At 40.4% G+C, this 144,179-nt stretch overlaps 2 protein-coding genes across 10 annotated transcripts; one reads left to right on the top strand and one right to left on the bottom strand.

Annotated features, from left to right (window-relative positions):
* Window positions 1-42,001: 42,001 nt before the first annotated feature.
* Window positions 42,002-94,979, bottom strand: LOC148037195 (uncharacterized). Of its 4 annotated transcripts, none has more exons than XM_087676115.1 (14): window positions 94,339-94,979; window positions 82,813-83,218; window positions 82,129-82,696; window positions 56,141-56,181; window positions 55,998-56,066; window positions 55,704-55,804; window positions 55,542-55,620; window positions 55,350-55,448; window positions 45,631-45,699; window positions 45,498-45,547; window positions 45,335-45,416; window positions 44,504-44,598; window positions 42,912-43,035; window positions 42,002-42,712 (listed from the first exon to the last, which is right to left on the bottom strand). In XM_087676115.1, the coding sequence occupies exons 1-13, from the start codon at window positions 94,884-94,886 to the stop codon at window positions 42,936-42,938; spliced, it is 2,307 nt and encodes a 768-aa protein (XP_087532241.1). In that variant the 5' UTR covers window positions 94,887-94,979; the 3' UTR covers window positions 42,002-42,712; window positions 42,912-42,935. The 4 variants fall into 4 exon arrangements, with proteins under 4 accessions (XP_087532241.1, XP_087532243.1, XP_087532244.1 ...); XM_087676117.1 differs by lacking the exon at window positions 94,339-94,979 and adding an exon at window positions 93,856-93,890 and having other exon boundaries at window positions 42,003-42,712; XM_087676118.1 differs by having other exon boundaries at window positions 42,005-42,712; window positions 94,350-94,486.
* A 689-nt stretch (window positions 94,980-95,668) lies between these two features.
* Window positions 95,669-97,273, top strand: LOC148037194 (uncharacterized). 6 transcript variants are annotated; one of them, XM_087676119.1, is made up of 2 exons: window positions 95,669-95,873; window positions 96,135-97,265. In XM_087676119.1, the coding sequence occupies exons 1-2, from the start codon at window positions 95,669-95,671 to the stop codon at window positions 96,569-96,571; spliced, it is 642 nt and encodes a 213-aa protein (XP_087532245.1). In that variant the 3' UTR covers window positions 96,572-97,265. The 6 variants fall into 6 exon arrangements, 2 of the variants coding, with proteins under 2 accessions (XP_087532245.1, XP_087532246.1); XM_087676120.1 differs by having other exon boundaries at window positions 95,707-95,873; window positions 96,122-96,252; XR_015690606.1 differs by having other exon boundaries at window positions 95,758-95,888; window positions 96,122-97,273.
* The last annotated feature ends 46,906 nt before the right edge of the window (window positions 97,274-144,179 follow it).

The following is a 144,179-nucleotide window of genomic DNA, read 5'->3' as shown; positions in this document are numbered from 1 at the left end:
TAGGATGATTAGCTTGGATGAGAGTGATGTCAAAGGGAAGGCCAAAGTAGCAAAGGTTGAAGAAATGCCAGTGAAGAAAGCCTGTAGAATTGAGAGGATGGAGCCTACACCACCAAAGGAGGTTGAAAATATGGAAGAAGAGGCAGAGTCTTCTAAGGCTTCAAAGACATGCGGTAGTAAAAAGCAGAGGGCTCACTCACACCGACGCATTGAGCTAGATGATTTTTTTGTAGGTAAAGATACTAGACCTTATGATTTGCTTGCTGATGTGAGGAATCAAGGGCCAAAAATTTCATAGCCACAATTACTACATCTATCTCCAATAGTGTGGCAACAATGGTTAAAGATGGTAAGCATTAGACCCATGAAGAATAGACACGTGAATACAATTAAGTCTAGAAAGACAAAATATATTGTTCCTCTAGTGGAAGCCAAAATCAATGTACAAAGAGTATCAAAGACATATGTGGATGGAGGTGCAGAAATTTGTATCATGACGGAAAAGTTGATGCATTGTTTGGGATTAGAGGTAAGTGAAACTATTGAATTTGGGGCCAAAATGGCTAACAATGTAGTAGTGAATTATTTGGGAGTTATAAAGAAAGTCAAGATAAAGGTGTGTGGAGTGCAATTGGAGCTTGACATGTAATGATGCCAGTGAAGGGGGACGGCTTCCACTCATTCTTGGGTGACCATGGCTAATGGGAATGAAAACCAAACAAGATTGGGAGACAGGGGCTTTAGAGCTAAGGCCACAGAAGGGGCTACAGAAAAAATGAAAGAGCACTATCTACAACATGAAGGAGGACCGACAAGAGGATCTTGTGTTAGAGACCACCGTTGATTAATGGAGGTCCATCGAGGATTGGTCATCTATTACAGAGGGTGAGTCTTCTAATGAGGAGGAAGAAAGCTCTCTAGAAGTGATGGGGATTACATTGAAAGGGCCTTCTAGTAGTGAAATTTCGTAGTAGCTTCCAAAGGTCGAGGAGGGGTTAGAAAAAATGTTGGCTAAGGATCTATCACCTAAGGAGAAGGTAGCCTACATGGAAGTGGTGATAAAACACTCTGAACTTTTTATTTCTGATTATGAACACATCATAGGTGTGACGGAAGTACAACATCACATTAATCTAAAAGATGGAGCAAGGCCAGTGGCGTAGTGTTTACGACGGTTGGGAGTAGTTTAACAAAACGCTCTACTCACTGAGGTGCAATGACTTTTGAAGGTATGCTTCATCCATCCATTAGGGGACTCAGAATGGGTTTCACCTATAGTAGTGACACCCAAGAAGAATGGAAAATGAAAGATTTATGTGGAATACAAGCCGCTAAATGGTGCGACAAAGAGAGATCACTTCCCTTTTCCCTTTCAAGATGAAATACTTAAGGAGGTGCCTGGGCATGAGAGGAACATTGTTTGTGATGGGTATTCGGGTTATTTCCAGATCCGAATAGCTGAGGAGGATCAACAAAAGTCCACCTTCATCACGCCTTGGGGGTGTTTTTCTTACAAAGTAATGCCATTTGGATTAACAAATGCCCCAACTACCTTCCAACGATTCATGAATTATGTCTTCCAGCCATATTTTGGCAAGTCCATCAGGGTCTTTATTGATAATTTTTGTATTTATAGTTCTAAGGCTCTACATCTAGGGAAGGTGGATGAAGGTTTCAACCACCTCACACAAATGGGAGGGTCGCTAAACCATGAGAAGTGTTGTATTGAAGAAAGTAGTGTAACTTTGTTAGGGCATGTCATAAGTGTGAGGGGCATTGAAGTGGATCCAAACAAAATTAAGGTCCTATTGGCGGCACCGTCACCATCTTCTGTGAAGCAACTAACCTCTTTCATTCAGAAGGTGTGATATATGGGACGGTTCATTGGTCTCCTCTCCTAATTAGTGTTTCCACTGCAAAAGTTGACCCACTCTAAGGAGCTCCTGTGGAGTGACAAAAGTGAAAGGTGCTTTCACAAGGTGAAGAAGGCTTGCAGCACCATTCCCATAATTTTATAGCCTTGCTGGAATCAAGAGTTTTTTGTCAACCCAGTTTTGGGGTAGATGTTTTAGGGGCAGCACTAATACAAAAGGATGCTAAAACTGGCCTGATGAGGCCGGTTTACTTTTCTAGTAGAGTAATGACAACATCAGAATGAGGGTACAAGATGGTGGAGGTCATGGTTTTGTCTCTAATGTTTGTTGTAAGTAAGTTTCATCCTTATCTTCTCCATAGGCCGTTCGCAGTGATCACGACATAAGAGCATTTTCCCTATGCCTGACAACACATGGATGTTTCAGTCAGAATCGCTAAGTGGGTGATACAACTCCAAGAGTTTGACTACACCTTCAAGGTGGAGGACTCTACTCGGGCCTGCCTAGCTGATTTTTTGACTCATAGATGCCATCAAAAGAAGGAAAAATAGAAGGGAAAGGTAAAAGAGGAGACACCTCCTCTTGAGGACTCGACACGAGTAGAGAATGCCCATGCCCTCTACTTTGATGGGGCCTATAAGTGTATTAAAGACAAAGCAGTAGCAGGAATAGTGGTGTTCAATCCCGAAGGTGACAAATTTCATGAAGAAGGTATCAGCTTGGAGGATGTCCATTCTAACAATGAGGCAAAATATCAAGCCTTGCTTTTAGGTGGTGTCTCTCACATGGTGTTAGTCAACTTAATGTTTTTGGGGATTCTATGCTAATTGTTAAGCAAATGAAAGGAATTTGGGCTTGTAAAAATGATAACTTAGCCATGAAAATGAGAGAAGCTAAAACTCTCATGAGGAAGCTACAGAAAGCCCAAATCTATTCAAGGCACACAAACAGTGACGCAGATGCTCTAGCAGTTGAAACTTTGAAAGAGGTAATGGTGGGCATCATTGCAATAAAGGTCCCCTTGTTTCAGGGTAAGTTTTGACTACAAGATGTGCTTTATTTTCTTGAGCATGGTGAGGCACCTACACATATGAGTAAGAGTGAGAAAAGGTGGTTGGCTACTAAGGCTACTAAATACCGCTTGATAAATTATGTATTGTATTGCAAAGGAAAGGATGCAGTGCTTAGAAGGGTGCCAACAACAAAGGAGATTATGGATGTGATTAAGAGCTACCATGAGGGGGTTTGTGGCGGATATTTTGCTCAAGAAATAACTAGCAGAAAGATTCTCCAAGCCGATTTTTTCTAGCCTAGTTTGCATCGAGATGTGCAACATTGGTGCTGCACTTGTGATGCTTGCCATTGCCAAAAGGCCGAACCAAGAGAGCTAGTGCATGACTAACAAAATTCAATAACTACATATAGCCCATTTGAGAAATGGGGGATTGATGCAATAGGGCCACTCCCGTAAACTCAATCTGGCAAGGAATACTCTATCTGGCAAGGAATACATCATAATGGGTGTGGACTACATGACGAGGTGGGCTGAGACTTCAGCAAACAACTAGTAGGATCACAACCCAAGAAGTGGAAAATTTTGTGTTTGAAAATATTTGTTGTAGGTTTGGCATACCTTTAGAAATTATCTCTGACCGAGATCTTGGTTTGGTCGAAAAGGTGAATGGACTGATTTGTAAGATAATTACCAAGCAAGTGCACATGCACCCCAAGTATCGGGATAAAAAATTGAGTACAGCTCTTTGGGCCTACAAGACTTCATTCAGAACCTCACTTGGCTATACTCTATTTCACCTTGTTTATGGCCAAGAGGCTTTGCTTCCTATAGAGGTAGAATTGGCCTAGTTACATGTTTTAGTATCCAGTCAAGAGAAGAATCAAGATAAGAAGTTAGAGGAAACAATCTTGGATCTAGAGAGGCTGGAGTTAGACAGAGAAGCAACATTCCAACACTATTCTATGTAGGCTGAAGAGAGGAGGAATTCATTTAATAAGAAGTTGGCTAGCAAGCACATAAGGGAAGGATCATGTGTGCTACACTATGATAATTTCTTTGATAACAGAAAGGATGCTAAAGGGAAGGTCCATTCATGGTCATAAGGAGATATCCAAATGGCAGCTATAAGCTAGGTGACATGGATGGGAGGGTTCACAAGACAAGGGTAAATGGATGGTGACTCAAGCCTTATTTTCAAAGAATTAGGGACACTTTAGAGCAGTCATTCGACAAAGAGCCACCAATGAGGGGGTGCAGTCCTCCCTGCTCTATTGGACCATCATTAGCAAGCTAGAGGTATGAATGCCTCTAGCCTAAGGGGAGGGCTTATGATACGGGTTTTTTATAGACCGTATTTCTACCACAAAATTTGGCCAAAACCCCTATCAAGAGCCTTACCTATAGCTTAAACCCTACATCTTATCACTTTGGGTTTACTCTTCAAGCACTAGGTATGCTACATTGCTTCTCAGTTATGATAACTCTAGCAAGTGGAGAAACAAGTTCTTAGGAGATGTCAATGTAAATGGTAAAAGGGATGGATTATCTTAGTGAAGGTAGAAATAGATTACACCTAGGGGTTGAGTGGGTGCATAGATTTTCTCAAAATACTAACCTCCAACTACACTTGGATTCCACCTACATCACCAAGATTTGGGATTTATCATCACCATCATTAGAGGACATCTCACCCTTGTACACAAGTCAATGTCCACATCATGGTGTCATTTGAATGTTACACAAAAGCTTATAACCGTGGACCCCCTTTGTCACATGCTTATATATATTTATATATATATAAGGAATTAAAGTCAAAGTAATTTTTAGAAGCTATTTTTTATCATTTTAATAAATCCCAAGAGAAATTGAATTTCAAGAAAATTCTCACGATGCCCAACTAGTTTTGATCTGGTCTACAAAGTTACAGAATAAATTTTTTTCATATTCTTCACCGATTTGAAATTATGAAGGCGCAAACTGCTGGGTGTATGCAATTTTCTTCTCTCTTTCACCCTTATCACATCAACTTTCCATTTTATCCTTCTTGTAAATAAATTATAATAAATACCAAGGTGGAGACTTTTCATCCACTATTCACCATATTATCAAAGATGCCATATATAATCTAGGATTATGTTAATAAAGAACATTAGCTTAATCTAATCTCTCATGGAGGCTATATAAGGTGCCCATGGAGATGTAAAAAAGGACAACCACAAGCACATGAGAGCACTCTAGATCACCAAGCCCAAAGGGGAGCCACTAAGAGCACATTATGCAACACCCTCATACTATTCCATCTCTTGGAGGTAAGCTACGAGTGAGTCTCTTTTTTTATATAACATTCCATGAATACATAATGGCAAGCTTCCTCTACCTCTTCTCATCTTGTCTCCCTCTCTTCCCATCTGTCTCCCTCTCTCTCATATTCTAATATGACATCTAGATCATATGGTGTCCAGTTCATATGTACTCTCTTCTAATTATCTCTCTACATTCATACTTAAATTTATTAAGTAAGACTTTCCATATGCTCTATTGGTGGGGAATCCTTATTCCCTCATTTTATATATATGTTCATGGGAGAAATTAGGAGCCATCATCTCTCTTAACCTTACATCATCTTCATTTCCCTTAAGATGGGCTACAAATTCTCTCTTGTGAAGTTGTGTTTTGGTTCTTTCCATTCACTAAGGAAAGGGATATCCTAGCCCATCCTTCATTTGGCTAGGTGGTGCCCTTCTTTAGCTCTCTTAGTGAGGATTGGAGGCTAGATGGATAAGAAGCAATCCACTCATCTTTTCAGCTCTCAATTACCTTAGTAATAAGAGCTCTAAACTTATATTCATGAATTTGGGAGTATGGGATTTGGATAACATGTACATAAGTGTCTTAAAAACCTATCAAGTGACCTATCATTGGAAAGTGCTTCAAAAAAGAAATCTATCAAATGTTTGACCACATAATTTTGAGGAATAGTGTTCAAGTTATAATAAAGAGTTGTATTGGCACTAAAAGTCCCAAGCCTTTGAAAAAATACCAAATTCATTGATATCATGTTTCTACCAAAAGTCCACCCTAGTAGCTTCCACATGCGTAGCACGAAGGACACATTGAAACTCAAGGCTTTGTTGTTGGGGTTAGCTACCACTATACTAGAAAGTATAAATCCTAGCAAAGAGCTCAATCTTTTAGCTCTCAAACCAGCAAAAGAAGTTCAATCTTTTAGCTCTCAAACCAGCAAAAGAAGCTCTAGTACACTAATTAAAAGCCTCTTGAAGAAGTGCAACCTATACTAATGGAGCCACCAAAAGTGGAGCCCCAAGAGGAACACCAAGGAAAAGGGAATTCTCTCGCAAGAAAATCTATCTTGTAACATCAACAAGCTTGTTTATTATGTTTCATATGATCACAATGAAGAAAAGAACACTAGGCACAACAAATCTTCATGCAGCATCATGTAGATCTCCCACGGATTTAATAGAATCAACCATATTCTTCAATATCTTCATAAAATCCATCAATAGAACAAAGAAAGCAAAGGAATACACCATCTTTGAATGGAAATACATCACATAGTATTTATCTTCAATATCTTCATAGTCTTCTCTCTCAATCTCTCATATACAATCACTTTGTTTCAATAGAATTAGCTATCTCTAACTCTCTCTCTCTCACTCCATCAATAATACATCATATCCTCACTACAATCTCTCTAAAATCACCCTCAATAATCCTTCTTAGTTCATGGATACCCCCCCCCCCCCCAAGAGGTATGTCTGATATGAAGAGTCACTAGAGCCACTACAGTGACCTTTCATAGCTCACTACTATCACTTCACTCTAGTCTTCTCTTGAGTCTTCAGCAGCTACTTCTTTCAGCTCTTTTGCACTTGTATTCACCTCTTTCCAAGGCTAGAAAACTTTCCCAAGCTACACTCTCATCCATTAGAACACATACATAAGCATACAGAACAGTCACAGAACAGTACCAGAACAGCTACAGTACAGAACAGAGCAGAGCAGGAACAGAAACAGAAGCTCTACAGAAGACCTACAGAAGGTTATCAAAACCACATAACTCATACTCAAACCATTCCAAACTCTCACAAACCATTCAATAAACTTTCACAAGATCTCAATCTTCATCAATCAATACTCCATCCCTCTTTACAGAAGACAATCAGAACAAAACAGACCAAAACAAAGCAAAACAGAAGGTATACAGAACCTATCAGAACCTATCAGAACATCACAGAACCACCAATAAACATCATGATCTTCCAAAACTCAATCAATATCATCCAAAACACTCTCAAACCACTTCTAAACCAATCAATCATCTCATAAAATCAACCATTCAGCTCTCAAAAACAACAAAAATCAGCCAAAAAACAAGTCATTTCAACACTCAACAAAAAGTCCTAGTAGCAACTATAGATCATATAGATTCCCTTGAGTTTGCTGGGCCTATAGAACAAAAAAGAGGTACTGCAAAGCTCACAACAAGAAACAGACTTGGAAAGCTCACAACAAGAAACAGACTTGGAAAGCTCGCAACAAGAAACAGACTTGGAACTAAGTTGAGGAGTGCTACAATAGAATACTCTAGGATTGCAAATCTCTATACAATAGGCACGTAACTATCCTCTTGACTTCCAGGGGAATGAAGCGCAATGGGAAGATTCTAAAGAACCAATGAGAAACTAGGTCTAAGAGAAATGACAAGATTTGGCCATTTCCTTTGACTTCAAGATCTATCAAGAGGACAAAGTTTGAAGGGATCTATGCTAGAGTAGGAACCAGGAAAATATAGATGCCCTATGAGAAGCCTATCATATCTAAGAAATCAAAAGTGAATATTAGCAGTAGGGCCTAGAGATGTGTGAAAATGCCAACCAAACTGGTAGTATTTTGTCTCTATTGGGATAAAGACCAATGACCAATAGTCAGTGTGGGCAGGCACCCTTGGTATGTACACACTATACAATTATATATATCAAAAGTGGATATTAGCAATGGGGCCTAGAAACGTGTGGAAATGCCAACAAAAATGGTAGTATGTTGTCTCTATTAGGATAAAGACCAATGGCTAATAGTCGGTGGGTAGGCACCCTTGGTATGTACACACTATACAATTATATATAAGTGAATATAACAAAGAATAATGATACCATTCATTTTTTACCCACATAACTCTCTCGTGTTATTCTCTCTCTCAATCTTCTTGTACTCCATAGCCTCTACCTTGAATTCCACCATTGCTTCCCTCCCAACTAGTATCAAAGTGGTATTCATTGTAGTGTGAGGAGTGAAGCTTTATTGCAAAGGTCAAGGATTCAAGCTTCTTCTTTGATATTAATTCTTACTATCCACACATTTATAGAGGCACTATTCTCATAGCTAGGATCTAAATCTAAATCAAGCAGGTGCTTGAGCTATTGAAACTCAATTCGAAATTGCAATAGCCTATTTTATTAGTGATTTGGATGTTGAGATATCGAGCTCCACTCGTGATACGCCAGGGTGACCGTTGTGCATTTATGTCACCGACGTGTTAGTTGCAGACGCGGTTGGTACACCGCCCATGAATAATAGCTACATAATAGCTATCCTTATCTACTCCAGTTCGTGGCTCAGTTAGTATGCCACCTTAGTTAGTTGAGTTTGGTTTGAGACCCATATAGAGGGTTCTTCTATTTTCTTTGTACTTGAGTTTTTTTGGCTTACACAACTAAGAAGAGGAAAAACTGTTTTCAGCCTCCACCCTTGTGTGTCTTCCCCCATTGTGCAAGCAAGAAAGCTTCAAGCGAGACTCCTTCCTTCTCTCCCACAATCTTGACATGGTATCAGAGCCTTGTTCGTGGTAAGGAGCTCAAGAAAGCAAGCCAAGCTCGCGGTGTTCTGGTAAGAGGAGCAGTGTTGCTTTCATTTTCTGTTTTGGGAGCAGATCTCTGCAGGTAGCACAGCCGGAAATTGCAGGAGTGCATTGTCTCAGGTTGAGACGCCCTTCGCGGTGAAGCAAGAGGGCTTTCGCCCTCGGCGACCTTGTTTTTTTGATTTGAGGCCATTTCGGGGCCTGTTTTGCAGACGGAAGTTTTCTGCACGCACTCAGGAAAAGGCTCAGTTTTATGCTGTGCGACCACTGTTCTACAGGTCGGTGAAAAGTTACTGTAGAAATTGCATCGTATGCTTGTGCGCAGAGACATTGGGAGTTTCAGAATCATCCTTGGTTCCTGTTTATGCAAAATCGTCACTAGGAAGTGACTGTGTGGTCAAATACCACTTTCGCCAGTTTTGCAGATTTGCCCTTGTGAGGGTGAAGCTGTGTTTTTTGCAGTGACAGAATTTCTTGCAGTATTCTGTAATGGCGTCTGATTCTCTTTCACAGATTGTCACTGAAAAGCTTGACAAGAACAACTTCCAGGCATGGAAGTTTAGAATGACGAATTTCCTTATGGGAAAAGGATATTGGGAATTTGTTGCAGGAAATGAAGAAGAACCAGTTCTTCCTGATGTTCCCAATCAACAACAAATGCAGGCATTTAAAACATGGCATGAGAGAGCCAGGAAAGTTATGTATTGGCTGTCTATCAGCATTTCAGACTCTATGATTGTGCATATTCAGGATGCAAGTACGCCAAAGGAGGCATGGGATACTTTGTCAAAAATGTATAGCACAAATACGCAAGCCAGGAAAATGCAGCTCAAGCAAGAGTTGCACAATGTACAAAGAGAAAATATGAGCATCAACGACTACCACATGAAGGTGAAGAAGATTGCAGATGCACTTGCTTCCATTGGGTCGCCAGTGGAAGATGATGATTTAGTTTCCGTGACCTTGAATGGTCTAGGAAAGGATTATGCACAGTTTCGGACATCCATTTCAGTTCGTGAAAGATTTCCTGATTTTGAGGAGTTGATTGCTCTTCTAATTTCTGAGGAGCAGAGAAATGGTGGTGCATCTTCTTCAGGAGGAACTTCAAAAGAAGCTGTCTTCTACTCAAATGCTGGAAGAGGTAGAGGCAGAGGTAGAGGAGGCCGATTTGGAGGCCGTGGCAGAAATCAGAATATGCAGCAAACTCAAGAAAACCAGTCCTATGGAGGAGGACGTGGTAACTCTAGAGGCAGGGGGAGCCAAAGAGGTCGTGGTGGATGGCAAAGAGGCCAAAATGCAAACAGTAATGTTGAATGCTACTATTGTGGTAAAATGGGTCATATGGCTAAAGACTGCTATAAAAAGCAGAATGACATCATGAATGGAAAACTGCAACAAGGGAATTATGCATCTTCTAGTAGACAGGGTGATGACAGAAATGAGCATTTGTTCATGGTGCAGCACATGAACAATTCTATGACAAGTGCAGAAGAAAGCAATGATGTATGGTATGTTGACTCAGGTGCATCAAACCACATGACAGGTCATGCAGAATGGATGGAGGATGCAAGGAAAATGGAAAAACCAGGATTTGTGGAGACTGGTGATGATACTGCACATCCTATTGTGCAGATTGGAAAAATTCCCTTGTCTATGCAGGGTGGGAAAAAGAAATACCTGTCCGATGTATTTCATGTCCCGAATATTACCAAGAATCTGGTTTCAGTTGGTCAAATGGTTGAACAGGGCTTGCAGGTCAGATTTAATCCTCATGGATGCTTTGTTGAGGATATGAAAAATAAAGGTCGCTTGATAGCAAAAGGAAAGAAGAAGGGCAGAATGTTTACATTGGATGCAGACATGTCTGAATTGAGTGCAGCAATGTTTGCACATGGGACCGGTGTAGTTGCAGATATTGATATCTGGCATAAACGCATTGGTCATGTTAATGTACAGCGACTTAAATCAATGCAGGCCCAAAATATTGTTGCAGGATTGCCCAAATTCAAGGTTGCAGAAATGCATAAGGTATGTGAAGCCTGTCAGTTTGGAAAACAGGCAAGGAAACCATTTCCTAGACATGTTCAAGAGAGTGAGAAGCCATTGGAATTAATTCACTCTGATGTGTGGACAACTAAAGCTGCATCTCTTGGAGGCTGTCATTATTTTGTCAGTTTTATTGATGACTATAGCAGAAAAGTTTGGGTGTATTTTATGAAAAAGAAAAGTGAAGTTTTTGGGCATTTCAAAACTCTTAAAGCTATGGTTGAAAAAGAAACAGGCTTGCAGATAAAATGCCTAAGGTCAGATGGAGGGGGAGAGTACCTCTCAAATGAGTTTGCAAAGTTCTTGCAGGAGCATGGCATAAAGCAGCAATATTCATGCAGTTATACCCCACAACAAAATGGAATTGCAGAAAGGAAAAACAGGCATATTGGAGAGGTATCTCGTGCCATGCTCAATGAAAAAGACTTGCCAGATTTTTATTGGGCTGAAGCAGTTGCTACAGCAGTCTACATAATGAACAGGACGCCCACTGCAGCAATACATGGAATGACTCCAGAGGAGAGGTATACTGGTAGGAAACCAGATATTTCTCATTTGAAAATTTTTGGTTGCATTGCCTATGTACATGTGCCAGATGAGCTGAGATCCAAGTTGGATCCAAAAGCTGAGAAGTGCATCTTTATTGGTTACTCTCTGCAGCAAAAAGGGTATAGATGCTATAACCCTTCTACTCGTAAGTTTACAGTGAGCAGAGATGTTGTTTTTGATGAGATGAGTAGCTGGTATAAACCAGTAAATGTGATTGATGATGAAGATGCACAAAATGGTAATGCTACACAGAATTCACAGCAGCAGTCACAAAATATTAGTGGACCTGGAGCGTCCTCTAGCAGTGGTTCACATTCTTCGCCATGGACAGGCAGATTGAGATCAGGAGAATCTTCTCAAAGCAATGCAGATAGTGGTATGCAGGTATCACGAAAAGGAAAAGAGAAGGTTGATCAGCCCATGTTTGATGTGAATGCAGGTCACTCTTATGTGGATGGTGAATCCAGTGGCTCAGAACAGAGCATTGATGATGAGTTGGGTATTCCTTCTATTGTTACACCTGGAGTAAGGAAGACCAGGGATGTTTTGAGAGCACCTGGGAGTGAACCTACTTTGCGCAGGTCTACAAGAGCTAGGTATCCTGTGGATAGGCTGAAATATGATGGATTTACAGCCATTCACTATGCATATATGGTCAAAGTGATACAGGAACCAGAACCCACATCTTTTGAGCAAGCCATGGGAAAAGAAAAATGGGAGAAAGCCATGGATGAAGAAATGGATGCCTTGGAAGCAAATGCTACATGGGAGTTAGTACCTTTGCCTAAAGGTAAGAATGCAATTGGCTGTAAGTGGGTTTATAAGGTGAAGCACAATGCTGATGGTTCTGTGAACAGATACAAGGCAAGATTAGTAGTCAAGGGGTATGCACAAACATATGGCATTGACTATGAAGAAACATTTAGTCCGGTTGCAAGGATGGCAACCGTAAGAGCAGTCATTGCTATGGCTGCATCAAAGGGATGGTCTTTACATCAGATGGATGTAAAGAATGCCTTCTTGCATGGTGATTTGCAAGAAGAGGTCTATATGGAGCAGCCACCAGGTTATGTGCATGCTGTTCATCCTGAGTTTGTTTGCAGGTTGAAGAAAGCCTTGTATGGCTTGAAGCAAGCACCTAGAGCATGGTCTGACAAGATAGGACAGTATCTTGTCACTATTGGCTTTCAGATTTCCAAGGCAGATTTCTCACTTTATGTGAGAAAGACAGAGAAAGGTATTATGCTGCTTGTCATTTATGTTGATGATTTGATTATGACAGGTGACAGTGATGAAGATATCCTTCATGTGAAAATGCTATTGAAGCAAAAGTTTGAGATGAAGGATTTGGGAGAGCTGCGTTATTTCTTGGGCATTGAGGTGATTAGATCACCAAGTGGGATACAGCTCTTGCAGAGGCAGTATGGATTGGACATGCTGTCCAAATATGGGATGATAGGCTGTAAGCCTATTTCAGTTCCTTTGGAGCAGAATGTGAAGCTGAGCGCAGATGCAGGTGAGCTTCTGGAAGACCCTACTATGTACAGACGCATAGTAGGAAGCTTGATTTATATGACTATTACCAGGCCAGATTTGAGCTATGCTGTTGGATTGGTAAGTCAGTTTATGCAGGCTCCAAGGAAATCACATTTGGATGCGGCTAGACGCATACTCAGGTATGTGAAGTCCACATTGCAGTATGGACTATTTTATGAGACTGGGGTTCAGATACAGTTGCATGGATACACTGATGCTGATTGGGCTGGTAGCATTTCTGATAGACGATCTACCAGTGGATATGTGTTCTCTTTTGGGAGTGCTGCAGTCACTTGGAGCAGCAAGAAACAGCCTACAGTTGCCTTGTCCAGCACAGAGGCTGAGTACAGGGGTGCAGCAATGGCTGCATGTGAGGTAGCTTGGTTGCATAAGCTACTTTATGATATGCATCAGTCTACAGATGGGCCAGTTGTCATTTATTGTGACAACATGAGTAGTATACACTTGGCAAATAACCCAGTCTATCATGCTAGAACAAAGCATATTGAGGTGCATTATCACTATGTGCGAGAGAGGGTTTTACTAGGTCTTATTGATCTAGTTTATGTCAGCACAGAGGATCAGGTAGCTGACATATTCACGAAGGCATTGGGCGCAGAGAAGTTGCGCAAGTTCAGAGACCTGCTTGGTGTGCAGGAATTGGGATTGAGCTCGAGGGGGAGTGTTGAGATATCGAGCTCCACTCGTGATACGCCAGGGTGACTGTTGTGCATTTATGTCACCGACGTGTTAGTTGCAGACGCGGTTGGTACACCGCCCATGAATAATAGCTACATAATAGCTATCCTTATCTACTCTAGTTCGTGGCTCAGTTAGTATGCCACCTTAGTTAGTTGAGTTTGGTTTGAGACCCATATAGAGGGTTCTTCTATTTTCTTTGTACTTGAGTTTTTTTGGCTTACACAACTAAGAAGAGGAAAAACTGTTTTCAGCCTCCACCCTTGTGTGTCTTCCCCCATTGTGCAAGCAAGAAAGCTTCAAGCGAGACTCCTTCCTTCTCTCCCACAATCTTGACATTGGATAGCCATTAGTAGCTAGAAATGATGCAAAATAGTGTGGCTTTGGATGCTTAGAAATATATTTTAGATACTCAAAGAGATTGAAGCCTTTTGAGAGAAGAGTAATCAGTATTATATTCCATTTCTTCCTCTCAAAGGTATGCACAATAGAGGAGAAAGCAAAAATCGTTTCAAGAATTCAATTTGGAGCCATTATATCCATTTTGAGTGGATATAGAGTATGTTATAGAAGTCATGGGCTGTGATGGCAATGTGATAGCACTTTTGTATTTTGTCCATAACTTTTGCTTATGATATCAAATTGAGATATAGCTAAAAACAAAGATTATGATGAGAACTGCAAGTTGGATCAATCATAGATTTGATTATGTGCAATGTTCAATTCTTTGTTTTTACATAGAACATAATATTTCTAGTTTGGACAAATAATAGTTTGTACTCATAGGCCCTTGGACTACTCATGCCTTGGGATTGAACATAGACTTCCATGTATTTGTTGTCTTGAAGGATTTACATCTAGTTTATGTTTATTTTGTAGAGGTTATATGGATTGAAATCGATTTGTAAAGGAAGTTTCCATGTACTTGGTCTCAAGTGATTGTTGTTGTGTGCTCAAAGGATAGCCAAAATACTTGGAAAACTTTGCAAAAAATTCATATGCCTTGGGAGAGTGCTACAATATCATTTTTGTATCAATTTTATGCTAGTTTGATATTTGGATATCCATGGGGACACCTATCCTTTCCGAGCATCGATGCAAGTGTAAACGTGGGTGGTACCATTTTATCTACATGAGTATTAACGTCTTCGTGGACTAATTATTGTATGGAATTCTAAATTAATTGATTTATGTGGCTAGCTGTAATTATTCAATTGGTTATTATTCTAACATGAATTTTTGAATTTTTGGCAACTGATGTGTAGAGTAAGGAGAATTGGAAAGATACGCCATGCACAAGCATTCTAAAGATTATTTCCTCAAGAATTTATTAGGCAATTATTGGATTATTAGACGCACCGCTATTTCTTATAAAGCATGCGCATAGTCTCTATGTAAATATTTATTAGCAAAATAGATTTTTAGAAGATATGTCCAAATAAAATATTAATGGTTCTAGAGAGTTGTGGGATGCACAAGTACTAGCATCCATTAATTCAGATTACTCTATCTCTTTTTCAGTTCACTCAAATTATTTATGCAAAGAGTGATTGTAAAGGGCCTAAATCTTAGGCAAAGAAGATTTCATAATAATATTATAAATACGGCATGAAGGGAGCTGCCCACTTCATGTCGGGGGGAGATTGAACCCAATCTTGAGTCACTTCATCTTACTTTACCTTCTCTTTTAGTCTATTTTTAATCTCTCATGAGTTATATGCAATTTTATGAGTAAAAGAGAGAAAGAGGGAGCTTCTTCCATTCCCTACGCGCAGACCACGCATCCATTGCTGGCAACAGTGGTATCAGAGCTTGGTCCATCTCATCACGAACTGACTACACGGTTGGATTCCCAGGCCTTCAAAACCCCAAACCCCTCTATCACAGTCAAGAGATTTTGTGATTTTCCCAAACATTGAAGAATACCCACTCCTACATCATGGCACCATAGTTCGTGAGGAATTGGAGCTCTCAAGTGATTAGTAAGCTTAACAAAAGCTTAAGTAAAAGCCTAGCTTAAGCTTAAGCAAGAGCTTAAGCTCTATTTTGAATTCTGGGAGGGGAGCATTTTTTGATGCCACGGCATCATCCACAACATATTCTTGTCTAAAAATGTCAAGTTTTTTTTGGCTTAAAAGCCTTATCAAGCAAGTTACATTACTGACTTACTTGATCAACTTCAACCTCTCTTACCCCGTGTCATACATAGACTCTATAAATCTTCACAAGTCACAGATGATTATCTCTCCCATAGAGGCAGTTCTCATGCAGTTCTTTCCAGCTTCATAAATTTCACAAAATTTCCATAAAAAGTTCTCGCCTTTCTTGCCTACTTCCATCCATAATTTCTTGTCCAAAGACCATTTAAAATTTTGGTCTTACACGCCAAAATTCTTCAACAACAAGCAAGGCGTCTTTTCATTTGCAAGGCGTCCTAAATCTCTAGATTTCTCCATTAAGCAATCATGGTCAATTTTGACTCTGCATCACCGCTTCCTGAGCTAACCTTGGAGCAGCGTATGGATTTAATATCCATGCAACTTGAAGAAGAGCATCAACACCGAGTACAACTAGAGCAAGAACTGAAGTCCCTCAAGCATCCTGCCACTGACATTTCTACCAACGACGACAACCTAGTCCGCACCATCAACGCTACTTTGGATGTCCACGCTAGTCGAAAGGAGTCCAAGATAAGCAAGAGTACATTCAAATTTAATTCTTTTGATGATCTTAAAGATGGTCGCAAAATTCTATCATGGTTAAGTCAGTTCGAAGCTTATTTTGACAATGAGAAATACTCAAAAAAAAGTGATAAAATTAAATGTGCATCTCATTATTTTATTGAGAAAGCTGCATTATGGTGGGATGTCACGCGTAAAAAACATGGAATGACTTTCGCAAGAAGATTCTTGCAAATTTTCTCCCTGCACAATTCGAGCTCCACATGCAACAACAATGGGATCTATTCATGCAACGGGAACGTGAGTCTATCCCTCTGAACAGAAAGATTTTGGAGCACTCTCTTGTAGCTCCAAATCATGGAGCCAGTGGCCAAATCTACTTTCAAGAGAAAGTATATGTCTGACTTAATTCCATCCATCCAAGCCAAAGTCAACATTTTCAAGCCCAATAACCTGGACGAAGCCATATCCCTAGCTCACGATGCTAAAAAGAAGCAATCTAAAGACCGAAGGCAATTTTCGGCATCCAACAGTAACAACATGGGTAACTTTCGTTTTAATTCTTTCTGTAGCTTGAATTCCCAATATGGAAAGAATCGTTTTAATCGACAGCCATGGATGCAAAATGTTCAAACAGTTTCCAATTCTAAACCTCCCAATCTACCTTCAAATTTGCCTAAATTTGGTGAACCTAAAAACGTTAACCCAAGTGTCTCCAATGCCATTTCCAAAAATGTAATTTGTTATAAGTGTAAGCGTCATGGTCATATTGCGAGTCGTTGTCCCATGGGCAACACCCGTGATTGGAAGAAACCCATAGCACATCTAAACTTTCTTGGAGCTGAAGAATCCAATGAAGACCTTGAAGCAATGCCCAACTTCGAAGAGGCTACACTTATCGGCGAAAATTCTAACAAACCTGAAAACCTTGCTGGTAAAATTTCTATGCATGCCTTATTAAATATGCGATGTAAATTCAATAATAATGATATGATTGTTTTGCATGACGATGGTAGTACTCATGATTTTCTTTCAGAAAAAGTAGTTAGAAACTTACAACTTAAAACTATTCCATCTGCCTATAAAATTAAGGCTGCATTTCTAGGACAACAATAACTAAAGAAATTCATAATTTAGAAATTTGTATTGGATCTTATAAGGAAATGTGAAATTTTTTAGTAGCACCTTTGCAATCTGCTGACGTAATTCTAGGCATGCCATGGCGTCACCAATTCAACCCTAATATAGATTACAACACACACTCAATGCACATTGAGCACAAAGATAAACAAATTTTAGTCAAAGGGTTAACAATTATTAGTCATACACAGGCGAAGCGAGCTTTGCATAAACAATCAAAAGCTTTCTTGGTATGGATTAATGAAGTTGATGTTACAAAAATTGAACTAACTCCAAAGCAACAGCATTTTATTGCTAATTTTTTTGATTGCTTTTCTAATGATTTACCTTTACAACTTCTTCCATCATGACCCGAAGACCACCAAATTGATTTACTTCCTCGTAGTCAACCACCTTGCAAAGCTCCCTATCACCATAACCAATTAGAACAGAAAGAGATTCAGAAGCAAATTGAAGAACTTCTAAGTAGAAAATTAATTCGTCCAAGTAGTTCGCCTTTTGGAGCTCCTGTATTATTAGTTAAAAAGAAAAATCAAACTTACAGAATGTGTATAGATTATAGAGTACTTAATAAAATAACGGTTAAAAATAGGTATCCAATACCTAAGAATAGACGACCTTCTAGATAAATTACAAGGAGCAACAGTGTCTAGTAAAATTGATTTAAAATCAAGATATCACCAAGTTCGTATGTCTACTTTTGACATTTTTAAGACAGCTTTTCGTACACAATTTGGACATTATGAATTTTTGGTAATGCCCTTTGGACTTACCAACGCACCAGCTACATTTAGTAGAATGATGAATAGAATATTTTTACATTTTCAGCATTGTGTAATAGTCTTTTCGACCTTCCGACAAAAACCCCTCCTACATTGGTGAACCCGACGTGAAAGGTCGTCAGAAGAAGGAAAGTCAAGATGGGAGAATTTTCGAATACATTCTCCAGTGATGTTTTGCAATAGTTCAAAATATGAATATGCTTATGCAGGTACAACAACAACAACAGGTGATGCAAGCTTCAGCTCAAACAGAAAGTGTTGTGATGAATGCTTTGCAAGCAATTGAGCGTGAGGTGAAGTTATTCAATGGCAGGAATGTATCTGCATATGTATATACATATGCTCAAAAGATAGAATTCTTTGGGGTGGCTCAATCTGCATGGAGCCAATATTTTGTACGTGTTACTGTTCATGAACTGAAAGCACATATTACTGAATTATACTTGCAGGATGTAGACTGGGTAGCCTTAAAGAAGACACTCAGGGAAGAATTTTACATTGAGGACACCAATTTGATTATGCACAAGACTTTTCAAGACATTCTTGTTTTCAGCAAAACAGAAAAAGAACACGAAGAACATTTATCTTTAGTATTTATTTTATTAAAACAAAACCATCTATATGCCAACCCTGACAAGATTTCTTTCTTTCAATCTGAAATAGAATATTTAGGTCATATCGTGTATGTCAAAGGCATACACATAGATCCACGTAAAATTGAAGCAATTAAGTCTTGGCTAACACCTAAAAATATACATGAAGTTTGTTCATTTCTAGGACTAGCTAGCTTCTATCAAAAATTTGTTAGAAACTTTTCATTGCTTGCTTTACTGCTAACTCTTTTGTTAAAGAAACGTCTTGTTTATCGTTGGGGCGTCAACCACCAACAACAACGATCGTTTGAAATACTTAAGCATGCACTCACACACGCACCAGTTTTGCAGTTACTTGATTTCAATAGACCATTCTTTCTTATGGTTCGATGCAAGTGGTTCTGGCATTGGTGCAGTATTGATGCAAGACAATCACCCTATAGCATACTCTAGTTGTAAACTAAAACCTTCTAAAGTTAAATATAGTACATATGACAAAGAATTATTAGCCGTAGTTCATGCATTGCGCATATGGAAGCATTATTTAATGGATTCAGAGTTTATGATTAAAACCGATCAGCAGAGTATTAAACATTTATTGTCACAACCACAAATATCTGATAGATGCATACAGTGTGCATCATTTATTCAATCCTTTCATCCACTCATTCAATATCAACCAAGTAAGGAAAATGTAGTAGCCCATGCAGTTAGCCGTAGGCCATCATTAAACAATATTTCTGTCATTTCTACTTCTTCATTAGACACAATGAAAAATACTTATCTTCAAGATCCCAATTTTCATAATGTTTGGGTAAATTTATCTAACAATCAATGGATCCCTACTAATAACTTTTCTGTTTCCGATGGTTTTCTGTTTTACGAAAAATGGTTATGTATTACTAAACCTTTTCGTCATTTCATTATGCAAGAAGTACACGAACCTCCTTATATGGGAAATCGTGGTATTATCTCCACACTTAGAAATTTACATGAAAATTTTTTCTGGCCAAATATGCAACGTGATGTCTCTAATTTTATTTCTGACTACATTGTATGCCAATGCATAAAAAGACATCATGGTAAGTCATATGGTTTATTACTTAATTACCTATCCCTAACTCACCTTGGGAGCAGATTTCTATGGACTTCATTACAATTTTACCACAAACTTCTTCACAAAATGATATGATATGGACCATAGTTGATAGATTTAGTAAACAGGCTTACTTCATTGCTTGTAAAAAGACCTTAAGTGCTGCACAAGCTGCTAACTTATTTCTCAAGCATATTTTTGTGCACCATGAATTGCCGAAAATTATTGTGTCCAATCAAGATCCTCAATTCTGTAATAATTTTTGGATTACATTATTTATTAACTTAGGAACTAAGATTGATTTTAGTTCTGCATTTCATTCAGAGACTAACAGTGAAACAGAGGCCATAAACAGAACAATTTTGGTTTTAATCCGTGCTTACACAATTTCTTCTCCAGCCGCATGGGATAATCTTTTGCACCTTCTATAATTTGCTTACAATAATGCCACTCACATTGCTACACAAAAGGCACCTTTTGAAATTGTTTATGGTCTCAATTTGCCAACTCCCACATTTCGTCTAACTCAAAAAACACCTTTTGTTGACGATTGGATTCAAAATCATTCAAGCATTTACGAGCAAGTTAAACAAATACTAGCAAAGGCCCAACAATCATATGTGAAACAAGCAAATAAAAAGAGGCAAGCTATGATTTATAAGGAAGGAGATTATGTTTGGTTACGTGTTGAAAAACGTAGACTCCATAGTGTAGAAAAGAACCCGAATATAAAATTAGCTCCTCGTTTCTATGGACCTTTTAAAATTCTCCATTGTATTAATCGTAATGCTTACAAATTAGAGTTACCTCATCATTGGAAAATCCACAACACTTTTCACATTAGTCTTTTACGTCCCTTCAAAGGTTCTCTTCCTGTTCACCCTGTTTATGAATCACCACCCTTGATTGCCAATGACCATGAAATCCTAATCCCTAAAACAATTATTGATGTTGACTATACGACCACTAGAATTGGAAATACTTATCCTCGTTATCTTGTTAAATTCCACAATCACCCTGTTGAGGAAGCTCAATGGATGCATGCTCGTGATTTGTGATCTTTTTCCAATTTATTGTCTCCACATCCAGCCAATAGCAATTGAGGACAATTGCTATCCCACCCCAGGGCTATGTTGCCAGGTGGCACCTACGCAAAGGGATGAATGCCTTAAATGGTTCTCCTTTGTGTGTACGTTGGCGGGATGAGCGCCTTAAATGGTTCTCCATCAATGTGGGGCACGTTCCTAAGAATTGTCTTAGGCGGAAGGTCGATGGGGATGCCTATCATTTCCAGGCATCGATGCAAGTGTGAATGTGGGTGGTACCATTTTATCCACATGAGTATTAACATCTTCGTGAACTAATTATTGTATGGAATTCCAAATTAATTGATTTATGTGGCTAGCTGCAATTATTCAGTTGGTTATTATTCTAACATTATTTTCAAAATTTTTGGCAGTTGATGTGTAGAGCAAGGAGAATTGGAAAGATACGCCATGCACAAGCATTCTAAAGATTATTTCCTCAAGAATTTATTAGGCAATTATTGGATTATTAGATGCACCGCTATTTTTTATAAAGCGTGCGCATAGCCTCTATGTAAATATTTATTAGCAAAATAGATTTTTAGAAGATATGTCCAAATAAAATATTAACGGTTCTAGAGAGTTGTGGGATGCACAAGTGCTAGTATCCATTAATTCAGTTTACTCTATCTCTTTTTCAGTTCACTCAAACTCTTTATGCAAAGAGTGATTGTAAAGGGCCTAAATCTTAGGCAAAGAAGATTTCATAATATTATTATAAATACGGCATGAAGGGAGCTGCCCACTTCATGTCAGGGGGAGATTGAACCCAATCTTCAGTCGCTTCATCTTACTTTACCTTTTCTTTTAGTCTATTTTTAATCTCTCATGAGTCGTATGCAATTTTATGAGTAAAAGAGAGAAAGAGGGAGCTTCTTCCATTCGCTATGTGCAGACCACGCATCCGTTGCTCGCAACAATACCATTTTCAACCAATTGAAATCTTAGAAGATTTTCTTTCATGATTCAATGAAGGTCGTGGTCTTGTTAGTTACCTTTCCTAAGAGTTGGGATACTTTCAAGATCACTATTAGTAACTCTACACCCATAGGTGGTCTTACAAGTGCTAATGTGGAGAGAAAATTACTAGGTAAACATAAATAATAATGTAGGGTCCAAGAGCTCCAATGCACTTATGGTGAGAGAAAGGTCAAATGCTAGGCAAAACTCTCATGAGAGAGATAAATCAAAAAGAAAATCACATAGTAAAAAGGATATAGAATACTACTTCTATAACAAGAAGAGACACCTAAAAAAGGATTGCCACAAGTGAAAGAACAAGCAAAAAGGCAAGAAGACAAATGAAGATAATAGCAAAGAGAAAAGCAAGGTAAAGATCAAGAAAATTAATGCATGTGGCAGTGATGATGGTGATGTCTTATTTGTATCCTCTTTTGGTGATGCATCCTTGGTTTCCATGGATAATGGCATGTATAAGAATTCTTGAGCATCATTTTATATTACTCCACATAGGGCTCTATAGTTATAATGCTAGGAAAAGATGTTATTTCCTTCTTGGAGACAACTAAGCATGCAACATATTGTTGGCATTGAGGATATACACTTGTCATTGCCAAATGGTTCTTCTTTCATCTTGCACAATATACAACATATTTGAGACTAGACAAAGAGTTTGATCAATACATGATAGCTTAATGATTTATAGAGTGATCTTTGGTGATCATGTGTGGAAGATTTACAAGGGATCTCTTGTTATGACCAAGGACCAAAACTTGGTGCTTTGTATTCTTTGCATGTTTATGGTGTTAAATACCATGTTATAGTTGTCACAATGAATAACCATCTATCTCTTTCTGGCATCACCAATTGAGACATATATTAGTTACTAAAATAAAAGCTTAAATTGTGCCACTAAGACCATCTCCTTCATCTAAATTTTTCTATTCTTAGCTTTTATGAGCATTGTCTCTTTGAAAAGCAAACTAAACTGCTATATAAGAGAAGTAGTGGAAGTAAAAGATCAAAATGTATTGATTTGCTTTATATTGATTTGTTTTGGGCCAATGCCCATGGTTCATTGGGTGGAGCTTTGTACTTTGTCAACTTTATAGATGATGCCACAAGGAAGGTTTGGGCTTATTCTCTTCGCAAGAAGAGTGATATATTGGATGCATGTAATATTTCCATGCAATTAAAGGTTAGCTGGTTAGTTCGAAGTTAGTTAGTCAATTAATAAGTTAGTAAGGTTACTATTAACTAAGGTAAAAACTAACTAACATTAATAACTTAAAAATTTATTTAATTAAAAATATTTTCTTTAAGATTTTGAGAGTCAAAAATCTGATATTGTCCTTGGATTAACAAGGACCATAGCTACCCTTCACAGAAGTTACAACGTCAACAAGAGTTATGAGCCATATTAATCAATAGTGTTAATATGTATAGTATGGATGGTCCAAAAATATTAGATTTTGGACAAAACTAGCATAGTCTAGATATTATTGATATTATCCTAAAAATATATGGATATTTCTAGAACTAGATGTCATTTAAAAGAAAAGACAAGTGATGTTTTAGTTAGTTTTGGAGATTTTATAAAAAGAAAAAATAAAGAGAGATTGGTGAAATCGCGCACGCCGCGATCGTAGTCTACAAGCAAGTAGACAGCACTTCGAACATGGAGAGAAAGAAGGAGTGATCTAAAAACCTTCTAACCAAGTGCCTTGATGTTTTACCCCCTTTTGGAGCCAATGAAACCATCAGATTTATGATCTAAGCATCAAATCACTGATTCTTCCAAGAGCCCCTCCACCAAGAACTCTTGTTCTCAGCCACATCCCCTCTTCTCTAATTCATTATAAATATAAGGCATAGGAAGGCACAAGGAAGCATAAGGAGACCCCGAAAGGCTGTGAGAGAGAGGTAGAGAGAAGGATACCCCTCCAAGATATTGTGAGAGAGAGCTTGAGAGAGAGAGAGAGAGAGAGAGGGGTTACCCTGGTGTACAGATCGGTCGCCGTATGCATGCGTAGTGAGCGTCAAAAGGTCCCCAAGAACAAAAGAACTCTACTTTTTGCACACAAATCAATGTAGAAAGCTTGCACGACATGAACAAGAGACCAATTGGGTGCAATCTCCCCCCATGCCTTGTGTGAGCGCTCCACAAAGCATGTATTTCATATATTATTTATCTTCAAGCTCAAATAATAAGCCAAATTACAAAATAGCACGCTTTAGCTTTTGAGTTTGCTTTTGTGCTGAATAGAATTAAAGCTAATGGGCGCCCAAGAAGTCAAGCGTACCCAAATACAATGTCCAATACAAATATCTAAATCGTGCGCCCATGCACATACAAAAATAATAAATAAATATCAAGCGCTTTGATAAATAAGCGTGACAAAATATAGGCGCCATACCTAAGATACGCGCCCATCAAAATATTGACAATAATTTGAATACGCGCTATTTGATGCTAGGAGGCATATTCCACGATGGATTCCGTGAGGTTTTACAGTGGATTCCATAAGATTTTATTATTGGGGCTCATACACAAAATGGATTCTTTGTGCGAGAAGTCGATTGGGACGCCTATCTTTTTCGGGTGTTTTGTTAATTTTATGTGTACATGGGTGATTCCATAGCGAGTGATTTCGCAAAATACATATTTAAATTAATAAACGTTTATGAGTTTAGAGTGCACACTCGTGATAAATTAAGGTTAGGATTGATTTCTAACCAATTTATTTATGTAGCTGAAGACTGCTAGGTACACATCAACTGAAGCATTCACAATTGTTAGAAAAATAATACAATTAAACCGACAAAAGTAAATACCTAACGGTCTTCAGCTACATAAATAAATTGGTTAGAAATCAATCCTAACCTTAATTTATCATGAGTGCGCACTTTAAACTCATAAACGTTTATTAATTTAAATATGTATTTTACGGAATCACCCGGTATGGAATCACCCATGTACACATAAAATTAACAAAACGCTCGAAAATGATAGGCATCCCCATCAACTTCTCGCACAAAGAATCCACTTTGTGTATGAGCCCTGGTAATAAAATCTTACGGAATCCATCGTTAAACCTCACGGAATCCACCGTGGCACGAAATCCACCGTGGAATATGCCTCCTAGCATCATACCCCAAGAGGCTACAAGGGAGAGAGTTAGCTCAATTCTCTCTATTTTGATCCTCGACTTAGCCATCTTCTCTTACGCTCTCCCATCTCTTGAATCTATTCTGGCTTCTTAATCTCTTGAGTCTACTTGCGAACGATGGCCTCCAAGTAAAGAATGTCGCGTGTGGATGGCAATCCTACAACCAGCAACAAAGCTTCAGGAGAAGGCATCACTATCAATCCAACTGCGGTTCCGGTCGTAAGTAATGTATTTCTAAATTGATAGGTGCTTGCTTTGATTCTCGCATGAGATACATTAGGTTCCATACTATGATGTACGAGAATAGGTAATGGGAAAGGATAGGCCTCTTCTCACATATTCGAAAGATAGAGTTTGCAAAGTGCATGTATTAAGGGAAGTTAATTGCACTTAGTTGTGAATGGCTTATTCATTGATCAAGCAATCGGTCAGGAGTTATGAATAGCATAATTTTAAAAATAATGACATCAAGAATTGTGCATACAAGTATTAAGTAAATTTTGCATAGGATTGCTCTTTGATCCCAAGGGGGAGAGCAAATATGCGATGGAATTATTATTGTGTCTATTCTTGTATTGTTTGGGAAAAATACAATTAGTTTTGTTGGGTGATTGAAAAACACCCTAAACGTTTGTTTTTTTTTCAATCAATTGATTGTTGCATTGTGATTTGGATAAATATTCCAACTGCTTGTGTTTGATGGTAAAAGCATGGCAAAGGTCAGTAATGGCAAGTAGCCATGGAAAATAAAGGAATTTTTCACTAGTGGATGATATTAGGCTGATTGCTTTAATCGTGCTTGATTCCTAAATGGATTAATTAAATAAGCATATTTTACACGAGTGGATCATCTCCAAGATCACACTATGGATTACCCCAAGAGGGCACTGCTTGATTCATGAGCCGAAGGTCGGGTGGTGAAAAGGCCAACCACAAAAGTTGTGTCTCGCTCCTAGGTCGCTTGGGGTCAATGGAGCTCTGGTGATTGAACAATACCCTTTTTTTTTTCAATCAAATGATTGTTGCATTGTGATTTGGATAAATATTCCAAGTGTGTGTGTGTTTGATGGTAAAAGCATGGCAAAGGTCAGTAATGACAAGTAGGCATGGGAAATAAAGGAATGTTTCACTGGTAGATGATATTAGGCTGATTGCCTTGATCGTGATTGATTCCTACATGGATTAATTAAGGAAGGATATTTTGCACTAGTAGATCATCTCCAAGATTGCACCGCGGATTACCCCAAGGGGGCACTGGTCAATTCACGAGCCGAAGGGTCAAGTGGTGAAAAGGCCAACCATGGAATTTGTGTCTCACTCCTAGGTTGCTTGGGGTCAGTGGAGTTCTAGACACCCCTTGCCTAGACCGGAGCGAAATTGTAGTCTTCTGTGAGCCCAATGTCTAGGGTGTTAGAGAATTCAGTTCTAGATAAAGGATGGAAATTTTGGTGCCATGTGATTTGGACTGAGTACTTCTGTTGGACAGAAAGAATACATAATTATCCTGTATGGGCAGGAGACAAAGATTAACTAGAAAATAAGTTAAGGAACTTGTTTATCAAAAGGACTGCTTACATTGTTTTCGTGTCTGTGCTATAAGTTATGCGAACGAATCTTGTTTCCTAAATGGCTTAATTAATGAAGATGATTTTAAATGCCACACATAATTATGATAGGATCTAATTATAAAACTAAAGCTATCAAGGGAAGCGGGTGGGCAGAATCCTGGACGGGTCCATCCTACAACCAAGTGGTCCTAGAAAACTGGGAGGCTTTTCACAAGGTTTGACCCTTAGATAAGGTTAGGTTAGAACCCGATTCATGCCGTTTTAGGGGACCTGAATGGGACTATGCCCTAAGGGCAAAGAGGTTGAGCGGCGCATCCCTGTCGTTTCCCATTCTCCTTGAACCAAGGGTGGCATGGGTCTGCTTTGAATTGGGTATCTCTATGTAAAGTAGGATGTCCAAAATCCGATGGTAGAATATTATTAGGAGACCTTGATCCCTAGGAACTCAAGTTTCAAGTCGATCCTAGTGGGTTTGGCGGCGAATGTCCTGTTGCGAGGTAGACTCGGGAGACCCTAAGCGACAAACCCCGAAACATTCCATGGGAGTGCCGGGTGGCAACGCTTAGATTTGTTTCTCGATGGACCGCTAAAATGTGCTTGGACAACCGATAGGTGAGCACGTTACAGTTGATATCAGAGCTAAACTTCATAATGATGCGTGATTGATTAATGTGTGGTTCGTAGATATATCCTAAACAAAATATACCAGAATACTTAGGAAAAAACCTAGAAGATATTCATGAGATGTAACTACAATAAATTTTGTCATTTAATCAATACTCGGATATATCAAATAAAATAGGTCGTTGTTTCAAAAGACCGCATGCCTATGAGTGATCAGAGTAGCACAACGAAAGCGTGGTGGGTCCATAACCCACAGATTCCAAAAAAATGATACACCAATTTCTCTCGAGATGAGGACATCTTGATTTCTCTAAGGGGAGGAGGATGTAATATTTCCATGTAATTAAAGATTAGTTGGTTAGTTTGAAAATTAGTTAATCAATTAATAAGTTAGTAAGGTTACTAACTAAAGACTAACTAAGGTAAAAACTAACTAACATTAATAACTAACGATTTTTATTTAATTAAAATATTTTATTTAAATAATCGAGAGTCAAAATTTTCATTTTTTTCTCAAATTAACAAGGACCATAGCCACCCTTCATAGAAGTTACAACATCAACGAGAGTTATGAGCCATATTAATCACTAGTGTTAATATGTATAGTATGGATGGTCCAAAAATATTAGATTATGGACAAAACTAGCATACTCTAGATATTTTATATATTATCCTAAAAATATATGGATATTTATACAATTGGATGTCATTTAAAAGAAAAGACAAGTAGTGCTTTAGTTAGTTTTGGAGATTTTATAAAAAGAAAAAAATAAAGAGAGAGATCGGTGAAATCGCGCATGCCACGATCGCAGTCTACAAGCAGTAGACAGCACTTCGAACAGGGAGAGAAAGAAGGAGTGATTTGAAAGCTTTCTAACCAAGTGTCTTGGTGTTTTACCCCCCTTTTGGAGCCAATGAAACCATCAAATTTATGATCTAAGCACTAGATCACTGATTCTTCCAAGAGCCCCTCCACCAAGAACTCTTGTTCTGAGCCACAACCCCTCTTCTCTAATTCATTATAAATATGAGGCATGGGGAGGCACAAGGAAGCATACGGAGACCTCAAGAGGATGCAAAAGAGAGGTAGAGAGAATGATACCCCTCCAAGAGATTGTGAGAGAGAGAGAGAGAGAGAGAGAGGAGTTACCCCAAGAGTCTGCAAGGGAGAGAGTTAGCTCAATTCCCTCTATCTCGATCCTCGACTTAGCCATATCTCTTGTTCTCTCCCATCTCAAATCTATTCCACCTTCTTAATCTCTTAAGTCTACTTGTGGACGATGGCCTCCAGGCAAAGAATGTCGCGTGCGGATGACAATCCTACAACGAGCAATGAAGCTTCGGGCGAAGGCATCACTGTCAATCAAACTGCAATTCTAGTCGTAAGTAATGTATTTCTAAATTGATAGGTGCTTGCTTTGATTCTCGCATGAGATACGTTAGGCTCCATACTATGATGTACAAGAATAGGTCATGGCAAGCGATAGGCCTCTTCTCACATATTCAAAAGATGGAGTTTGCAAAGTGCATGTATCAAGGGATGTTAATTGCACTTAGTTGTTTATGGCTTATTCATTGATAGAGCAATTGGTCAAGGGTTATGAATAGCATAATCATAAAAAGAATGACATTAAGAATTGTGCATACAAGTATTAAGTAAATTTTGCCTAGGATCACTCTTTGATCCTAAGAGGGAGAGTGAATATGTGATAGAATCATTATCACTTTTATTCTTGTATTGTTTGGGAAAAATACAATTAGTTTTGTTGGGTGATTGAACAACACCTTTTTTTTAAAAAATAAACTAATTGTTGCATTGTGATTTGGATAAATATTCCAGGTGCTTGTGTTTGATGGTAAAAGCATGGCAAACGTTAGTAATGATAAGTAGACATGGGAAATGAAGGAATGTTTCACTGGTAGATGATATTAGGTTGATTGCCTTGATCGTGCTTGATTCCTAAATGAATTAATTAAGGAATGATATTTTTCATGGGTGGATCATCTCCAAGATCACACCGTGGATTACCTCAAGAGGGCATTGATCAAACCAACTACGAAAGTTGTATCTCACTCCTAGGTTGCTTAGGGTCAGTGGAGCTGTAGACATCCCTTGCCTAGATCGGAACAAAATTGTAGTCTCTTCCGTGAGCCCAATGCCTAGGGCGTTCGAAGATCCTATTCTAGATAAAGGATGGAAATTTTGGTGCCATGTGATTTGGGCTCAGGTACTTCTATTGGACAAAAGGGATACATAATTCTCCTGTATGGGTAGGAGACAAAGATTAACTGGAAAATAAGTTAAGGAACTTGTTTGTCAAAAGGACTACTTACATTGTTTTCATGTCTATGCTATAATTTATGAAAAATAATCTTGTTCCCTAAAAGGTTTAATTAATGAAGCTAATTTTAAATGTCACACACAATTGTGGTAGGACCTAATTAGAAAAATAAAGCTATCAAGGAAAGAGGGTGGGTAGAATCCCCGAAGGGTCCGTCCTACAGCCGAGTGGTCCTAGAGAACTGGAAGGCTTCTCACAAGGTTTTACCATTGTTTGACCCTTAGATAAGGTCAGGTTAGAACCCGATTCATACCATTTTAGGGGACCTGAATGGGACTATGCCTACGGGCAGAGAGGTTGAGCGGTGCATCCCTCTCGTTTCCCATTCTCCTTGAACCAAGGGTGGCATGGGCCTGCTTCGGATTGGGTATCTCTATGTAAAGTAGGATGTCCAGAATCCGACGCTAAAATATTGTCAGGAGACATTGACCCCTAAGGACTCAAGTTTTAGGTCAATCCTAGTGGGTTTGGCCGCGAATGTCCTGTTTGCGAGGCAGACTCAGGAGACCCTAGGCGACAAACCCCAAAACATTCCATGGGAGTGCAAGTCGGCGACACTTAGATTAGTTTCTCGATGGACTGCTAAAACGTGCTTGGATAGCCGATAGGTGGGCAGGTTACAATGCATTTCTAAAGTTCTTAGCATTTGTTCTTTATATCATATGATCTCACATATGGTAGCATTATGATATTGATTCTTTATGTGGATGACATGATGATTGCTTGAAAGTTAATTATGGATGTGGATGCTTTAAAGAAAAGGTTGCATAAGATCTTTCACATAAAGGGCTTGGGGAATGCTTATCACATACATGTATTATACAAGATCAAGATTTAAAAATACTCTATTTATCTCAAAAGAAATGCATTAGAAAGGTATTAGATCATTTCACGTTCCATCACCTCCATATTTGAAACTTAGCCAAGAGGACAACTATGATATCTTGACTTTAATTTAATATATTTCCGACTTCTTGCAAAAATAGACTTGAAGAACTCTAAAACATTAAATAGAGAATATCTCAAGCAAAATGACCCAAGGATCGTAACCCAATATTTTTTCGGATTAACAAGGACTGTAGCCATCCATCACGAAAGTTACCATGTGTGAACAAGAGTTGTGAGCCATAAGTCGAAGATTGACCAAACATGTTTAAAACTTGGCAAGTGAGGCAAGTTACAAAATCTTTAAGCTTTAAAGCTTAATGCTTTAAACAACATAAGAAGTCTCATTGATGGATTTTGGGATAAGTTGTAAAGATAGGAGTGCATTTAATCAACAAGTCTCTAGCAAGCCATATGTGCTATCATAATGCTCTCTAATGCTAGTCTCATTGATGGATTTTGGGATAAGTTGTAAAGATAGGAGTGCATTTAATCAACAAGTCTCTAGCAAGCCATTGGATAGCAAGATACTAGGAAGTTGTGGTTTGGCAAGACACCTAATTATGAGAATTCGGGAAAGGGTCCATACTATGCTCTCTAATGCTAGTCTCACTAATGGATTTTGGGATAAGTTATAAAGATAGGAGTGCAAATTGAGAACAAGCCTCCTAGCAAGACATTGGATAGCAAGATAATGGAGGAGTTGTGGTCTGGCAAGATACTTAATTATGATCACTTGTGTCTTTTTAACTGTGAGTCATTTATGTATATACCTAGGGATAAGTAAAGTAAGCTTGATCCTAAGTCTAAGAAATATGTTTTTCTTAGCTATGGAGAGTCGATAGAAATGGGCTATCACTTATGGGATCCTAAATCAAATAAAGTGATATGTATCCATGATATTATATTTAATGAGTATAATATGTGTTACTAGCCTATCAAAATGGTTGAGTTTCTTAAAGTAGTATTTCGAGAGAATGTGCATGATGCCAGGAGGCATATTCCACGGTGGATTCTGTGCCACAGTGGATTCCGTGAGGTTTTGCAGTGGATTCCATAAACTTTTATTGCCGAGGCTCATACACAAAGTGGATTCTTTATGCGAGAAGTCGATGGGGATGCCTATCCTTTTCGGGCGTTTTGTTAATTTTATGTGTACATGGGTGATTCCATAGCGGGTGATTCTGCAAAATACATATTTAAATTAATAAATGTTTATGAGTTTAGAGTGTGCACTCGTGATAAACTAAGGTTAGGATTGATTTCTAACCAATTTATTTATGTAGCTGAAGACTGCTAGGTATTCACTTTTGTCGGTTTAATTGTGTTATTTTTCTAACAATTGTGAATGCTTCAGTTGATGTGTAGAGCTAGTAGTGGTGGCAGTGGAAAGCATTGGAGGATAGCGTATATTCAAGTTATCGTCAATATTTTGATGGGCTCGTATCTTAGGCATGGCGCCTATATTTTTTCGCGCTTATTTGTCAAAGCGCTTGATATTTATTTATTATTTTTGTATGCGCATTGGCGCATGATTTAGATATTTGTATTGGACATTGTATTTGGGTATGCCTGACTTCTTGGGCGCCCATTAGCTTTAATTCTTTATTGGCACAAAAGCAAACTCAAAAGCTAAAGCGTGCTATTTTGTAATTTGGGCTATTATTTGAGCTTGAAGATGAATAATATATGAAATACATGCTTTGTGGAGCACTCACACAAGGCATGGGGGAGATTGCACCCAATTGGTCTCTTGTTCATGTCGTGCAAGCTTTCTACATTGATTTGTGTGCAAAAAGTAGAGTTCTTTTGTTCTTGGGGACCTTCTGACGCTCACTACGCGCGCTTACAGCATCCGATCTGTGCACCAGTGGTATTAGAGAGAAGCTGAGATCGAGAGCTTCCAATCGCTTACCATCTTGCGCGAAGGCGGAGCTCCTAGAACAATCAAGCTCTACAGTCAGTTTCGTCGCGAACGGTCGATACCGGTGTATTCCTGGCGGTCAAGAACCCCCATCTGCACCCTCTGATCGCGAAAGACCAGCCTCTGTAGAGGCGGAGGACCACGTGGATATCTCCTTCATCAAGTTGTCTTCATACAGATAAGAAAAGCCTAAACTCCATAGCTTAAAGCTTCAACGCTTTAACTTAAAGCTTAATAAGCTTATTAAAAAGCTTAATCAACGAATCTGACGAACGGCGGCAACGGCATGTTCTGGGTGGCGTCAAAACAGCCGAGGACATATTCATGTCCTAAAAATCCACGCTTGATCAAAAAGCTTAAAGCTCTTTAATCCACTAAGTCTTCTAAGTTTTCTAATCCTGCAAGTCACAAAGGTTCATAAAAGACTTACCCAACAACTATCAAAGGGGCAGTTCACACGCAGAAGCTTACGAACTAGTCTATTGCTCTCTGGTAGACTCTGTTCACACCTGCAGACTTGCTTTACTAGTTTCAGCAAGAACAGAAGGTCATATGCAGATTATACGCAGTTTCTATGCAACATTATTCTCTTGGACGACGATTGTGACAACGAATACCGCAATCGCAAAGGACAAAGACCATAAAAGCCAAACAAAATTTACAAGCCTTGTATACCCGCCTTTGAGCTACGCTCATCCCGCTAATAAGATTTAGAGAGTGTGAGGTCTTTTGGATTTTACAGGATGACTAAACAAAACATGGACAATTTTATGGCTGAAGGTGATCTACCCGAACCAACGATGGAGCAAAAGTTGGATTTGATTATGATGCAGCCCGAAGAAGAACGAAGAGCCCGACAAGCTTTGCAAGTTCAATTGGCCAATTTGCAACGATCTACCACCGACCAAGATGGACCGCAACCCGAAGATCTTATACGGCGTACCATCGATGCGACACTTGAAGCCCAATCCATCGGCAAAGAAACAAAGATAAGTAAAAGAAACTTCAAATTTCATACTTTCAATGGATCACGAGATGGAAAGACTATACTTGCTTTTATCAGTCAATTTCCACGGCCTCCAGATCGGCCTCCTCTACCTCTGCCTCTACCTCTTCCAGCATTTGAGTAGAAGACAGCTTCTTTTGAAGTTCCTCCTGAAGAAGATGCACCACCTTTTCTCTGCTCCTCAGAAATTAGAAGAGCAATCAACTCCTCAAAATCAGGAAATCTTTCACGGACGGAAATGGATGTTCGAAACTGTGCATAATCCTTTCCTAGACCATTCAAGGTCACAGAAACTAAATCATCATCTTCCACTGGTGACCCAATGGAAGCAAGTGCATCTGCAATCTTCTTCACCTTCATGTGGTAGTCATTGATGCTCATATTTTCTCTTTGCACATTGTGCAACTCTTGCTTGAGCTGCATTTTCCTGGCTTGCGTATTTGTACTATACATTTTTGACAAAGTATCACATGCCTCCTTTGGCGTACTTGCATCCTGAATATGCACAATCATAGAGTCTGAAATGCTGATAGACAGCCAATACATAACTTTCCTGGCTCTCTCATGCCATGCTTTAAATGCCTGCATTTGCTGTTGATTGGGAACATCAGGAAGAACTGGTTCTTCTTCATTTCCTGCAACAAAATCCCAATATCCTTTTCCCATAAGGAAATTCGTCATTCTAAACTTCCATGCTTGGAAGTTGTTCTTGTCAAGCTTTTCAGTGACAATCTGTGAAAGAGAATCAGACGCCATTACAGAACACTGCAAAAAATTCTGTCACTGCAAAGAACACAGCTTCAGCCTCACAAGGGCAAATCTGCAAAACTGACGAAAGTGGTATTTGACCACACAGTCACTTCCTAGTGACGATTTTGCATCAACAGGCAACAAGGATGATTCTGGTACTCCCAATGTCTCTGTGCACAAGCATACAATGCAATTTCTACAGTAATTTTTCACCGATCTGTAGAACAGCGATCGCATAGCACAAAACAAGACCTTTTCCTGAGTGCGTGCAGAAAACTTCCGCCTCCAAAACAGGCCCCGAAATGACCTCAAATAAAAAAAACAGAGCAACTATCCTCTTGCTACACCGCGAATGTATACTATCCTCTTGCTACACTGCGAAGGGCGTCTCAATCTGAGACAATGCACTCTTGCACTTTCCGACTGTGCTACCTACAGAGACTTGCTCCCAAAACAGAATAATGAAAGCAACACTGGTTCTCTTACCAGAACACCGGGAACTTGGCTTGCTTTCTTGAGCTCCTTACCACGAACAAGGCTCTGATACCATGTCAAGATTGTGGGAGAGAAGGAAGGAGTCTCACTTGTAGCTTTCTTGCTTGCACAATGGGGGAATACACACAAAGGTGGAGGCTGAAAACAGTTTTCCTCTTCTTAGTTGTGTAAGCCAAAAAGAACTCAAGTACATAGAAATAGAAGAACCCTATATATTGGTCTTAAACTAAACTCAACTAACTAAGGTGGCATACTAACTGAGCCACGAACTAGAGTAGATAAGGATAGCCGTCATCTAGCTATTATTCATGGGCGGTGTACCAACCGCATCTGCAACTAACAAGTCGGTGACATAAATGCACAATGGTCACCATGGCGTATCACGAGTGGAGCTCGATATCTCAACAGCCAACAACCTCAAATGACTCATGGACAGTAATCAAATGCAAATAAGAATTGCCATTATTGTGGCAAATACGGACATGTAGCTAAGGATTGCTACAAGAAGTAGAATGATCAGAGAGCAAGAGGGAAGCAACATGGTAATTATGCTTCTTCTAGTGGTATGCAGGAGGATAACAGGTTGTTTGCAATGCAACATGTGAAGAAAGGGTTGCTTATACAAGGCAAAGCAGATGATGTATGGTATATAGACTCAGGGGCATCTAACCACACGACTCCTCATGGAGAGTGGTTTGACACATTCGTAGAAGGTGCTCATCGATATGTTTGCACAGGGGATGATACGCAGCATGACATTATACTTACATGTATTGTTCCCTTGATGATGCATGGTGGCAGGAAAAAGAGTCTCTATGATGTGTTAGATGTACCCTCCATAACCAAAAACTTGCTTTCTATGGGACAAATGGCTAAACAGAATCTACAAGTTAGATTCAATAGAGATGGATGCTACATTGAAGAGTATGGTCAAGGATGCAAACTCATTGCTAAAGGCAAAAGAAATGGCAGGATGTTTACATTGGATACAAAAATTCCAGCATTGAATGCTGCTATGTTCTCACATGGCAATGCTGTAATAAGGGATATTGAGATATGGCATCAAAGGATCGGTCATGTAAATGTTCAAAAGCTGAAGAATATACAGCATAAGCAACTCCCTAAGTTCAAGCATGCAGAATTGGGACATGTATGTCAGTCTTGTCAATTTGGGAAGCAATCAAGGCCTCCGTTTGTGAGGCATGTAAACACTACTACTCAACCATTACAGCTTGCACATTCTGATGTACGGGGACCCTCACAGAATGCATCTCTTGGGGGATCATGTTACTATGTATCATTCATAGATGACTATAGTAGGTACACATGGTTGTATATGATGAAGCACAAGAGTGATGTCATGGATGCTTTTCAGGACTTCAAGAGACATGTGGAGAAAGAATTGGCTTGCTACATCTTATGCTTGCGATCTAATAGTGTGGAGAATATGTTTCTAAAGACTTTGATCACTTCTTGGCAGCTCATGGGATTAAAAGGCAATTGACATGCAAGTACACATCACAACAAAATGGTGTGGCAGAAAGGAAAAACTGGGTGATCATGGAATCGGCAAGAGCCATATTGAATGAGAAAAGCCTACCAAATGCATATTGGGTAGAGGCTGTAATGATTGCAGTGTATGTCATGAATCGTACACCAATAGCATGGATACATGAGGTGACTCCTCATAAGAGGCTTTATGGGATAAAGCCGGACATTAATCATCTTAAGGTTTTTGGATGCTTGGCATATGTACATGTTCCAAATGAAAAGAGAAAGAAGCTTGATCCAAAGGCAAAAAAGGCCATCTTTATTGGGTATGCACAAGATAGGAAAGCGTACAAATGCTACAATCTTCTACTCATGAGACATTGGTCTCAAGAGATGTGGTATTTGATGGCTCCTCATGAGAGGCTTTATGGGATAAAGCCAGACATTAGTCATCTTAAGGTTTCTAGATGCTTGGCATATGTACATGTTCCAAATGAAAAGAGAAAGAAGCTTGATCCAAAGGGAAAAAAGGCCATCTTTATTGGGTATGCACAAGATAGGAAAGCGTACAAATGCTATAATCTTCTACTCATGAGACATTGGTCTCAAGAGATGTGGTATTTGATGAGCTGAAATCATGGCATGCGAAGAAGATCACCTTGCTGAATGATGATGATGTTTGTCAGGAGACTTATGTACATGAAGAAATGAAAGTGTATGAATTTTTGGGCCTTCTAAAGATGCTACTATATCAATTAGTCCTTGGACAGGCAGATTGAGGACTTCAGCATCTTCATTCATTGACACGGGTGTGTCAGTGAGGGGGAGAAATGTGGATAAAGGCAAAGGCAAACTTGATGATGTTACAGGGCCACTCACTTGTGGTTATGATTCACCTAGCAGCACTGACAGCTTGGATAGTGAGTTTGGTATTCCATCAGAGCTATGACTCTTGGTGTGAGACATATCTACCACCTCACGAGAGAGGAGAGTCTCATATTACACCTCAGTTGAGGAGATCAGAAAGAGTCAGGAAGCCTATGGATAGGCTTATATACAATGATTATATAGTGAGGCACTATGCATATATGGCAAAAGTCACTAGCTTCAAGGAACCCACAAAGTTTTCTAAAGCTATCTTGGATGATCATTGGTGCAAGGCAATGGATGAGGAATATTTAGCATTGGCTGAAAATGACACTTGGGATTTTGTTGATTTTCCTGAAGGCAAAATGGCTATTGGTTGCAAATGGGTGTACAAAGTGAGTGTAAATCAGATGGCACATTGGAAAGATACAAGGCAAGACTTGTGGCAAAAGGGTATGCACAACAATATGGTCTTGATTATGAGGAGACATTCAGCCCCATTGTCAAAATGGCAACTGTAAGGATAGTGATTGCTTTAGCAGCATCTAAAAGATGGAGTATGTATTAGATGGATGTGAAGAATGCTTTTCTCAACGGTGATTTGATTGAGGAAGTATCCATGGATTAGCTTGAGGGCTATGTACATCCAGATTTTCCTACACGTGTGTGTAGATTAAAGAAAGCATTATATGGGCTGAAGCAAGTACCTAAAGCTTGGAATGCTAAGATAAGTACATGCTTACAGAAACTTGGTTTCACTATGGGCAAGGCTAATCATAGCTTATTCACAAAGAAGACAAGGGTTGGTTATGTGATATTAGTCATCTATGTGGATGACTTGATCATTACAAGTGATGATGTCACAGGAATTGAAGAGATCAAGGAAATGTTGCATGTTGAATTTCAGGTCAAAGATTTGGGTGAACTGAAGTATTTCCTTGGGATTGAGATTGTCTCTACACCTCATGGTACTTGGTTGTTGCAGAAATAGTATGCACATGACATGTTAACCAAGTATAGTGTGTTGGATTGTAAGTCTTTGAGCACTCCATTGGAGCAAAATGTTAAGTTACTTGCCGATGTTGGACATGAGATTGAGAATGTCACTATGTATAGACAAATGGTGGGTAGCCTGATTTACCTTACCATTACTGGACCGGATCTTAGCTATTCAGTTGGATTGATTAGCCAATTCACGCAAAAGCCTATGAAGCCGCACTTGGATCCAGTGAGGAGGATCTTGAGATATGTGAAGGCTACATCAAATTATGGTCTATTCTATGAGCATGGTAAGCCTTTGGAGCTTATAGGATATACACATGCTGATTGGGCAGGAAATACCTATGACAGGAGATCTACTAGTGGGTATGCATTTTCTCTTGGTAGTAGTATGGTCAGCTGGAGCAGTAAAAAACAACCTATAATTTCTCTCTCTAGTACTAAGGGAGAGTATAGAGGTGTTGTATTAGCTGCATGTGAGGTAGCATGGCTCATGAAGCTTCTTGATGATTTGGGCATGCATGAAGTCAAGACTGTCACAGTCTATTGTGACAACATGAGTAGTGTGCTCCTAGGCAATAATTATGTCTATCATGCTAGGACTAAGCACATTGAGGTACGCTCACTTTATTAGAGAAAAAGTGATTGCATGTGACATTGATTTGGTCCATCTGAGGACAGAAGACCAGGTTGCAGATATCTTTACCAAGTCATTGGGTAAAGATGAGTTTGTGCACTTTAGAGAGCTTCTTGGAGTGAAGCACCCCACTTGAGCTTGAGAGAGTGTGTTGAGATTCAAGCTCGTAGACTCTGGTTAGTTGTTTATCCTAGTTGAATGAGGAGGTTAAGTCATACTGACTTAACCATGATTAGATCTAGGTCTTTTGTGTGAAGTACACAGTTGACTCTGACTATGTGTTGATGGAATGAACTAAAGGGAGCATGTCTGCTACCCTTCCCGCCTATGCCTTTGTCATGGACCACCTCTCTCTCTCAAAATGCTAATACCACCAATTCAAAGGATTTGATGGCATCCCAACAATGGAACCATGAAACCAGTCCTCCTTTTGGGTAAAGGGTAGTAATGACCTAATTAAACACTAATTACAACAAGCATGAAATTTACATAAACTAAAATGAAAATTTTTATTGGTCAATTTTACACATTGGACACCCAATTGGGCCCAAAAATTGGCCACCCCTCCCCCCCTGCAATATTTCTTTAGCTTGAATTGGAATTTGTTGATGTACACTAAGATTGTTCTCCAATCTCCTTTAATTTCCAATCCTCCTTGCTTGGATGCACAATAAGTCTTCTATTCAATTTACCCCTTAATTTTGAAGGGGAATGGCCTCCAATTCACTCCTTCAGTGAGAAATTTGGCCCCAAAATCAATCGTGGTTAGTTGGCATCTTGAAATTCTTTGAAATCCCCCAATTTTAGAAGAGCTAAATTCCAAGCCTAAGGCCTCAAAAATTTTAGCATGCTTTTGGAGGTTGTTATCAAACCCCATAGTTTTTGCTATAAATTAGGGTTTAGCAATAGAAATTCTTCAATTGCATCCTACTAGGATTGAACTGTTAAAAATTAAGAACCTGTGATCCATTTCAATCTAACTGAATCATGTTTTCACATAGGAGAAATACGGTTTGATTGTTTCCAAATTACTAGTAGATGGATAAACTCCAAGGATTTGAAGAATTTTTAAGTAAAAATATAATTATATCAGAGTAATTCTTAACGCTCATTTTTTTGGGAAAGTGTTCATTGAGCTATTCTTCATACTCACTTCCATATGACTAAAGTTGTTCTATTACATCTTCAGGTTTTTGTTTTTGTTCATCATATTTCTCATGCTTATATTGACTTGTGTCGAGATAACAATTGTGTTATGCTCTTTCCAACTATAGAGTGAGGACCACCACTAGGGCATATTTGACATATGGATCTTCAACTCTCTGTCTAATCCTTTATGTGACTTTCTACTTCTTCACAAAGTTGGAGATTACAAAATTGGTCTCGGGCATATTTTACTTTGGATACACATGTATCATCTTGCACAAGTTTTTTGTCTTGACAAACTTGATTGGCTTCTATGCATCTTCTAGTTCGTAAGGACAATATATGCATCGATGAAAATATATTACTTTTTGTAGAGAAGGCTAGCTTCAAGAAGGATTATGCACATGCCCACATGGTGGTGTGGATAGAGTACTACACATGGCAAGATCTTAATAGATAGAGCATGCATGATAGACTTCAAAAAGTACTTGACCATGTAACTAAGCTTACTCACCAATCTCTTGTTATGTGGCATGTTTGTCAAGATGATAGTTTGCATTGAACTTTTTTACTAAAAAGAAAAAGGGGGAGAGAGAGGTGGCCGTGTATTGGCCAATCTTAAGAGCAATGTGTGTAATCATTGTCATCCTTAGGTCTTTATAATCCTCTTCTTCCTAGAAGACTGATGTATTATTCATGGTAACCAACATCCAAGCATCATGGTGCCATGTTCCATATCCTCTTCCATTTTGGTTAATCATTTGGCTTGATCTTGGCACCTTGTTCTTCAAAAGGTTTACTGGCATCTTGCAAAGGATTGTCTAGACGCAAAATTCTTTCGATTGGAATTGCTGGCAATATCGTGACTACTCTTTTGGGAAGGAAAATAGGAGGATGTGCCCAAGTTTAGTGGTATGGTACACCTCGGTTTGTCTTCTATTGTTTACTGATGCTACTTTAATGAGCCATGGGGGGGCTAGTATCCTATACGGCTAGGAGACTTTTCCAAATTTCTAATGGATACTACCACTTATGGGGTTGGATTGAAAGGGTGGAGTAACCTATGCAACATTTTCTTGCACTTTAATCGTCCTTGCCAAGATCGGGATCTTGCTTGCCATCTTAGTCTTGAGAAGGCTTTAGCTAACCAGGTTTATCATCTCTTGATTAACAACAATCATTGGCTGGTTACCAAAGCCAATGCGATTTGGGATATGCATAAATCTAAGGATTGGTGGAACTGAGAGTGATTGAAGGATGGCTAAACAAGATCCCATTCAAATCCAAGGCCTTTCTTTGGAGAGTGATCATTTGAATAGTGGTGGGCTATATTAAGTCCATATAAAACTTAACCCTTCATGTACATGTCATGATTTTCAAGAGTGTTGCCAAGCCTTATCTAGCCTCATTAAAAGGACAGCCTACTTATGCACTGACCTATGCTTTCTAGTAAAGGACATGTCGACAATTCTTTGCTGACCTAGATTGCACATTTCTTGGGATAATATTTTTAAATCCACCTTCTATGTTCCATACGTAGCTGACCACATAGTTGGGCTACTGTGTTGGAAACTTTGTGATCCCTCACTTCCACTTTTTGTACCACAAAATTGTAATGTAATAAACCAATTTGTGGTGTAACTTCTTTTATGTAATTGCAAGCACAAGCATCTCGTCTTTGCTATAGGCACTCTCTCTCATTATGATTTTTTATAAAAATATTAAAAGTGATTTTTTTATATATTTACCAAAAGATTAAAGACACTCTACTTGTGTTTTCTTGTCTTTGGGTAGAACACTCACATGCATTAAGAGCCATATCGACCATTATAGAATGTTGTGCAATCATGTTCCTTTGGTGCATTCTATTTTGTTCAATGTGTACCCAAGATTTGTGATTGCGAGGTGCTCATATCTAAGTTTCCCTCAAGACATTCTAAAATCAAGATGGAACATGCATTGCCATTGAAATGATATAGTACTATTCTTATGTGTATCGAGAATATAAGATTATGAAATAATACCTAATTTCTTTTTCGAGCGTAGTAAAAGTACACCCAAAAAAAAGTGTTACACAATCATATCGTGATGATTAACCAAGACCAAAATACATTTTGCCTTTGCAAAAGCTAAGGATAACTTTGGGATCAAGATGCTTTCATGTTACTCACATAGATCAATACCTTCCAATTGTATTCTTGATAGATATAGACCTTGGTGCAAACCCTACTAATTTTTTTTATTTGTCCAAGCAAGCTCGCTAAAACATTTTCCCCATACCAATGTACATATATTTACAAAATGCCAGTGCTACAAGTGAATTGGTCCATTGGGACTGTCTCATGGAGTATAGCTTGCCACAAACAAAAATAAAGAGAACAATAGACAGCTCAACATAGTGCTTACTCAAATTCTATCCAACGGATCCATTGTTTCTTTCATGCAACTCAGACAATTCTGCAAACTTCACACACACAATCCTATATCCCTTGCTCAACTCCAATATTCATTATAAGTCAAGAACCAAACAACAGATTAATGTTAGGTAGCACCAACATGTGGAGACCAGCCAAACTGCACAACCTATAAGCATGTAGCTTGTCTGCGATTCAGAGCAGGTCCAGTGTCTCCATTAAAAGCATTTTCCCAGCACTATGTTTACAACCACAATGAAGCCAGCTTCAACCATCAGGGTGCAGGCAGATGACTCCATGTAGTGACCATTCACTAGATGGTGCACCCTCAGCATTACATCCTGGCACCAAAGACTCTTGCACTACACCATTTGGTGTTTTCCATGGATCTTTGGGAGTCTCATGAAATGTCAAACATTATAAATCTCTGCAGGTTCCAAACATAAATTCTAGGAAATGTCTGCCACATAAAACAAAACTCAACCCATTAGATTTTACATGATAAGAGAGGTCTGGTAAATCATGTTTAACATAGTAATATGCACTGAATGGACACTGTAAAATATAAGGGTTGGTTAGATAGCTTCAATCATGATAAAATAGAGTCATTATGGAATGATTCAGCTTGCATGCCGTGTATAAAACCAAGACTGCAGTACCTTTATATCTCACTTCATTGTTGGCTATGTAGATCTTGAGGTAGGTGTAGAACTGCGGACTTGTTTTGTCATGTCTCTCATCCTTTCTAGTATCTCTTCAAAGGAAGGGCGTAAAGCAGGATCACTGCAAATCAGACGTGCACACAAAGAGTGTAAATATAGCCTCTTTGAACAATATAAGATGTTGCTCGTACAAATATACATATGTAGTGGGTGAATGGTCAGTAACAATGCCATGAGTTGGCTTACTCCTGATGTCCTTAGTCTCTAATTTAAGGGTTCTTGAGAAGCCTATCATGAGTGAAGATTCAAGAACAAAATCTGTATTTGGTTATGGTAGGCAGTCCAAAGGCAGCAAACTCTATCTATATTCGGTGGCAATAGAGACTATGCATCTGAAGCAGATTGCTGCATAACTGGCTGCACAGGGCTAGTGCAATGATGGATGTCATCTGGAGCAATCAAACAACAAATCAATAGCTGTGTTTTACGGCAAAGCAACAGCATGTAGCTGCAGAGATTACCACTGAGGCAGCAAGGTCTGTGTTTGAGGCAGCACCAGTAGTACCCAGCCTCAAAGATCTTCATTGGGCTGTAAGGGCTATGCTTGGAGCAGTGCTCATCCTCTGAACAAGTGGAGGATATGGCAGCAGTAGGATGGCACTGATGGGTGATGAAGACCTAGTGTTAGTGGGATAAAGTGGCCTCTCCCTTGGTCCCCATATTAAGGGACTTTCAAAGGCCTTTGTCCCACCCAAAACTCTTGAGATTTTTGGATTGAACTTAATTTGACCATGCTTGGGGCTGATTTTAGTCAATAAATTTAAGCACTGAGATTTAAGGCATTTGTCCTACCCAGAAGTCAGGTTTTTAGGATTAAATTTAATTTGACCATTTTTGGGGTGGAGTTTAATGAATAAATTTGGCCACTAATTTTGTCATTCTTAATTAATAAATTTGGCTTAAGTTGGTGTTTCTTAATATGCCCTAACAAGAGGAATGTCCAATAAAGATACTAAAATTAAATGGCATTGAAGAAAGGTATGGCTTGGGCATCATGCAAAAGGCAGACAGAAAAGTCTACTAAGGGACACCTCACCAAGCTTGCTCAAAAATCACAATTTATGATGCGAAATTTATCTGCAGCTCAAGACATGTATAGTTACCTAACATGACCTTTAGAATAGCTTATGGTCATTCTACATCAGCTTGTATCAGTTTCAAAGAAGAGTGAATGAAATTACAGGCTGTCTCTGAGGTACAAAATCGCACCACCTAAGAGGCTGTCACATACAGAACCCTCCCCATTATGAGAATGAAACTGCCTATGTGTTAGAACATTCACACTAGAATGACTACAAGTAGAAAATGACTTGCACAACCAGGACTATGTAGCCCAAGCGAGAAGCCAAGAATGATGATGGCAACTCTACAATGCAAAAATTTCAAATAAATGGATCATTAATCTGACCATCTTTGTCAAATAAGCTACAACATAGAATCATCGAGTCCAACCACTCATGTCCCCAATTAAAGCAAGAATGAAAATCCTCAGCATTGACAGAAAACTGAAATTGATGTGTACGTCTGACCTTTGCCAACAATCCTGCATGATTGCCACCAACTTGGGATCCAACCCAGCAGGAATTTCAAGTCTATGATCCATAAACCCGACAACTCCAACCACCTAAGATGCCAATGCAGTGCATTAAATATCAGTATACACCAGTAGTTCTGCATTAACATAGTCCGCAAGTTTACAAGATCTTTCTGTTATTCCCCTTTTCTGTAGCTGCAGATAAAGATACAGAAGGTGCACGGGGGTGGAACTAGCAGACCAACACACTGCCGTCAGTCTACAAACTACTTAGAATCTTCAGTAGACTATTTGTAACCTACTGGAGAACACAAGTGGTGGTACCATTCCAAAACAAAGACAGTGCAAGCCTTTTCCTGGACATGAAACATTGAAGTTTTTGCATTGTATTGTCAAGTGCAAAACAAAATTTTCTGACACAGATACTTCAAATGCATGTCAAAATCCCACGCAAAGGTCTAAATCCATCTCAAAAGAGTCAAATGAGAAATCAAGAAAATCGTCCATAGAGCCAAAACAAAGTGCAAAACATATCGGCAACACTCAGAAACATACAGCCAAACCTCAGAAATCACAGCTAGTCTTCCATAGTTTTGCAGACATTTCAACTAGATTGGCCTCAATATATTTCTCCATCAATATGTTTTCACATTTTGAAGGTAAAACCTATGCTTTATGATCGCACAATGAAACTACGTCAATCAGATACATGCACTATGCAAGGACATGTAAGCAAGAAGCTGGACATGATCATTTCTTGACACAGTTTTGTAAGCTTCGGTGGCTTAAACATATAGAGTTCAAGCAGCAGTTACAAGGATAAAACCTGCATGGCATTCAGGCCTTCCCATGGAATCCGTTCTGTTGCCAGTTCCCATAGGATGACCCCAAAACTGTAGACATCCGACCTGCATAAGAAGCACCGCTAGTACATCATTTGTGTCTAACATCAGAGAAGAAGATGTCTATGACTACCCTTGCTAACTTACTTTTCATTAGATGGCTCGTTTCGAAGAACTTCAGGGGCCATCCATTGAGGCTGAAATACAAAGTTATAGTCAGCTTTATGAATGCTTCAAACTGAAATATCGGAAAGGAAAGAGGGTTACTGTCTTCACGTACTGTGCCCTTTCCAGACTTTGAAGTAAGATAAGTTGCATGTTTCATCCTTGACAGTCCAAAATCACCAACCTGTACAACACCAAAGCCCATCCTTTCAACAATTCAACCAATACTGAATGTTTACGTTCAGAACACTTCATCAATGTTGGAAAATATAGCCAATGTGATCAATATCAGTGATACCTTATCAACAATTCACATTGTCAATATGGTGATGACTACACACCCCTCACAGCATGTAAGCATCTCAATTAATCCCCTATAAACTTGCCCAGACTTACATGAGTGAATCACATAATTACTGCACACATTACTGCTAGGTGCTCTAAACAAGAAATATGAAAGTGGATTTTGCTGCATTGTTACAGGCAATGGAAATGGCAATATCACCAGCACAACAGGTGTCTGGCCAGCATGCAAAAGCCATATTCACCAATGGGAACAACCCAACCCAAACAAGGTCAATATGTGAAACCAAGAAAGAGAAAACTTGTTGAAGCACTTGAACACTATCGGTGTACCACACTATCGCGCATTAGTGATTGAAGCCATGCGAATAATCTCTGACCATGGAGCAGCCACATTGCCAAATAACAACCCCTTCTGCTGATCTCTCTCTCTCTCTCTCTCTTTTCGTGAAGATAATTGAATTAAGTAGTAAATATTTACATCAGACCATCAGGTCAGCATTTTCACTGTGTATCTCTTACTTTCTGTTACATCAGACCATCAGGTCATCCGAGACACTCTCTCTCTCTCACACACACACACACTCACTCTCACAGAACAACCTATTACATGAACAGTACTATCAGATCACACAGGAGAAGTTGGAGTGAAGCAAACAATCGCCATCCAGGGAGCAGCAATATCCGGAAGAACCAGGTCCGCTGACATCATAGAGGAGATTTGCCATAAGACTATTCCTCGCACACTGGCCACATGCCCATGGATGCCCCATGCTGAATCAAAAATAAAGGCATTGCGAGTACGCCATATATACCACAGGGTTGTCCATCTGAGGAAATGAAATAGGTAGGAACAATCTGAACTTAAAGAGGGCATAGAGGACATATCTCCCATAATCCACAAACAAACTGATAGGTGGTGCTGAGTCACTGAAAACCACACACAGGAAACGAAATTCCAGATCTGTCGTGCAACAGGGCAGGAGACAGAGAGGTGAAGCAATGTCTCATCACACGTAGTGCAGAAAACACAATGCCCAGCAGAGATCTTTCGGGCGCGGAGCACTTCACCCGTAGGAAGCCCCCCAATGAGCAGCCGCCACATGAACACTTTTCCCTAATACGGGACCTTAGACTTCCAAAGCTGGATAAATCTTTCCCGCCACTTCTTATTACTGTCCTTATGATGCCATAATCTATTCACTTTCCCCATGACCCATTTCTTAGCTTCCACCATCTGATGATATATCTGATTAGCTGACCTTTTCCCAAAATCATCAAGAAGCACAAACATCCAATCACGCCAAGGATCCAATGGCTATAATATAGGCAAAGGAAAAAACCTGTAAAGACTGTCATGTATAGGCGACCAAATGTCCCTGTATCCACGCGGCACCCAAAAGTACTGACGAATACACCTAAAGGAATAAAGACGGGCCTGCCCAGGAATAACACCATCACTGACTGTCTTCAACCCCAACCTAACCATCCAATTGAACTTGTCACGCTGCAAATCTTTTTGTGGCCAATTCAATAACCTTGAGCAAGCCAGTATTTCTCCTTGTAGCAATTTTTCATCTTTCCGAATATCCAGGGGACACCAAAGTGCGAAACGGAAGCATCTCCTGCCAAGAAGCTATCAAATGAGAAAGAAGAAAAAACTGGGAGACCTTTAAAGGCCTCATAGAGTTAAGAACATGCCATCAGGAAGCATGAATAACCGTGCTACCATGAGAGATGCCCGTTTTTTCTATGAAGAATTTAGCAATGTCTGACCAAGGATGACACTGAGTACATAGACTCTGTAACAAGGAAAGCCTCAAAGCAGCCATATGCAAATTGACATCCAACAAAGCTGCACCCCCCATCCTTTTCAGAGTGGTCACGTGTTGCCAGGAGATCCATACCTGTCCCAAACGATTGCCTTTCTTTTTCTAGAGCATAAATCTGATAGGTTGAACCATATCCAAAACGGACTTCTTTGTCCAAGGAAGTAGTGGTAGAAAGAATGAGATCATATTGATCATTATACATTGAGCCACTTTTAGTCTAACATGTAGTGGCCAACTCTAGGATTTCCAGTACATGAACCTGTCATGAATTCGGGAAGCCATCGAATCCAACAAGGCTCAAGGAGCAACCTCCACACCAATAGGGTATCCCAAGTGTCTGGTTATATTGCCCCTTGTGATCGTAATTCCATTCCAGCCCAAGGCCTGCAGATCGTTCTCCGTACAAGAGAGAGGATAGATTTCTGAGTATTAATGTGAAGACCCGATGCCAAAGCAAAAAGATTTCGAACCACCATTGCCTGATTAACATTAATACCATCCGCCTTAAGGAACATAAAAGAATCATCCACCAAAGATTGACCCACAAGCTGGTCACCGCCAAGAAGAGTTAAGCCAACTATCTCACCTTGAGCTGCCAACTTATCCAGTAATGAGAGCATGGGGTGAGTAACCAAAGCAAACAGCAAAGGGCTAAGAGGACAACCTTGCTGAAGAGACCGGGATAAGGCAATTCCCTCAATAATCCCTCCATTAAGAGCAATATGGGCCACAGCACCCTAACTGATAGTATCAACTAGAGAAATCATACGGGGCCCAAAACCCATTGCAGACATTAATTACCGCAAGAAAGACCAGCTGACATGATCAAAAGCCTTCTCAATATCCAGCTGAAGCATAACAACCTATTGGCTAGATGCTTTGGCATAGTCAATTCCGAGCTGAACATTCAAAATTTTGTGCATAATATTCCGACCTTTAATAAAACCATATTGCCGTGGATGAATGAGGAGCGGAAAAACTTTTTGCAGTCTGTTGGCAATAATTTTAGAGAAGATTTTATATAACAATCCCATAACAGAAATGGGCTCCATTGTTTCAAAGAGGTCGGAGAGGGAACCTTGGGCAACAACCTGATGACAGCTTTCTTCCAATCCATAGGCATCATACCAGAGTTCCACACCTGCTGACACAAGCATGTTAATGGGTCCTTAAGCTGTTGCACATGGGCTGAAAACAGCTCATTAGGAAGCCCGCCCCAACCAGGACTTTTCCTTCTAGGCAAGTGAGACAACACCTCTTCCACTTCATCTTCAAAAATATCAGCCTCCATTAGATTCACCCATTCTGGTTTGGCGTGATTACTAACAGGTCACAAATATATGTTTGAGCCGAGAGAATAGCATCGGAAAGAATCTCTTGCGAACCCAACAAGGCCCTGTAAAAGTCGACAGTCATCTAAATAATGGAGGCAGGATCAGTCACAATATTAAGCACACAATATTTTCCCGGGCATATTTCTGATGCAGACGAGCAAAAAATTGATGAGCTTGACAGTTGTTGTCATGTAAAGCTTCAGCTGTGGCCAACAATTTATATTTTGCATATTCCTCTTCCTAAAGAGATTGGACCCTACCTTTCAGCCATTCAATGCATGTGAGCAAGTCATTGTTAGAGTCCCCAGTCTGACACAAAGACAAGGAATGAGCTAACAAGGATTGAGCATGCTGCAATTCAGCTCGAAACAAGGAAGCATGCTGAATACCATATTGTTGGGTTCCCTTACCCAATCTGCTAATCGAGAAAGACCATATCGATGCCATTGGATTCCTGCAAATTCGCCATTATAGAAGTAGATGGTGATCACAAGATGTATCGCTGTACACTAAACAGGCTGTGTCCCACCAGATCTGGGCTGGGAGTGACTTCTGCAGGTCCTGTGTGGAAACACTCTACGCCGAAATAGTAGGTGCAAAAGGAGTTCTCTCTCCTTCAGTCGTTCACGCAGACGCCACAAGCAGAAGGGATGCCAAATCTGTAGGTCGAGCAAAAGAGAGTATGTACAAGGAACGCAGTAGCAGGTCGATTTACAGGGCTTTTAACAGGGCGGGTAGGTGTGACACACTACCTATCAGAAAAGAAGGGAGGACCAAGAAGACTGCGTGTGACCCTCCTCAGACAGCGACGCTGCTGATCCGAGGTGCAAGCTTGTGGAGACAAAGAGGATGCAGAGCTACAGGACGAATAGGGTTTACCCGTTTAACGACAGGCAGAAGACGATGGCACTGGGGCAAATCCAATTAAATCCGATGAAGCATCAGCGCAAAAGGTCGCCAAGGTGAGATGTCGAGGCAGGGCTTGATATTGACGTCAAGGTGGTAGAATAAACCCCACGCTGGTCTGAGGGGAGATCTCCCACAGCGCACAAGGCAGAAGCTTGTCACTAGGTCAGGAGGGAGCCAGATCCGCCATCTTGACCTCTCTCTCTCTCTCTCTCTCTTTTTGTGAAGAAGTTTGAATTAATGTATAGAAATATTTACATCAAGCCTTCTGTCCAACCAAGCAGGATTAGAGACCAACATCAAACATTCATGAAGGCAAAAGGCTATGAAAACACCATGCTATAGGAACAAAAGAAGAGGATCATGAAGTGGCGGCATAATAGGGGTAAAGTGAACAATATCCATGCATGAAGCAACCACCTCTCCAAGTATCAAGCCAGCCGAAACCATGGATGTAATTTGCCATAGTAGCAAGCCTCACACACAACCCACATGACGATGGATGCTCAAGGCTGAATTAAAGATAAAATCATTGTGAGTCTGCCAGATGTGCCAAAGACTTGTCCATCGTATAAACTAAAAGAGGCAAGGATGACAGGATTGTAATGTGGCCATGGATGGCATCTTGCCCAAAACCCAAGAATGGACTGGCGTTCTCTGATTGTCACTGAGGTCCATACTCTCTCTTTTTTTATAATAGTTAATTGTATTGAAGCAGCAACCATTGGAAATCCTTCACTTGGAGAGCAAAGAGGCAAGAGGAAGCACACAAATCAACATTCTCCAAATAAAGACCTTGGATTGGAAACGCATTTTATTTAACCAACTTGTTATTACCACATATTTCCATCATGTTTCACCTTTCTCGCCGATACCCCAAGTGCTATTGCGTTTATGGACAAGCCAATCCTTATCGCAAATAAGCAAATGACATGCACAGGACACAAACTTGGGATGTTCAAAGACCCAGTCCTTTGGAAGCATCGATAGCCCAACCACTTGGAACCAAATAGCCAATGGTAGTGACCAAACCTTCCACGCCGCTGAGCAAGTAAGGAACCGATGGCAAGGGTTTTCTACCAACATTTGACAAAAGACGTAGCAGCCATTGGAAATCCTTCACTTGGAGAGCAAAGAGGCAAGAGGAAGCACACAAATCAACATTCTCCAAATAAAGACCTTGGATCGGAAACGCATTTTATTAAACCAACTTGTTATTACCACATATTTCCATCATGTTTCACCTTTCCCACCGATACCCCAGGTGCTATTGCGTTTATGGACAAGCCAATCCTTATCGCAAATAAGCAAATGATATTTCTGATTTGCTGAAGCACAACCCAAAAGCAACTGACAATCAATCATCCAATCCTACCAAGGGGCCTCTTGGTTTAAAGAGGGAAAAGGCTGCATAGCCCATAAAGAGGTGGAGATGGCGTTCCACAAATTGCAATAGCCTCGAGAAACACGAAAGTAGCGTCGAACTAATCTGAAGGACATTAACAGCCCCACTGACAAGTAGAAAAGCATCAGCAATAGTGACAAGTCCCATGTGTGACATCTATTCAACATCAGCCTTTGTTCCTTACCGAGAAAGAGGTACTCCTAGCTCGCAATAGAGTTGTCTAGACAACTAGCACTACACAAGGATATTGAGTGCTAGTATGCTCGAACAAAGGCATGGCTATAGCTACATGGATTACAAATGAATCACCTCCAACTACTACAGCACAGCCTAGATTGTTCCCACTTGGAGCTCAACAAAGGGGAATTGAACATCATTGGGATGGACATTATTCAACTGCACACAACCAGGACATGGGTGACACCTACTAAGAACCTAGGGTCAAATATGGCATTCTATCAGAAGCATCTTCTACACATCACCCGATGGCTTTGTCATCCATCCATGATACATGGACATACTTCTGTCATGGAGTATGATATGCCATTGGCCAGCTCCGTACATCTTCACATCAACTGTGGATCGAGACAAGCAAGTATGGAGTGGATTCCCTCCCCCAAAAGGATAGGATTTACCAGCTCTTTCAGCTTGAGCCACTGACAAAAGAGTACTATATATGCAAATACCTAGTATACTATGAGATCAGAGGATGCTTCCATTGCCTTTTTAGAGAGAGATTTGGACCAGTACCTACGGTGATAGATTTCTTGGATCAAAGAGGCTATTTCTATTGGAGCTATGCCGACATACAGAGCACCTCCTGCAAACTCACAAGCAAGCACCTAGAGACATACATTAGCATACACTCACAGACTTCTATAGAGCTTCAGATATTACATCATTATCAAGGAGTCTTACCTCATCGGTTTAGCTTCTCTATGCTAGATAGACCCATTAGAGATATCTTGGGATGAAAGTACCCCCAAAGTCATAGCATTAGATGACAACTATTTTTGGGACTCTGGAAAATTTCATGACTCACAGATGTAACATTTCGGTCTCATAGGTCGATTTGGCCTTTTATAGATGTTAATATAACACTCTCTCTCTCTCTCTCTCTCTCTCTCTCTCTCTCTCTCTCTCTCTCTCTCTCTCTCAAGCATATACCAAATAGTCCAATGATGGTGCAATCCAAAATAGGAATAAAAAATAAATGCATATCAAATAGTCCAATTATGCCAACAGCCCCAAAAGTGGAAAACAATCAGTACATATGGCTGCACAAAGTCCATAAGTTTAGGCTTGCCAAAAACCCAATCTCATGGATGCACAGATGCCCCAGAAATATAACGCAAAACCTTGAACAGTAGAGACCATATGTGTCTTCCCACCCAATGGAACAAAAGCCAACATTTACAAGTCTCCTAATTGTAGTACAAAAGAAGAAAGCACCATTGGAAACGTTGCATCTTGAAAAAGCAGCAACAAGAGGGAGTCCATGTACCAGCATTCTCCAAATAAAGACATTGCATTTGAAGTGCAACCCACTATCACCATGGATTTCCACCAAGCTTTGCCTTTGTGGAGAAGGAAATCACTCTTATCCATCAATCACTCGTGATATATTTAATTGGTAGATGTGTGCTTTAAGATCAGCCATCCACGAATTTTCGGATCTACCAAGGCTATCCATGTCTAAATAGGGAAAGGTTTGCTAAACAAGCAAGGATGTTGAAATGGTTTCCTGTGAATTACAATACCCTACATGAATAATCCTTTGCACTCACTAAAATGACATCAAAGTTTGCCATGCAAGTAGAAGCACATCAGCAATAAAAACTAGGATAAGCCTTTACATTCTATTTAATTGGGCTGAACTTGTTTTCCTTCCCATGAAACAATTTTAGAAGCAGCCAACATGTCCCTTACAGAAAGAATCGTGCTATGGAGACCCAAGGTTGCTGACCAGCACACATCTTTAGATAAAGATCAAAGTGTTATCATATGTGTCTCCACATCTAAAATTACTCCTCCTCATTCTTTTATGTGTACTGATATGATCCTAGGAAATCCAAGTAATGCCAAAAGTAAAACTGCTCCTCCCCCATATTCTTATATGTATACAGATATAATCCTAGGAAATCTGAGCTATGCCAGAATGTGTAGTCCTTTTTCGAGAGCATCAAAAGAATAGATTGTAAGATTTATTGCATGCGGGGGGTCTTAGACCATGCTAGCAATGGCAAATAATATGAAATCATAGGCATCATGATTGTTTGAGCAATCTGTAAGTGCACATGGAAAGGCCATGCTGGTGATTTTCGATAGACAAATTTGTAAGCAATGTGAGTGAATATTCAATCAAGCTCATTTTTAGACAAAACCCCCAAGTAATATCCCAAGTGTCTTGTAATATTGCCATGTGTAGCCACCTCTCCTTGCCAACCCAAAGCTAGCAAGTCCCATTCTGTGCAACTGATGAGCATCGATGTGATGGTATTAATATGCAGCCTTGAACCCAACCCCAAAGTCCAATATGTCCATGACTATGAGAATGTTGGCCTTACTAGCTTTCAAGGACATAAATGTATCCAAGGCTTGACTGCTCACCTCCATTATGCATTACTCTCAAAGAAGAGACCCTGTTGATAGTGTAGATCAAATGAAATATTCCTTGCTCAAAACCCATCTTCTACATGAGTTGGGCATAAAAGACCAAAGAAGATGGTCAAAAACTTTCTCTAAAATCCACCTGAATCATTATTATCTCCAGATTTGTATGTTGCACATAATCTGTTCTCATTTGCACATTCAAAATGTTATGCAGAATATTCCTCCCCTTGAGGAACCCATGTTGGGCGAGCCCTCTATCATGCAAGGCCCTCTGTCAAAGCTGCAATTTTAGCCTGTTGATAAGACTGCAGCTGGAAATCCTAAATGAGATTTGTCCAGATTGCAGCTGGAAATACAGTTAGAACTTATAAACCAGATTATAAGACTTGCTTTCTGTCATGATAACACCCCAATACACATAAGGATCTTATAAACCAGATTACATGACTTACTTTCTGTCATGATCATTTTCTCATTTGATCAATATCATGCATTGTCATCCACAAATTGCAAACTCCATCTCACTATGCATACCAGAAGCTCTCAAACTCGTTAACACATAACTGTGTGTTGCACTATCAAATGGATGCACAACCAATTAACCTGGTGGTCATACATTCAAATGGAAAACCACAACAAAGTTTTTTTCTCATGAATCTCTAAATTCTGTGTTCGCAAGGATTCCATAACTAATTTATAAATTTCCAAAGTTATTCAGTGCTCACCTATAAGTTTTGTTCGTGGAACAATGCCAATAAATAGATAATGTTTGTCTCATTCTGAACAGGATGGTTTGGAGTTTGTGTCTCAAAAAAAATTGTCCATTGGCTTGGCTTGCAAGTTGTGCATTCTCACACAATTCTTCAAATTTGTTGCCATGTCTTCAAATGGTTCCAGAAACTCTCTATCCGAATTTTCAGAACAATAATGTGATTAAAATTTGTGTGTTCAAATTGTAGGTGACGATATTCATTCTCAGGGATGTACAAATTAGAGTCAAAAGTATTTAGAAGCAGGTATTGCAAGGAGACTAGTAGTGTGAATATGAAAGTCTTAGATTCCAGTGTTGCAAAAACCTAATGCATTATGAGATTCCTGTGCAATCCAAAAGCATACTCGACTTGAATATTCAAAGTGACTTCAGCACATGACATTCATAAAAGCAGGATTTGAACCAAATTTTGAAATATGTTGCTTCAATTACAAAATTTTGGGTATAAAAGATAAGCATTCATTACTAGAAAATTCATAAGCAATCCATCAAATATACAGTGTACCAAAGATTATTTTTCATGCAAATATCTGACTTAAATCTTGCTAATAAACAGAATACCCAAACCAAGCCGGCGGACCACATACTGTATTGACCCACAAGATCATCTCACAGGCCTAAAACCCAAGTTAAATCGTATTATGTGAGACAGGAATACTTGGAACCAACCTTAACAGTCCAGTTCTTGTCCACCAAGAGGTTTGATGATTTTAAATCCCGATGTATTATCGGGGGGTTACGATGATGAAGATAATTCATGCCTCGTGCCTACAAAGAAAACTGATTAAGAAAAACACCTATACAATATGAAAGCTACGACATTATATGCATACTTTCCGCCATGTATCATAAACCGCTCACCACATCCAGAACCATGGATAATCGCCGCCTCCAATCCATCCTCTGTGCGTTTCTATGTAGCAAGCGAAAAAGACTGCCCCTGATCATAGAGCGCAAAAAACAGAGTTGGTCCTTCCTTCAGGTTAGCTTTCCCTTAGTAACAATTAAATATATTAAACGTACCTTGGCAAAAACTCTGTGACAATAGACAAATGCTGGGGTGAGTAGACTGCTCCCATGAACAAAAGGACGTTAGGGTGTCGAAGCCGGCGCATAATTGCCACCTAACCAGAAAATAAAGCACCAGTGTATCAGATAAAAAAGTAGGCAGGCTAGTTGTGGATCAAATTAATCCTAACAGCAAATAATAAGAACAGCAGCCCACCTACACAGTTAAGACTTGTTTTACTCCCATTAAACACAGACTGTATGTTAAAAGATAAATACATGTACAAGAAAGGACATGAAAACACAAACCTCTTCCCTAAAGTCTTCCAGTAGTTCTCTTGAGAATTCTTGATTTGTGAAAACTTTCACTGCTACGTCCTGTGAGAAATACACAAAATGACTCCTTCGAACTTTTTGGAAATTTTATAACACAAAAAAACTACCTCACTCACCGAGCCAAACCAAAGGCCATGGTAAACTGTCCCGCAAGAACCTGATAAGTAAATAGTCAACTTAGCTATTGATTATAAGGTTAGACAAGTCCTGGAATTCTCAATACGGCATTTCAGAACCCAACACACACTCGTGGCATCAAAGTTCATACTTGTCATAAGCCTTCAGAACAATGCCAAAAGCATTCACAAAAGCTACTAGTGTTGTACGAGTGAGATTAAGGCCTAAATTAATCTTATTTTTCTGGCACAATTAACTCCAAACCAATATTTTGCAGTAGGACAAGTGGCTCAAAATTTTCTATCTAAGTGCCAATAATGGGCAGCCACTCTCATTCCCACCACATTTTTCATCACCATTATTGCCTTCATCTTCCTGCCCTGCAAGTCATTGCCTACACTCCTGCTGCATTTTCAGCCCCTGCACTTCTCCTTCATTGCCAAAGGACCTGCTGCTGTTTGTGCTGTAGCTGATCAAGACGTTGCTGATTTCAGTCATGCTGCTGGTCAAGGCTGCATACACCCCGTGTTTTGTTGCCTATGGTCACCATCATCCTCAACACCCTGCTGGTTGCTACTCCCCAAAGGTCATCCACTGCTGCATTTGCACTCCAGGAGGACTGCTGTCACTATTTCCAGCCTTCCCAGGCTGCCACGCCATTATTGATGAATTGCTGCTGCTTCATTTTGGAAGCGTATCATATGACCTACTCTTGAAGCTGTTTCCACAGCCTTTAGACTCCATCAGCTCACCTCTAGCCTCAGTATATGAGACATAGAGGACAGAGCCTATCTTGTGCATTCTCATTACTCTATAGACTCTTTTCTCATTGAGCATTCATTAGATTCTGTTATTCTATTTCATACACTCTATGCCTTCCCTCTTTTCTTTAGCATTTGCCTATATGGTATTAACACCAGGTGCTCTTGACTAGCACTTGAGCTTGGCATTCAAGAGCACACCAAAACATATTTTTGAAGATGTCAACTCCCTCATCACCAAAGCACTCCCAGTCAAAGCCACAACCAAGAAATGAATGCTATGAAAGCAAACCAAAGAGAAAGTAGGGTTTGCAAGGGGAAAAACAGAGTGTGTACGGCAAACACTGAAGAGCAAAGCAACTCAGAAAAACGCAAAAGAAGAAGATGATGGAGCACGAAATCATGCTAAATGAACAAAGTTGATACAGTGGAGCCAAAGCTGTGACGATGACTACATTGTCTTGTTTGAATAAGGTAGGAACACCTAAAGGGCATCTGCACTATAAGGGAGTAAAACGTAGTCCTCTAGCAGTAGGATGTCGAAGATGTATGCTAAAGCTGAAGGGCACCTATCAAGGGAGCGAAACGGAATCCTCTGAATTTGACGCCAAATGGTCGAGATGGTGGCCAAGTGGAGAAAGAGAATTTGCAGCCTAAAACGCAGCTTGGAAGGTGTGGAAGATAGGGCGTTTGTTGCAGGGAGAGATGTAGACGGTAGACCACAAACTGCAATACCCTCTTGGTGGGATGTGAGCAAGAGTGGAGAGGAAGAGTGTGACACGCAAGGAATGAATGTGGGATGGATGAATGGGTTAAGTCAATGCTGTATATATAGGCATAGGCTATCTAGAGTGTCACCTACTACTGAAGTCTCTCAGGTGGCCCCTCCACTCTCTTGCAAGGCACCAAAAAGTCTTTTTGGGGCTGTAAATAGCAGGTGTAACCATTGGAGGAGATGGTTGAGGGATTTCTAGACTTTCCTCCCGTTCACACCCTATGAGGGGCAAGCAGCATAGGCAGCCTCATCCACAGGCTATTACTCATCAGAGGACTTCTACACCACTTGAGTTTGTTCACACCAGCCTTTGCGGATATATAGATAGGTGCAAAGAGCAATAGTTTGTGAGGAACAACAAAAGGCGAGTTCAAGACTTGACGGTGACTGATTAGAGGTATGCCTTTGATACCAATATTAGGTTAGGACTCAAAAACATACATACACTCACAAACACTCACAGTGAACAAATGAACAAGAGAGAAGGGAGCGTTGGAAGGTCACGTCTCATATGTGATAATGATAATGAAAGTACAATCCCTAAGGTACTAAGTACCACACCCGCTGTCACGAGGACATGTATTTTTGAAACCTCACTTAACATGTGGATTAACTTTTAATCACATGATTAAGTAAATGAGGTACATGTGAGGTGCTATTCGGGTTAGAGTAAATTTACGAGCCTAGGATCCGAGGAAATCAATCAAAGGCAAAAGTTGCTATAAGTTATGTCGCACAGGTACTTGGTGGTATTTGGTGCCAGTTGTTGGCCTAGGTCATTCATTTGGCCATAAGTGTTAGTTGGTGACACTAGAGAAGTGGCGTTTAATGGTACCTAACGACAATCCGATGGTCAAAGATGCAGAGAGACATTCGAGAATGGAAGTTGCCTAGCCAATTTAATTATTGGCCAACCTGATTATTTTTCAAGGCACCGAAATAATTATTAGATTAATTTTTAGTATTTAAAGTCTGAAAATTAATATTTAATTATGGATAATGCTGGAAAAACCAATTGGGAAGGCTGCCACTTGTCAAAAATGCCCATGCAATACTTAAAAACGTCTTTAGAGGCTTTTAGTGTATTCAGTCTGCAAGAGAGAGGGAGGAGATATTGTTGGTCTGATTTGCAGCCATTGGAGGACCTTCTAAGGCAACCAGGGGCAAGAGAAGACCAATCAACAGCAAGTGACAGCATCTACAGGCTGTTGAGACAAGGCAACAGCTGTAAATGACTAATTTTCTTCAATTCTTTGCATCTATAAGCTATTGTGGCAGGGCAGCAGCTGCATTTGACTGATTTTCAATCATTCTTCGTGACAAAACTCTGAATTTTCTCTCTCTACAGCTTTCTCTCTCATCTCCTAGCCATTTCACAACCTTGCTCCGAAGACCTCAGCATTTGGACACTTGGAGGCTGAGAAAGCAGCCTCAGGAAGCGTGCCAAAAATTGAAAGCTCCAAGTCTTGGATTTTTCATGGCTGAAGGTGAATTTCAGCTAAATTCAGGTGGAGGACTAGCCAACCATTGAATTTGGGGCATTTCCATCGTCTATGAAGTGAGTGAAGGCCAATTAAGTGCCCAAATCAAGGGGCAGATCAGATTGAAGTCTCGCTAGTCACTTTGGACAGCAAGGGGAGTTTGGATTTCGAAGGGGATCGGGAGAATCCCATTGTAAATCAAATTTTTTCTTCAATAAAGCTAAAGAAATACCGAAAGGGGCGCCAATTTTGGGGCCAATCGGGTGTGCATTGTCCCAGATTAGTAGGTAAACTTGTATTTTCAGATTTTCATTAATTGTTTGCTACTGTAATTAAGTTGTAATCAAGGATTTACCACCCATTCGCGGAAGGAAGGCTAGTTACACCCACCAACAAGTGTTCATATGGAGAAAAAAACCCTTGTCTAGCTTGAAGGTAAAAGTGCTTGTGGATAAGGAGCATTCATACCGGAACTTCAAAGGAATGTAACAAGCGTAACAGAGAGAGAGGGAGGGAGAGAGAGAGAGATTAATGTTTGCTAAGGCCAAAATTGGCTTACGAGACAAAACCATGTACAATGTTGGTCATCATTAGATATCAGAGTGTGATGTGCTGAAAGATAGTCAGTGATATCAAATATACTATGAAAAGAAGCTAAAGTGATGTACAAAATAACATAGTGTTGATATAGGAATACAATGAAAGGATGTGATAGTACATGTCTAGCTGTGTGGTTGAATGATATCCCTATATCTAGTTCCACCCAGTCAAGATCGGTGAATAGAGTATGGCACACATCTCGGATGAAATAGTATGAGGGTAATATCTGGACTCGGCCCTCAACTTTGTCAGTTGTTGCTCATATCGCTAGTGGACTTCCCTCGTCTCCATTTGATATAGCATCTGTGTCTAATGCCCCTATATCTACGGGCTGTGTGCTGCTCTAATGATATGTGACTTACCTTCTCTTATTCTATTTATCACTAAAAGAATAAATAACAAAGTAATAGTAATGGGCGCCCACCACCTATAGTGTGTGGCTATGCATGTTTATATACAAGTAGATGTAGGTGGCTAGACACAAATGGCCTTTAACCCCCCAACAATCTCCCACTTAAAGGCATGTATCAATGATGAGGAGTAAAAGATAAAAGAAGAAAAGTACAATACGATGAGGAAAGATATCATCTCATCCTATGCTTTTTAAAATTCTAAGAAAGGCATATCATTTCATTGAGAGACTCTTAGTGAGCATATCTGCAGGATTCGTATTCGTAGGAATCTTCACAAGCTCAATGGACTTGTCCTCTACCACCTCTCTAATAAAGTGATAGTACATCTCAACGTGCATTGTTTTTGCATGGAAGATAGGATTATTGGCCCTTAATGGCACTCATCCAATCTAAATGTAGTATAGGAGTCATAGTCAAATCAAGATCCACAACTAGATAGGCTATACATAGGGGCTCCTTGCAAGTCCCAGTGGCTACAATGTACTCACCCTCGGTGGTAGATAAGACCATGCATTTTTGCACCTTGGATATCTTGGAAATATCACCTCTAATAGGTACTAGCCATAGCGAGTATTGTCTCCTCCAGTATTAGCAGATAGCCTATATTTGCATGCCTCCTCTTCATCCATCACCTATGGCCTCTGTGGATCCTCAAAATCATGTGTCACACTGTCTGCTCTATGTTCTCGCATTAAAATCTCCAACTAGAAGAATCTCCCCTAGGCTAGAGTATAAACAATCTCACTGGATAGGTTTGTAAAAGGGGACTCTCCTTCTCCATCTCCCTCTCCCTGTTGCTGCTGCGGCTCCCCAATAGTATATCTTGACCCTCATGGGGAGTAGTAGTAGAGGGCAATATATAGCATCAAACCATAGGAGATCTCCACTCTAATCCACATGTATCGTTCATTGCGATCTCATGCCATGATGTGGATTCTATCTTGTAGCTCTTGTTTGATCAAATTGCCACTCCTCCAAATCCTCATGTGATGCCTTGATGTCATTTCTAGCTCCTGTACATTAACTCCCATACATATCCCTATACTCTGTGTAGTCCCCTCTCAAAGACTCTGGTGTGTCTTTGTGATCAATTCTCCATCACCTCCTCCATCCTCCCTAGGCATGTCCATAATGAGCCATTACAGTTCCATACTATCATCCATATATCTAAGTTGTCTCCCTCATAGGCAGCGTGTCCTATTAAACTGCCTTGCTATCAGTGATGACTCGACCATCTCTATATACTAGCTTTTTGCCCTCCTTCCTAGCCTTGATTATTTCGGGCATGGTTGGGTACATATGGTCCACCTGCATCTTGGTAAGGTCATCATCTAGGTAGATGGGATCCCCTAGGAGTCCGCGTAGCATGGCTTTCTTCCTCATGAAGGCCGTCCTCTCCATTTCGTCTCGAAACCTTAGAATGAGTGTGTGTTTTTGCAGTTCCTTTCCAACTACCCAAGCTTTTGTAAAGAGGAGTGCTTCTTTCTCATTATACCTAAGGCATATGCACAAATTCTTACCATCCTCTACAAGCAATGAGTCCTCCTCCTCGAGTATGCCATTTACACATACGTTTAGTCACCTCACTTGCCTCATCCTCTCTTCCTCCAACATGGCATTGACCATGCATACCTCCTCTTTTTTGGTTGTCATTTTCCACATCCTTTTCTATGTTCTTCTTCACTACCTCCACCCACCCTTGTTGCGTGGCCTCTAGCTTAATGTCCACCGCTTTGGAGATTTCCTCCTTTATGGCAATGATCATGTCCTCTTGGATCTCTCCTTCCTCTCATCCAATGTTCTTTCGCACCACAATCTCTTCTTTTAGTTGTTGAATTTCCATTAACATGGTTGCTTTCTCATTCCTCCATTCTTCGGCTTCACTTTCAAGTTTTGTGATTTTGTCTAGATGGCATTGCTGCACTTGGTTAATACTGTTGTCCAAGTTTTTTTGTGTTGGCAATGAGCGTTTTCAACACTTTCTTGAGTGTATCTAACTTCGTGTCCACACTTGCCATGTGTCTGTGGTGTTGATGGTCTATGGTTTTATCTTTGTCTCTTAGATGTGTCAAGGCATGGTTTCTCACTTCAGCAATGGATCAATTTTTCCAAGATCCTCTAGGATGGCAGGACGGGTTTGACAATGCGACCTCAATGAAAGGCCTCAAGATGCAAACTTGCGTGACAAGGGAAGGGCAATGAGGCAAGGTCAACTCACGGACAAGGCGGAGGTGAGGGCGCATGGGGGAGGGGGGATTGCAAGGGCAGGGGCAGCAGGCTTAGGGCCAGCAACAGGGCAGGGTCAGGCGGGGGGGGGGGGGGGGGGGGGGGGTTGTTGTGCAAGATAGGGACACAATGGAGGTGGGGCAAGATGGGACGAGATCTAAAGCAAGGTGGGTCGATGGCAAGGCAAAGGCACAAGTTGAAAAAGGAGAGGAGGGGGTAGTGGTGAAGGGCGAGAGTGCTAGGGCAAAGGTGCAAGTTGAAGGGAGGGGAGGGGAGAGAGAGAGAGAGAGAGAGAGAAAGAGAGTTCTCTCTTGTGAAAAAGGCCCTTGAATCATCCGACTTGACCTGTGCCACTCTTCCTATGTCCACTTGCCTTGTTGCAACAGACAGTCAGGGGAGAGAGAGAGAGAGAGAGAGAGAGAGAGAGAGATATAGGGCTCCCATTGGGCAAGCATTAGTGTATTGTATTATTGCACTTGCCAATGAATAAAAGCCTTGGTTGGGATAGACTCATAAATGAATTTTTTGAGACTTATGCTACTCCCTTGTTAGTGAAGCCTTTGACAGGCACGTGTCAGGAGGATAAAAGTCTTGGTTGGGATAGACTCATGAATGAATTTTTCGAGACTTATGCTACTCCCTTGTTAGTGAAGCCTTTGACAACTACATGTCAAGACTCATGAGGTTTGGGCTACTAGAAATCATACATACATCCTGGAAAGAAGGTGCTATTAAGTTAATCCCCAAAGTCCCTTTGTGTGTGATGTTTAAACATTGGTGCGGATTTCCTTGAAGGGTGCTATGTACAAGGTATTCTCGAAGGTGCTAGCTAATCGACTTCAAAAGCATCTCCCTACCATTGCACATCCCCTTCGGTATGGATTTATCAAAAGGGCAAAAATATCTTGCATAATATCTCGAATATGTAGATGGGCATAGATTTTGTGCCGCACCCAACCAATTGATTCTTCTTAGTTAGTTGGATTTGGAAAAGAACTTTGACTATTTAGAACGGTATTTTCTAGTGGAGCTTATGTAGACCACAGGTTTAGGTCACACACTCTCAATTGACATACTCTATTAGTAGCGATGCTTCTTCATGTGTCATCCTGAATGGTGGTGTTATTGAACCCTTTATCCTTGGATAGTTGGTTAGACAAGGCTGTCTTTTGTAAAGAAATACTCGAGCATATAATCAAATACCATCACATGACAAAGCAAATTGATAAGAGAGCTTAGTAGGGTTCCGGTAACTCAAAGGCAATGAACATAGAAGATCAAGAATAATAAATTAATAAATATAATGCTCGATGCAGTAAACACACATGTTAGGAGGCTTGGGCTACTGGAATCATGCATGTATCCTAGAAAAGTGTTATTAAGTTGATCCCCAAAGTAACTTTCCCTTTGATGTTTAAACATTGGCACACGATTTCCTTGATGAGTACTATGTACAAGATATTCCTCAAGGTGCTAGCTAATCACTTTTATAAGCATCTCCCTGTTAGAGAGATCATAGCCAGGGCTGCACCAGGGCTGCACAGTCGGACTGTGCAGTCGGACTGCCACGTGGCAGTCCGACTGCCTGCAGCCCAGTCGGCTGCATTTAATGCAGCCGACCTGTCCTATTCTTTGGGCAGATTTCGGCTATTTATACCTGAGGTCTCCAGCAGTCTTCCCATTCATTCTCTGTCGCAGATTACAGACCGGTGCCGTGCAGATCTCTGTCTCTGTTCGCAGATTTCAGACAGCAGACAGTGCAGACTGCAGCAGACTTCGAGGTGGACAGCAGGTCGCATCGTCGAGGTGGAGACACGCAGTCCAGCGCACTGCGCCCGTGTATATCTTTGTATTCAGCATTCTTTATACAGCAGATCTTCAGTGTACACTGTCTCTTTCTCTCCCTTCTCTCTCTGCGTTCTCTCACTCTCAGTCCTACGCTTCCGCACCGCTGCACTCTGACATGGTATCAGAGCAGTGTTTGAGGGCTGACTGAGCGCAGAATCAACCTGAAGTGGAGTTTCCATCGCGACACAAATTTGCGTTTTTTGCGTTTAAGGGCAGACAGGAGGGCTGCGCCTTGGAACAAGGCTGAAACGAGTGTGGGCGCACAGGAAAGGAGTACAGGTGGTGGATTTGCTGCTGTTTACTGCTGTTTGTCGCGGAGAAAGTTTGAGTTTTCAACCTAAAAGTGCAGGATTTGCTTTTTCATCGCCTCCGGCGGGTGAAGGAGCTTCGGGACGCTGAAGAGCCTTAGCAGACTGAGTCTACTCAGTCAGAGGGGGCTGCTTTTGCGTTTGAGAAGGCATTGCAGGTGAAGATGTCTACAGAGATGGACTTGGAGTTCCAGGCGATTATGGACCGGAAGGTGCCTGTCCTACCGGCTCTTCCTACAGATCAGAAGCTCGACGGCGACAACTACCGCATTTGGCGCGTTATGATGTTGGCCATTCTGGAGTCCTATGATTTGGCGGAGTTGGTTCAGGAAGATATTGACCGGCCCTCGGTAAGAGATGAGTCCAAACTCTCTTCCGATGCTCGTGCGGAGTTGGCCAGGGCCCAGTCTCATTGGGACAAACTGAATGCCCGGATTCGATCCTTTCTCTTTCTATCATGCACTACAGCTGTGATCGCTCACATCGAGCACTTGACGGTGGCTCGTGAGATATGGCTGGAGCTTGATCAAATGTACAATCGGATGACCCTGATGAAGAGGGTTTCTTTGGAGGTACAGATGCGGACCTTGTCCGTCAATAAGTCTTCTTCGCTAAGGGAACACATTAACAAGCTAAGGCAGCTACAGATGCAGGTTCAGAATGCGGGGAAGCCCATCTCCTCCGAAGACATGGCGATTACACTTTTGTCCCAGTTGCCGCCACGATTCGGTACATTTTACTCTGCCCTTATTGCTTCGGGGCGAGAGTCTACTCTTCGGTGGGAGGAGTTGGTTCCTATGGTCTTGGACCAAGAGGAACAGTTAAAGGGACAGAATGCTTCCAAGACGGAGGCGTTGACAGGTCAAGCCTCTCAGAAGAAGGGGAAGGACCAAAAGAAGAAGAAGGGGGATAACAAGTCCAAGAAGGACAAGGAGAAGGACAAGGACAAAGACTCCACATGCCATATTTGTGGAAAGACTGGCCATTGGAAGAAGGATTGCCCTGACAAAGACTCGAAGGACACCAAGAAGAAGGACACCAAGGATTCTGGAGCGGTGGCTGCACCCTCATCAGCTGCATTTCTACATTTAGTTGTCATTGAGGACGCTTCACCGAATGCTTCTGATGCTGCGATGGCGGCTTCCCAATCTCGAGAGTGGATTATTGATAGTGGTGCCTCACGGCACATGACTCCTTCATCAGATGGTGTTGCCCAGCTGCGACCTTCGCGTGGGCAGGTTCTCATTGGAGACAGCTCTTCAGTTTCTATTGCAGGTCGGGGTAAGATGCAGCTTATTCCGGATGGACGAGGTGGCACCCATACTTCAGAGGTTTTGCATGTACCAGGATTGGGGTACCATCTCCTTTCAGTCCATAAGATTTGTTCCCTTGGTCTTCTGGTGGAGTTTGACAGTTCTACAGTGCGAGTCCTTGATCGTGTATCGAGGAAGGTTCTATCATCTGGATATGAGGAGAACGGCATTTACAAACTGAAGTCTTCCACTGCCTTCTCTACTATTCTTCTTACCTCACAGTCACAGTCTGAATTATGGCATGCTAGGTTTGGTCACCTGAACTATGACTATCTTCGGAAGGCGTCACGGGGACAGCTTGTTCGAGGGTTACCGGATATAGTGGTGAGCCAGCAGCCATGTGTCTCCTGCATAAGGGGGAAGCAGCATAGGGATGCCATCCCCCACACCGCTTCACGGCGGTCTACTTCACCGATGGAGTTAGTATCTACGGATCTATGTGGCCCTATGAGGAATGAGTCCCTGCGTGGGAGCTCGTACTTCATGCTGATCGTGGATGACTATAGCAGGATGACATGGGCCTACTTTTTGGCACTAAAATCAGAAGCTTTCTCACACTTCAAGGATTGGCTTCTCTTTGAGGAGAACCGATCAGGCCGGAAGTTGAAGACCTTGCGATCCGACAAGGGAGGTGAATTTGTCTCTAATGAATTTGCTCGGTTTTGTGCAGATAGAGGAATTCACCAGGAGTTTGCCAATACGAATACTCCACAAGAAAATGGTATTCTCGAACGAAAGAACCGTAGTGTGATCGAGATGGCGCGCACCATGATGGAGCACCGACAGACCCCCCAGGTTCTGTGGGCCGAGGCTGTGGCTACTGCAGTCCACATTCTTAACCGATCTCCTACTTCGGCCGTGGAAGGGATGACTCCATTTGAGGCGTATTTTGGAACGAAGCCAGATGTTTCTTACTTTCGGGTCTTTGGGTGTGATGCCTATGTTCACATTCCCAAAGCTCACCGTGACAAATTCGAAGCGGCTTCCCGCAAACAGGTATTTGTTGGCTACAGCTCCCAGTCCCAAGGCTACCGACTGTATGATCCCGTCAAGCGGGATGTATATACTAGCCGTGATGTGCGGTTTGTGGAGGTTCCGGCTTCTTCAACGGGTGAGGAGCATCCCGTTCTTGGAGATCCAGGGGAGAGTTTGGCTCCTTCTACAGTTCCACTGGAGCCTGTGCCGTTTGATTATGATTCTGTTTCTGACACAGAGTCTATTGTTCCACCGGATCCTTCTGAGGAGTTACCACTGGTGGACATTCCAGAGTCTTCTACTGATGGAGAACGACGAGGGGAGGTTCGGCCTCCTCCTCGCTGGGCCCGTGACACACTCCGTGATTCAGGGATCGAGGGGGTTCTTGAGGAGTGGGGACCGCAGGATGGTCCGCGGCGGTCACGGAGGCACCAGGCGCATTCTTCGGAGCTTGTGTGCTCCAATTATTGTTTGATGTCCCGAGTTATGCAGGATCGAGAGCCCACCTCCGTGAAGGAGGCTTTACAGTCCGCCCCATGGAAGAAAGCTATGGAAGCTGAGTTGGAGGCTATTGAGAGGAATGGCACTTGGTCACTTGTGCCACGCCCCCCGAAGAAGAAGGTGATTGGAGTCAAGTGGGTCTTCAAGACCAAATATCTCAGTGATGGTACTTTGGATAAGCACAAGGCTCGCCTTGTTGCTAAGGGTTTTGCCCAGCGCCCAGGGATTGACTGTCATGACACCTTTGCCCCTACAGCTCGTATGGCAACCATTAGAGCTGTTCTTGCTTTGGCTGGCCATAGGAGATGGCCTGTTTATCAGCTGGATGTGAAGTCGGCCTTCCTGAATGGTGATTTGACGGAGGAGATCTACGTTGAGCAGCCTCCTGGCTTTGGTTCTTCAGATGGGAAAGTCTACAGGTTGAAGAAGGCCCTGTATGGTCTCAAGCAGGCCCCGCGAGCTTGGAACGAGAAGATTAATTCGTTCCTCCAGACTCAGTTGGGATATCGGCGGTCCAAGGCCGATCCGCAGCTGTATGTTCACACTTCCGAGGATGGTTGTGTGCTGTTTGTATTATATGTTGATGATTTGATTGTCACAGGTGATGATGCACAGCAGGTCCAGGAGACAAAGTCAGCTTTACATCGGACGTTCGAGATGACGGATTTGGGGCTACTCCATTTCTTTTTAGGACATGAGATTTTTCAGTCTCAGAGGGGGATCTTTCTCTCCCAACAGAGATATGTACAGGAGCTCTTGGTGTCTTTTGAGATGGATGATTGTCGGGCCCTCTCTACTCCTATGGATCCGAACTGGAAGGCCACTTCCCACTCAGCTTCTCCTTTGGCGGATGCTTCCCGCTATCGACAGTTGATAGGGTCTTTGATTTGGCTTCTCAACACCAGGGTTGATCTATGTTTTGCTGTTGGGCTCTTGGCAGGGTTCATGAGTGAACCTAAGACGGTGCATTGGCAGGCTGCTCAGAGGATACTTCGGTATCTGAGGGGGACGTCTGATTTGGGGATTCATTACCCCGCAGGGACAGATGGGTCAGATCTTGTACTTGCAGGTTGGAGCGACTCGGATTGGGCCGGTGACGTGGACCACAGGCGGTCTACAACAGGTTACTGCTTTACTTTGGGTGCAGGAGTTATTTCATGGAGTAGCAAGAAGTAGCCCACGGTAGCCCTTTCGTCTACTGAGGCGGAGTATCGGGCCGCATCTTCCACCACATGCGAGGTTGTGTGGCTTCGGAGATTGTTGGAGGAGCTTGGGTGCCCCCAGACTCGTCCTACATTGCTGCGATGTGACAATGAGAGTTGCATTGCCTTGGCGAGGAATCCTGTTTTTCATGCCCGGACGAAGCACATTGAGATCCAGTACCACTTCATCCGAGAAAAGCTTTTGGATGAGACCATCACTGTGGAGTATTGCAAGACGGAGGATAATCTTGCGGATTTGTTTACGAAGGCTCTTCCTCAGGCTCTACTTCGGCAACATTCCAGATCCCTCAGGCTTCTGCCTTGCCCAGGCTCTGAGAGGGGGTGTTAGAGAGATCATAGCCAGGGCTGCACCAGGGCTGCACAGTCGGACTGTGCAGTCGGACTGCCACGTGGCAGTCCGACTGCCTGCAGCCCAGTCGGCTGCATTTAATGCAGCCGACCTGTCCTATTCTTTGGGCAGATTTCGGCTATTTATACCTGAGGTCTCCAGCAGTCTTCCCATTCATTCTCTGTCGCAGATTACAGACCGGTGCCGTGCAGATCTCTGTCTCTGTTCGCAGATTTCAGACAGCAGACAGTGCAGACTGCAGCAGACTTCGAGGTGGACAGCAGGTCGCATCGTCGAGGTGGAGACACGCAGTCCAGCGCACTGCGCCCGTGTATATCTTTGTATTCAGCATTCTTTATACAGCAGATCTTCAGTGTACACTGTCTCTTTCTCTCCCTTCTCTCTCTGCGTTCTCTCACTCTCAGTCCTACGCTTCCGCACCGCTGCACTCTGACACTCCCTACCTTGTGCATCCCTTCAGTATTGGCTCATCAAGGGCAAAAATATTTTGCATGATATCTTGGATGTATGAATGGACATAGATTGTGCGTGGCACCCAACCAAGTTGCTCTTCTCAATTAGTTGGATTTGAAGAAGATCTTTGACTATTTGGAACAGTATTTTTTGGTGGAGCTTATTCAGACCATGGATTTTGGATCACGCATGTCTCAGTTGCTATACTCTATTAGCAGCAATGCTTCATGTGTCATGTTGAATGGTGGTATTATTGAACCCTTTATCATTGGACAATATGTTAGACAAGGCTGTCCTTTGTAAAGAAATACTTGAACATAAAATCAAACACAATTGTATGACAAAGCAAACTGATAAAAGAACTTAGTAGGGTTAGGATAACTCAAAAGACAATGAACATAGAAGATGGAGAAAATGAATGAACAAATATAATGCTCAAAGAAGTAAACACACTATACAGAGTGAATACAAAACCTAGAACCCTTGTGTTGAAGTACCGAAGCAGAGAGTATGAGGATGGAGAGTATGATGTACTCTGTATGGATCCTGAAATGCAACAGACAGCCTCAGAGAGTGTTTAGAAGTACCAAATGCAGATCTAGAGAGTTTGGATCATGCTAAACATGTCAAGCGCAGCTCGAAAGAGTGGGCAACATACTGAATATGGTTTGGATGAGGTAGATGGCTGCTGAAACTGAAAATGCAGCTGATAATGATGATGTGGCAGGTTGGCAACAGCTTCTGATCTGCAAACACAGGTTGTGTGGACCTGCAGCAGCAAAACACAAACTGTTGATGGATGCCAAGAAGGAGAAGAAGGCTCAGAACTGTCGCCTGCTGCTGATGGCTAGAGATTAGGCTGAGTGGTGGGCAACCTATCTATTTATAGTTGAGTGCATCCTTCCAAACTAGGTTTGGCATGAGGGACATAGACACTCTCTAGGAAAGCGGTCATATAATGAAACTGCTAGTATTTGGGATGAGGCAATCTTGATTGTAGTTCAATCTGCAACAAGTCTCCAACAATGGCCTTGAAGGACATGACTCTCTACCATGCTTTCTTTTGCAAGAAGCATTTGGTCTCACTTTTTCACATCTTTGGGTGTGATTCATATATCCATATGGACAAGAAGTACAAGGCAAGCTCGACGCAAATTCAAGAAACTCATCTTATTGTGGTGAGTCAAGATATGATGAACTATGCCCTTATGTCACAGATTTAAGAGGATCAAGAGCATACCACCATTGAGGAGGCTTTGGCACAAGATGTTTGACACCTTGCTATGAAAGAGAAGCTCAATTCCATTGAGAAAAATCAGACTTACAAGTTGGTTCTGCAATCACGCAAGCGGAAGGTGATAGATGTGATAAGACCAAATATTTTACCGATGTCACCTTGGACAAGCATAAAGTTAGAATTGTTGCCCAAGGATTCACACAAAGAGTAGGCTTGGATTATTCAAAGACATTTGCAACAATGATCTGTTTGTCTACTATTCGAACTAACTTAGCTCCTACAGCCCATCATCATTGGCCCTTTTACTAGATGAGCATGAAGTCTACCTCCTTGAATGGTGTCTTACAAGAGGAGATATATGTAGATCAGCCTCTATGTTTCTACATGCTTGGGAAGGAGGACCATGTCTACCATTTTGCAAAAGGATCTCTATGGCCTAAAGCAAGCTCCTAGGGCTTGGTACCAGCATTTTGATCAGTTTTTCCTTTAGAACAGCTTCTACCAAAAAAGATTCCACCACGAGTTCCACATGACCGATTTAAGAAAGGGCATTTTCATCTCTCAGTATAGGCACATCTCCAAGCTACTTTTGGAGTTTGGTATGGATCAATGTAATCCCATATCTTGCCCCATGGACCCTAAGTCCAAACTTAGTATCCCATGAGATCCCCTTCCAAACGCCACTAGATATAGGTGCCTTGTTGGCTCATTGATCTCACTCATTCATATAAGGCCAGATATCTCTCATGTTGTGGCACTATTGTCTTCTTTCATGAAGACTCCTTTGCATGCTCACTAGAGATATGCCTTGCATGCATGACCTTGATCGTATCCCCTCTCTATCTGTTCTGCTATGTGTATCCTTCAAAGAACCTGCAAAAAACAAGAAAATTGCCTGTGTTTTGATGTGGAATGCCTTTCAGAGTTGAAGAGAGCCTAATCATCTGTTCTACTATGTGTATCCTTCAAAGAACTTGCAAAAAAAAAAAGGCGGCATCACCTGAAGGAAATCTGCACAGTGAAGGGAGCGAAATGCAACCCTCAAAGCAGTGAGCTATGGAAGTAATCACTGAAAGGTGAAGGCTAGTTGTCATGGAAGACTGGAGTGAAGTGCAATCCTCTAATGTCATTAGGGAGGAAGAAGATGACCACCAGTCGAGGGAGCAAAGAGTAGTCCTCGGATGCCAAGAGATGTGCTAGGGCTGCCATTGCATATGCCTGAGGGCTATGTGAGCTGAAGCATGCTGAGATGGAGGTCCCCAGGTGAAGGGGCAGCCACCAAGAGGGTAAACACAACTTGTGAAGGCTTGTCAACCCAAAAACGCAGGTACCTAGGGCTGCAAAAACTGATGCCGAGTGCGGAGGTGATGCCAAATAGAAAGATGTCCACGCCTAACTAGGGAAGGTGATGCAAAATGTGAAGGTCTCTACGCTACCAAACACAAATACTGATGGTGCTTGAAGAGAGAGAGAGAGAGCTGACACATGTGGAGATGATGACGCTAGGTGTGGGAAGCTCCAAACGCAAAGGCTAATTATGTGAAACAAGGCATCTAAAGTAGAGGGTGAAGATGGTGGAAGGCAGCCACAAACCATGAACTACAATGTCCTCTTGAAGAAGTGTGAGGGTAGCAGAAGTGTTGAAGAGAGGAGAGAGGAATATCTGATGACGAAAGAGGAGCGTGGAATGAATGAAAGGGAATAACTCGAATGAATGAAGAGGCAGCCTATTTATAGGCCTCAGTTGTCTAGGATGGCCCACCATTGAATGGGCGCCAATTGATAAAATGCCCAAAATGAGGGTGCCAATCCTTTTTGGGGTTGTCAGTGCGAAACCCTAACTAAGGTGGATACACGAAAGAAGTGGTTTCTCAACACTCCCTCTCAGGTCCACCTCGGGAAAGAAGCTACTAGCTCCAGAACTCCATGCTAGAAGGAATTTGAAGGCCTCATCATCAAATCACCACTGAATCTTGAAGGCCCCTATCTAGGTGGTACTTGAAGATCTTAGGTATCAAGAGGAGAAATGACTGCTCAAAGACAGTCATCTCCAAAGAGTAAATGGTGGGTGAAGAACTTCATGATGAGTAGATACTCCCTCTCGGGGGGGCAGGGGGGAGCCTCTGAAGCCGAAGAAAAGTAGGAGTCCCCCTCGGAGGGTGTGGAAAGAATATCCCCCTTTGAATCCCCCGTTGTGAGATAGGGAATCTAAAAACTCATGGACCACAAACTCTGAATAATTTGATGACGAAGAAAGTGCTACCGGTCATGCCAAAAAAGGTATCTAGGGTGCCAAAGATGTCGAAGAACTCCTAGAGGTGGCCTCTCGAACCTGAGTAGTAGAGGGTGCGGAAAGGTGAGGCTCATGCTAACTTGGGCAACAATCACTATCTCTCAATGGAGTGAACTGCAGATCCAAAGTAATGGAATATGTCGAACAGCCATTGTCTCTTAATGGAGCAGATTACTGAGGGGACACTAGCCAACAATCACTATCTCTCGATGAAGTGAACTACAAAATCGCAAGTTGTCGAGGTGACATTCCTAAAACCCCAGAAGAGATAGAAGCAACCTCCATAGCACAATGCAATGATCACAAGGAGGTTGGGGTACCAAGTGATCCTCCTTTGCCTCGAAACTACGGTTGTCGAGGTGGCATTCCTAAAACCCTAGAAGTAGAAGCAACCTCCATAGCACATTGCGGTGATCGCAAGGAGATTGAGGTACCAAGCGATCCTCCTTTGCCTCAAAAGGTCTAACTGTGCATCAGATACGTCTTATTGCCTTGATCACTAATACAAAATAAACTCCCTGGCCTAGAAGAAAAAAGTGTCACATTTCGTGCCTAGGGATAGACACATATACTACATCATTGTATAGACTAGAAGCCCATATAACAAGTGGTTATAATGAGTGGTTTTAGAAAGTGAAACTAGATGCTCATGATCAAAGAAACAAACCATGAACTGATGAACCTATATAATGAAGCTCTCCAGAAACTAAATTTGGTGACTCCTAAAATTTAGGAGGTTATTATTTTTGAAAGTTACTGAAATGGAAAAAAAATTTGCATCAAAGATTCCAGAATTTCGCAAGGAACAATTTTGTCTTTAGTAACTATCTCAAAGTCTTAACCATTTGAGAGATTTTTAGAGTAAAAGGTTTGAAAGTTTTTTTTCTCTAGAAAGGTGACATGTGGCATCTAGAAGAGGACATGTGCCTCTTTGAAGAGCTAAGTGTCCCTACACTTGTCATTTTCAATATACACTTGTCATTTATAGTCTCTGTTTTTCACTTTTAAGCACCCAAGTTCGCACCTATATATTCGAGGTGTCTCTCTTTATTTGGAATAAGCTCTCATGCTGAAATTTTAGCCACATGCTTTGTACTCTCCTACATATCTCTCATCCAAGAAGCACTTTCTACTTAGCTTGATCCAATCCAAGCACTAAAGAAGAAAATCAACTTATTGTTCGCAGTTTATTAGGATTTCAAAATCCTAATTTTGAAGATTACAGCAAATCAGTCCTTTTATATATGGTTCAAGCACTTGGTGCCCATAGTTTTGTTTCAATAAATTCATGTAAAGGAGAGGGGCCGGTTCCCCTCTCAACGTGGTGTCAACTCCTCTCTCTCTCTCTCTCTCTCTCTCTCTCTCTCTCTCTCTCTCTCATTTTCATGGTGATAATTGATCAAGTCAGTTAAGTTCAATCTCACGTTCTTCCCGCGCTTACATTGGTATCAGAGCCAAGACTTTTTCTTTGCAAAAACTTTTCTAGGTAACAAGATCTTTGGATCCAACTTTCACACCATATTGCGGCAAAGAGAAGAATTTTGATGAACAACCAGAAGGCTCCCAACACTCTGTACCTGTATGCTTTTCTAATTATGAGAAGATACAAAGATACAAGGAGTTGGAAGCTGATCCAAAAATTCAAGCTTTGATAGGGAGAAGGGCTAAAGCACAGGCTGTAGTGAAGGTCTTTGAAGATTTCCTTACCAAGAAGACTCTTGAGACGGATGGTAATACGGTTGCGAAGGCCTATCTCAACATGAAAGGTATCAATGTTATTGATGCAACTAAGTCTACAAAAGTAACATATCACCTATCATTCGAGGATCCACCCAAGCGATAACTTCAAAATCTCATCATATACAAGCTGCCTCCTCTTGTCCCAAGAATCCCTCTATGGAGAAGAACAAGGAGAAAGTCAAAGAACCAGCTATTTCCATGGAAGTTAAATCTCCAAATATACTTTTAGCAAAGAAAAATTATGCTAAAAGAGACTTCAAGACTAGAGAGAAGAGCGTTAAGTTTAACGTTTTCTATGGTGAGAGAGATTCTCATAAAGCTATCTTTTACTAGACAGTTTGATGCTACTTTTTGTGAAGATTATATAGAAAAATTCAAAATTAGAATGGTTAAAATGCATCCGAAGGATACCACTTTGAATTGGTGGCTCAAGTTTTCAAGAGGAAAAGGAACTCAAGTCTTGGAAAGAGTTTAAGAAGATGTTTAACAAGAAATTTCTACCTTCATCCTTTGAAGCTGATGTGCAACAAGAATGGGATGAGCTGAAGCAAAGCCATGAAGATAGTGTTGAAATATATATCGACAGGTTTACAGCTATTTCTCTTAAATTTACATCTCTCAATGAAGTTCCTTCCAATCTAGAGATGAAAAAGTTTATCCATGGATTACATCCGATGGTACGGTGAGCTGTCAAAATGACAAAGCTTGATACTTTGGAAGCAGCCAAAGATGCGGATTTAGAAGCTAAAGGATTGCATATGCCATGGATACTTGGTAAAGCCTCAAAAGAAGAACCACAAAGAAAGGAGACCAAGAATTTTAACCAAAAGAAGTCAAATAAACAAGAACCAAAACATGAGGATGCAGGTAGACCACCTTTGCCATCCAAAAAGAAGCTAACATATCAGCAATTAGCAAAATATACAAGAGAAGGACGATGTTTCTCTTGTGGAGAAAAAGAATATATGGTTGGTCAATGTTCTAATAAGGCAAAGACGGAAAACCAACCCCAAAAGATGTAAAGAAAAATACCCTAACACAAAAACATAAACAGAAACCATACGACAAAGCACAGACTGATAAAAAAGAACACAGTTAGGGTTAGGATAAGAGTAACTCAGAGACAATGAACACAGTGAATAAATGAAATGATATGACTATTAATAATACGATGCTCATGCAGCAAACACACTATGCAGTGAATGAATATTGAACCTTGAACTCATGTATCTCTAGGATCAGGGCAGGGCAGCCCCCCCCTCCCCGGCTCGACGGCACAGCGGCCCCCCCCATCGTCCTGGACAGCACCCCCCCCCTCATCGTCCGAAACCCCCTCCCCTCCTAATTACAGCGCCGCCCGCCTAGACTGAGAGAGAGAGAGAGGGAGAGAGTGAGTGAGAGGAGAAGGAGAAAAGAAGAGAAGAAGAAGAAAAAGAAGAGGGAGAGAGAGAATGAGAAGAAGAGAAGAAAAAGAAGAAGAAGAGGAGAGAGAGAGAAGGAGAAGAAGAGTAGAAGAAGAAGAACAAGAGGAAGGAAGAGAGAGAGGAGAATAAAAGAAGAAGAAGAAGAAGAGAGAAGAAAAAGGAGAAGAAGAAGAAGAAGAGGAGAGAGAGAGAAGGAGAAGAAGAATAGAAGAAGAAGAAGAGGAAGGGAGAGAGAGAAGGAGAAGAAGAAGAAGAAGAGAGGGAGAGAGGAGAAGAAGAGAAGAGGAAGAAGAAGAATTTCCGAAAACACGTCCCCCTCTCCCTCCGTTATCTCTTCCTCCACTCGAGGAAAGGCGGCAGAAATCTTGCAAAGGAGTGAGCTGGAGAGTGTGTCGTACTCCGAACAGATCCCGAATCGCAGCAAGGCAGCCTCCAGATGTCGAACACCAGCAAACACAGCAATGAGAAGCTGGATCTGATGCAGACAGCAGTGAGGAGAGAGAAAGACTAAAAACGGAGCCTGCAAGAGAGAACAACTGAAAACGCAGGTAGAACAGCCTGCACGAAAGAGAAATACTAAAAACGGAGCCTATAGGAGAAAGAAAGACTGAAAACGCAAACAGGACAGCCTACAGGAGAGAGAAAGGCTGAAAACGCAGGCAAGACTGCTTGCAAGAGAGAAAGACTGTAGCGACTGCAGACAGGAGAGAGAAAACTGTCAAGGCGACAGCTGAAGCCTGCAAACGCAGCAATTTGCTGGCGTGGCAGGCTGTACGACAGCAGTGCAGATGAATAGCAGTCAGTCGCCAGGCAGAAACAGCAGCAATCAGCGTGTGAAGGGCTGGAAACATGCACCAAACTATAGGGAACAGTAATGTACAGCAAGGGCTGAAATGTCCTCCATGACCGGGGTGTGGGCAGCAAGCTGGTAACACCTGAAACCTGCAAAAACGAGATTGTAAAAGAGTGGAGGGTTGGCTGCCAATTTATAGAAAATCACGGTTCTAGATCCTCTCCCACTTAACTTTCTCAATCCGCTCCCCGTTTGAGGGTTCTAGCTAAAATAAGCCTAAAATAAACACATTTTGGGACTCTTTAAGTGACTAAGTGCATTTCTCAGCACAACACCCCCTCTCAGGCCCAAAATAGATCGAGAAAGTAGACCAACCTAAATTTTGATTTACCCCAAGGTGTCCCACCCCAAAGCAACCAGGGCATCGGACAAAAGGTGCACGTCAGTTGCCCAGTGGCCTACCAAGACTACAAAGGCGATAGATATCTTACCAAGGGAGCCCAAGTGATCACCCCAGAGAGGCCAGGATATCGGACCAAGGGTGCTCATCAGCTACCCAAGGGCCTACCAAGGTCTATAAAGGCGAATGGAATCAACAATGGACTTTTTTTTTTTAAGTGTTTTGAAATTACATAATTAATATAGGGGCAGCGGACAATTAAGTGACAGATAGGAACATATAAAGAGAGTTTTAAACCCAAGTTATTCACAAAACTAGCAAACCAATCCCTCGCACTGATGAGGATAAGTGCCTAAGGATAATAAAAGTGAGTGTATGTGCCAATCATGTGTTGAATATGTGAGAGGCAAAAAAAAAAAAACGGTGGGCTTAGCAAGACAAGCAAAGCAAAGCAAGCAAGGGTAGGGAAACTGCCTTTAGGAGAACTGCCATGTGTTATGCTACGAATATGGTGGATCCTAGAGTCAACCACTCCAAAAGACCGAAAAGGGATAAATGCGCACAGATGCATGTTGACATGAACAGAATGCCAATGCATAGGGTAATGCAAAGGGAGATGCAAGATATCATGCTCATACTATGCAACGATGCCACTAGGATAGTACCGTCACAGGAAAAGTGTTCACTTGTCCAAGTGCCCTTTTACAATCAAGTCATCTTGATAGTGCGAATGAAGTACCTTGCACCGGAGAGGACGGAAGAGTCTGAAAAAATGAAACATACTCTGGATCTTGCTCTCCAAGAGGGGGGCCCATCCCTGATGCAGGTCTCAACGGCCCTGCAACATCATCACACTTACGCGCAAAATTTGAAGAGTGAAATCCGTGCATACCTTCATTTAGAAGCCTTTCTTGAAGCGCAATCCTTCGGTCGAGCTCCTCAATCTTCTTTTGTCGATAGGCTATGATCAGTTTATATTCCTCAGAGGTTAGCTTGCCTATCTTTTCTTCCATGTACTCAGATGTTTCTCCCACCATGTCAAAACTTTGTGCAGCAAGCTGATCGGCCCACTCTCGCTCAATTCTCGGCATAGGCTGATCTAGAGACTGAATCGGTGTTGATGTGTTCAAAGTCATTTGAACCTATTGTTGTTCTTGCTTCTTGCGAAGAGCTTTCAGATCAAAGGCCTAGGTTTCTCAGAGAGTACCAAGCTCTGATACCATGTAAAGAAAAATACCCTAACACAGAAACTGTACGACAAAAGCACAAACTAATAAAAAAGAACACAGTTAGGGTTAGGGTTAGAGTAACTCAGAGACAATGAACACAGTGAATAAATGAAATGATATGACTACTAACAATACGATACTCATGCAGCAAACACACTATGCAGTGGATGAATGCTGAACCTCGAACTCCTGTATCTCTAGGATCAGGGCAGGGATAATGAGCTGGAGAGTGTGTTGTACTCCAAACGGACCCCGAATCGCAGCAAGGCAGCCTTCGAATGTCAAACATCAACAAAGGCAACAGTGACAAGCTGAATCTGATGCAGACAGCAGTGAGGAGAGAGAAAGACTAAAAATAGAGCATGCAGGAGAGAGAAAGACTGAAAATGCAGACAGCACAGCCTGTAGGAGAGAGAAAGACTAAAAACGGAGCTTGCAGAAGAGAGAAAGACTGAAAACGCAAGCAGGACAGTCTACAGGAGAGAGAAAGACTGAAAACGCAAGCAGGACAGCCTGCAGGAGAGAGAACGATTGCAGCGACTGCAAATAGGAGAGAGAAAACTGTCAAGGCGGCAGCTGAAGCCTGCAAACGCAATAGTTTGCTAGCGTGGCAGGCTGTACGACAGTAGTGCAGATGAACAGCAATCAGTCGCCAGGCAGAAACAACAGCAATCAACATGTGGAGGGCTGGAAACAGGCGCCAGACTATAGGAAACAGTGATGGACAGCAAGAGCTGAAATGCCCTCCATGACCGGGCTGTGGGCAGCAAGCTGGTAACACCTGAAAGCTGCAAAAACGAGATTGTAAAAGAGTGGAGGGCTGGCTGCCAATTTATAGAAAATCACGGTTCTAGATCCTCTCCCACTTAACTTTCTCGATCCGCTCCCCGTTTGAGGGTTTTGGCTAAAATAAGCCTAAAATAAGCATGTTTTGGGGCTGTTTAAGTGGCTAAGTGCATTTCTTAGCACAACAAAAGACACCTCAAGCAAATGTTGTACCAAGAAATCCTTGATACAAAATGAAACTCTCTTAGAGAAAAGGAAGCTTTTCATGGCTTGGGGTAATATTGCTAATCAACCTGTTCTCATTCATTGAGATACATGAGCTACATATCATTATATCCATCCTCGGATTGTTGAAGCTCTACATCTATCAAAGAAGAGGTTTGGAACACCAAAAATGTCAAATGCTTATTTCCAAGGAATAGAATCTAAAGTTACTCCCATTCTTAGGAAACTACGGATTGAGATAGGAGGTTATGTAGATCGTAGAAGTTTTGTCATGGGAGATCTTAATCATTGTGATATTGTATTAGGAATACCTTGGCATAGAAAAATAGATCCAGTCATTGATTGGGATCAAAATAAGTTTACATGCCCTTTCAAGGGTAAAAATGTATCTTTTGATGTGGGAATGAGAGGAAACTCTATTCCCATCCTATCCCATGTACAAATTAGAAAAGCAATGAAAAAGTATGTTTCCTCGTACTTGATTTTTGTCAAAGATTCTAACAAAGAGTCTAGAATTGAAGAGTCCATCTCAAATATGAACAAGGACCGAATGAGTTTCTTAAAGGAGTATAAAGATTGTTTTACACACACTGCACTTGACGAGTTACCACCTGAGAGGCCAAAAGATCATCACATTGATCTCATTCTTGAAAACTCGCCTCCAAACAGGCCACCCTATCGTGAGAGTCCAACACAACAAGAGGAGATTATGAAGTGAATGAGCTCTTGGAGAAGGGTCTAATAGAACCTAGTTACTCACCTTTTTGCTCTCCAATTCTCTTAGTGTAGAAGAAAGATGCATCTTGGCACATGTGTATGGACTATACGGCCCTCAACAAAATTACAATTCACAATAGGTTTTCCATTCCAAGAATTAATGACATCTTGGATAGATTGGATGGATCCAAAGTATTCAACCAAATTGACTTGAAGAGTGACTACTATGAGATAAAGAATGCTCCTCAAGATATTCGTAAAACAACATTCATGACAACTTTTGGTTTGTGTGAGTTTCTTGTGCTACCATTTGGTCTCACCAATGCTCCTGCAAGCGTTAATAGAATGATGGAAAGAATATTTAGAGCACATTGAAAGTTTACAAGTACTTTCTTTTATGATATTTTGGTTTATTCAAACGATAAATAACAGCATAAGTAACAATTGAAAATAGTGTTCCAAGAACTCCGCAAAGACAAACTTTATGTAAATGGCAAAAAGAGTGAATTTTTCCTAGAAGAGATTTACTACTTGGGCCATACTGTATCCAAAGATGGGATTCGAATGGATCAAGAAAAAGTCAAGGCTATTGTAGAACAACCAAAATTGACTAGTATTCATAAAGTTCAAAGTTTCTTGGGATTATGCTCTTATTACAAAAGATTCATTAAATGGTTTAGAGTGGTTGTTGGACCATTGCATAATTTAACCAAGAAATCAGTGGCATTCCGATGGACCAAACTAGAGAATTAAGCTTTTGAATCTCTAAAGTTCTATATCAGCAAAGGGTTCGTCTTGATTATATGATGCTTAAGCTTACCAAAAACCCAATCAAAAGGACGCATCCTAGTGCCCACCACAGCATGCTAAATGTCAAAAAGGACAAGCCAAATTTTCTAGGCAAAAGGATGAGAGATAAATCAATGACAGAAAGATTCCATTGCAATAGTATAGAAAAACAATTGCCATTGGAAATCCCCTGACAACAAAGAGCCGAAGCAAGGGGAAGACTATCCACCAACATGTGCCAAATGAACACCTTGCTTTTAAATGGCATCTTGTTACACCTCTGTGTGTGTGTGTGTGTGTGTGTGTGTGTGTTCGTAATCAAGTGGCTATGCTAGTGGTAGGCGACTTATTTTATTCACCCACTAATCCGAGTTCAAATGTCCCTTTTTCTGTAGTATATACCTATACTAAATGACCATGTGGAATGTAGGAATTGAACCCAAGACCTACTCACCACACATTCAACTTAACCAACTGAGCTACCCATTTGGTCTTTGTGTGTGTGTGTGTGTGCGCGCGCACACGCGAGTGCGCGCACAAACACCTCTCTTCCCTTTCCCCTAGCCATTTTCACCACTTCTTTTAAGCATTTAGAGAAATCCTAGCATTTAGGATCCGGCTGCCACTGTCAGTAAAAGAAAATCCTTTCTTTGAATCTAGTGTACTTAGTTTCCTATGATTTGATACAAGCAGTAAGCTTTCTCCCTTCTAAATGTATCTCTGCCACTTCCTACCATCCTCCAAGCCATTGATCTACCTGTTAACTCCCCTCTCAACTTGACTTCCTGGTATTTCTTATTGCTAATTCTGTCCTCTTTTTGATCACTTGTATCCCATTTACCCTGAGCAGCAATGATGAGAGCCATCATCTTAGTATTCCTCGTATTGCATATGCTACTGTAGCACAGCATTTGCAAAACTGGGGAATGTAGAGAGGATGGTACAAACATGAGATATGACTGTTTCTCTAAGTAAAATAACTCACCGGAACCTGACTTGCCTCTCTCACTGTTAACTTGGCCTTCAAGTGCCAACATCTTTCTTGCAGCCTAAATCTATACATCAGACGTTGGCAGTAAATGGACCAGTAAAGAAAAGCAAAATTTGCCCCCTAGATAGTAGAGATACCTTCCCCAACTTGTTCCCGCAAGATAAGATCAGACCATGCTATCTCACAATCTTCTAGCTCAGACTCTATTTCACTTGATGGTGCTAAGCTGCCAGATACAGTGGAGTTGCTGCTACAGCTCACATTAGCATCTGGAATGGGTGTAGCTGAGCCACCAGCATCTCCTTTGACTGGTGAAACCTGATTGCCATCTTGATCCATAAAACCAGTTGAACCTCCCTGTGGAGGGCCATTTTGTTCTTTGTTGAGTTGGTCAACATTCCAGGAAAATGAGGAACGAAACTTTTGTTTCAGATTTTTGGGCATCCAAGATTCAGCCTTGGGACCGAAAACTGACTTGCCAATGTATCCTTTTCCATCTGCTTCTGAAGTTTCAGTTGAAGCCAATGACTTATTGACTCCCTCATCAATAACTGTAGATCCAGAAAGGCCAGTCTCTTTCTCAGCTACCCTGGGTGATGAGCTGAACTGATCATTGCCTTCTTGAAGATTGAGCTGATCCGATGCATCAGCTTCAGAACCATTACTGCTGTCAGCTATCCGCAACCGAGATAGAACCTTGGAAGCCTGGAACAAAACAGAAGAGAATAGTAGCACAAATGAGAAGTTACATAGCCAGAAACACAAAAAAGCTCTACTTTCTCAACATCTGCAAAAGATAAACTTAGGCAACATATTTTTACCACTTTGGACATTGTGTTCTTAAAGGGCGATGCTAGAGGCTGTTGCCTTTCCATCTTTAGTCTGGGTAGTCCATGACTTCCATTTAAACTGCGGGGTGACTCCCATAAATTAGATCTAGTTTCCTGAATGCCAGATTGCTGAAAAGGCCGAACATCCGTTGAAACCCCAATAATACCAACAAACTGATCACCATCATATAATGGTGTATCAGTCACCATAGCTACAAAAACTTCACCAGTTTTCTTCCTTAAAGGAAATTGTCCTGACCATGATTCTCCTCGCCCAAGTTGGGTGACAAGCTGTGCTGCCATATCCTGTCTTGCATCATCAACAACAAGATCCAGAATGTTTTGGCCTACTGCCTCCGAAGCTTTCCAACCATATAAGTCTTCGGCAGAACGATTCCTGCAATAGAAACCCTCTAGATCACAAAAATTGCAGAAGTCCAACAAAGCCCATTTTGGTATCACGTATGTTTAAGGCACCCTAACCAAGTAGAGGTACCTAAAAATACACAATCCAAACAGCACAATATAAATGTATGGCAATTGCGATGATTTGAAGTAAACCTTGGAACCGCAGGACTTTTTCTTAATACACGTACATCAACCAAAGCTTAGTTCATAATGAGCATGAAGATGCAAATTCTATATCTTCTTGCAAGAAAAGACATGTGAACCTTATACTTGATGTCTTGTTCTTCTGATTACTCTTCCCTTCCAAAGCATTTGGCTTCAGGCCCTTACTCATTCTAGCGCTCATAACATTTTAAACAACACAGTAGAGAATAGTATGATAGCTCTTATTGCTGGTAATAGCTGATGTTCCACAAGCTTGACTGATCCTTTTTTCAGTGCTATGTTCACTTTTTTAACCTAATTTGAGCTTAGGTCTCCAATTAATTCCAATTTTCAACATCCAACCACAAACCATCCCCTAAACCTATCCTTAATCCACTAGTTAAACATGATTGCAATTCCCAACATCATTGTTCACTTTTAGCTAAAATCCTTCCTTCAAAGCAAAAAAAAAACACTCACCATAGAATAATACTAGCAATTCCAAACCGTATCTTTTTGAAACAGTGACAAAAATACCTAGTGGTCAGCCAACTTTCAAATCCCATATAATACTTATGTCCCACCGTGTCATTACTCCCTTGACTTCCCTTAGCAAGGGTTCATATTGTCATAAACACAACATAAAAGAATTTGTTGGGTGTAAAGCCCCTTTGGGTGTACACTCCCATTAACCCATGTGTATAAACTTATGGGTGTGAACACACCCTTTACTTGTACCCTAACATATAAATCCATTTTTATTCTTTGTGTACCGTGCAACACACTGGTACACTTACATTTGATTCCCTCACTCTTAGCTCTCAACTCCATCTTTGCCCATCCTTGTCTCACACTTCATAGCACTCACACTTGACAAACTGGTATCAGGGCACAAGTTCAGCGTTCACGCTTCCCAAAAGTGTGCTAGGTCATGGGACTAGCAGCAGTCAACAGGTAGCAATCGAGAAGATGACCAAGTAGAGGTCGAGAAAACGACCAATACAAGTCGTGTGCTGCAGACGGGGCAGGTCGTGTGCAGCGCAACCAAAACCAACGGGTGACCAGGCTTGATAAACTGATACAAGTCGCGTGTAACAGGGCGATGAGATTGACTAGTGTGCAACAGGCCAACGGGTCAGGTTGACCAGCGTGCGACAGGCCGACAGGCCAAGTTGACCAACTCGCGACGAGCCAGTGGGGGCCAGACGGCAAATGGAGCAAGTCAACGATTTGAAAGGTTTTTTTTTTAATCTGCAATTTTTCTCTCCTTTCCCTTTCAGGTGTTCGTGTGCACAAGCACAGAACACCATTTTGGTTGAAATTTTTGGAGGTTTTCCCGGATTCAAGAACTGTGATCCAAAACAGGACAATCTAACCAGGAAATTGCAGAAATTGTGCACATTGGCTTCGAAAATTTTGGGGCTTTTCTCATATTAGTGATATTTTGGTTGAAACTTTTGGAGGTGTTTCCTAGATTCGAGAACCGTGATCCAGAACAAGACAATCTGACCAGGAAATTGCAGAAATTGTGCACATTGGCTTCGAAAATTTTGGGACTTTTCTCATATTAGTGATATTTTGCTTATCTGAGTCAAATTTGTTGACATTAGTGCACACTCTGACCTGAGAAATTTGGGGCTTTTGCAAGATTTTGGCAAATTTTGCCAATTTCGCCCGTTTTATCCTCTCAGGATCATGTATTAATGCAATCAGGGCAGATTGGTCAGTGAAATTTTGAGGCTTTTGCTGAAATTTGAGAATTTTGGCAAAATTGATGTCTGAAATGTACATTGGGAACATTGGTGAAGCAATCTTGGTGCTGTAAGCAGTGAGATTTATCTCCCACTTGTGAGATTTTGAAGAAATTGCTGAGAATCTTGGCGTTTTCTTTTTGTGTATCAAAAGTTGACTTGGTCACATTTGTAAGCAGTACACATGTTGGGCAGCTCCCATTGAGTTGATGTATTGCTGAATAGTCATGTTGCAAGAGTCTTAGTGATCACTTGCAGATCTGGGATTGTTGCAGATGTATTCTTGGTGATATTGCTGAAGTGGGAGTCACCTAGCAGTGATGTATGCTTGGATTATAGTTATACTGCTGAAAGTCATCCGTTCTACTACTGTACATGTACTTGGAATGAACCTTGCTATTATTGATTGAAAATTTGGGCTGATATTAGCTAAATATTCAGCTCATTGTTTGTTGTCATAAATCACAATATTGATCCCTGGGTGCATTGCTGAAAGAGGGCTGCAAATGCTTCAAGCAGCAGTGATACTAAATCCCTTCTTGAAATCAAGGGGTTTGATGGCACTAGTTTCGACTTGTGGAAGGATAGGATGCAAGGCATTTTGTTTCTCAAGGATTGTGATGATGCTCTTTTGGAAGTCAAGCCTGCAACTATGACCTATGAGGATTGGACTAGACTCAACAAGAAGGCCATTGCATACATTAAAATGGTTGTATCTTATGATGTACTCACAGACATTAAGCGTCTTGATATAGCTTATGCCATATGGAAAAAATCGATGGATACCCTTATGAAAATACAACTCCAATAAATCAAGTGTATCTCGTGCGCAAGCTTGTAAACATGAAGTTGGATGAGTCTAAGCCAGCATCGGAGCATTTGTCACAACTCTATAGAAACAGAATTTGTATCCTTTTTCATTAATTTGTCTATATAATGATTTATTAAATTTGTTTCCTTTGCACTAATTAGATATAAAGAAAAGTGCATTGGAGCTGGCCACTGATGAGTAGTCACAGGTTATGGTGGACCCACGCAGTGGGTTAGAGAAAAGATAGTTCACACTTCCACCTATATGGCCCGATTGGGCGCCTGTGACCAGAACTCACATATATCAGGGTTAAACTCGCACATAGAAAGGATTGATGCCTTGAAGTGTGGGCTAGATCTGCCAGAACAAACAATTACAATCAACAAGATGGCATGATCATGAAATGCTTGTACAATGTGCATGTGTGGGCTGAAAGCTTGAAATGCACATTTCTTTGCATAGGAAAGTCACATGAAGATTCTGATACCGTTTTTGCGATGTACACGGAAAAAGCTTTCATATGACACCCATATTGGGGGGTCCCTAAATTTTAGGAGCCTCGAATTAGCCTAAAAATGCTAGTCCTAAAAAATAGGGATGTCATTCTAAAAATAGTAAATTATGTACTCTGACTGTGCTTACTAAATTTGATTGTTTCTATTCTTGACAGTATTCAGCCCAAAAAAGAATGCCATAGAGAAGAGACAAGTGTCACACAAGTTTCCAAGTGTCCCACCACTTGTCACATCTCATGACATGTGGCTGGACACTTGTCTTGTGCTACTCCACTTTCCCCTTTTGTACTAGCTCTTCCCTCTCCTATAAATAAGAGCTCGTTTTTCTTCATTCAGCATCATTTTTCTTTGCTGTAAACTCATGTACAACACCCACAGATAGCCAAAAACTGACCCCATCCATCCCCATCATCATCCCCCACTTCTCCATTATCAAATTCCTCCATATTCCCTCTTCTATCACTGCTGTTTTACAGGACAACAAGCCTGTAAATTCATTACAGCACCTCCTTCTCGAGCTCTTTATTCCATTTTAGCAACAAGAAGCAAGCCCTATCCATGTACTGCTGATCAATGATGAAGAAAGGCTGATTTTCCCTCTTTCTTCTCTCATACTGTAAAGAAATCAGTTCTTATCATTGCATAATAGATAATGCATGTGTGTTTGTACATCTTTGCATGATCTTGTGAGAGTGAGAATTACTTCTCCTCACTCCCAGGTTCATTGTAACTGAGCTCTTCCCTAAGGGACTTGGGTTGAGCAAAAATACATTCCTTCGGGGGGGGGGGGAGGGGGGTTACCCATCTTCAACCGTCAATCTTGTCTCCATTACTTTTACATTTTCATGGCTGTAATTTTGTGAGTAATTTTCATTTTCAGCTTTAAGTGTTCATTCTCTTTTATATTAAATCTCGAAAACAAGTGAATATCATAACTGTTAAGCATACTACGTTGTTCGGGGCATTTACAGCATTTGAGTGCTTTCACAGGGATTTTGAGCTAGTTGTAGGACTTTGGTTTGCAGCCCTTCAATGATAAATTAAAGGCTATTTTCATGTTGATGACTTTGCCTGATAGCTAGGAGCCTCTAGTTGTTTCATTGAGCAACAACCCTACTTTAACCTTCGATGGTGTTAGGAATTCTATTCTCAATGAGGAGATTAGAAGAAATTCCACTGGAGAAAGCAATGGTTTAGCCTACCATCTTAGAGACAGATCGAAAAAGAGGGGTAATGCAAGAAATAAAGGCAAAAGCAAGAGTAAAAGCAAGGGCAAACACCAGGATGTTACTTGCTATCAATGTGGACGTAAAGGGCATAAAAAGCTCGATTGTCGCTACTACAAGAAAGAGCAAGAAAAAAAGAAACACCAAGGAAAGAAAAAGAATGATGACAAGAAAGATGATGACAGCTCTCCCTCAAAAGAAGTTGCAAAGGCAAATGTTGCATCTAGTGTGGTCATTGAGGAGCTCTCTGATACTAGAGAGATGCTTGTTGCAGCCTCATGTAATGATGTAGATGTTATGGCAACAGCAGGTGATATGCACATCACCAAAAAGGAGGTAATAGATGCCTTACTTTCAACTCATGATGGGCTGTCTCAATCATGGATAGTGGACAGCGATGCCTCTTTTCATGTTACTCCCTCTTTGAAGTCATTTTCAGAATACAATGCAGGCTGCCTAGGCAAGGTTTACTTAGGCAACAATTATCCATGTGAAATCGAGGGTGTAGGTACCATTCACTTGGCCCTTGAAAATGGTCAAGAGCTGATTTTGTAAGATGTCAAATATGTACCTGGCATAAAGAAAAGTCTACTATCAATTGGGCAGCTTGATGCAAGAGGGTATTTTACTACCTTTGGTGGTGGATCTTGAAAAGTCTACAAGGGCTCCATGCTGATTGTTAAAGGCAGCAAAAGGGAAACTTTGAATTTATTTGCATTGTAAAGCATTACTTGGCAAGTTTTTGGCTATTGCTGATGTTGAGCTAAAAATGTATTAGTTTCACTTAAACAACCCCAAAACATGCTTAACTAATGAAGTAAACTTGTTTATTTAAAAGAAATGCGTTCCTAGAGAGTGTTTGTGTCCCATAAGCACAAACCCACTTGGGAGGGCCCAAACTTTCTATAAATAGGTATGCTACCCTCCATTCAAAAATATCTCATTTTTGTAGATTTCAAGTGTTTTCAGCTTGCTTCCCACACCCCTTTCGTGGAAGACATCGCAGTCTCGGCTATCCCTTGTTGTTGTCATCTACAATCTGGCACCTGTTTCCAACCTTCCACCCACAGTTTGCAACTGTTACAGCAGAGAGACTGTTGCTGATAGTGCCGCTTGCTCAATTTTCTCTCCTCCCTACTATCGCTATTGTTTTTCTCTCTCCTCAGCCTGTCGTAGTAGTTTCCCTCTCCACTACCCTCACACCCCTTCGGGAGGACATTGCGGTTCATGGTTCATGGCTATCTTCATCATCTTCCTTGTGCTACGACACTCTTGTTCCCCCGACAACACCTCCCCCTGCCTCTTCAGCCTGCGTTTCAGCCAGGCAATATCTAGCAACAACCTTCTCCCTCTCTTACCAACAGTCTGACGTTTGACTGCTCGCGTCTCCTCCCTGACTGCTAGCGGCTCATCCCTGACTGCTAGTGGCCCCTCCCTGTCCACTTGCGGCTCCTCTTGGTCTACTGCAAGCTTTGTTTGCAGCTAACGGCTCCTCCCTGCAACTGATCAGCTCACTTCCAACCATTCCACTTTTCCAGAGAGCAGGTTGAGCTAGGCACTATCCACCTAGAGTTTGTGCCTTCATCAAATAATTTTGCAAACATCTTGACCAAAGCGATCAACTAATCGGTTCTTCAGTACCTGCTACCCAAGATCGGCTTGGGTACACTCTCTCCTACTTCAAATTGACGGAGAGAGGATGCTTTCCTCTTGCTTTCCCTTCCAATTTTTAGAGGGGGCGGCTTCTTCTCTTGATAGTAACAGTGATGATGCTTATATTTTTTAGACATTCATTTATTCTTTTGTATTGTATTATGGACATTTATAACTTCATCCGCACTGTCAGGATGATATGATTGTAAAAAGACACTTGGCCAAGTGAATAATTTCCCTGCAAGGACACTATCCAAGTGACACCATTGTATAGCATTTTGTGTGAGCATGGCATCTTGTATCTCCCTTTGCATTACCTCATGCATTGGCATTCTGTTCATGTAAGCATACATCTATGCGCATCTATCTCTTTTCGGTCTTTTTAGCTCACTGGAGTGTGTCTGGTTCCTTGGAGATCACCATAGGCCATCTTGCAATTGCCACTCCTCAAAAACAAACTAATGGCAAGTCCGGCCACTGTTCATAAAATCAATTCTTGAGACCTGAAATACAAAAAATGGTGGTAAGCCTATTTTTAAATTGAAATTTGGATTCTTTTTTACATTTCATGGCTCAAATCATGTTCATATGTGATGAAAATTTGTTTAAGGCTTGGTTGTGATATATTTAAGGGTTGCTAATCATAAAATGCAAAATCCATATCCGTGCTTGTGAGTTATTAATTTTTTAAAACTTGAAATGTGTGTTTTAAGAGGAAAAATGATGTTTTTCTTGGTTTTGGATGGTCAAAACCATGTTCATATGGAAGTCTCTAGGATATCCATCAATGCTAACTCAAACGGTGAATCCATGTTGAAATGCATGGATCTAGAGCATGGCAGCTATGGAGGTTGGAAGATGAAGAATAAGTTCATAGTAACATGAATAATGACCACACCAAATATTACACAAGTGAATTAGGCTCAAGATAGATTAGCTTGGACTCATAAACACAATCTTGTGTAAGAGACTGAAAATGACAATGAGACTAACTGAAAGTACACAGCATCATGATATTGCATTCATCATTTGTATTAAAGTGATAGTCAAGTACAATGCTTTATAGAAGTTGGGTTGTTCCCCTCTCCTCACTGTGTATATGGGATTTAGGACATCTCTTCCTGGAGCATACATCATTTGTTTATTTCTCAACACCCCCCTCAAATGATAAGTCCCTACACTTGCTAGCTTTTGCCCCCCCCTACATGGTGACATGGCCTGGGAGACTAGCTCATAGGCAGCTTAGTCAAGTTAAAGCTTGAAACTCTACATCTTTGGTAAGGGCTTTTACAAAGCAAATCCACTAAGGAAAAGATACAAAAATTTATTTAGAACAATCTATCAGAGTTGTTAATGATAGCGGAAGCATCTTCTTCTTCTTTTTCATTCATGAATTGGTTCTGGTGGTGATCATTCTGGATCTGTTGTGCTCTTTTCTTGTGGAAACATTCACTAGTTGTATAGCCAGTCTTGCTATAGTAATGACACATAATCTGGTCCTTGTTGTTGTTGATGCTGAGTCCTCGACCATGGTCTTTTGCTCTATAAGTGCCCTTGGTGTATGAGAGACTGTTGTTGGTGGTGTGTTCCTTTGCATCCTTACTTTTAACTTTGCTTTCTCCATCAAGTAGTGAGTACTCAATATCTTTAAGTGAGAGACTTGAAATATTACTTAGGGTGGACACAAGATTCTCATGTGGGTCCTTATTTACACTTGCAAGCAATACAGCTACTGCTTCATCTTCATCAATATTCTTCTTAAGAGTTGCAAGTTGGGTTTTTAGGCTCTTAAACTTGTTAATGTGTATGGTCATGGAAGTACTATCTTTTATATCCAATTTATAAAATTGCATAAGTAATTTTACCTCTAAATTATTTGCTTAGGTACCCAAGATCCTATCAAGTTTCTCCCAAGTAGTTCTAGCAACTCTGATGCCAAAGATATAATGTAGCACATCATCACTTAGTTCCTAGGCAATGATGCCTAGTGTCTTGCTATTCACCTTCTTCTATTCTTTGGTTTTTGGTGGAGCTACTACAAGGATCCCGCTTTCTGAATCTTCTTTCCCGCCATCACTTTCATTATCTTCAAAGAGATCACGGAGGTCTTTCCTCATGAGGTGGTGCATGGTCTTTTCCTTTCAGGCATGGAAGCCTTCTCCATTGAACTTTGCTATTTGTTCAAGCTCTACCATTTTTTATCAGCCACCAATCAACTAACAAGAGAGTTGTAGTTCAATGTGTCAAGACACACACAAAGATCAGTGTCAAACTAACACTAGTTGAGTATCAATAGGGGATACTATTCTTTGAGCTTAATGTTAGATGTCAGTGCACTTGAGGTCTTCAAATCTTCCAAGGTCTCCTCTCCTTGGGTGAATCTTGCTGTGGACTTTAATGCTTGTAGCTCAGTGATTAAAATCACAATTGATAGCTTCAGTGAGAAGAATCGGTGATAAATGTCAAGCTTTTGAGGTTTTGAGTATGGAGTCTTTAGGGTTTCTGACAGACTTGACTGATTTTTTTATCATAGCAGCTTATAGAGGCAACCAATTGATGAGTCCTTTGATGGGGAGTAAGCTCATTAGCCCACCTTTAATTGCCCTATGTTTGCAGGGAGAATCACGGCCTATGCACGAAGCAGCAGAAGTACGACCAAAGGAGGCGCAATTTTGGATAGTGAGGATGAATTTCCCCAATGCCAGCTTACAAAAGGGCTAATGTTGAGCTGTGACATGGTACAGAGAAGCGCTTCAGTCCATAGACACTAGGGTGTCTGTCGATGCTCCATCATAGTCTGCACCATCTCAATTACACTGATTCTCCCGCTCCAAAACACCATTCTCTTAGAGTTATGATCGTCTTGGCAAGCTCCTAGTGAATGCCACAATCTGCACAAAACAATTGATAGGCCATTTCCAGCCAACAGGAGACCCTCCAAGAGCTAGTAACATACCCTGAAGAGACTACAACAGTAGGTGACAACAATTCGAGGGTTGCTTTAGCCAAATAAGCAACATCATATTCGAGGTGTTTCATCAATGGAGACAACTTCAATGGCTATCTAGACAGGGAAGCAATTGATTTCTTCCATTTTCATGCGATGGAACTATGAATTTTCTCTCTCTTCAACATTCCCTCTCATTCTCCACCCTGTTTTTATCCTTTATTTGCAATTTCCAGCAAAATCAACCATTGGAAGTGAAAATTTTGACTAATCTCTGGGATTTGACGATGACCTCGAAAAGCATGCTTAGAAATTGAAGGCCCAGAGACTTGAATTTTTGTCATTGAAATTGGGACAATTTTAGGAAATTCAAGCAGCCATTCAACCAACATACATTTGGGGTCGAATTTGAAACCCAAGGAGCACAATTGAAGGCCAATCCTTGAGCAAACCAAGGGGCAAATTTGGTTTGAAGGCTTGCTAGTTATTTATAACAGCAAGAGACAATTGGAGAGCGAAGGAGATTCAACAATTGTATTCCATTCAAATTGCATTTTAAGTTTTCTTTTCTTTTTTTTGGGAGCCGGGGAAGGGGGGGGGGGGGGGGGGGGGGGGGGGGGGGTGGTGTTGCGTGTGTGTGTGTTGAGACACACACACACAAAGACGAGTATTGAATGCTGAAATTTGAAAGCAGAGCATGTACACAAGCAAGAGCATGTCTGTGTGTATGCGCATGTGTGGGTGTCTGGGGTATCACTCTCAAAAGACCTCGTAATCTCTCAAAAACTAAATGACCATGACCACAAAAGAGGGAGGTTATAAATAGGCAAAGAATGCAGCCATGTCAACCCGGTAAAATGGACTGACTAGGTGAAATGCTGCACAAACTGCCCAATTTCCTGTCCAACTGCTGCTCATGTGTTCCCGACATGCCTGTCAGCCTAACAAGGTCACAGATCAGACTAAAATGGCTGATACTAATGGAAATATTTCCTAAAATATAGGATTCCATAATTTAGTGACTTTTTTCACATAGACAACTAATAAATCTGGTTGTTTCCATGTTTGACAGGTCACAGCTTACCCCTCACCACAAAAAGCCAAGAAGAATAGGCAATAGGCCCTACACTTGTCACTTGTAATATGAACACCTATGCTTGTTAATGATTGTGTGCATGACAACTAAGTAGACTCTGCATATTTTGTGTAAAAGAAAAGAGGAAGCTACTTCTCTCTCACACTTAGACTATTTCTAACTAAGTTCTTCACTAAAGGGCTTACACTTGAGTAGAAATAAATTCCCAATGTGGGTCAAATGTTGCCAATCCTCAATCCTTGGTTTCTCCCTACCCAATTTTCTTTTAAAATGGCCATCCAAATGTCTGTGAAATATGCAGACGGTGTGAGATGTGTATCCAGCTGCAAGAATCTTTTTGAGAGTGCCCAATACTACAGCAGCTAGAACTAGCCGAAACTTCTAGCTTGTAAGTCAGCATCCTTTCAACCTTTTGAACTTCAATTCTGAATACAACATAGTGACTCAATAAATATGAGGAAGAGCTAGCAAGTAGCACTCAACCTTTCATTTGGTATAGGCATGATTCAAACATCCATGTAGAACATCATCCTCCCAAGGCTCACATTAGATGAGTAGGAGCTATTATATGCATCCTCTGAATCCACGACTGGCGCACATTGCAACAAGGAAACTATCTGGCTGTAGAAACATCTAGCAAGCTCCAGTATAGAGGACACAGCAAGACGATTATAAAAACAAATCACAACTCAGCAAGGCCACTTCATTAAGCTTCTCAAACATGTAAAGCAAGAATGGAAGCCATGTCTAATTCTGCAGCCAAAAAGATTGTTCAAATGCTAGCTCAGAGCATCTGCCAAGGAACCAAATAATTAAGAAAATACCTACAAATGCTCCTGGTTCACCTGCAGCACTTCTAATTTTCCAACTAGATAGCTTGACATCTCTGGAAAGATATACTACTAACATGCACATAACCATATTAGTTTTGAAGGACCTTTATCTGAGACAATGCAGTGTATGTACCAGTAAGTCACCTCTCCTGTTGGTCGAAAGATGTACACTGCTTGTCCCATAGACTGAAGGATATTCACCAAATGTCCTGCTGGAAGTTCCCCATGCAAAGGCTTTCTTCCTCTGTCAAATGAACCAGATGTTGAGCTCGTTCTGTGCAAATTGCAATCAGAGGAAGCAGTGCCCTTACGCGTGTACGACGAGTTGGTTTCTTCATACATAGAAGAGTGGTGCTCCTGTGATGGAGCACAGCCTCCCTCTTTGTGTTGGTTATCGACGTCTCCCCATAAAGAACCATTGCAGCACTTACAATTTGGACAGATCCAATTCGAAGCAGGATTAGAAGTCCTTTCATGCATTTGTATCAGCTTTGACAGATCTTCCTGGAGCTTGGCTTGACTCTCCTCCAATTCCTTGATCTTTTTGAGCAGCAGGTGGCAAATATATTCTTGTGACTTGCCATCATCAGAGGGAGAATTGGAGTCCGGAGTACGACAGTGAGTGGATGGGTTTGCGTATGCCTCTTCTGATGATGACACGGAACAACACTGTTCAGCCATACTGGGACGATCGACAAATGGCAGATAGCTAAAACAAGACCCTCATTCAAATAGCAATTTTTTTATCTAATGCTTCATTTCTGTGTTCATCTTCACGACTTCATCCAAGCGAGGGAAATAAAAGGGGACTGTCCAACAGCTCTTGTTTTATGTACTATCAAACAAAGAGATAGGCACTGTTCGAAGCCTAAGCAAGACGGGGATGGGCAAGCTTAATATACATATTTGAGCTGTTTTTATATATTTTACGAAGTAAATGAAATACAATTTCTTTCCAGTTACAATTTTGACAAGAGTGAACGTTTCAATCTTCCTGCATCGCACGTTCACGCATAGACAGGGCAACTCTGATCTGCTGGGAATACGAAAATAGGCGACAACCGACTACATCAAACCAGCCGAATTTTAGCAGAACTCCTTCAATATACTCTCCTAAAGCCAAAATCTCTATTTTGATGCTTGTTGTTGACAGAGCAATCTGTGAGAGCTCCCGGGGGCCGGGGGTCCTCATTGATCGACAGTGACCCGCTTTCTATTATATTGTTACATTATAAGCTGATAATTGAGTGGGTGTTCGTCTTTCATCAGCCGGCCTCGCTGTCAGGGGCTATATATCGGCCCACGTCAACTCAGGCTTCTTCTTCTGTCCCCACAAAGGAAAAAAGGGAGCGGTTTGAGAAGCCCGAAATGGTGAAAGACAGGAGGGGAGAAGACAGCCCACCTCGACAAGCAAGCGAGAACGAGGACAGGGCGCCAAGCCCACCATTGGAGTAAGGGCGGAGATGAGATTAAGAGAATTGGGCCGAATCAGTATTGATCCATGGACATTGAACTGGAACAGGGGAGCCACGCAGACACAGAGAACAGAGAGAGCCGGAGAGACCCACAATCCTCTCCGAGTGAGCGTGATAGCCACTACCGAAATGAACGCCGGCAACCAAAGAAGCCGCCGCTCGCCGCTCATCTCACGATGGCTTCATTGCTACGGTGAACCATCCTCCTGTGTGTAGAAGACCCTTTCCTTCTCGGTAAAATTCTATTTAAAAATATATTTATTATATATGGAGTGTCATCTTTATCCATTTAATGTCATGTTTATCATAAATCCGTCGGTAAGACGAACACAATCCACTCTCGGGGTTGCGTTGCCGTATATAATCCACTCTCGGTTTGCTTGCCGTATGCTTGCATCTGATCTTCTGCGTCTCCGTGATTTTTCCCTTTAACCAATTCAGGAAACCCTCACAGGAAAGGGCGATCGAAGGCATCACTCTCATCGGTTCTCTTTTTACCCACAGAGGAAAAAGACCCGTGAACCCTTGCGCGAATCGAAAGGACACGTAAGAGGCGCTCCCAGGCGCCAGGCAGGCAGCAAGGAGCCCCCATCAGTCAGTGCGATCAGCCCTGAGCCCACTGTGGGTCGACCGTCGCTCACCATCAGTGGTAATGCGATAGTCGCCCGATCAATAAGCACCCCAAAACATCGGGTATTTTCACATGCTAGTGCGAGCCCCCCCGCGTGCCTCAAATGTCCCCGGCTCCTCACCTTCTCACTTCTAAGGCCTTACAGCAACATCCCTAAAGTGATTGGAAGATCTATAACTATGCTTTTAGATCTACTTCCAATCCCTAAAGTGATTGGAAGATCTTTAACTATGCTTTTAGATTTACTTCCACTCAGCTAAACGTTATTATATTTCCTTTTGGAAGGTATATAACCATTGTCTTATATTCATTGTCATTCATTTGAAGGTCAATATTATTTGGATCCTTCTCTCTCGCCACGTAAGACCCCCTTCGAACGGTGTTGCAACAATCAAAATTCAAGTTGGTTCTACGTTGTCGTGTGGCTTTGAAGGTGGACATTGAAATACGAATATCACTTAAATGAAGTGACCACACATGAGGTGTTTTACACTACTCATCATTCATACATGTGGGAAAAGAGCAAAGACCGAAAGGCATTGTGTGTCTGTCTACATGCAATTAAGGGATTAAATGTGAACTGGAATGCATGAGATTTAGGAGAGAATTAAATTAAAAAGTAAAGTAGGACCTTTGGTAGCATTGAATCGTGATAGGGAGCGCTAAAATTTAGAGTTGTCCTACTTTTGAAGACACAACAAGGGGTACACAAAGCATGCTTTTTGGCTATATATTGATGGGTTGGAGACCTACTTTTGGGACAGATTTGGGATACTTCAAGGTTGCTTTAAACATGATTGGGACTGGTCTGTGAAGGCTAAGAACAAGGAATACAAGCTGAATCACAAGAGGCCTACTAATGCCTTGAATCTATCTCTATGTACTCCTTGTTGTCCATAGGATAATAGAGCTTAACAAGAGGCATGCATGGTCTTCTTGTTTCATATTTATGGGCTACTCTCTAAGGGCTATTGTATGTGGAAATTTATTGTTATAAACTATTGCAAATAGGGATTTTAAAGCTACCTACTACTGTCATAAAGCTCTTATGTGTTCTATGTATGTGGTTATTTGAAATAATGAAGATAATTGACTATTTTGATCCTTTCTTAGTTCCCTATTGTTCAAACTTGTAAGGTTAATGTATAAGGTTGAAAGAGGGACTCTTTGGTGATCCTGTGTAAGGATTATTATGTCTATGAAGATAATGATCCTTTCTTAGTTCCCTATTGTTCAAACTTGTAAGGTTAATGTATAAGGCTGAAAGAGGGACTCTTTGGTGATCCTCTGTATAATGTGCTAAGTGTAGATATATAGACCCATCTATCGGAGCAATCCATCATCAATGTTTGCACGTGTTAAGCTTGCAAGCCTTAGCCTATTTTTAAGTATGAATAGGACCGTTTTTGGTCTACAAAAGTATTGTTTGCTATCCAAACTTTTGTATGGTAAAGTATATGCATGAAAAGATGATCATAGCCAGATTTATACTAAGCAAAGACTCAAATATTGATGCTTATGTAGATATATATACTATACTTAGTTTGGAAGCAAACTCATATGAAATATACGATATTTATGGTTATGTTTTGAGCATATCTGATTCTTTATGTTTGGATGTACATACCTTCTCTCTTTCTTTTCATCTTCTACCATTGAAATCCATAACTCTATGTTAGAAGATCTTCTTTCTTGAGACCCAATGTCTTTTGGCCATACATGCCAAGTCTCTCGACACCATTAAGTTCATTAATAATGAGTTTGTTGTGATGAAGTGGAGTATCATGGCTATGTAGATTTGTGAGGGTTCTAATGTTCCTCATTGGTCTCTGCTTGATTTGCTTTCTTTCATTTGTGTGTATCCTCTTTTACTCTCCCAAAATAATGTAATGTGTAAAGCACAGGAGCTTGCATTTGTCATCATTAGGGCCTTGATTAACAAATTCTTCATTTGTGTACCTTTGCTTTTCAACCCTTGATTGAACATCCTATAGATTGTAAAACATAGTCAATAATCTAAGGTACACATCATGGCCAATTTTTTGTGTCAATCTACTAGTTACTGCACCCTAGTGGGAATCCCCTTTTAAGTGAGCCTCACTACCTTCTTCTTCTGCAAAAAGGTGACGTATATAAAGAAATAGGGAAGAAGCTGGACTACATGGACATGCTCCAAATTTGGCTCCTAAAGATCTTCTCTTTGCATGCATCTTCTCATGCATTATGAAGCAACCTACATGCACATTAAATTTGTCCTTGAATCCATGTTCGTTTGTCACGCAAGTTTTACCGTCAATCTTGGAGAACTCTACACATCACACACAATATCAATTATAGAGACTTACTTTTCTCCTTGGGCTATCAACATTACTTTTTGAGTTTCCTCCTACATTCCATCTACCTACCTTTGTTGATCACTACTTGCATTGATTTTGGAATTGACTACAATGCCCTTCTACACTGAAGTGGATGATTGTAGATGTGTTTCAAAGGAGAGACATCTACTATTATTAGCACCAAAATCTTTCTCTTCCATGTAGCACCACCATCTTTGCTGTGTTGTTTCAAAAGATGAATTGGGATGAGATGCTTGCTGTCTTTAATTTTGTATCAATTGGTGACATGGCATGTTTGTTGTGTTTCGGCCTTATGTCCATTAGCTCATAGAGGTTATATTTAATTTAATTAGGGGATTTCATCATCCATTTCTTGATAAAACTCAACTACAACAGGGCATACAAGTGGTGTATTTGTACATGAAATTGTCATTGAGGGAGTCTTCTTACATCCATATTCATTTGCATAGGAGTCCCTTGTGCACACCATACTGCAAGCTCCAAGGAGAAGTAGCAATACCAAGATAGATGTCAAGAAGGTGATATTTGTCAAAATATCAAAATAGCTGAGCAATGGGTGGTTTTTCTGGGAATATAGTTTCTTTGAAGAAAAAGCCCGTTATTCGTTCTCACTAATCCGGTAAATCGGGCGTTAACGGCTTGATTATCCAAAATTTCAAATATTTAACCAGGCACGTGTCCGGCGCCGCCAGTCCTGGGCGGTGACCGACACGCGTCCGTGGGATTACCGCCCCTCCTGCCCGTCACGTCTCACGCGTGACGAACTTTGTGATCCGAACACTTAAGAAGCAGCTTGTCTGTTAACTTCACATGCTCTCCTTTCCTTTTAGACGTCCACGTAAGGCCCACGGGTCACATGCTAAGTCCATTCGAATTGCACATGTGGGCACGGTTACCTTCTGTAAGGCCCAGGTCACATGCAAGCCCACTCGAATCACACAAGTCCGCATGGTTGAAGTTCTTAGCATCTGTAAGGCCCATGTCACAACATTCAAGCACACTCCAATCTCACAAGTCGGCATGGTTGAAGCTCTTAGCATCTGTAAGGCCCATGTCACATCATTCAAGCATCCTCCAATCGCACAAGTCGGCATGGTTGAAGCTCTTAGCATCTATAAGGCCCATGTCACATCATTCAAGCACACTCCAATCGCACAAGTCGGCATGGTTGACGCTCTTAGCATCTGTAAGGCCCATGTCACATCATTCAAGCACCCTCCAATCACACAAGTTGGCATGGTTGAAGCTCTTAGCATGTGGCTAGGTCACAAAAACTTTGACTTCGTGCGAAGAGGAACTTCAAGGAGTTCACTAAGTACCTCCCAAAATAGAGCTACTTGGTGAACTCGGCATTGTCTAAGTTACATGGCAGAAGTTGACTCATGGCATTGTACATTCTCTCTCCTCACAGGCACTCTCTCATGTCTAGATAGCTTTGCCTAAGTGGGCCATTCTCTCTCCTTTTTTGCAAGAGTCCCACCAAATTGTGGACTTGTGTGGGGCTACTACACTTCAAGTCATTCTCTCTCTTCTACGCATGTCTACTATTGACTTGCGCATGGCTTGTCTCTAAAGTATGTAAGAGCCAAGACATGTGCATGCACATTCACTCTAGCATGTGAATGCAGTCTTTTTGAATGAGCTCAAAAAATATTTTTGTTCGCATATCCAAAAACCTTTTTTGTCATTTTACAATTTAAAATATATGTATAATTTAGTTTTAAGTGAAATTCTCTATTTTTCAAAGGTTTTTTAAACTTTTTACATTTTATTTTATCATGAATCTCGACCTTTAATGCAAAAATTTGGAACAATATTTTGAATCAAATTACATATTTTTGTCATTTCTATAGAAGAAAGATTTGTTAAATTTAAGGTTTTAAATGTTATACTTTGAATGTAGAAGGGTTTTTAGATTTTATGCAAATCCTTTATTTGTTGAGTTTTAAGTGTTGTTCTCAAAAGTTTGAAGGTTTTTTGGAATTTTTGAAATTTAATTTATCATAAACCTCAACCTTAAACACAAAATTGTGGAGGGGCTTTTTAAATCAAATTACATGGAGATCTTTTAAATTTGAGGGTATATATGTTATACTTTAAATGTTGAAGGGTTCTTAGATTTTTTTGGCAATTTAAATCAAACCTCAACCTTTAACTCAAAATTTTGAAAGGATTTTGAATCAAATACATATATTGGTCATTTTTATAGTTTAAAGCCTTATCAAATTTGAGGTTTTAAATCTAATTCTTTACATTTTTAAGGTCTTTTGAAATTTGTGCAATTCAATTTACATTAGATTTTTGTTTCGTGAACATTGCTCTTGATCATCATGTTAAGGGAGGATGTTAACTTGTACTCAACAAAAGTTGCTACGTGTGTTCACTTGGAGCCCCCTCTATGTGCAACCAAATTTTGATAAATAGAGTGCTCTTGATTCACTCAGTCATCATCAACGTGTGGACATATTGCATTGACCTAATCAATAAGGGACTTGACCTAGTAAACACAAGATGTTTATTTGTCAAACCACCATTAGTGCTTCAATGAGTAAAATTAGCTAGCCAGTTTCCTTGAAGGAGCGGGAATTGCTTACAAAAGACATTTTTGGTAGCGGATATAAAATGCTTTACCTAAAAGATTTAGAGGTTTTGTGGAATCGTATTCACCAATGGAGTCATAGCCTAATAATGATTTGAGTGTGGCTTGAGTATTGTGGGTATGTGAGTTCAAACATTGGGTTTTGCTTCATTCATGGCACAAGTCATTACACATCTAGATTACCTGTATTTCACATTTTTCTAACTGAATGTTTTGAAATGTTTAATGTTTCAAATGTCCTCTTTGAATTTTGAAGGTCTCTTTGAAAATTTAGCAACTCATTTTACATTTCATGGGCATCACGAGAGAGAAAACCCATAGAAGTGTAAAATTAGGAGATAGGGAAAACCCATATCATATCATTCAATGAATACATGACTTTTAAAATAAGGTCTACCAAGCATCAACTATTGGATAGACCCACCTATGAGTTTTACTTTTCTCTCCTCTGCAAGTCCATAGGAAAGGCCAATAGAGAAAAGGATTGTCAATCTCCATCCATCTCTCTCTCTCTCTCTCTCTCTCTCTCTCTCTCTCTCTCTCTCGTTTATGAACTAGGGTAAGACGGCTACTGAAGTCATAGCCCTTGAATGATTACATGGATTTCCCTTGCTTTATTCTAGCTTCAAGCTCCTTCACATGAGCTCAAATCTTTGAGCAAGTAAACGATAAGCATCATAGAAACTATCCAGACCAACACATTTACATGTGATGCCTGAAATTATAGAATGACAAGCTATGCAAAAAAAAAAACCCAATTGTGAAAAAATGATCTAATTAGAGAATCGGTCCTTTTTGACATGTTATAAATTCTAGAGACTCTTCACAAAGTAATGGAGTAGGTGCTACTCATTCTCGAAGACCAGTATTTTGGCCCTTTAGAATGGAGGTTTCTAGAGGGTCTTTGAAGATGATATTTGTGCATCTTTCTTTACATGTGAAGCAACATGTTGGTTAAATGCCACGAACAATTTCAATAAATTATATGGAGCTTTGAGCTCATGTGAAGGTGTTGTTCCTAATAATGTGACAAAGGCACTCTCCTTCGAGAAAATATGTTTGAAATATAATGGCCTAAATCACATTTTTCAACCTTTACTCCATTGACACAACATAGGGCCCCCATGCTCTCCCCGTGTAATAGTTCTACGTGTCATTACTACATGTTTGCAAGCTTTGACCTCTCATGCTATGTACACAAAAGCTTCCATATTTTCTCAACACCCTCGCTTGATGAGAGGCATAATGCAGAGGATTTGACAAATTTAGGGATAAAGACTGGAAGTGATGGGGGATGTTGTCATAAAACCAACCCCCTTAGCCTATATAGAATTGCAAGTTCATTACTCCAAATTGCTCAACCTTAAGATTTAGTAGTGAGGTGCAAGTACATTCCCCTTATCCACATTCTAACTATCATGTCACATTAGTGGTTAGCAGGGTGAGGTAACCCTATTGTTAACACATTGCACTAGGGAATAATGAGGCTAGTAGCATTTCATTACCCTTGCCATCACCAAACAAGCCCTTCCTTAATAGCTTTAGAAAATAACCAGTTGGGGATTTAGTTTACCCTTGGATTCAACAAATATAGCTTAGGGTCCTAATGTCTTGAGATCTAGTTTCACTCATTGTCTAAAACCCCCTTTGTCTTTAAGAGCAAATTACCAATAAGCTATTGATGCTTGCAATATGTGTTGACTTGCACAACAAACCAAACCTACCGAATTCTCAAGGAAACATTGAACATTGTTTCTCCAATCAAATCTATATCTACCTCTTCTTTCGGAGATCCATCAACTATTTTGTAGAAAGACTTCTAGTGTTTTCTTATCCAACTCTTACCCTAATCATTTTACTTCACATAGTAAAATTTTACTCATAAGAAGATGATGGTTATCATGATTATCTAATAATAACCACCACTATAAGAAAGGGCTTGGTTGGCCATAGCAATAGTTGGCTTTTATATAATTTAAAATTTACTCATTTTCATTGGTATTTTGGTAACCATGAAATATGTGGAAGACATAGGTATGGTGGGCCTAACTCTCTTTAAGAGAGTAGCCTAGCTCTCCTAAGACATGTCTTTGTCTTGTTAAAGACATGATCTCATAATGGTATGCACATTATGTGTGATCAGGGAGGTCAGATCAAGAGAGCATTGGGTGGAATTAGGATTCATGAAGGTAGTTTGGGAAAACATGAGAATTGATTAGTCTAGATCACCTGGCCCCAATAGCATGTGGTCTAGCTCTTGAGCTCATAGGTTAAGGCTCAAAAAGAGGTTGAGGGAAAAGAGTTGGGTGGGAGACAGGGGTGGGAGATAGCCCTTGAGAAGTTGAAAAGCATAAGAACAACATACTTCTCATGCCCTCTAAATGTAGTGGATTACTTTTCAATTCACCTATTAATATGTATAGACCCTTATGTATGCATATTTTAAACCCATACACCTAATCATGTATCTTGCTTAAGAAAATCAACAAGCATAGTCAATGTCATTGTTTTTCCACAAACATTCGTTCTACCAACTTTAATGCAGAGTTTAATACATTTTTAATAAATTCTACATACAATTTCAAAATGCAATGCTATCATAACTCTCAAAGATAATAGAGTGATCAAGAAATTTTCCATCATAATTAACATTATATTTAATTATTGCTACGAAAGAGAGGCATAGTTGAAACTTGAGCAAATACCATAGAAATTATTGGTCATAATTAATAGAAGACTTGACACATGCGTAGCCATGCCACTCCATGTTAGCTTCACAATGCAATGCTTTTAGAAAACTTACATGCATGTAGCATGTATTTGTTATGTGTAGATACTTACCTTTTATGCTTTGATTGATCATATTGTTATCACACTTCACATGATCCTCTTTGGTGGGCTTATGTATAGCTAATTGTCTTTTGATGTCATTAGGCTTCTACAACTCACAAAGTAAATCAATAGACTCAACCATAGTGAGTTACTCTAGAAATATTGTAAAAGCAATTGAGAGGTAGTAAACATTTCTTAATGAAATTAAAATTTGCAACATGCAAAATAAAACCTCTATAAACATGAAGTTAAGCTACTTAAGAAAGTAGAATTTAGAAAAGTGATTCAAAAGTAGGTAAGTTGAGGTGAAGAGCTCATGAAGAGCATTTGCTTCACCTCATGGAAAAGCCCTACCCATGACTCAAGGATGTATCATGTTATGATGGTTAATATCTTACTACTATATTATTTTCGTTGTAGGTTCATAAAGCCTCGAACCTCCAAAGGGCTTTCCGAACCTCCCTTTTTCAATCAAAACCCCCTCCCCTCCCCTCTTTCTCGCGTGTAATCTCTCATTTTCTCTTCCCCCTCCCTTTTTTAATTAAAAGCCCCTTCCCACCCCCTCCCTCTCTCACCTCCTTTTGTAAAATTAAAACCCCCTCCCCTCTCTCTCCCTTATAATCTCTCTCTTTCTTTCCCCCCTCCCCTTTTTAATTAAATTCCTCCCCCCTCCTCTCTCTCTCTCTCATGTGTAGGGCCTAGGTTCTCTCTCTCTCTCTCTCTCTCTCTCTCTCTCTCTCTCTCCTTTAATAAAAGCAAGCTTCTTTTTAAATTAAAAGTCTCTCTCTCTCTCACAGTTAGATTAAACTTTTTAATTTAAACTTTTTTAAAATTAAATATTTTTAAAAGTTTTTTAATTTAAAGTTTTTAAACATAGTTTTTCGCACACTTTAAGAGGGAGGTAGAAGAGAGAGAGAGAAGAAGAAGAAGAAGAAGAAGAAGAAGAACAACAACAACAACAACAATAATAATAATAATAACGATAAAAAGAAGAAGAAGAAAGAGAAAAAGATGAAGAGGGGGCAAAAAGAAAATAGAATAGTCTTTTTTAAATTAAACATTTTTCTTCTTCCCCTCCGCCCTCTCTCTCTCTCATGTGTAGGGCCTTGGCTTTCTCTCTCTCTCTCTCTCTCTCAGTTAGATTAAACTTTCTTTTTAATTAAACATTTTAAAAGATTTTTTTTAATTTAAAGTTTTTTGAACATAGTTTTTTACACACTTTGAGAAGAAGAAGAAGAAGAAAGAGAAAAAGATGGAGAGAGGGGGAAAGAGAAAAGAGAATGGTCTTTTTTAAATTAATCCTTTTTTAATATAGTTTTTTACTTAGAGTGAGAGACAGAGAGGGAATATATAATTTGAAAGAGAGAGAAATGGAAAGAGAGAAAAGAGAAAAATAAAAAGAGAAGAAAAAATATATAGAGATAAAAGAGAGTGAGAGGAAAACTTGGAGGAAAAGAAAAATAAGGGAGAGAGAGAGAGAGAGAGAGAGAGAGAGAGAGAGAGAGAGAGAGAGAGAGAGAGAGAGAGAGAGAGAGAGAGAGAGAGAGAGAGAGAGAGAGATACAAAGAGCAAAAAAGAAAGAAGAGGAGAGAGAGGGGGAACAGAGAGAGAGCCTTATAAAGAGAGGAAATATAAAATTTAAGAGAGAGAGAGAGAGAGAGAAAGGAAAAGAAAAAAGGAAAAGAGAGGGGGGAGAGAGACAGAGAGAAGAAAAGAAGAAGAGAGAGAAGTTGAAGAGAGAGAGAGAATTATAGAGAGAGGAAAGATAAAATTTAAAAACAAAGAGAAAAGATAAAAATTTAAAGAGAGAATGAAGAGAAATAATAACAAAAAAAGGAAAAAAGAGGAGAGAGAAGGAAAAGAGAGGAGAGGGGGGAGAGAGAGAGAAGAAGAAGAAAAAGAAAGAGAAAAAGAGGAAGAGAGATGGGGAAAAAGAGAAAATAGATTTTTTTAATAAATATTTTGAGAGAGAGAGAGAGAGAGGATAAAATTTAAAAGAGAGAGGGAGAGAAGAAAAAAGGGAAAAATAGGCGAAAGGGGAGGAGAAGAAAAGGGGACGGAGAGAGAGAGAGAGAGAGAGAGAGAGAGAGAGAGAGAGAGAGGATAAAATTTAAAAGAGAGAGGGAGAGAAGAAAAAAGGGAAAAATAGGCGAAAGGGGAGGAGAAGAAAAGGGGACGGAGAGAGAGAGAGAGAGAGAGAGAGAGAGAGAGAGAGAGAGAGAGAGAGAGAGAGAGAGAGAGAGAGAGAGAGAGAGAGAGAGAGAGAGAGAGAGATAGACATAGGGAATTTGGGGGGAGAGAGAGAGAGAGGGTAACAAAAAATTAAATATAGAGAGGGAAAAGAGGAGAGAGAAAGATGAGAAATGGATTGTTGAGCGAAGCTCTTGCGAAGTGGCCTAGTGTTCCGTGCGTGTGAAGCGCACGCGGAACGCTAGTTTTGTTTTAAAGAGGCCCATCTAGGATCCTAAAAGCTCTTCTCCTAATGTATGAGCTTTCTACCTAGTGTATTCATGAGTTTTTTCCACTGAATTATACCACTTGAAAAATGAGAGTGTATATACACGTATTACTTTTCAACATGAATGTTGTAGTGTGCCTTTTCATTCCTAACAATATTTAATATGGAATATGACATTCCTCCATACTCCAAGGCATAGCCTTCTAAATAGCAATCTAAGGGATTTTGGCACATAATGGTCTTTTTCCTACAAACCTTATCATTATTGTGTTGTACCTTTCTAGCTTTGAGAATTTAGGACTTGTCTCATAAAAAATATGTTGCTCAAGCACTTGTGAAGAAGGAAGAAAGCTTTAAAGGGCTAGATTTGTGGTCTCATTTAAGAGGTTTGTAGTATTCTTAGTGTTTGAATTTAGTAATTCCAAGTACAAGTTTGTGCAACCAATGATGTTTATTAGAGTTAATTTTCACTCCTTATGTGCATGCAATTTTCATATGAACAATTAATAATACATTCCTAAGCCACATGTTCTATTATTGATACTATGAATATCAATAGTCTTTGTTGCACTACTACATTGAATACAACCTTTTTGAGATTCTTTATGACTCTAGGCTTCAAACTAAACAAGAGACTAAAACTTGCAAGGAGTAAAGTGTCCAACTTTACTTTTGTTAACACCAATTATATTTGAACATTGTTGATTTTTTGGAAACATTATGCTTGCAATCAAATTATGTGAAGTTGTCAAAGCTATGATGAGTGTGAAGGGGGTTCTACAAGCATTCTTACCAAGGCTTATCATGCTTACATAGGAATAGGAATACAAAGAATCCACACCAAAAGTAACTTTGATTTGATTGTAAGTCATTGGATCGAATCATAATAATAGAATACTTAACAGTACAAATGTGTTACATAGAATATACACTATTATGGTTTATATCTTTCTAGATATAGCCTTTATCTCTTGTATTCGTACGTAGGTGGTTTCCAAATGTTTGGTTATCCATGTATAAATTTGTTATTGCCTTGGTGTATACCACCTAAGATATATGCATCACAAAATGTTTATGCTAGTAGTACATATACTTACTACATTGCACTCATTTAGTCATGCATAGATTCTTAACACAAGTCTACAACACAGTGTTCAATAAGATATTGTATTGCTCATAGCATGACTCACTTTTTCAAAAGGAAAGACATACACCCAAAAGAGTTTTGGGTGGGCTCAAAATGTGATTATACTAATGTGCCTAGAAGATTCTTTGACTTTTCAAGGATTATGTAGGGACTCTAATAAGAGTCACCATAGGGCATTTGTTGACATAAAACTTCTCTTCTAATAGCATGGATGCTTCACATTCATAAAATTTCATCTTCATGACAGGATGCAATATTGAAAGTAAATACCAAGTAATCTCCTTTCAAGTTTCCATGAAAGCTCAGTGTAGACCATCCTTTATACCATGCACCTCAAAGGTGATTAAAACATATCTTTATGGTCTATAGCCATATCTACTAACATGTATCAAAGATAAGGGAATCCACATTTTTGTACCCATGTAGATGACAAACTTGAAAAAAGTATAACTTAGTCAAATATTTGGGGATTTAGGGGGGCCAAGGAAGGAATTTAAAAGCATTGAACAAAGAAGACTTAGATGTGAGTTTAAAATATTTGTATAGGGAGGACATTGTATGTTTCCTAATGCTCATGAAGAACTATGCAACCTATTACGAACTCATTACGAATAACATTGTAGCATATCACAAAAAACTCATCTTGATTTTGGGAGTGAATTTGATCAAAGCCTTACCAAAATGAAAAGAATCCCAAAGGCTTGAGAGCACTCAATTACTATCTTCCTACAATTCAACCTTTCATTGATAATCGCAAAAGCCATAGAACATAGGACTTAGGATAGTGTTGCAAGATCATTGTGAATTGAGAGTACTGCTACAAACTAAAGCCTAACATAGCTACAAACTAAAGCCTAACATAGAAATTAACATAATGGGAAAAGCTAGATCAAGTACTTTTTTTTTGGGAAGATCTTGTTGACCACTTTAAGTTAGCCCTTGGTTGGTGAGATTGACAAGTGTTGGTCAATGTGGAAACTGGTAGATAGTTGAGATTATTATAAGGAGATTGTATGAGCTTCTATTTTTAGGCACCTTTAGTATTCAAACAAAGCTTCCTTAAGCCCATCAATTGATTTTGGATGAGATATCCAACAATGAAGCTTAATGGAAATGGATCTAATTGCAAACAGGGGGTTGTTTGACTCACACACTCATACTTGTGGATACTATCATAGTTGATGGAGTTGGATGTGGAGTCAGTAAAGTAGCCTTTGTATTACAAACGTATCAAAATTGCACTTGCATTGGATATCTAACTTCATATGCCCATTTTCTCTTTAGGAAACTCAGGAATCAAAAATACGTTCTATGAGTCAAATTGTTAATGCAATTTACAACTAGGATCAAATTGTTTTAAATTATTATGATTATTTTTTGTTGGAATACAATGCTTGCTCAAAAGTATTTAATATAGAGGCTTCTTCTTGCTCTTTTCATGCATGTATTATTCATGCATTTTTATAGTCTATATGCTTTTATGTGTTGTTTTAAAGCATGTATATATTGCATGTTCTAAGACTCAATATCATCATTTGGTTTGAAATCATGAAAAATAGTATGAAACATGTTATCTCTATATTTTCGCTTTATCTCTTGTGTGAACTACAAGAATAAATTGTTATCCACTTGAATGTTATAAGAGTCCTCCGAACTTGATAGTAATCTCCTTTCACTATCTTGTGGCATGGCATACAAAGTCTTCTACTCGATCCGATTTCAAAATGGTGCATTTTCATGTATGCAATCACATTTTTGTTATTTAATAATAATGTGTTTAGCTTTTATTCCAATGCATCAGATCTGGATTTAAAAAAGGAACCTATGTTGGAGCATGCACATCAATACTTGAATTTTCCTATCAAAACTCTCTATGGCCTTGTAATATCTCGACGTGGTCTACCCCATTCAACTTTGATGATGCTAGTGTGTATATTCTCTCCTTGTTTAGAATACCTCTAGTCTTTGAGCCCCACTCCAAGTACAAGACCATTTTTCAATGGGAAACAATCACTATCATCTTGGATCAATGTGCTTGGAATATACATGACATGCAACTATTGAGAGTTGGAAACTTATTGTTACCACTTTTCCCCAAGACTTGGGTTGGCAACTCTTAAAAAATGTTGAGTTTTCTTTAGTAGATTCTCATTGATGTTGTAGTATGCCTCACCCCACTTGGACCTAAATTTGAAGTATGAGAGCTGTGCGAGTTTTTGTTTGATTCTTTGCATAATCATATCATAGTCATCCGGCACTTAGTAAATTTAGTTACGTTAACGTTACTTCCTTAGGGTTTAGGCCCCTACAGAAAAATGGATTATACACTGAGCTTCATAGAACTACCTTCCACATGACATGGGCAAGAACAATCAACAGTGCTTTGTACCATGTGGAAATGGGCAATGTCTTCCTATGTTCTTGCACCCATGCCTTTGTGTCCTTCTTCAGCTTATCAAATATAGGCACAAAGTTAGCCTACCCTAGCATTCTTGCTTCATACACAAGATTTGTATACAAGAAGGTATGGACAATCTCCTTTTATGCCAATCTAAATAGATTTTGGTTGAGGATTTCAAGCATGTTGGTTCTACCGATTCACTTGGCCAATAAAAGTAATAGAAATATTGAAAAGAAATTATCATCTACATATTTATTTGTACAATATATTCTTGATAAAATCTCCCTCTCAACTACACTTGTCACCTTCATTAAGCAACAAGCCACACATATTTGTTGCCTCATGTTGTGCGGAAAGGTTATAAGGAACCATAAAAAATGTTAACAACACAAAAAAATACACATTTTAATATGTTACAGCTATTGAAATTGTTTGCTCACATGTGTATATCTCATTCATCCAAGTTGTAAGCCATTGGTTTCCATCCCAGGCATAAAACATAGAGTTCAATAGGAAGGCCCACTTGGTACCACTTATCTTTGCCTCGAACATCTCGTGCTTCTTTAGCCAATGGAGTTCCCATTCCCTTATAATTGCTTCTTCAATAGATTTACACTAGTGCCTTGACGTCTCCAATGAAACTATAAATACACGCATCGCTCAAACATAGACATTGTTGGAAAAGGTCTCTAAGAGTTGCTTATACCTTGCAATGACTTGTTTTATAGTGGGCATGATGATTGAATGACACAATGGAATAGGAGACAAAGGAATTGATATCTGCATTTGCACATAAAAGCGTAGCGATATCAGCAATAATGTGGAACGAAAAAGCTGTATATGATAACATATCACAATCTCTTACAAATACTCACAGTCAATGTTCCCAATTGGTTCTCAATGCAAGCTTATAGTGGGCATGGTGATTGAATGACACAATGAAATAGGAGGCAAAGGAATGGATGTCCACATTGCACATAAAAGCGTAGCGATATTAGCAATAATGTGGAATGAAAAAGCTATATATGATAACATATCACAATCTCTTACAAATACTCATAGTCAAAGTTTCCAATTGGTTCTCAACGCAAGCTTGTATGATATGCTTGTCGTAAGTGACCGTGAGAGTAGTTTTCCCCCTCGTATTCCCCACCTTTGAGATGTGCTCCTATCTCGTTCTTTACCTCTACATCTTTTTACTCTATGCACGGCCATGTCCCTGTTGTGTACTTATTAACTCAATGCTTTGTTGCTCATTGCTCTCATTGTCTCTAGTTGCCCCTAGTTTTGCTCTCCAATATACTACTAGTTTTCTCTTCCCCTTATGAGTTTGCCTAATCAAATCATGTGCACCTTCCCAAGGTCGCTCCTTAGGCAAGTGCAATGGCCTCCTCCACCTATGTGGAAGTTGGCAATCTTGTTTGACTTGCTCCTTCCCCTCCCTCATGGAGTATCTGCCCGCGCACCCCCCCCCCTGCCAACACCTTTGCCTCTTTGTGGTTGAGTGCTTTTGGTGACTATAGGACATCTATCTTGAGGTCGAGGAGGGCAAGTCTATGCCCTCCTTTGAAGACCCATCAAATCATCACTCTCTTTCTTGCACAATCCCAAAAAAAGTAAGAGGGGGGGAGGCAAAATGTAATAATTTAATTCAAGAGGGGAGCTACTTCCTTTTAATTCAATTGGCCACTACACTTGCGTTTTCTTGGAGGTCAATCTTTTTATTATCAACAACCAAGAACTTCATACCTCTATGATGTACAACATTGACAAGAACTTCCACATGTCTAAAGAGGAAGCCTTGTGAGGTTATGGTCTGTTAGACCTAGGCTTCTCTATGCATTGATCACCCTAAAAAAGGGTGACACGATCTTGTTTCTGAACTCTAATCTTCCCATATTAGTGGGGTATTGATGTTTGCTAGACAGTGATAAATTTCTTGCTAAATAACTATTGATGAATTAAGTAAACACAGTGATCGGCCAAGCACAAAATCAAGCACAGAGACATGGAGAGAGAGAGAGAGAGAGAGAGAGAGAGAGAGAGAGAGAGAGAGAGAGAGAGAGAGAGAGAGAGAGAGAGAGAGCCACATATTGAAGGTCGATCGAGACAAACCACAATGTGGTTTTGGAAGGGGGGTCCTTTTATAGGCAAATGAGAGAGAAAGGGGGAGAGAGTGAGAAAGAAGGTGTTTGGAAGGGGGCAAGGAGGGAGCACCTAATTTGGATTTTTTTTCTCTAGAAATGATATTGTTGGCAACTCCTTTTGTAGTGGAAAAAATTTCACAGCTCTCCTCCATCATTTTTGTGAGGGGAGTTGTGATTTTTTTTAAATCTTGCAAGAATTTTTCAAATAACTCCCCTCCATCATCTCCCTCTCTCTCTCTCTCTAATTGTGTATCAAAAGGAGATATGAAATTTTCTTAATTGAAAAGAGATTTATTGGTAAACTAGTCTTGACAAAAAAGAAGTTTATAACTCCCCTCCATAATCTCTTTGAGGGGAGTTGTGAATATTTTTTCCATTGGAAAGGGGTTCTTGATAGGGGAATAACCCCTTTTTCAATGATTTGTTTTTGCAACTCCCCTCGATACACACAGAGAGAGAGAGAGAGAGAGAGAGAGAGAGAGAGAGAGAGAGGGGGGGGGGGGGGGGCGGGGGGAATGATGGAGGGGAGTTATGAAATTGCTGAAAAAAAATTCACTCCTCTGCTTGGGGAGATGATGGAAGGGAGCTTATCATTGTTTTTTTTGCTAAGAAGGGGTTGCTGGCAATCCCCTTTTTAGTGGAAAAAAATTTCAAAATAAAATTCATAATCTCCATCTCTATGTGTGTGTATTGTTAAATGATTAATTAAAATAATTAATAATTAATTATTAATTAACAAACTAATTAATTATCAATGATTAATTAATAAATTATTAACTAAGAAATAATAAAAACTTATTAACTAGTACTAATAAGGACTTATTAACTAATTAATAAATAATTAAATACTTGTTATTAGTGATTAACTAATGATCAACTTCTTAATAATAATAATAATAATAATAATAATAATAATAATAATAATAATAATAATAGTAATATAAAACAAACAAGTTAACAAGTATTGGTGATTAATTAATTAGTCTATCAATTAAGTGATAATAACTAATTGAGTACTAACTATATTTAATAACTAATAGGTTGTTAATTAATTGATGATCTATTAGTTATTATTAATTAAATAATAATAATAAAATAACTAATTAGCAAGTATGAGTAATAATAGTAATAAAAAACTATTAGGTAGTTATTAACAAAGTTAATAATAACTAACTAGTTAGTAAATATTAGTTCTTAACTAATAACTAAGTAATTATTAGTGATTACTTTATAATCTATTAACTAAGTAATAATTAATAACTTATTACTAATTATTAATTAAATTATAATTAGTTACTAATTTAATATAGCTAATTGATATTAACTATTAACTACTCATTAATTAATTATGTAATTATTAGTGATCACAACATATTAACTAATTAATGACTAATTGAATATATAGAGAGATCTTAAACAGATTAACCATTTAAAAACAATTTGTGTGTGTGTGTGTGTGTAATGACATATTAACTAATTAATGACTAATTGAATATATAGAGAGATCTTGAATAGATAAACCTATTAATAATAAATTGTGTGTGTGTAGCTAAAGGTGGCGAAAAAATTTTCCCCTCTCTTTGTCTCTCTTTGCATTTACCTCTTCAACCTAGCTTGTTCTTCTTGGCCTGCTCCTTCTTCTTCTCCTCCTCCACATATTCTCCCACCCCATCCTTCTCCTCCTCCTCCCCCTCCTTCTTTCCTCCTCTTCTTCTCTCCTTTTTCCTCACACACACACACACACACACACACACACACGCACGCACGCACGCACGCACGCACGCACGCACGCACACACACACACTCTCTCTCTCTCTCTCTCTTTGTGTTTTAAAGTTAGTTAGAGTTTTTAGTCAGCTTCTCAAATTAGCCTTTTATGTTAGTTACCTTTAATTATGTATTTATTAATAAATTATCTAATAAATAATAACAATAATGATAAAAAGTAATTAATATTAATAATAATTATCTAAAACTAGTTGTAATAATTATTAAAAATTTATCTAATTATCCAAGTAATAATAATCTATCTTATTATTGTGATAAGTTATCCAACTAATAATAATTATTATCTAAAAGTAGTTATTAATAATTATCTAAATTTCTCTAAAATTATATAATAACCACTATTTAAAAGTAATAAGTAATATTTATAATTAGATAATACTTATCTAAAATTAGTTATTACTCATTATTATCTAATTATTAGTAATTTATTAACTTATGAATGATAATCTAATAGATCACTCTTCAATACTTGAAATGAGAGAGACACAATCTTAGGCATTCTTCATAGATCATGATCTACAACATTATCTTGAATGTTGCAATAGTATAACGTGCAGTCAATAACTATCTTAGCATAATCTTTGATGAATTTGCTTGCCAAGCCATGGATATTTGTTACTCCTCAAAATTTGTAAGATAAGGCCATTGTAAGATAGTTTAGATCCATCCCAATATGTTCTTTAGATATTATGGCTAAGATAGTGAGCTTCTGTATTGAAAATTTCACATTTATTTCCATTTGCATACAATTTATGATTTTTGAGAAATGCCAAGACTAAGCAAAGATATTCTCAATGTTCTTCTTCAAAGAGTCTTAAGAATAACTAAAGCTAATGATCCATTATTGTTATACTCTTTTATGCAAGAGTGGCTATGTCTCAAGATATATACAATTATTTTGTAGGTTTTTAGAAATCACACACTCTCTAGTTTAAAATTGGTAGAAAGAGAAGCATTGTATAAGCCCATCTCTATCTCCTCGAAGAAGAAATTGGTGGACTTTTACTTTCTCACTCTCTCTTTCTAAATTAGGGTGGAGTGTTTTACCGAGAGAGAGAGAGAGAGAGAGAGAGAGAGAGAGAGAGAGAGAGAGAGAGAGAGAGAGAGAGAGAGAGAGAGAGAGAGAGAGAGAGAGAGAGAGAGAGAGAGAGAGAGAGAGAGAGAGAGAGAGAGAGAGAGAGAGAGAGAGAGAGAGAGAGAGAGAGAGAGAGAGAGAGAGAGTAATGACAAGGAATGAATGAGGAAGGAGCTGGTTGGCACAAGCTTGGAGAGGAGTAGTGATCCACTATTTTGTGATGAATGCTTTACAAGCAGTAGAGCATGAGATGAAGTTGTTTAATGGTAGGAATGTATTTGCATATTTACATACCTATGCTCAAAAGATGAAATTATTTGGGGTGGCTCAACTTGCATGGAGCCAATATTTTGTACGGGTCACTATACATGAATTGAAAGCCCCAAGTTACTAAATTATACATGCATGATGCTAACTAGGTAGCTTTCAAGAAGACACTCAGGGAAGAATTTTACATTGAAGACTCTAGTTTGATTACCTGAGGAGTGGGTTCTACAAACTAATAAGCTTGTGGATTAAGAGAATTTGAAAGTCGGTTTGAGTAGTTAGATCTTGCAGAATAGCAAGCTCTTGCAAGTCAAAAATTGAATTGTTTCTACAAGAGCGGCAAATCTTGAGCTTCAAGAGAAGCTTGATGATTTGTTAGAGGATCAGACTACATAGACATGGCTTAAAAGAGAGTGGAGGCATGTTAAGGAAGTTGTTACTGTATTGGTGAAAAAGCATAGAAGAAGAGAAAGATTGCAAGTATCTATCTTGCCCACTATTACAGGAAAAACAGTTGATGTATCCAATAAGCCACCCACTTCTATGGCTAACCCTATGGTTGCATTTGTTGTTCCCACTGTTAGGGAAGATGTATTATATGAATTGGTAAAAGGCATGCGAGATCTTTAGTTGAAGGTCGCAAAATCGGATGAGAAAGGACAAGAGGAAGGGGACAGGCAACAACTCCTAAACCAGAGAAAAGATATATGTGGTGTGATAGTTTGCAGCATGAAAGGAAGGATTGTGCTGCTTATCAAGAGGCCTTGGCATGACAGCTCATCTTTTGGAAAGATGGCAAGATCCATGCACAAGAAATGGGATTGCCTCTTGCTTTGAATTTTGGAAAGGGAGGTATGCAAAAGTTGTTGGAAGACTTGGCTCTTCGAAATGCTTATGTGGTTGTACATGCTTTTACTTTTGGTCTACAGTTGGATAGAATGCCTGGCCAAGTGATGATTGGTTCGAAGAAGGCTGCAATATGGACATATGCTTTGCATGCATTTGAAAAGAGGAAAGTTATTGATAGTGAAATGTCTCATGCATGGCAAGACATTTGTGACATAACTGGTTGGAAATTACTGGTAGTCAGTGTATGCATATTTAACAAAGGTGCAAAACACGGATGTACTTGTGGAAGAGAAACGAAAGAGAGATAAAGATAATGAAGGGACATCTAAGAGGGTGACAAGAAGAAGTGTGCAAATTAGCCACCTCTCAAGCATGTTATGAAAGAGGTCGGTTAGGAGCAGAAACATGATAGCAAACAAGAGGGCGAAAAAAAAGGGCAAGCGGCCAGGATATAAGCTGTAGTCTGATATTGAGACAGCCACGAAGATTCTTGAAAAATGGATTTTAAAGAGTTGGGTGTAATTCACCTTGGAGAGATGCTTGGCATTACCAAGTAGGAATTTCATGACAAAATCATTGATATAATTAAGAGGAAGCGTCAGTTTCTTGGTGATACCACTAGTGCGTTGCTGCAATTTGAAGAGAAAGTGGGTTTGTTGGGTATTTGGGATGAATATGAGCATGATGTAAGTGTTGGTTTATCTATGCAGGATGTTGCTAATTAGTGGATAACATGTGGAATAGAGAAGAAAGTGGTTGAAAATGCATTGTTTTGTAGTAATATGCATGGTGGAGTAAGGTAGATGCAACAATATGCGGAAGAGACTCCAGGATATATTCTTCGGTGTCATTACACAAGAAATCACTGGGTGAGGGCTACCACTGAAATGGTAGTGAAAATAAGGGAGCGTGAAGTTGATTTGCTTGACCATGGGTCCGAGATTAATGTCATTGAGCATCGATTGTATGAGAATGGTGCATGACCTATGGACATTGATCATGGTTGGCGTATGAGGACTGCAAATAATTCTTCGGGGGAGCTCTATGTTGCATGTCCTCATGTAAAAGTGACAATTGGTGATGTGCAAGAAGAGCAACACTTCTTTGTGTAAGATAATTCCTCATATGCAGTGATTTTGGGATAGCCCTATATTACAAGAGTGTGTATGGAAACAAAGATGCTTTTGATGATGGTTTTTCTTATGCAAGAGTCATAAGAAAGGATGGGAGGAAAGCAGTCCAATTTCTTATAGTTTGTGTTAATCATCCTAGGAATCAGGATACGCTTTGAGAGTCTCCTGTGCCTCCAAATGCAAGGGAATTCAAAGACCTAGATTTTCATTGAGCACTGTTGAAGTGCCGGGCTACAATAGTGTTTTTCAGAGGATGTCCTTCTAAGGAACTGAGAGCACTGAGGGGTTGTTAGTAGCTGAAAATGAAGGCAATTAGGCATCTTTTATGGGCTGAATATTACTGACACTATGGCTGAAATTTCATCAACTATACATGCCCTTCTAAGGAACTGAGAGCACTAGGATTTTTAACTGTAAAGGAAGGCATTTCATGCATATTTTATGGGTTGAATATTATTGACACTATGGTTGAAATTTCATCAACTATACATGCAGAAAATGAGCTCAAAATAGAGTGTTGTTAGTATGTTCTTTGGATATGTATGATGTTATAGCATTGTTTGCTCAACAGGAAGGATTACAATGGGTTGAAGCAATTGTGGAGACAAAGTGTAAGAATGGTTGACAAAAAGGTGAAACCATCAGTTTACAGTTGAAACATTACAGGAATTGAAAGTTGGTGTGGAAGGGTTTCTTTTGCATGCTGAAAGAGATTGTTTTATGTAGATGTTGGCTAGGCATGGAAAAGCATTTGTATTTCAACCAACTGAAATAGGTTGTGTAGATCCGAATGTTGTCTCTTCTATGGTAATATTTATTCTGCCACATGTACGATGGAACTTGAGGCCTATTCTAGTGTCTAAATCTTACTTGCCAAAGCTAATGGATTTGCTAAATGGAAAGATTCGCATGAAGATCTTGGAGCCCTGTTCAGCCGCGTACTCAAATCATTGGCTTACGGTGCCAAAAAAGAATAGGACTTTGATAATTCAAGACATGCAGCCGGTCAATAAAGTGACCATAAGAAATGTGGGTGCAGGTCCTGTGGTTGAAGAATTTGCAGACGCTTTTGCAAGCAGAGCGATCTATCTTTGGGTGATCTTTATCAGGGGTATGATTAGTTTTAGCTTGCAGTTGAGCTAGCAGGGATATCACAATCATGAAGACTCCCTTGGGGTTAGTACAGATGTGTACTCTCCTGCAGGGTGCAATGAACTTAGTGGCACACATGACAAATGCTATGAATAGGGTACTCAATGATTTTATACCACAATTGACAATGTCCTTCTTGGATGACATTCCAATCAAAGGGTGTGCAATGGATGAAAAGAATGAAGAGATGGATACTCATGAGTGTAGACAGTTTGTTGCAGACCATATTGTTGATTGTGAAAGGATTTTGATGTGTCTAGACGAGGTGCATTTGACTCTTTTTGGACAAAACATCTTTGGAGTTGAAGAGGTTTTGATTGTTGGGCATATGTGTGGGCCCTATGGGCAAAAACCATCGCTAATGAAAATAGATGGGATTGATAGAATGCAAGATGGTTGCATGAATGTATCTGAGGTGCGTAGATTCTTGGTTGCATGTGTGTTCTATTTGATATGGATCCCTCACTTTGCACATGTAGCTGATGCTCTATATTAGCTCTTGAGGAAAGGTCAAAGATTTCATTGGGAAAGGAAGCATTATAAAGCAATGAATAAATTTAAGCAGCTCTTGAAATCAGCTCCTACATTGAGAAAGGTTGGTTATTCACATGGAAAGCCTATGATTATTACTATTGATATGAGCCCAAACGGGATTGAATGGGGAATCGGGCAAGATAATGAGGAAGGGCAAAGATATGCAATTTGATTTGGTGCTAAAGTATTGACTGAATGACAGAGAAGGTATCCACAACTAAAAAGAGAATTATGGGAAATTGTGATAGCCCTTAAATGTGATAAGAAGTATTTTATGGGTGCTCATGTAGTCATTGAGACTGATTATTTGCCGATACTGAGTATGATTACTAGTTGTGCTACCCCAAACATTGCTATACTCTGGTGGATTGTATACATCAAATCTTTGAACCTTGAATTTCAGCATATTGTAGAAAGAGATAACCCAGTGGTGGTAGACATGCTATCTCGAGCACGCTATGCAAATGAAGATGGGATGATGGATGAGGAGGAAGAAGATGACTTTCTTGCAGTTGAAAATGATGTTGTAAGAGTGAATTTAGCCATGCAAGGAGTTGCTACAATACTAACAAAAGCTTGGACAGCAAAGAGAAGACACTTTAGATGTTATGTATCTTGTGTAGAAGTGTTTCTAGAGTGGCTAAAAATTGGTCATTACCTCAATACATTAACAAAGAGAGATGAGTGGTCAGATGAGAAGTTTAAGAAGAACAAGAGCAAAGCCTATGGGTTTTTCTTAAAAGATGGATACTTGTGGAAACATGCTAAGAAGAAACAAGGTATGCCATTGAGAGTTTTGAGTGACAAAGCTTCACAAGTAAATGTTATACAAGAATTTCATGAAAGCTTATGGGCTGGCCATAGAGGTATTTGGGGTACTTTTGCAAAGATAAAAAAAAGATATTGGTGGGAAGGCATGTATAAGGACGTTCCTCACTTTGTGGAGACATGTACGACATGTCAAATGTATTCATCTATGAGACATCAGAATGGATTGCAGCCCACATATCTCTTATCTCTTTAATTTAAGTGGGTGGTGGATTTAGTCACGGTGCCTACAGGTATTTAGCAAATGAGATATCTTGTACTTGCTCGTGAAGACTTGACTAATCAAGTGGAAGGGAGAGCTCTATGTACTAAGACAATGAATGCAGTGTGTACTTTTCTCTTATAAGAGATCTTTTGTTGGTATGACTATGTAGGAAAAATTATAGTAGATAGGGGTGAATTGGATGCAGATGAAGCCTATGATTTCTTTGCATGACTGGGGATAAAGCTTGCTTTAACTTTAGTTTATAACCTTGAAGGAAATAGCAAAAGTGAAAGAGGTCATCCACCTATTGTGAAGGCATTGGCAAAAGCATGTGAAGAAAAGGTAAAAGATTGGCCACAATTGCTCCCTTATGTTTTGTGGGTTGATAGAACAACCCATAGTGCTGTTATTGAATATATGCATGCTGAATTGATGTATGGTCAAAAACCTATCATGTCGATAGAAGAGATGATAGTCATATGGAGTGTGCTACCTTAGGAAGAGGAGTTGAATTGAGAGGAGTTATTGGCCTAACGTATTATACAATTGGAAAGAAAGTGAGAAGACATAGAGGCAGTAGTTGCAAAGTTGAGGGCAGCAAGGATACAAGACAAGAAATGGTTTGATAAAAGACATAGGTTGAGGCCAAAAACCATACAAGATGGGGATTGGGTACTAGTTTATGATAACATTTTAGACAACCAGCATAGTGCCATGCATAAAGTCTCCAAAAGATGGTCCGGACCCTATATGGTAAGATAGGTGTTTGATAATGCTACTTATACATTAAATGAGCTAGATGGGATAGACATAAAACTTTTGATAGCAGGGAAAATAATCAAATTATTCAACATGCAAGAATCTACTACCTATAAGTTGCCAGAGTTGGAAAAAAATAGCAGCCATGATACAAGGGCTAGCTAAGAAGATATGGAGGATGAAAAAGCAAAGGATACGAACACAATGTGAAAAATTCTAGAGTGTACCATCATCCGGCGTTCTTATTGATCTAGAGAGTCAATGCCATAGTAGTCATTAGTGTTAGTGTCCATAGTATGGATGGTTCAAAAATACTAGATTTTTCGACAAGTTTAGCCTATTTTTGATATTTTGGATATTATTTCTTGTAAACATCCTAAAAACTTGTAGAAAACTTCTAGAATAGGGTGACATGTAAAATGCAAGTGGCTTTTCAACCATTTTTGGGAGATCTTATGCAAAAAGAAGGGCTTTCAAAATTGCATGGCGTGCGATCGCAATTTATAGGTAGCAAACAATGCTCCGAATGGGGAGAAGAAGAAGGAGCAATCTTGGAGAATTCTGACCAGGTGTCTTGGTGTCCTAGGGTTTTACCCCCTTTCAGAGCCAATGGAGCCATCAGATTTGTGATATGATCAACAGAGAAGAAGTCAATGTTTGGTGCATGTTTTTAGTCTACCAGGGAGCTCCAGGAGATCTAATGCTTGGAGATTGCTTCCGAGTAGCCCGAAACAAGGATTTTATTTACCTTCTCATGTTCTATCAATACATAGTGCTTTGATTCATTGAGCTTTGTCTTTATCTTGTGTACATCTTGTCTATTTTTTTTCTTCTCTTCTGTCTCCTATTCTTTACTTCCTTCTCTCTCTGATCCCGGTGGATACGACCTTTCGACTAAAACCCCTCCGATAACGGTGTGACGAACGAGATGCCGAGTGGTTTCCAAGGCTACTAATGCTTACCATAGCCATTAACACACTTGAGGAGCCCTCCACAGAGAGTGACAATATGTCATGAACCATTTCTTTTACATAACTCTCATGTCTCCCTATGTTTCACCCATCCCCCTTCTCTCATAGGAATAGCCATTATGCAAGAGGAAAGGGAGGAGAGAGAAATACTAGAAAATCAACATTTTCATTTCTTTAAATTAGGCTATGAAATTTACATGAGAGTATAGAGGAGGGTGAGGAGGCTTCGTTTCATCCATCACATGCGAGAGAGGACGAAGATTTTGTGTGGGATGATCATCACAAGCCCAAAATGATAGTGCCTACTTTTCTTGCTCTCCATTCCTCTCTCTCTCCATGTTTTTTGCATAAAAAATTACATAACTTAACTGCCCCTTCAATCTTGGCCCATGTCCCATTAAAATTGGTCCACATCTCTTCAAATCTTGCCCTTTTTTGGGCCTTTGACCGTATTCCTCCACAAATTAAGATCTCACGGCCTCGAACGCCACCCCAAATGCACTGGATTAATGCCTAAGTGATGTCTAGATGCCTCTTATTATTCGTAGACTTGAGTTTGTGGTTTGGTGTGTCTCAAACTTCAAAATTCTCTATCTCTTTTGCCTCGACTACTTTGCACCACGGACGACTTTAGAGCCTAAAATCTTCATTTTCACTCACAAACTCCTTGTGGATCTACCTAAAATTATTCAAGATCATGAAAAGTGTGCCTTTAAATCAGCCTCTCATTTTGGCAACTACAAGGTAGGATAACCCAGCACAAACAAGTCCTGCCAAGAAAACACAATATGTGAAAGCACAACTGATAGGAAAAAGTAAAATAACATAACATAGAAAGCACAACTGATAGGAAATGACACTCTCAATAAACTGGCCCTACCATCCAACACTCATAAGGTAACCTAGATGACAACCTAGCCTAACTAGAGAGCCACCTAAGGAACAATTCTACATAAGGCTCACCAACACAAGTAAGGAACAATCCAATCCTGCATAAGGCCCACCAACACAAGTAAGAGACCTAAGCTGACTCCCTACCACTTAGGGTCCACTAATGATAGATAAAACACTATGCCCATTTTTCCTTTTGGAAATTCCTTTATCAATCCAATAGAATGGATTTTTTCCCTCTTTTTCTTTTGTGGGGATAGCACATCAACCATTTTACACAATAGTGCCCCTAGGAGATGAAGGCATTGGCCTTGGTTCTGCTGACTCAAACTCAAGAACCTACTAGAACCTCACAAGGTGACACCTAGAATTTATCATTTTCTCTTCTTTTGTTCCTTTTTCTTATAACCCCGTGGCTAGGTCTCATCCCAAGGAAGATAGGGCATCAGCTCTGAGCCTTTAACTTAAACCAAGGAACCAACCAAGCCCTCGCAAGGTGATATGTATCTTCTAGCATTTCTATTTTCTTTTGCCTCATGATTGGACTTGGAATAAATATTAGCCCATGGGCCATGCTCAAAGTCCAACCCCTCACTCACTAGGAGACTTTGTCATGATGAAGAATCAAACTAAAGAGTCTACTAGGATGGCTACCCAACCAAAGATAGTAGGCACCCCCTGGTTGACTATCAAGCTGATAGGTTTAACACCCAAAGTCATCTTATGAGTACCATCAAGCAAGAACCTAGCAAAGCAAGGCATCCCACTTGGCAATGACACTTAAACTCTAGCTTGAGTCTACTAGGATGGCTACCCAACCAAAGATAGTAGGCACCCTCTGGTAGCTTGAGTCTTGGCCTCAAATCCATGGAAATATATACACAAGTGACCCTAACCCCTTGCCTCACAAAACAAAAATCAATAACCAACAAGGGACAAGGTGATGAGACACTTGGTATTGAAGAAGTGTCCATGTTGATGCACAACTCACTGTCCTTGACAATGGATGAACTTTCCTATAAAACAATACTATCTAATGGCCTAAAGGTTAAAAGCACCCACATCAAGAAAAAAAAAGAAATGGCCCTCTTGGACCAATGAAATACAACCATGAAGCATATCATTCAACAACCTACTACTGAAAGCAAACCCTTGGTCCCCACTTAAAGCCTATTGATATACAAAATCTAGACCAAGGGATGGGCTGTTTAGGCCCTATACTAAATGCATCAAACTGCTAGCTAACCCTCCTGCATAAATGGCAAAAGATGTCCAAAAAATATGCCATTGAAAGTGTAATATTTCCACGCAATAAAAGTTAGTTGGTTAGTTTGAAAGTTAGTTAGTCAATTAATAAGTTAGTAAGATTACTAACTAAAGACTAACTAAGGTAAAAATTGACTAGCATTAATAGCTAATAATTTTCATTCAATTAAAAATATATTAAAAAAAATCGAGAGTCATAAATCTGACATTTTTCTCGGATTGATAAGGACTGTAGCCATCCTTCACGAAAAGTAAAATATGAACGAGACTTATGAGCCATATTAATCACTAGTATTAATGTGTATAGTTTGAATGGTCCAAAAATATTAGATTCTTGGGGAAAAAAGAAACTATTATATTTTAGATATTACCCTAAAAAGATAGAACTAAAAGTCATTTAAAAGAAAAGACAAGTGATGTTTTAGTTAGTTTTGGAGATTTTATAAAAAGAGAAATAAAGAAAAGTGACCGGCAAAATCGCGCACGCCGCGATCGCAGTCTACAAGCAGTAGTAGACAGCACTTCGAATAGAGAAAAGAAGAAGGAGTTAACTAAGAGCTTTCTAAGCAAGCGCCTTGGGGTTTTACCCCCCTTTTGGAGCCAATGAAACCATCAGATTTATGACCTGAGCATCAGATCACTGAGTCTTCTAAAGCCCCCTCCACTCTTGTTCTCAGACTTATCCCCTCCTCTCTAATTCATTATAAATATGAGGCATGGGGAGGCATGAGAGAGCATAAGGAGACCCCGAAAGGTTGCAAGAGAGAGGGAGAGAGAGAGTACACCCCTCCAAGAGATTGAGAGAGAGAGAGAGAGAGAGAGAGAGAGAGAGAGAGAGAGAGAGAGAGAGAGAGAGAGAGAGAGAGAGAGAGAGAGAGAGAGAGAGAGAGAGAGAGAGAGAGAGAGAGAGAGAGAGAGAGAGAGAGAGAGAGAGAGAAAGTTATATTAACGTTTTCTAAAGACCAAAACTGGCCTATGAGACAAACTGTGATACAACTGATGAGGTCCAATTATCCAAAATAAAAGTGCTGAATGAAAAGCTAAAAATTGGAAACTGAAAATACGGTGCTGTGAGTGTGATAAGTGTCGTGTATGTGTATGTGCGTATGTAGCTCTGGTACTCCAGATAATGGCTACAAAAGGGGAACAAATGTCAACTGTGATAGGGGAACAACTGTCGGCTGTGATAAAGTGGTGCGATGTGTATATGTAATAGATGTGGGGAGATATACTATCCTGGGATGTAGTAGCTAGTCGTCGAAGTCGCTAATAGCAGGTGATCCCTCCTGGATGCAGGATGTGGTACATCGGCGGTGGAGAAAGAGTAAACTGGAGATCTGAGATCCAATGTGTCGAGTGTTGTCGGATCTCAGTCTGCTGTCGATGTAGATCAAGAATCCTCCGGATCTCCTATCGGTGTGGCTGTGGGGTCCGAAACCCACGGATCCTCGTGTGGCATCGGGTACGCTGGTCCTCAGCCTGCTGTAGTGTGAGCCCGGAGGTCTAGCTGGAGGCTGGTACAGTAGCTCTCACTCTTTCTGTTTGAAAGAACTGTGTAATAGTCGTCTGGGTGGGCCCCTCTCTGACTGGGACCCGCTGTGTGCTCTGCTCTCTGATGTGCCATGCCTCTCCCAGAAAACGGCCAAATGAACTCTGATCCATATCAGTCATACATCCCTGAAGTGAGCTGCTCAATGTGTATCTAGATCTCAACTCTGAGTATGCCAGGCATCTGAGAACAAAATGCTCCTCACTCTCCACCTCTGATCTACAAAGGGGGCATATCCTCTCCTCCCGCGGGATGCCACTGGCTCTGCCACTCTCAATCATAAGCTGATGTGATGATACCCTGAGCTGTCCAATAAGAACTCTCAATCGATGTGGCATATAGATCTGCATATATCTCGGAATCTCTATGAATCCCTGCTCTGATATCCTCAAGAACTGTGTATAATAATGTGCCATCTTCGATGGCAATGGCTGTACAGGGCTGACCCATGTCCTCTGTATATAAATATGCCATATCTCTTGTCTGATGACTCTATTCTTCTCAGAGAGAGAGAGGGTGTAAGTGGGAGCCTGAGTATCATATAGAAGAGGTGGGAGTCTATCAATGTCCAGCCCATGTCTGTCAAACCAAGCTCTAGTCTGTGCATACCATAATGTGGTATCCCCCGCTCGAGCTATCTCTTGAGATGCCATATATGCTCTATATGCAATGCGATCTCTGTCCATATCCTGAAATCTGTGTAGGAAGCAGACTGTCTAAAATAATGCCTCGACTAGCATGGGCGGTGTGGCAAGCTCTGCTCGCACAATGTCATGTGGGACTGAGGCCTTGCTGCGAATCAATCTAGATATCATGATCACCTGAGGTCTCTCCATCAATGTCCATACATAATCGGCAAGGCCTGGGCCCCATATAGCTGCTCCATACATCAATGCTGGAGTGACTAGAGTATCAAAGAGCCACCCCTTGGTGTGGGGCTCCTGGAAATGTGCCTGATGATACTGTAGCTCCATAAGAGCCAATGCTGAGTATCCTCTAGTGAGGCCGTCACGAGCTGCCTGTGTCATCGAGAAAGTCCCTGAAGCTGCTGTAAAGGTGACTCCCAAATATACATATGATCCAGTGACCTCAATACTCCCTCCTGCTGCCATGAAAATACTTTGTCTGCGTATCTGAGCTGATGTATGGAATATAAGAACCTTGGTTTTACCAAGGTTCACTGTCATGCCTCTCTGTATGCAAAAATCATCCAATGCTAATAAATGCTGCTATAATCCCTGAGCTGAGTCTGAGATCAACACAATGCCATCTGCATATAGTAGGATATGAACTGTGGCTCCACTGAGATCTATACCTCCACCGGCTCGCTGTTGAATAAACTCTGCTATCTCATCAATGTATAGCCCAAATAGAGTCGGTGAGAGTGGGCATCCTTGCTTCACACCAATGGTGCTCACAAGGGGATCTAATATACCTCCTGGACATCTGACTCTGCCAGTAACCTGCTCATATAGTGCATAAATACCCCACATCATGTCATCATCCACCCCCAGATCAAGTAGGCGTCTAAAAAGCCTCTCTCTCAGAACCGTATCAAAGGCTTTGCGGAAATCCACAAAGCAACAGTACAATCTCTGTTTCTTCACTCGTGTCTGGTCGATCAGACAACGGAGAGTGAAGATGTGGTCTATGGTAGAAAATGCCCGTCTGAACCCTGCCTGTCCGGGTGTGCGCATGCACTCTCTCTTTGCCAGCGTGCTGAGCTCCTCCTCCATCACCGTGCCATAAAGTTTGGACAAAACTGGCCCAATCATGATGGTCCTATATGTGTTAGGATCCATAGGATCCCTTGACTTGTGGATAGGTACAATGGTGTGCTTTGTCCACGAGTCAGGGAACCCCTCAGACAATGCACGGTTGAAGAGGTGAGAAATGAGTGGAGCCAATGTGTCTCTGCCATATATAATACGCTATGTCTGAAGATCAAACTGGTCTCAAGAGCGGCCATGCTGTAATCGTGAGATAGCATGTTTCACCATACTAGTGGTGAAAAAGGATGAAATACATGGTCTTGGTGTACATGGTGTGGGTATCAGCGGCTGTGTGGGTACATGATATAAACTCTGTGCGTATCCATGCCATATTTCAGGGTCATGTATCGGTGTGGGTGAGCGTGGTCCTCTGATCTGCCTCCATGCCTCTGCACAATCTCTGCTCATAAGAAGGTGGTATATATCCCAATATCTCTCCTCCTCCCATTCCCGCTTTTTACGGCGGGTCAAGCGGTGCATGCGTCTCTGCGCCTGTCTGTGTGTGATCTCTCCTCTGGCCTCTAAATTGCGTAGCTGTCGACGTAGATCTCTGCACTCATCATCATACCACCTGTTCTGTGGCATGGTACCGGTCCGAGGGGGGTGCGTGTATGTGTGATGTGGAAAACTGAGTGTAGCAGAATCATGCAGAATGCGTGTGATATCAGTGGTCAGTGTATCAAGGGGTGCGTATGGATCAAGTGACGTGATGTGCTCCTCCAGATGCTGTGAGTAAACATGAGAGAGAGAGAGAGAGAGAGAGAGAGAGAGAGAGAGAGAGAGAGAGAGAGAGAGAGAGAGAGAGAGAGAGAGAGAGAGGGAGGGAGGGAGAGAGAGAGAGAGAGAGAGAGAGGGAGAGAGAGAGAGAGAGAGAGAGAGAGGAGTTACCCCGAGAGGCTGCACAATTTCCCTCTATCTCGGTCCTCGATTTAACCATCTTCTCTTTCGCTCTCCCATCTCGAATCTATTCCACCTTCTTAATCTCTTGAGTCTACTTGCGGATGATGGCCTCCAAGTGAAGAATGTCGGGTGCAGATGACAATCCTACAACCAGCAACAGAGCTTCAGGCAAAGGCATCACTATCAATCCAATTGCGGTACTGGTCGTAAGTAATGTATTTTCAAATTGATAGATGCTTGTTTTAATGCTCGCAAGAGATGCATTAGGCTCTGTAACTTGTGGCGCTAGAATAGGTCATTGAAAAGGATGGAAATTTCGATGCCATGAGATTTGGACCAGGTACTTCTGTTGGACAGAAGGGATACATAATTCTCCTGTATGGGCAGGAGACAAAGATTAACTTAAAGATAAGTTAAGGAACTTGTTTGATAAAAGGACTGCTTGTTTTGTTTTTGTGTATGTGTTATAAATTACGCGAATGAACTCTATGCCCTAAAAGGCTTAATTAATGAAGCCGATTTTAAATGTCGCACATAAATGTGGTAAGATCTAATTAGACAACTAAACCTATCAAGGGAAGCGGGTGGATGGAATTCCCCAACGGGTCCGTCCTACAACTGGGTGGTCCCAGAGAACTGGGAGGCTTCTCACAAGGATTTACCGTCGGATGACTTTAGGTATTATTAAGTTAGAACCCGATTCATGCCATTTTAGGGGCTGAGAGGTTGAGCGGTGCATCCCTCTCATTTCCCATTCTCTATGAACCAAGTGCAACATAAATCTGCTTCGACTTTGTTGTTCCTACTCAAAGTGGGTCATTTGGAGCTCGACGCTAGCTACTTCCTAAAGACTTGGCTGATAGGAAAGAAACCCTGACTTCAGGTTGGTCCTAAGTGGGAACGACCGGATACTTCCGCTTCGGGACAGACTTGAGAAGACCTCAATCGCAAACCCTGTGACATTCCTTGCGAGTGCCAGGTGGCGCTTTCTAGACTCCCCTCCCGATGGGCTGCTAAGACATGTCCCACAAGTGGTCAAGCGGACACGTTACAGAATGATCCGATGCATTCATGAAAGAATAGGAAGATGATTGATCACAACTTGGCTCATAATCACACTAACCATCTGTTTCCAAAATAGGACATGTCAGCACATAAAGTCCCCATTGTAGCCCTAGGATGATATCAGACTACACTTGTAAAAATCCCTCCGAACCACAATTGAGAAATATATATTTAGCAAAGGCATAATTAGTTAGGGAGTCTACAAAGCAATTCCACTAATGGGGAATCAATTCACAAGTCACTGCCTCAAAGATCTCAAGTATGTCCAAGTTTGCATGATAGTACATCAATAGAATGGGATTCTTTATAGTGTAGGTCCCATTCAATTGGTTGATCACCAACTAGAGTTTCCTTTCACGAAAAATAACTAGTGAATATTGCCATGTCTAGCTAGATTTAGCCCCATAAGCAAGGCCTTGTAAGGAGAATAAAAAAGCCATCCTCCAGCATCACCTGTTCTCTACTTCCCTTTCTATGGGGCTCTTTTGTGCGACTTTCTCCTCCATTTCCCTTATATATTGTTGTTTGGCTTCCAACTCTTCCCTCAAGTCACTTATTTGGCTTTGTTGGATGGCTATTTGGCATGTTTTTTTGAATTGGTAGGTTGAGAATGTTTCCTTTTTAGTTTCCAACTCCACTAGTGTTGCCTTTCTCTCCTCTTTTATTCTTTCTAGCTAGCCTACTAGTTCGTGGATATACTCATTGTATTGTGCCGACCCTGGCATGGTCGAGGGTATGGACATGGTCGAGTCTTCCCTTCCACCCTAGCCTTCTTTGGGTCCTTCCTAGACTCAGCATCCACAACTAGAAGACCTCTTTGTTCCTGGTATGGGGCTCCTTCACCGAGTGCTAGTCTAAGATGCTACACCATGTTGACTAGGTATTGCACCCAAGCCATCACATTGCTTCGGTCCATTGTGGAATCCATGGTTTCTTGGGTGGTAGTAGCGGTGGAAACCATGACGTGTGGGGGTAGTTCCAATGGGGCCTTTCCTTTGCCTTTCACCACGAGTTCTCTGGCCACTTTTATTGCTACTACAGAGCTGGTTCCATGAGCATCATCTAGGCTCCTTCTAGCCAGCTCTTCAGCATGTGGGAGGGTTGCTCAACTGACATCCTGATGGTGAGAGTCATTTGCGCATCCTCTTCTCTATAATGTCCAATAACAAATATTTAAATCATGCATCCATGCGCATACAAAATAATAAATAAATATCAGGTGCTTCAATAAATAAGCGTGCCAAAATAAATATTGGTGCCAAGCCTAAGATGCGCGGCCATAAAAAATGATAATTTCTTCTAAATAACTTGAATACATGCTATCACCTAGTGCTTCCCAACGCCACCGCTGCCTGCTCTACACATCAACTGAAGCATTCACAATTGTTAGAAAATAATACAATTAAACCGACAAAAGTGAATACCTAGCAGTCTTCAGCTATAAAATAAATAAATTGGTTAGAATGCAATCCTAACCTTAATTTATTACGAGTGCACACTCCAAACTCATAAATTAAATGTCCATTAATTGAAATATGTATTTTGCGGAATCACCCGCTATGGAATCACCCACTTGCACATTAAATTAACAAGACGCCCGAAAAGGACAGGCATCCCCATCGACTTTTCGCACAAGAAATCCACCTTGTGTATGAGCCTTGGTAATAAATATAATTTTACAGAATCCACCACAAGACCTCACAGAATCCACCGTGGAATATGCCTCCTAGCATCAATTGGATAGGTAGAATGTCAAAATAAAAGATAGTTCTCAAAAATAGACATACACAAAAAGCTTTTCTTTGACTATACACAACAAAAAAATGAGATTTTGAAGGAAAAAAGGGCCTAAAAGAGGACACACACACACACACACACACACACACACACACACACACACACACACACACACACACACACACACACACACACACACACACACACACACACACACACACACACACACACACACACACACACACACACACACACACACATTTGTATGCCGTCTAGGTTCCACTTGACATGAGGGCCATGTTATCAAAGGTAAAATTTATTTGACAAAGTGGAGGTAGGGGAAAAGGAAGTGGTTAATATGTGCACACTGTCCTCTCTCTCATTAGTCCACCTTGAATTTCTTGCAATTAGGAAAGTCATTAACTTCTAGACTAAAGGGCCATTTTTAAGTCCTTATTTCTCCTAGTAGTTCAACATCTTAAGTTTTAGAGACACTAGAAAGGTTAGTCTACTTTGGATTATGAAAAGGGTGGACTTAACAAAGCTCAACCATGGGTAGATAGGAAAGACTAAAACTTTGTGAATGGGACAATGGATTTGTAACGTGCCCACCAAGCTCATTCCAAGGCGCATCTTTTGTAGTCCATCAGTAGGTTTTTCAAATGACGTCGCCCGGTGCTCCCTTGGAGTATCACGGGGTTTGTTACTTAGATCCTAGTGAGTTTACATCGCAACATAAGAGTTCCGGCCGAACCCACTAGAATCAACCTGAATTCCGGGTTCCTAAAATCAATTGGGTCTCCTATCAGCCAGCTAGCATCAGTAATTCGAGTTCCCACTTCTCACAGGATCACTCGAACTGAAGCGAACTTGCCATTGTACTTGGTTCAAAGAGAATGGGAGATGAAGGGAAGTGCGGCACATCAACCCTCTTGTCCATAAGGCAAAATCCCATTCCGGCCCCCTAAAACAATGCAAGTCAGTTCTATCTAGCAACTAGTTGGCCATTTTATCATTTTCCTATTTCTCTTGCAAATTTAGAAAAGCTCCCAACTAACTTGGACCACCCTATCGTTGGACGGACCCGTTGAGGGTCACACCCACCCGCTTTCCTTTGGTGATGGTATCATCTTTAGTTTTTTTAATTACCTACAACACATTTATTGGAACATATACAACCAACTTCCTTAATCAATCAATTAGATCACACGTTCCTTCATGTAATTTATCTCACGGACAGACATAAAATTCAAACAATCCTTCACTAAAACAAATTTCTTTATTATATTGAAAGTTAATTATAATTTCTATCTTTTTGACTCTGCGAAAGATATATAGAATTCCACAAGGGTATTTTTCCCACCAAGTTTCCACCCCTGTAACTAGCATTAGGGTTCCATCCCATCCTAGGTCACAAAGGGGCTCGTCAGATTCTAGGAGTAATGTGAAATTTATAGCCAAAGCCCCCCCTGGCACCCACATTTCCTACTGCCCAAGACTATCCCTACGAATAGACCTTTCGCTGGAGCTGGTGTTAGCCTCTTGAAGCGATAACCATGACCCCCTTGGAGTAGGGTCTCGCAGCTAGCTTGGGGATAGCCTAGCATGATCTTTCCTTTTATCCTGTTTATCAATGTTTTTTAATCAGAGATCTAGATTCTAGCAAACACAGACAATCTTTTTTGTAATTTCATTCAAACATATAGCATTGATGTAATGACAATCACACATTGTGCAACTCACAACTTCACTTAACCAAGGTAGACCTTAACCTAAGGTAACCTTACAATCTAATGAGGATTCTCCTCCCCATAAAAAAGTGTTGAGTATATCTCTTTCATCTTTGTTATGCATGGCATGAGTTTCCTACTTAGGGCTAACTTACCCAACATAAGCAATACCTTTGCATTAACTATTTTTGAAGAATATCCAATATTCCTCCATTTCTATTTTGGGGTTTGTAGGTAATATGTTAGACTAGGATGGTCTAAGTTATTCTTCAAATTTTTAGATCCCATCCAATATTTCCTTTACATTGAAGTATCCTAAGAAATAGCAAATTTCCTTTAATTGGTACCTAGAAAAAATACCACGACGATAACCTAACGAGATGATTTGCAATGCTTTTAAATAGACCTTTACTTTTATGTAACAAGCATTATTCAATACTTAATCTTGTCGCATTTGACAATAGATATATCAAGCTATTTTACTTTATCTTTAGATTAAACTAATCTCGAGTGCACATATAGTCATTTACTCATTTCATGTAATGCAACTAGAAATTATTTTTGTGTGCTAACTAATGTACAACTTGCACTTCTATTCACAATATCCTATCATATAGATCATTCCATAATACCAAATTATTTGTTTTTGCAACCATCTACACAAACTACCTAATGCTTTAGTGTTTAATGTAGTTTTCTACTTCATAGCCTATGCAATATCTACCTAAAACTATTTGTATCATAACTCTAAGGATTATAACCTTGACTAATCTTTTCAATGACATGTAACTACAAATAATAGGTAGTAGTTATCAATTTATGCATGTACTAATGCACATTCTAGATGAAGCTGTCATTTCATGTAGGTGCAAGTAGGGAAGCCAATATTTTATGTACTTAAACTTCATATGGATGCTGTCCATGCAATCTAACAAGTAGTTCCTGTAATATTTAATGCAAAAGCTAACATTTTATGTAAAATTTTGGCAAAAATATTATTATTTTATGTGGTGATATGAAAACAGTAGCCTATTTCTGAGACATGAGTAACCTGGTTTGGCATGACGATATTAGAAATTTTGTTTTTTCTTGCATTTGCATTCACCAATGTGATATCTCAACTTTAATTTAAAATCTTTCCGACTTCTCACAAAATGGACTTGAAGACCTTTAAAATCATTAAATAGAGAAGATCTTGAGCAAAAAAACCCGAGGATCGTAACCTGATATTTTTTTTTAGATTAACAAAGACTATAGCCACTTGTCATCGAAGTTACCACATGAATGAGAGTTATGAGCCATATTAGTCATTAGTGTCAATGTCTATAGTATGGATGGTCCAAAAATACTAGATTTTGGAACAAAACTAGCATATTTTTGATATTTTTTATTGTAAATATCCTAAAAAGCTATGGAAACTTCTACATTAGGGTGGCATGTAAAAAAATCAAGTGGCTTTTTTAGCTAGTTTTGGAGATTTAATGCAAAAAGAAGGATTGGTGAAATCGAATGCGTCGCTATCACAGTGTCGAAGGGTTTCGAAAGCAAAGTCGCAAACCACAGAGGACTTTGAATAATTTCAGGATAGAAGGTCAATCTAGCAAGCCACATTCAATTTGAAAGCTCAATTTTAGATAATATGTGACATACATTCAGCTACATCTGAATGGGAGCATCTCCAATAAACAACTTGATGAATACTCATATCATATAAAAAGCAACTCTCTTGAATAGATAAAATTTCTGTAACAACCAACCAGATCTGGTGCAATTTTGCATAGATATACACAGCTCTTGCACGGTCAAAACTCTGTCACAGGTTGATGCTACAGGGCATTCAGTTTCTTCTTGATGGTGGCAAGAGATTTAAGCATTCCATGTGTAGATACTAGGTTTCAAAGTCTTGTCAAAGGCTTGATTTGCTTAAGGCAAGCTATCAAAAGTTGCATTCAGTCGAATAAGGTAGTTGCAGATTAATGTTACTGAATCCAATCCAATGCCGACTACCAGGAAATTCGCTTATCATGCCGTTCCCAAATCTTTTGTCTCTAAGAAGATTTGCAAAACAGACAGATTGATGTCCCTTGAAACATGCATTTCTTCGAGCAGCAAGGTCTCTGTGCAGGGCCTTTTATGCCTCATACGTAGGCAAGTTGCATGGACAGTAGTGTCACAACCATAAGTCCTACACCATTAGCCAGCCCCACAAGTGGAAACAATCTGTCAGTTTGATTAATTGTGGCCCTGGTTCTACAATCTGGAAAACTTCTCCTATGTTCTTCCATCACCAACAATAATAAGCTTCAAGCTGGGATAATCAGCATGTTGACCTGGAAGTGCCATGGATCCAGTCGTGAGGTAACATCGAACATAATAATGGCACATTGGCCATGAATGTAATATCCATCTCTTAGCCCACCAAATTTTTCTTGCCCAGCTGTATCCCAATAGTAATAGCGTATTTTACCACAGTTCATAAAGAAATCAGGAGGATGAACCTCCTTAGTGGATTCTTGTCCGTTGCCTTCACTCTGAATCCTCTAATGCCTTGATTCCATTGAAGAAGCCAATCGGATAATCTGCATCTATATGTGTTTCTTTGACTTGAACAATGCGTTTGAGGCCTATTTTTACATACAATTCCACCCTTTGGCTTATTCCTCAATTTTTGAGGATGCATATAGTTCTTCTTCGATGCTTTTTTGTACTAAAGACTCCCATGACATTGCATCAAGATCATTCATGGTCATTCTAGAATGCAGCACCAGGTCATTTCCTCCTTGAATAAGGCTCTGTCCTCCTCCCACAGGTCCCTGGGCAGCTAACTACAGTAATCTCCGCACACCTTTTGGATACCACCGAGGCAGCATTTGAAGTAGAGAAGTATCACCACACGCAAACGAAAAGAGCTGTTCTCGCCACTGCAGATAACCAGCGAGTCCCATCTTCTTCCTTGCGATTGAAGCAGCACTTGAGATAGAGCTTGTTGTAAAACACCACATATCTGGAGAAAAACAAGCAGCTACCACAGTACACCAAAGGGTTGGAAACTATTGCAATCCTGGCCGGAGCCTCGCTGAAATTTTCCTACATGTTCTCGAATCATAGATCCTTGGGCATTGAGATTTTGCAATCTCAATCCTAGCAGTGCATTCAACGCTGCCATAGCACGTCCCCCCTTGCCAAGATGGTGCTTGACTCCTTCTTCTGCGCCTGTAAAGAGGACAGTTATGGGAGTGCATTCTGCTGCCATGCCGTGTGTGAGAGTGCAAGATGACGATTAGAGATGGCTACAGAATTTTGTGAGAAGCGCGATAAGACATCCATCATTGTGTGTTTTTTCCTTCTTCTTCCTTGGCTATCTCAATCTAATTCTTTTGTCTGTTGCTTTCGTCTTCCGCCTTTGTTTTTTTTTTTTTCCCCCCAAGAAACATTCGAACTTCTCCTCTTCAGGCTTCTCCCTTTTTCCAGAAAAGCTGCCTTCCCCCCACAATAGCCATCAGAAAAGCAGCCTTTTTCCCCCATCTTCTGTTGTAGCTAGGCCGCTTGAAGCTCGCTTCATTTTACCTTCACTTGCAGTAACACTTAAAAGTTTTGTGATTCGGTTTTTCTCATCGACCTCCTTTGAGTTGTCACCCTTGGCTTGAGTGCAGTTTTCCTCTCTATATTCGGGAGAGGGTCTAGAGTTTGCAACAGTCCAGTCCTATGAATCTGGATAATCAGAATGTACATCCTCTAGACTACCATTTACAGTACTATCTTCTTGTTCACCTGATATTGGTTTGCAATCCTTCTCCTGGCTCTTTGGATTGTGAGGCAAACAGCTCCAACCAGTTTGTTGACCTTCAATAGTTGTAGGCTGCACTGTAGGATTTGGTTTATAAACTGACCTTACTTTTGGAGTGAAAGGGGAATTAGCAACAGCCCCATTTAAGGACCACCAAGTTGATATTCTGCTGCCTCTATCACACCCTCCCAAGCAATGGCATGAGGTCATCTATGCTCAACCTTTACTTTGTGCATCCAAATGCAATGCTTGCCCTATGATTAGTGCTATTGCTCTGCTCAACTGTCTTGTCTCAGCCATGGCTTTATCCTTCTGTGTTAGAATGCCACATGCTTGAAGCTCGACCACATATGTCTGTAAAACTGAAGTGCCTTCTCCCCCCCCCTGGTCTAGCTCTACATAAGTGGTGAGCATTGCAGTCCATGAGACAACATCCGAACTTGATAAGCCATCAAACACTATCTCTGCTTTCTCAATGCTTCCACACTTGCCGTACATAGAGATCATGGTATTCTCAATAAGTATGTCTAAATGAATATTTCTGCAAGCATCAACATCTGGTAGGTTTCTATACTCGACATACATGCCAACTAGATAAGTTCCTCTTGCTCCAAACCCCTCTCCACTATACCGCCCACGCAGAATAAAAATGCAAACGCAACAACTAAATATGTACAAAGTATCAAATCCCACACACACAACTTTTGGGTAAATTTCACACCTCGAATTCGTAGAAATACAACATCCACCCCCTCTAATCCTGCGCATCCTCCGGATGGGCCAACTACCCATGATCGTTATCATCAAGATCCACAAATAGATCAATCTCTTTATTGTGCGTTTCCGGTATATTAACAAGATTATCTGTCATATCATCTGTCTCTTCTATTGGAGTTTCTTCTCGTTGCTCTTCTCTTGCAAATTCTTCCAATGCATAATCTTCATCATCTCTTTTCTTAAAAATCTTGATTCTTTTTCCTGCAATAGGCACTCTAAGCACTGTCCCATCCAATTCTATTAACTCATATGTTGCATTATCAAAGACATGTCTGACTATGTACGGCCCAAACCATCTTTTCACCATCTTTCGAAGTGCAGTATGCTGATTTTCAAGGCTGCTATTAAAGACTAATACCCAGTCTCCCTCTTCTATTGCTCTAGGCCGCAAGTGATGCCTGCTGTCAAACTTGTCCTTATTTCCTAGTCTAGCAACCTTTAACATGTCAATAGCTAGCTGAATATCCTCTGGTCTTCTCTCCAACTGTCGAATCTGAAGAGCTAAGAGCTCCTCTCTCATCAAATCCTCTTGCCAAGGTAAAATTGACCAAGTCAAAGCCCAAGTCTCAGTCGGCATAACCGGTTTCTGACCATACATCAACTCTGCGGGCATATATCCTGTGGTAACACTGTGAGTCGTACGATCAGCCCATAAAGCAAATGGTAGAAGTCTCGGCCATTCTCCAATCCGTCCTCTGCATGCTTTGGCTAATGCTTTCACTATCGGCGGATGCCCTCTTTCACTCTTCCCATTTCCCTCTGGATTGTATGCTGTGGTTAGAGCCAACTTGATTCCTAGTTGAGAGAAAAACTCCCTAGCTTCATTTGCATCCAATTCACCGCGATCCGTAGTGATCTTACCCACACAGCCATACCTGCAGAAAATTTCTTCCAATAAGAACTTATACACTGCACTAGTGGTCTTCGTTCTCAAAGATCTGCCCTCAACATGATTGGTAAGATCTTCTCTAGCCAAAACAATATATCTCATCTGCCATAGACCCATAGGCATAGTAACCAAGTCAACTACCTACTTATAATGAATACATAGCGGATAGGTCGGATGAAGCTCATCTCGATGACGCACTACCGAATACATCTGGCAATCTCTGCAAGTCTCTACAAAGTGAGAAACATCTCTATACATGCCTCTCCACCAATATTTCTCCTTGATTTTCTCATAAGTAGCCCACACTCCTTTATGACCAGCCCAAGGACTCTCATGAAACTCCCTCATCACCTGTAATTGTGTCTCTCTATAGCAGACAACCTGCAAAGGTAATCCACCTCTTTTCTTCGGATGCTTCCAAAGAAATCCGTCCTTGAGAAAATAACCATAGGCTTTCCTTCTGATCTTCTTGAACTCTTTATCTATCCATTCATCTCTTTTGCTTAGTGTACTAAGGTACTTGCCAATCTGCAACCAATCTCCAACATAGAGTTCTTCTATGAAAGCCACAATATCATAGACATGACAAACATGATCAACCATAGTGGCTGAAATTTCTGCATTATCCTCTTCTGCGAGTAGTATTTCCTCATCATCATATCTGGCTCTAGACAACATATTTGCCACTGGATTATCCTTCCCTGCTATGTGTTTAAATTCCGGATTTAATGACTTGATATATGCAATCCATCTCAGCATAGCTATATCCGGAGTAGAGCAACTCGTAATCAAACCAATCAATGGCAAGCAATCTGTCTCTACCACAACTGAAGCTCCAATAAAGTACTCCTTGTCACATTTGAGAGCCGTAACAATCCCCAGTAACTCCCTCTTGATTTGCGGATATCTCCTCTGTCTCTCGTTTAGGACTTTCGCCCCAAACTGAATAGCATACCTGTTTCCATTTGCATCATCTTGACCCACAGCCCAACCTATGCCAATTGGACTAGTGTCAATTGTCAATACAATAGGCCTTCCGCAATTATAATCCGCTTTCCTGAGAGTAGGAGCAATCTGCAATAACTTTTTCAATTTCCGCATGGCTCTAGTGTGGCTCTCATCCCAATAGAATTTCTGCCCCTTTCGAAGCAACTGATATAAACAATCTGCTATGTGTGCAAAATGAGGTATCCAAATCATATAAAACACACAAGCTCCAATGAATCTCCGAACCTCTGAAGTGGTAGAACAATACTCCGTAATCTTGCCTATAGCATCCACCTTATCAGGTGAGGGTTTCCTGCCATAATATCCACACATATGTCCAACAATGACAACCTCATTCACTCCAAAAACAGATTTTTGCCCTGATAGTGTTAAGTTCACTTCTTCTAACCTGGCCAAAATCTTCTCACAAGCTAAAATATGATCAGCCACAAAGTATCTGCATCCCTGCTCATTTAGACTCTCATTCTTCTATTCTTTTGCACACCCCTTAATGGGCACATCATCCAAGAAAGGCATGGTAAGCTGAGGTATATAATCACGAAGGACCTTATGCATGGCATTCATCATATGCGCAACAGAATTAGTGACACCTTGAGGCAAGGTACATATCCTGACAAGCCCAATAGGAGTTCTCATGGTGGTTATGTCCCTGCTTTCCAAGGCCAGCTGAAAGTGATCATATCCCGAATACAAATCACCTAAAGAATAGATGGCACGTCCAGCAAATACTTCTGCAAACTCATCCACAACTGGACCTATACCAACATTCCTCATAGTAATTCTGTTTACTGACTACATGTCCTGTATAAATCGGAGAGTACCATTCTTCTTTGGAACTGTAAACCACTTGTTTAAATATGGTGCAAATGAAGGCTCAAGAATTCCCATCCTGATTTTCTCATTCAACAAATCAATCAGCTTTGGCAGGTGTGCCTTAGGTACTGGAATAGGTAGGAGGTTTCATGGAATATGAGGAATAATAAAGATCACCATAGGAGCAACAATATCCGGATTCACACATCCAATCTCATGCGGGAAAAAAGCAAAACCCCTTCCATGTTGCTCAAGCATCTCCTGAAAGCATTGCTTCTCTGTGGGTAGTAAGAAATCACAATTTCCAATTTTCAATTCAGCAAGAGTCTCTGCTGAAAATTTATGGCCTATATGCTCCGGATTCCTCAAAATTGGATGTTTGGCAGCCCTCTCTATTTGCTGATCACTGTCAGGTGGAAGCGGTATAGCTACCGGCTTCACCTTCTCATCCACAGTCTTGTATTTCGTGTCAACCCTGGCTTCATTATGATCCTCTGCATTACTCAAATCTTGCTGTAAATCAGTAATTCTGCACTCCAATGGCTGAATATCCTCAGTCCTCTGCTCTATGGACTGCATAGGAACAACCCTAAACTCTGGATGCTGAAATATTTCAGCACAGTAAACTCTGTTGGTTGAAAGTTTTCAGCCTCTGTGTCTCTGTATGCTGATCATAATCAGCCAAAAACTCTGTCTGCTGAATTTCTTCAGCACTCAACACTTTTTGCTGAGTCACCTCAGCCTCTGACTCAATCTGTGACACAAAATCTGCAATTTCATGAAACATGTCCAGGGATTGCACTAATACATTACTGTGACAACTCTGCATATCAGTTTTCAGCATTTTTTCCATCTCTGTCATCGTATCTGCACAAATCATATTGTCATACATCCCATCTATGTGCTCATCATCCTCTAAAATTCTTGCATTTTTCAAATTTTTCTCCTTCCTCCATATGTACTGCGTAGTAGCTCTAGGCACCCTGCAATGTTGATGATCCGTACTATCGCACCAAATGCATCTTCGATCTCTCCTAGGTGCACTAGGAGCACTCCTAGGTGCAGCAGGAGCACTAGAAGAAATAGTAGGCGCAGTCGAAGCAAACTGCTCTTTCAATTTTCCCACCAACTCCGCTTTAACTGACTCCAGTGTCAAATCCGTTATACCTTTGATTATATCATCAAGAGAGGTAGGCACCGACGGATTGGATGGTTTTGGAGTAGAAGGTGCATGCATCGGTAATGGAACAGGAGGAATAGGAGGAGTAGAAACAATAGGCACTGGCATAGGCCAAGAAACTGGCTGAGGAGAAGAAGAAATAACAGGGATAGAAGCATGCATAGGAGCAGAAGACGGTATTGGTGTCATAGAACCATTCTGTAGGTAGGTCTTCCATATCCTCCTCTTGGTCAAAGTCGAGACTGCATCCTGGGCATCTTGCCAATCCGTTTTAAGTCCCATAGGCTTCGTGCGATCCTCAAGAAGCTCTCCCAATTCTTCCTGAAGAGCAGGATCTGCAGCTTGCAAGAAAAGCTCAACTTTCTCAACATCCAATACTCTTTGTTCAATGGCATCAAGCTGACTATACCTCTCTTCAAATACTCGTATCAACTCTGAAGCAGTTAGACCTTTGTTTGGCATGTAGACCCACTCTCGGAATGACTGCCGTGTAGCCATCCCAAAGTCCTCAAGGAAATACTCTTCTTTCAGGGCTTTCTTAAAATCTTGCCAATGCGAATTTTGAATAAAAAGATCAGTCACTTTCGCCCTGAAGGCGGGTGTGACAAGATGAAGGAAATACTTACTCATAAGACCACCTGGAACTCCAAAAAACCCCATCTTGATCTCATATGTCTTCAAATATGCTGAAACATTATGGCCATCAAATAGCTTCTTCTCATTCTCAACTGCTTCAATCGCCTTAGTTGCGCTGATTGCATTCTCCTGCTCCGAATATAGTTGCCTTTGCTGAGACAACTGCTGTTGATGCAATTGCTGCTGCTGCTGCATATACAATTGTGTCTGCTAATTTTGAAGCTGCATATACATGGACATATTCTGCAAAATCTGCTTTAGATCATCTGTTGAAGTACTTGATGTAGCAGTCAATGATGGAGCTGAAGTAGAGGACGCAGCTGGAATTGTAGAAGAGGCTGAAATGGATGCTGAAGTATCCCCCATCCTGAAATTTCTGCGACGCTTTTATGTCGGGTTCACCAAAGATGTCGAAGGGTTTCGAAAGCAAAGTCGCGACCATAGAGGACTTTGAATAATTTCAGGATAGAAAGTCAATCTAGCAAGATCAGATTCAATTTGAAAGCTCAATTTTAGATAATATGTGACATACATTCAGCTACATCTGAATGGGAGCATCTCCAATAAACAACTTGATGAATACTCATATCATATAAATAGCAACTCTCTTGAATAGAAAAAATTTATGTAACAACCAACCAGATCTGGTGCAATTTTGCATAGATATACACAGCTCTTGCACGGTCAAAACTCTGTCACAGGTTGATGCTACAGGGCATTCAGTTTCTTCCTGATGGTGGCAAGAGATTTAAGCATTCCATGTGTAGATACTGGGTTTCAAAGTCTTGTCAAAGGCTTGATTTGCTTAAGGCAAGCTATCAAAAGTTGCATTCAGTCGAATAAAGTAGTTGCAGATTAATGTTACTAAATCCAATCCAATGCCGACTACCAGAAAATTCGCTTATCATGCCGTTCCCAGATCTTCTGTCTTTGAGAAGATTTGTAGAACAGACAGATTGATGTCCCTTGAAGCATGCGTTTCTTCGAGCAGCAAGGTCTCTGTGCAGGGCCTTTTATGCCTCATACGTAGGCAAGTTGCATGGATAGTAGTGTCACAGCCATAAGTCCTACACCATCAGCCAACCCCACAAGCGGAAACAATCTGTTAGTTTGATTAATTGTGGCCCTGGTTCTACAATCTGGAAAACTTCTCCTATGTTCTTCCATCACCAACAATAACAAGCTTCAAGCTGGGATAATCAGCCTGTTGACCTAGAAGTGCCATGGATCCAGTCGTGAGGTAACATCGAACATAATAATGGCACATTGGCCATGAATGTAATATCCATCTCTTAGCCCACCAAATTTTTCTTGCCCAGCTGTATCCCAATAGTAATAGCGTATTTTACCACAGTTCGTAAAGAAATCAAGAGGATGAACCTCCTTAGTGGATTCTTGTCCGTTGCCTTTGCTCTGAATCCTCTAATGCCTTGGTCCCATTGAAGAAGCCAATCGGATAATCTGCATCTATATGTGTTTCTTTGACTTGAACAATGAGTTTGAGGCCTGTTTTTACATACAATTCCACCCTTTGGCTTATTCCTCGATTTTTGAGGATGCATATAGTTCTACTTCGATGCTTTTTTGTACTAAAGACTCCCATGACATTGGATCAAGATCATTCATGGTCATTCTAGAATGCAGCACCAGGTCATTTCCTCCTTGAATAAGGCTCTGTCCTCCTCCCACAGGTCCCTGGGCAGCTAACTACAGTAATCTCCGCACACCTTTTGGATACCACCGAGGCAGCATTTGAAGTAGAGAAGTATCACCACACGCAAACGAAAAGAGCTGTTCTCGCCACTGCAGATAACTAGCGAGTCCCATCTTCTTCCTTGCGATTGAAGCAGCACTTGAGATAGAGCTTGTTGTAAAACACCACATATCTGGAGAAAAACAAGCAGCTACCACAGTACACCAAAGGGTTGGAAACTATTGCAATCCTGGCCGGAGCCTCGCTGAAATTTTCCTACATGTTCTCGAATCATAGATCCTTGGGCATTGAGATTTTGCAATCTCAATCCTAGCAGTGCATTCAATGCTGCCATAGCACGTCCCCCCTTGCCAAGATGGTGCTCGACTCCTTCTTCTACGCCTGTAAAGAGGACAGTTATGGGAGTGCATTCTGCTGCCATGCCGTGTGTGAGAGTGCAAGATGACGATTAGAGATGGCTACAGAATTTTGTGAGAAGCGCGATAAGACGTCCATCACTGTGTGTTTTTTCCTTCTTCTTCCTTGGCTATCTCAATCTAATTCTTTTGTCTGTTGCTTTCGTCTTCCGCCTTTGTTTTTTTTTTCCCCCCCCCCCAGAAACATTCGAACTTCTCCTCTTCAGGCTCCTCCCTTTTTCCAGAAAAGCTGCCTT

This window comes from Lygodium microphyllum, chromosome 4 (genome assembly GCF_053477565.2).
Source record: "Lygodium microphyllum isolate KBCC chromosome 4, Lygodium_microphyllum_v1.1.10, whole genome shotgun sequence".
In the NCBI taxonomy this organism is placed as follows: Eukaryota; Viridiplantae; Streptophyta; class Polypodiopsida; order Schizaeales; family Lygodiaceae; genus Lygodium; species Lygodium microphyllum.
The sequence above is the reverse complement of the archived record's forward strand: the minus strand, read 5'-3'. Positions and strand labels throughout refer to the sequence as shown.

Coding starts and splice junctions, on each gene's coding strand:
- LOC148037195 (XM_087676115.1), bottom strand. CDS start 94,886: ATGGCTGAACAGTGTTGTTCCGTGTCATCATCAGAAGAGGCATACGCA. Junction 55,449..55,541: donor TATCCATGGTTCTGGATGTG/GTGAGCGGTTTA, acceptor TTTTCTTTGTAG/GCACGAGGCATGAATTATCT. Junction 44,599..45,334: donor AAGGCCTGAATGCCATGCAG/GTTTTATCCTTG, acceptor TTGGCATCTTAG/GTGGTTGGAGTTGTCGGGTT.
- LOC148037194 (XM_087676119.1), top strand. CDS start 95,669: ATGAGATTAAGAGAATTGGGCCGAATCAGTATTGATCCATGGACATTG. Junction 95,874..96,134: donor ACGATGGCTTCATTGCTACG/GTGAACCATCCT, acceptor AAACCCTCACAG/GAAAGGGCGATCGAAGGCAT.